Source organism: Uloborus diversus, chromosome 2, assembly GCF_026930045.1.
Source record: "Uloborus diversus isolate 005 chromosome 2, Udiv.v.3.1, whole genome shotgun sequence".
Classification (NCBI taxonomy): Eukaryota; Metazoa; Arthropoda; class Arachnida; order Araneae; family Uloboridae; genus Uloborus; species Uloborus diversus.
In genome coordinates, this window is record NC_072732.1 from 124,245,788 (window position 1) to 124,378,577 (window position 132,790).

At 33.0% G+C, this 132,790-nt stretch overlaps 1 protein-coding gene across 1 annotated transcript; it reads right to left on the bottom strand.

Moving 5' to 3' along the window:
• Nucleotides 1-44,197: 44,197 nt before the first annotated feature.
• On the bottom strand, nt 44,198-95,678 carry LOC129217306 (putative aminopeptidase W07G4.4). Its single transcript, XM_054851583.1, has 15 exons — nt 95,506-95,678; nt 92,585-92,720; nt 86,621-86,695; nt 80,873-80,955; nt 77,044-77,158; nt 74,009-74,136; nt 70,343-70,518; nt 69,661-69,743; nt 69,398-69,502; nt 62,048-62,123; nt 61,761-61,879; nt 57,566-57,649; nt 52,141-52,248; nt 48,023-48,154; nt 44,198-44,686 (listed from the first exon to the last, which is right to left on the bottom strand). Exons 1-15 carry the CDS (start codon nt 95,538-95,540, stop codon nt 44,558-44,560), a joined length of 1,584 nt encoding a protein of 527 aa, XP_054707558.1. The 5' UTR covers nt 95,541-95,678; the 3' UTR covers nt 44,198-44,557.
• Between the last annotated feature and the right edge of the window lie 37,112 nt (nt 95,679-132,790).

The window sequence follows — 132,790 nt, forward strand, 5'->3', positions numbered from 1 at the left end:
TAACTTTTCCGTTATATTCCATTCTTACTGAAACAATAACTCATTTATTTCTTCTAGCGAGTCCCAATCCATTTTTCAAATGAACTTAAATTATTTTAACATTTTATGTTAACATTCCAGAAATTCAATCTGTAGTAATAATTTATGCATACTGAAGGTGTAAAATAACATTCTTTAAAGAATTTTAATTATTTGTATAATTATGGTGTACATCATTTTCAAGTTTGTCCCCAGTGAAAATTTGATCCCTTCTTTTGAGGGTGTGGCATAGGTAAAGTCAGTCCCTTCTATTTTTCTCTTGGTAAGTTCTTAACAAAGAGTGAGTATACATTTTTTCTGGTTTTTAAAGCGTTTTTACTTTTAAAAAACTTGTGATTCGGAAATGTCAGGTTTTTGGAAAATCACCCATAGGCTTCTAGCTGTTCATTTAGTGATAATATTTTATTTACACGAGATTTTCCAGAAATTACATTTTACTTTACAATTTACAATACTTTGCATTGTTTAACTAAACAGTGGCGCAACAGCCCATGGGAGCCAAGGCCTATGATACAAGCACATAAATATAAACATTTTATTTATTACATGTTAATCTTTATAAGTTACTTAAATAAGAAAAACGCTGAAAGACGAATGAAATTTTGGACAATATCTAATGAATGCAATAATCATTCACGGTTAGTTATTTTTAGACTTTTTGGTCATCTATAACCGATTTTTTTGTCATCTATAACCGAATTTACTCCACGTCCTTTTTACCAGGACGTGAAGAACGCGACACCGGACCACGGACCAGGGGTGTACACAGAATTTTTGGGGCCCGTCACAAATGGCTTTTTCGGGTCCCCCTCCATAATGTTTACCTTTATATTTCACCCCTAATTTTAAAAATATTGGGCCCCTTCAGGCTCGGGCCCGGGCTAACAGGTGTCCCCCCCCCCCGCGCACGCCTCTGCATCCGGACACTAGGCCGCGACACTGGAATCTTGTCTAAAATCTCTCTGTCCCTGTTTGGGTGTCTGTCAAGCGTAGGTTTTGTTCACCTTTTATTCCCACAAATCCCCCCTTATCCAAAGCCATTCAATAGGTTCATTCAGGTCCCATGAGTACCCCCGCGGGAGCGCCCTCGAAACTGTGCACCCCCTCCTCCCTTTTTTTTATTTTTTATTTTGCTCTCTCGAATCTGCGCGATTTAGTTTTTTCCCCCTCTCTCGCTCTCCCTCAAACCTGTGCGCCTTCGGATTTTCCTGCCGCAAGTGTCGTAATCGAGTTTTTATCCCTATTTCTTTGTTTTTTGTTTTACCCCAGCTGACTCATTTTAACTTCAAGTTTTCGAGTACTGCATAAGTAAAACAAATCTGTGAGAAAATCGGGCATTTTCAATAATTATTATATTCGTTTTGAGTAAGAACTCGAAAGAATAAAATGTTATAAAAAATAATAATTAACAATGGACACATTGTAACTCAATACATGTCATTGTAAAAGAAAAAAAAATACATTTTGAGTTTGGAAAAACGCTTTGAATGGAACCAATAATTTTACATTAAAGCTACACAATTCAGAGAGTTATAGATTTGGTTCCATGTACAAGCTGAAGGGAATGCAATGCCTGATCAAAGGGGGAGGGGTAAGTCGGGGGCCATGCGTCATGTGACAACTTTTGAGGTGGTAGCAAAATTCAAGTGGTGTAAAAGCCTGGATCTAAAAGGGGGTCATGATACCCTTGACGGGTACAAAACGAGCCAAAAACTGTTTTTAGGCCTTGAATTTCGGAAAAAATTTTCAGGAGAGCTTCCGTTTTCCTTTAATGTCACAAAAGATTACTTAAAATTGCATTTTTAGCTCTATAATTTCAGTTATTTCTAAACAAAATTTTATTTTATTTTTTTTATTTATTTATTTATTTATTTTTTTGTTTTAAACCAATTTACACAACTTTTCACTCTCAACTTGGCCAGACAAAGAATTAAATGGAACTTTTGATGCTTCAATTTCAAGCTACTTCCGGTAGGGGAACCGTACCTATCTATTTCTATCGTCGTCTAAGTGAAATTTAAAATACGTTTTTATAAGAGAGAAGAGTTGCAGAATCTCCCAGTCCTTCCCCAAATATTACCTTAAAAATAGCTTATTACTACTTTTCTAGTCCAGAGTCTTAATGTCGAAAATTTATAGGAAAAGTCCCCTAACATTCTCCATTCGTTTTCAGAAAATTCCGCTAGACAATCCCCGAACCTTTCTTCTTCAAATACAACCTAAAATTTACTTCACGAAATAGATTTAGGAAGGGAAGTGGTAAATATAGAGAAAGAGTCATCTTCCCTCTATCTTTTCCAAGCTTACTCCTCCCCCCTCTATCCCCGCCCCTTGTTCGAGTTCTAGATTAGGGTGGGGTCATCGTCCTATGGTGTAAAAAAAAAGAAATAAAGTTTCCTATTCCCATCGGGCAGGGCAAGAAAAAGGTTCCAATGACGTTTTAAAGTTATTTATAAAATTTCATTCCATTAGGAGTTCAGTTTTTGCCTCTGGATTGAATTTGAAAAACCCGTATTTAAGGGAAAAAGTCTATTTTCATTAAAAAAAAAACTGAAAAAGAAAATTACAAATATATATAACAACTTAAGGTTGTCAAAGTATTAATCATTTATTTACAAAAACGTTTATGATAATCATTAATTTTCAAAATTAAAAATATTCATCTTAAATAGCTTGAAAGTCCTTACTATTTAGTTTTGGCATAAGTTTCCGGGACTCCAGTTGGTTCTTTTTTAAAGCTTCTCTTTTTGCTCAATGTAGTTGAAATTTACGTTAATTTTAACTGCTCTTCCACAGGGGTGCCTATCCCCATAGAGTGATGCCCCCCTCCCCGCCACATGCTTGGGAGTACCTCCCAGAGCAAGAGACCCCTCCCCCTCCCCAAGAAAAAAAAAGAATAAAAATTTGTAAAATCAACCCGCTTAAAAATTTTAATGCCGCAGTCTGCGCCATGAACCCCCCTGGTTTGGCACCCCTGCCTTTCAACAGCCTGTGTGTATGGCATGGCAGGCATAATAAGCAGTTCTTTTTTGCCTGAAACAAACAGTTGAATAGATTAAAGAATAAATACCTTTGTGCTGAAAAATTAAAATGTCAGTAATCCAACGTTATTAAGCACAAAACTTGCAAATGATTGCAGACACGTGTTTCGGTGTTACAAGGAACACCTTTTTCAATGCAAAGAAGTGTGAGCTTTTGGATGAAAAGTCATCCGAGAAAAGCAACACGGTGGAACAGGAGGTAGTATAAATATCAAAAAATAGAAATTAAACAAAACAAAAAAGATAAAATGACACATGGAGACAAAATTTAATATATAATTCCATCAGGAAAAAACCGTTAAGTAATAAATTTTAAAAGAAAACCCATAAACAATGCAAAAAGTCCAAAAATGAAACCACTCTGAATAAATTAGCAATAAATTTACCAGCGGGAAAAACTATGTATGGAAGCAATGTATCAAATGGAGAAATGCAGAAAAAACAGAGTGAAGGATAAACATATTGGAATTAGTTAATCACAAAACGAAATAAGAAAGCAAAAAATGAAAAAATAAAAGTAAGAAATGTACGACGTTTACATAAAAATAATAGAAAATCTAAACCAATTTTAACAAAGGAGTCCACACAGAGGAAAAATAGGGAATTGCAGTAAGATCGTTAACTAAATTAGAACGGTTCCTCAGGATGTGAAAAGATTCCCAAAAATCAAGATCCAACGAATTGGGGCATTTTTGGATAATTTGATAAGAGTTAAAATCAAAAGAGTGATTCGATTCCCAACAGTGTTGAGCAATACTGGATTTATTCAGCTGTTGTTTTCTCACATAGCTTTGATGTTCTTTTAACCGAAATTTCAAAGAACGGCGGGTCTGTCCGATGTATCCGAGTCCGCAATTGCAAACAATTTTATAGATCCCACAGCAATTAAGAGGGTGAATGGAATCTTTAAGAGAAGAGAAAGAAAGTTTATTAATAGGAGAAAATACCACTTGGAATTGGAATCGCTTCAGAATCTTAGCAACCTGAAAACTGATACCAGGGAAGAAAGGCAGAACAACTAAATTCTTAGTGTTAAAAGTTCTATTAAGAACAACATTTTGAGATTTTTTGCAAAGTTTTTTATAAATGGAATCAACTAAGGTGGGCGGATAGTCTCTATCAACAGCCACGGCTCTTATATAGTTAAGTTCCGCATTAAGAAGCTCAGGTGAAGAACAAATATTCATTGCACGATAAACATATGTGTTGAAAGCTGAATATTTTTGATTAGGAGGGTGAGACGATAATCTATGTGGGGGTAAGGAAACAGCAAAAGGTTTACGATAAACCGTAGTTTCAAAACCGGACTCAGTTCGAGAAACGAGAACATCCAGAAATGGAAGGCAATTATTCTGTTCTTTTTCACAAGAGAATTGAATATGAGGATCAATGGAATTTAAAATGGATAAAGCATCATCAATGCTTAGTTGACCGTGGTTCATAAGAACAAAACAGTCATCAACATAGCGAACATAGAATTGAAACTGTAGTTTCTGAAACAACTTGACCTCAAAGTAATGCAGGTAAATATCACTAAGGATGGGGCTAAGTGGGTTTCCCATTGCCAAACCATCCAACATAGTATAAAATTTACCATTAAAAACAAAGGAACTTTGCCTTAGACAAGTATGAGTAAGGAAAACTAAATCCTCAATTTCCTTAGAGGTAAAATGAAATTCAGACAGTCTACTCTGAAGGCATAACAATGAACCCTCGACCGGAACGTTCGTAAATAATGAGTTCACATCAAAAGAAACCATGAAAGAATTATTTGGAACGCAATTCTGAATTTTTTTGACAAACTCGATAGAGTTTTTTACAGTGAATACATTATTACTCATAAGAGGAGAAAACACAGAGACTAAATATTTTGCAAGTTTATAAGAAGCCGTACCAATATTGGAAACAATCGGTCGGAAAGGAATGCCAGCTTTATGTACCTTGGGTAAAGCATAAAATCTAGCGCAATTAGCAATAGAAGGAATAACAGAGCGTTTAACATTTATTGGAATAGACTGAACAGACTTGACAGCCGAAGAAATAGTCTTTAACTCATTTTCACTAGGATCTTTAGAAATCTCTAAGTATGGACCAGAAGAAATCAAATCATTAGTTTTGTCAACATAAGATGATTTGTCAAGAACAACAATTTGACCACCTTTGTCAGCTTTAGTAACAACAATATCTGAATTAGAAGTTAAATTCTTTACAGTACGCCGAACAGTATTAGTAAAGACGGGATTGGAAATTCTAGAATTAAAGTCCACATTAGAAGCAATAAGATGCCTAACGCAATCTTTTTGATTGGATGATAAGGCACTAAATTTAAAAGCTTTCTCAATAGGAGCAATAAGCTTAGAAAAAGAAGGTTTGCTGGCCAGAGCAAAGTTATCATTGCATTTTAGAGCATTAATTTGAGAACTATTTAAAGGAACACTTGAAATATTAACGACAACATTTTTATTTACCACTGGTAAATTTTCCGAAGGAACAACTTTCGAATTTCTACAAAGTTTTGCTAATTTCTTTTTCAAAACAACTTGATGATTCTCCGTAGAACGAAGGGTTCTAGACCAAGAAGTTCTATCAACGTAATCAAAATCAGAAATAGAATTTGAAATAGAGAGACGCCTCTCGTTTATTGAACGTGAGCTCTATGATTTGCATCTCTCTATTTCAAATTCTATTTCTGATTTTGATTATGTTGATAGAACTTCTTGGTCTAGAACCCTTCGTTCTACGGAGAATCATCAAGTTGTTTTGAAAAAGAAATTAGCAAAACTTTGTAGAAATTCGAAAGTTGTTCCTTCGGAAAATTTACCAGTGGTAAATAAAAATGTTGTCGTTAATATTTCAAGTGTTCCTTTAAATAGTTCTCAAATTAATGCTCTAAAATGCAATGATAACTTTGCTCTGGCCAGCAAACCTTCTTTTTCTAAGCTTATTGCTCCTATTGAGAAAGCTTTTAAATTTAGTGCCTTATCATCCAATCAAAAAGATTGCGTTAGGCATCTTATTGCTTCTAATGTGGACTTTAATTCTAGAATTTCCAATCCCGTCTTTACTAATACTGTTCGGCGTACTGTAAAGAATTTAACTTCTAATTCAGATATTGTTGTTACTAAAGCTGACAAAGGTGGTCAAATTGTTGTTCTTGACAAATCATCTTATGTTGACAAAACTAATGATTTGATTTCTTCTGGTCCATACTTAGAGATTTCTAAAGATCCTAGTGAAAATGAGTTAAAGACTATTTCTTCGGCTGTCAAGTCTGTTCAGTCTATTCCAATAAATGTTAAACACTCTGTTATTCCTTCTATTGCTAATTGCGCTAGATTTTATGCTTTACCCAAGGTACATAAAGCTGGCATTCCTTTCAGACCGATTGTTTCCAATATTGGTACGGCTTCTTATAAACTTGCAAAATATTTAGTCTCTGTGTTTTCTCCTCTTATGAGTAATAATGTATTCACTGTAAAAAACTCTATCGAGTTTGTCAAAAAAATTCAGAATTGCGTTCCAAATAATTCTTTCATGGTTTCTTTTGATGTGAACTCATTATTTACGAACGTTCCGGTCGAGGGTTCATTGTTATGCCTTCAGAGTAGACTGTCTGAATTTCATTTTACCTCTAAGGAAATTGAGGATTTAGTTTTCCTTACTCATACTTGTCTAAGGCAAAGTTCCTTTGTTTTTAATGGTAAATTTTATACAATGTCGGATGGTTTGGCAATGGGAAACCCACTTAGCCCCATCCTTAGTGATATTTACCTGCATTACTTTGAGGTCAAGTTGTTTCAGAAACTACAGTTTCAATTCTATGTTCGCTATGTTGATGACTGTTTTGTTCTTATGAACCACGGTCAACTAAGCATTGATGATGCTTTATCCATTTTAAATTCCATTGATCCTCATATTCAATTCTCTTGTGAAAAAGAACAGAATAATTGCCTTCCATTTCTGGATGTTCTCGTTTCTCGAACTGAGTCCGGTTTTGAAACTACGGTTTATCGTAAACCTTTTGCTGTTTCCTTACCCCCACATAGATTATCGTCTCACCCTCCTAATCAAAAATATTCAGCTTTCAACACATATGTTTATCGTGCAATGAATATTTGTTCTTCACCTGAGCTTCTTAATGCGGAACTTAACTATATAAGAGCCGTGGCTGTTGATAGAGACTATCCGCCCACCTTAGTTGATTCCATTTATAAAAAACTTTGCAAAAAATCTCAAAATGTTGTTCTTAATAGAACTTTTAACACTAAGAATTTAGTTGTTCTGCCTTTCTTCCCTGGTATCAGTTTTCAGGTTGCTAAGATTCTGAAGCGATTCCAATTCCAAGTGGTATTTTCTCCTATTAATAAACTTTCTTTCTCTTCTCTTAAAGATTCCATTCACCCTCTTAATTGCTGTGGGATCTATAAAATTGTTTGCAATTGCGGACTCGGATACATCGGACAGACCCGCCGTTCTTTGAAATTTCGGTTAAAAGAACATCAAAGCTATGTGAGAAAACAACAGCTGAATAAATCCAGTATTGCTCAACACTGTTGGGAATCGAATCACTCTTTTGATTTTAACTCTTATCAAATTATCCAAAAATGCCCCAATTCGTTGGATCTTGATTTTTGGGAATCTTTTCACATCCTGAGGAACCGTTCTAATTTAGTTAACGATCTTACTGCAATTCCCTATTTTTCCTCTGTGTGGACTCCTTTGTTAAAATTGGTTTAGATTTTCTATTATTTTTATGTAAACGTCGTACATTTCTTACTTTTATTTTTTCATTTTTTGCTTTCTTATTTCGTTTTGTGATTAACTAATTCCAATATGTTTATCCTTCACTCTGTTTTTTCTGCATTTCTCCATTTGATACATTGCTTCCATACATAGTTTTTCCCGCTGGTAAATTTATTGCTAATTTATTCAGAGTGGTTTCATTTTTGGACTTTTTGCATTGTTTATGGGTTTTCTTTTAAAATTTATTACTTAACGGTTTTTTCCTGATGGAATTATATATTAAATTTTGTCTCCATGTGTCATTTTATCTTTTTTGTTTTGTTTAATTTCTATTTTTTGATATTTATACTACCTCCTGTTCCACCGTGTTGCTTTTCTCGGATGACTTTTCATCAGACGTGGCACCAAGGGAGGGGCAGGGGGGGCAATTGCCCCCTCGTCGGAAGCGTCTTGCCCCCCGTCGGGGAAAATTTAATATTTCGTCGGGGAATCTGTTTGCTTTGGCGTTTATCGTAAATGATATAATTTTCTCATATATGAACTCGAAAAAAAAAAATTAGTAGAAAAAAGTTGAAGTATCTTATATATTTGTATATATATATATATATATAAAAGGAAGCAAAAAATCAATCCCCTTTGAGGCAAGGTTAGCCCGAGTCCGTATAACGTCGTCCAGATGGTGACAAAATATAGCTATTGCTTCGGGGGAAATGGTGTGTTCTGATCCTTGAAATTTCTGTTTGTCGATGCAGGGTGTGGATGAGCTGGTTTTGACCTCAGGGTGTCCACTTAGACTAAAAGAGTACCATCCCCGCCATCCCCGTCCCTGCAGAATGTAGTGGTGATTACACCGGTCAGACCTAAGGCGCCGTCATCGGGTTACGAGACAAATACGTACCGAATGACAATAGCCAGGACGAGACGAGAGGGGGGGGGGGGGTTGTCATCGGAGAAAAAACATGCTTCGGAAATTTTTGCTTTCCTATTACATTCGCTAAACAGCTCTTCATCGGCATGTCAAGTACGCAGACGCAGACCGCACTCATTGATGCGATTTAAAGTACTTTATATTCACTCAGAAGGAAGTTACAAGTAAGATATTACTATAGTTATGTTTACAACTTTTCTGATTATTTTTGATTATTCTGCAACAAAACATATCGATGAGTAAACGATCCTTTTACCTCATACAAGGAAGTGTACTAAAGTAGATTTAATGTTTTAATTTTTTAGTGCAATGATGTCTTGTCGGCAAATGCTAAATGCAGGAAAAAAATTCTTTGGACTAATATAATAAAAGCAAATAAATGTTTAACATTTTAAATACATTTTTCTCAAAAACTGATATTGATCTTGTTTGTAGGCTGCATAATAGTTTTGTTGGGAATGGAGAATGATTTACTAAACATTCGGGCTTGGCACAACTAAACAATCATTGGATAAACAATCGTCGGGTTGATAATGCATCGGGTTCGGGTTCTTTTTGAGAAAAATGTTTGGGGGAGGGGGAGGGGCGAACCTTTTGGAAAAGGCAAAATTAAATACATAAATAAGTCATATGTTAAAAGCAATTGAAAACATACATTTTGCTTCCAAATTTATTTTTTTTCAGATGTTGTTTTGTAGTCGAAACACATGTTTCTAACTTAAAGTAAAAGCTGCGCTTAGCCCAGAGCGCTGTAATCATTTGATCAAACCAAGTCCAATTCAAAAGTTAACATTGCTCCTTCGAGATCGATCAAACCAACTTACAGACTGATACCAGACTCAATCTTGCTTAAGTTTTCTTTTCTTTTTTTTTTTTTTTTTTTAATATGCTTTTTTTCAAATACTAAAATAGTGTAAAAAAGCAGTGTTGCGCAGTCGGAGTCGGACAGATTTTCGAGACAAGGAGTCTGAGTCGGCATTTGTAGGTTAAAAATTCCAAGAGTCGGAGTCATTTTCCCTCAATGCCTGTAACACTGCCAGTGATTGCGGGGTCAGAGTGAGAGTTGGAGTCGAACTGATTTTAAGGTAAAGGAGTCGGAGTTGAATTGTTTGTCAGTGAATTAGAGGGGTGATTAAAAACTAATTGTATCGAAAGCCAATGTGAGCACGAAGCAATGCGTTGTCTTTTCGTTTCCCGCGCTGTTTCTCTCTGTCGACTGCTGTCATTGGTTTTTCGAATCAAAAACATTTTTTACTGTGTATTATCTTAATTTTTGAAAGAGTTTATAACTTAAAAAAAGTTTTGTTTGCCTATTTCCGTCCTGATATTTTTGTAGTTCCAACTACATCTTATAAGGCTTCAAAATGCGGAATTTTATATCTATTTTTCAAAATTTCCTCAGGGGAAGAAATCCCCGGACCCCCTACAATTGGGAATATTTTGTACTCCACTTAAAGCGGAGTCATGTGTGACTTTCTTGATAACATTTCCCCTCTTAAGGTCAATCCAACACAGGACATCAGGGAAAACACATTAAAACACGATCATCAAAAATTAAAGTATTGCTGTATGTATCAGATGAAAGAGACAGACATAGTAAAAGAGAAAAAAAATGCCTCTCTTGCACCACCGAGAGAAACGTTGTTAAAACTGCAAAAGGGGCCCCATACCTAAAATAGCTTAGGGCCCCGTTAAGTCTAAATCCGGCCCTGAGTTGGAGTCGGCCATTTTCCCTCCGACTCCGTAGATCTGCAAAAATGGCCTATGTAGATAAATTTTGGGGTAAGACTTTGAATTTACATTTCCCCCCCTTAGTCTGGGAAGTGAATTAAAACTTGAAATTTGAAATTATGACCTATTTCAACTGGCATGTTCAATAAAAAGTTTGAAACTAATGGTTATGCATTTTCTAATTATGAATGCTTCAAAAACTTTGAAAAATAAACAAGTTAGGTATATAGTTAATTTAAAAAAAAGAAAAACCTTACACAAAAGAAACTAGTGCAATTAATGTTAATCACTTTGATACTTAATAAGTTTGTTTATGGCGTAATATCGTCGGCACTATGCTGAACTACCGAATGTGAAAATTGGCTCTTTTCAGGAGAGCCGAAACAATATTTTTGTCCACCAGACGCTTTAGTTATTTTCAATGTTTTGATTTTTATAAATAACATTAAGTGTAAATCTTATTGTTTGAAGTACAGTAAACTCTCGATTATCCACGAGCGGATTAAACGCAAAAGTCTCGGAAAAAGAAAAAAAAAAAAAGTTGAAAAATTTTGTTCTTCAAAAACGCGGATCTGAAATCAATTCCTCCCAGATTTTTTTTCCCCCTTTCCCACAACAAGTGCTCCTTCTCAAAAAACGTGAAAGTCGGTATGCACGACATTATCCTTATCACCTGTTCCGATTGAGAAAGGTTAGGAAAACGCCTACAGGTCTTCTGGGAATTCTCTGACAGGGGTGGTCTTTTTTGTTGTGGTCACTATTTTCACTTCTGGGCTGCTGAATGTTTTAGGTTGACGGAAAGTTCCTACTCATGATTTAAATTTTAGTTTATTTTAGTTCTATAGAGCTTGAAATACAAATATTTTTTAATGCTGCCGCATCTCTTTTAAACGTTTCACGTTTTATTTACAATACAATCATTCGCAAGCAAAAGATAATTTCTGTCTTCTTTACCGCTGGTTTTAAACCTTTTTCGCATTATCCGCGACTTTCGTTATCCGCGGTACTTGGGCCACTAATTCCGCGGATAATGGGGAGTGTGCAGTAGTAATAGCCCTTTTTGAGTACTACGGCAAACCATTGAATTTGAAAAACGAGATTCGCGATTTTTCACCTTCGTTTGTACCGAGTTTAGCATAGTGCCGATCATATTATCAAGTTTCGTTTTTTTTTTTTTTTTGGATTACACAAAACACACACACACACACATTACTTTTGTTTAGTACATTTCAAAAACTTAGAACCAACGGAGAGGAGTTGAAGTCGGACTGATTTTGAGGTAAAGAAGTCGGAGTCAGGAGTCGAAGTTTCAACAGTCGGAGTCGATCATTTTCCCTTAAAATCTGCAACCATGCCAGTTCTTGTGGAATCAGAGTCGAAGGCTCTTTCCCGAAGTCGGAGTCGGTCATTTTTCTTCCGACTCCGTAGTCTTGCTTAGAACTGCTGGTGTGACTATTCATTTCAATAATTTAAATCTCGCTCACTACATTTCAACTTTTATTTTCTATTTCAAACATGCTTAGGCGGCTCACACATTTTCCTCCAAATAGCTGTGATTTGTACGATGATATTTAAAAATATAGGAATGAAATATGTTTGCGGCCCCTATGAAACTATCATGATTATTTATCTGATTAGCCCGGTTGCCCGCCGGCTCCATCCACCACCAGCTAGGCCTAATCGATGTAGACCTTTTATTACCATACAAATTAATTAAAAATCGTAAAAATTTGCACCTTTTCCAATTTTTTTAGCGCAAAATTTTTACCCATTTCCAGTTTCTATTTGTTATCAAATAAAATACTTGTAATGGGTTTTAGCAAAATAGGCTCTTCAAAAGATTTTCAATTTTTTCTCTTGATTCTGCTTTTGCGCTAGCAAAACTTAGTAGCTGTAATCGTTTTCCCTTTTCCATGCTTTCCCAAGTTATCCCGGAAAAATAACATAATGAAAGAAAATATAAATAAATTTAATTTTATACATGTTCTGACTCGCGAGGTTCATCTTAACAAAAAACAGCAATCGTTCTCTTAAATGGCCGACTACTGGAGCTTTTACCCTATGCGGAAACTTTTTTGAAAATTACAGATAGGGAATTACAAAATACAGTGGCCGCCGCTTATATGAATCATGTTTGTTCTAAACAGTTTTAATTCCATAAAGCGGCTGATTCAATAAAGACCCTAATTCAATGAAGCTGGATCTTGTCCTGTTTCTGACAATTTGATTCAATAAAGCGGCTGATTCAATTAATCACTGATTCAATTAACCGGCGTCAACTGTACCTAGAAACGTTCCTGGAAATTACAGAAAGAGGAATTCGAAATACTCAGGCACGTTTCTTAAAATTTCAAAGAGGATTTCAAAATACTCAGAAACTTTTTTGAAAACTACAGAAAGAAGATTTCGAAATACTCAGAAACGTTTTTGAAAATTTCATGAACCGCAGTTGCCCCATATTAGGGTAGGGGGGGGGGGTAAAGCCCTGCGTGGGGTAAAAACCCGCACCGACATTTTAACTTGATCACCTTGGAGTAAGAAATTTACCTCTAAGTGGTGGGTTTGTCCTATGGAAACCTATTGATCAATGAAATTTTGTCCTGACTAGGCACTTCAGAGACGAGAAAGGGGGATAAGTCTGTTTTTTACTACTTTGATCTAACTTTTCTAATATATTATGTGAACATTGTAAAATGTAGAATTTGAAAAGAAGAATCAATGAATTACATGTTAATACTGGAACATTAAAGCTTCACCTTCGCGTGAAAACAGTTATTCTAATGGCTGCTTAAAAGCAACATGGGGCGTTTTTCAGAAAGTGACAAAACGGGGAAAATCCCCGCAGTTGCTTTGGGGTAAAACCCCGCATCTCCAAAAGGTCAAGGATTCTCTCCACTCGGTTTAAAATTGTCTCTTTTTTGAAATATTATTAATATATTTGTTTAGCATGTGTTTTGTACAGCTTATTCATCTTAAAAAAATAATTGTTATGGACATTTATTCATGAAGTTTTAATTTGGATAAGATTTGTTAGGTAAAATCTTACATTCATTTCAATTCAAATGTGCTGTCATTAATGTAATAATTTCTTCTCCTTTTTTTTTTTTTTTTTGCACATTTACGTGCGTTTAATTTTTTGTTCTAGTACACTCTTAATTCAAAAGAGCGAAAAAATAACTCTTAAAAGGAGTGAAATCTATTGCGAGTGTGTTCATTCTTTCTGAGTGCTAGCTTTATCGAAAAAAGACGCACTCGCGGCTAGCGACAGCCCCAAAAATTATCACAAATGCTCTTTCTTCACTGCGCATTGCGGATGTCCGAGTTTCGGACTTCCGGCATCCATGTTGTTTGTTTACAGTTGTCATAGAAGTTGTCATTTATTGCATAAGACAAACTCGTTGTCGCAAAAAATAAGTGTTTAGTTTCAAACTGCTTGATTCTGATCGTATAAACAAAAATATAAATTATTTCTTCTTACGCAAAATAGATTATCGACCTGATGTTAACACACAAAAATTTCATTATTATTGCACTTAAAAATGATCTATCATCATTTGCGCTATATATATTCACGATCCACGACAAAATAAAAATGCTTGTAGTGATGTTTTTGTTTTTTTAGATATCTGCTGAAATTTACCTTCAGACCAGGCTTATGCTAAAAATATTAAGATTAAGAATATTCTTGATTATAATACTGAGGCGTTTTTCAGAGAGTTGTTTTTGAAGATTATGGTAGAAAAGCGATTCTGAAAAATAAACTTCATAGTAGGGGAGATAGCGACAGTTTTTAATGCATTATTTATATAAGGCCAAAATTTTTTTAAATATTAGATTAGTTTACTTAAAAGAAGAAAATGCGAGTCTACCAAAAAGTTACCGTTGCAATAATTAATAAAAAATTTTGCAATATGTTGCAAAAACTTGTGAAATTGTCTTATATATATAAGGCTGAAACTCGGTAATATTATTGATTACGTATAAACATAACGAAAAATATATGTCTACCGCGTCCGAAGCGTTGCCGTGCCGTGTCTACCACCCACGCAAGGTGCGAAAAAATCAGTCAATTTTGACTTAAATATATAAGCCTAAAATTTTTTTTAGTAACTGTTTACAATGTATAAAATATAAAAACAAAAGTCTACCAGTTGTGTTATGTTGCAAATGCATGATAGACGTCACGGAATGTCGACCTCGTACCTCTATGTACCGTTTATCGGGCCGCTAGCGCTCGCTCGAAAAAGTTTGCTTGTCGTCGCGAAATTTCAATAAATAAAGCTGATTTATTTTTTAATAAATAATTTAAATCCTGTTTTTATTAAAATTTTTAGTCTACCGTGACTAAGAGGTTGCTTAGTCTTTGGTAGACGTTGCTTAAATTATAAAGTAGTTGGAAAAGTATGAATGATTTAAGCATATTAAAAAAAATAATTTTAACATTGAAACGAAATTAAAAAATATTTTATTAAAATTAAAATTATGTACAAAATTATAGTGAAGTTCATTTTTCATTAATAATGTCTTGACCTTTTAAATTATGCCTCTTTTATTTATTTATTTTTTACGATCAAGTACTTATGAAATAAAATTTTTCGCATCGATCTTACATAACAATAAATAATTAAAAATAATCAAATAAACAGTTCTTTACATATTAATCTTTACTAATAATAAAGCTGAAAGTCTCTTTGTCTGGATGTCCGGAGGATGTCTGGATCTCTGTGGCGCGCATAGTGCCTAGACCGTTCGGCCGATTTTCATGAAATTTGGCACAAAGTTAGTTCGTAGCATGGGAGAGTGCACCTCGAAGCGATGTTTCGAAAATTCGACGTGGTGAGGCAGAAAGCTATGCTTCGAATATAACATCTTTTATTGCTTGCGGTAATTGTTTTCAGTAAACCATTTAAAAACTTTTCAGTTGTCTTCAATTTTCAACCCACAATCAAGAGGTGATAAGCTTGTCAGATTTTTTAAATGAAAATTTGTCCAAATTTGCGAAATGCAAGCTGTTCTGAGGAAATGTTCACGAAGTTCTGACTACCATAGCGTTAAGGATGACGGATCAAAACTCTTCACGTTTTCAAGAATTACTTTATCTTTATTCAAAATTTTTATACTCTTCTAAAAACGTCATGGTTCTTGCATCATTAATTCTTTCCATTTTATTTTGTCTGTACATTCGGCGCACAACTCTTCCGAAATTTCGAGTTGTATTCGAATTTGTGACATGCATTTTACATTGTTCGATGGCTTACTCAAATTTGTTAACGCTCCTGTGTATTCTTCCGACTTTGTAAATATAACGTAAGGTCGAACTTTTCCTTTTCGGAAAAAAGCCGGATTTTGATAGCAACCAGTCATTGCGTGTAAAGCAACCAAGGCGGAACAAACGGTTTCTCCTAAATTCTTGTGAAGTTCGGAGACATTGATACCTCTTAATGATTTTCCAATGCCAACTTCCATCCAGACCTTTATTTAAGAATTCAAAAACTTCATGTTAGCCAATATTATAACTAATACATCAGTATCTGAACATCGTAGGTGGACGTCATAAGGAGGACGTCATATCAAAAATTACAAAGATGGTAAATCATTTTTGGGTCGGATTTTTCGCGGTCTGGGGCACGATTGAGTATGATCGACTATTTTTACAACTTTTCTGTTGATGGTTTCAAATCTATAACACTGTTTGTAGTTAATATACACAAATTTATCTTCAAAATAAATCGCTTTGTTATCGTTTCCAGTTTGTTAGTAAATATTCTAGCAAATCTTCTTTAAAAGTAATATTTTTTAATTGATTCAAAAAGTCAGAGGGACGTGTTGCAGAGTCTCCTATCTGAATTTTTTGACCTCTGTGAGTTCCGCTTAATATATCGTCGTCACAGAACAACAGTAAGATATCTTAATGTTATTTCTGGGATTAGATATCTTACTGTTGCTCTGAGGCGACGATATGTTCGTTATCTTTTATGGAAGGAAACGGGGTACGTGTCGAAAACAATTACTACGAATACTGCTGAACATACTTAATAATTTTCTCAATATCATTAGATGATGGAATTTCTTTCATTAGATATAATAAAAAGAATCCATCATAGATGAGAAATTTTGGTTTTTCAGAATTGATGTTTTTTAAGCACTTTTATTACACTTGGCCTGATTGTCATGGAGTAATCTGAGGCGTACTTTTGCTTATATTTCAGCAACTAGATCACTAAGAGACTTCTTGATTTTACTAAATGATTTGCTTAATCTTAAGGTACAACTTAAGGCTGAAAATTTAAAATTCTGAAGTAACATCATTATTTCGGTTAGGATGGAAAATAGCAAATTTGATGTAATTTCCCCATTAAATGTTTAAATATAAAATCCATTGTTACAAATTTTGTTGCCTTGCAAATGTAATGTTAATAGTAATCATAATGAAAATTTTGAATGAAGTCCTCTCTGGTGCAAGAATGAAATTTATTCACTGACGTTGCTTTCTAAGGGTTTTTATCCTCATCTATGCATCTATGCCAATAATCGATAATGGGGCTAAGTAAAAAGACGTATTAGGATCTTTATCCCAAGTTACTTACATGTTGTGAACCATTCTTTTGCGTATACTCAGCAACTAGACCACTTACTGACTTCTGAATTTTATTAAATGATTTGTTTAACCTTAAGGTACAACGTAACGCTAAAAAATCGAATTCTAAAGTAAAATTTTGTTTGAAAACGAAAAACTTTAAAATAACAGATTTAAAAAAAAAATAACAAGCACTTTTCATAATGCACTCAAAAGGACAAAATAACTTTTCTGGGTCAGAAAGGACAATTTAAGTGTTCCTCTAGTTTTTAATTCTTAGAAGAAAAAGATTTCACAAACGAAGAAAAGTGCGCTCAAGTCATTTTAAACCAAACTTTCCCATTAAGGAAAAAAAAAATGCGTGTTTCAACACTCAAATTTATGATTGAAAGCTAGATATTGGTAAAACATTCTCTACATGACTAGAACCGCACTTTTCTTCGTTTGTGGTGTCATTTTCTTAGAAATTTTTGAAAACTATAGGAATTCTTAAATTGTCCTTTCTGACCCAGAAAAGTTATTTTGTACTTTTGAGTGCATTATGAACAGTGCTTATTATTTTTTAAAAAATCTGTTATTTTCCAGTAAATGCAGTAAGACAGATTTTTCAGTTCTGCAGATGGCTATTATCTGTTGACCCAATTTAACATATGCTAAAGAAATATAAACATCAGCAGCAATGCTATCGCCGCGAAGCACTGGATCAAGTTTGCTCCAAAATGGTGGATGTGTCGGCTTCTCCACTAAGGGAGCCTTACTCAGGCCCAGGCCCCAGACCCAAGGTTATTAAAGGCGTGTTCTTCCCTTCTCCTTTCTTCGCAGTAGATGAACAGCTTTACTTCCCCATTTACAAAATATTTTTGAAGAATTTAAAATATATATATATATGAATAATGTAACAAAAGTATGAATATCAATTTAAATATGATAGAAAATTGTAATCATGAAAAAAAATAATAATTGAAACGATTTAAACTATTTATTAAAAAATAAATCAGCTTTATTTATTGAAATTTCGCGACGACAAGCAAACTTTTTCGAGCGAGCGCTAGCGGCCCGATAAACGGTACATAGAGGTACGAGGTCGACATTCCGTGACGTCTATCATGCCTTTGCAACATAACACAACTGGTAGACTTTTGTTTTTATATTTTATACATTGTAAACAGTTACTAAAAAAAATTTTAGGCTTATATATTTAAGTCAAAATTGACTGATTTTTTCGCACCTTGCGTGGGTGGTAGACACGGCACGGCAACGCTTCGGACGCGGTAGACATATATTTTTCGTTATGTTTATACGTAATCAATAATATTACCGAGTTTCAGCCTTATATATATAAGACAATTTCACAAGTTTTTGCAACATATTGCAAAATTTATTAATTATTGCAACGATAACTTTTTGGTAGACTCGCGTTTTCTTCTTTTAAGTAAACTAATCTAATATTTAAAAAAATTCTGGCCTTATATATATTGTCGTAAAATTTCGGTCGCTATCTCCCCTACTATCACTATTGTTGACAATTTGACTTCACTTATTAGCAGGATTGCCAAACGTCCCAGATTTTAAGGTTCTGTCCCGTATAATGAAAAGCTCCAAGAGAACATTGACAGAGCCTGATCATCCTGACATTGAACATGGGGCACATTTCTATTTCAGGGCCCCCCCTAAGATTTTTGAAGACACTGGGAACGAAATTCATTTTGTGCCCCCCCCCATTCCAGCTTTTTTTATATATTGAATCAATAAAATATTTCAATACTTGCGTTTTTACACAACCATACTGAATTTGGTGGTACCTCATATCACAATGTAATAAATACATTTAAAAAGTAGAAGAGATATAGTAGTATACGATTAATATAAAAATGTGGTTAAACTTTGCCCAATGCAGTAAACCGTAAATACCAAAATTATCTATGATATAAATGTACTACAGTAAACGTTGACTAAATTTGGAGTAGTTTTCTGATTTGCAAAGAGATCATATTTTTAAGGGGAATTTTTATCAACAAATAGATTTTTTCCTTGTTTTGGCATTTGCAAAACTATCAATGATATCATTGTACTCTAGATTCTGATTTAAATCATCATTTATTTTTAATTAACATGATAAATTAAGGGGATTTTGGGCCCCTCTGAAATCTAAGAGGAGGGGCCTTTGCCCCACATGCCCCTGCGGTAATCAGGCTCTGAACATTGAAACAGGAGAGCCCTGTCCCTTAAAAGGGGTCCCTTAAGGGGTTAAGTCCCTTATTTTAGTTAAGAGCATGTTTTCAAATTTCCCCATTTGCATGTGTGACGTTTTGAATTCGTAAGTATTTCCTGTAAACCAGCGGTTCCCAAACATTTTTCATCACGGAATCCTTAGTGCTTTACATTCACTTGAAAGCACCCCCTTCTTGTTAATGACTAAAAGACAGAATGTTAAGGGTCTGGATCAGCTAATGCATAGCTATCATAATTAGGTTCTTCTATAGAGAAGAACATTGGGTGAGGAAACTTTAGCGAAGGTTCCACAGAACACACTTTGAGAATTGCTGCTCCGCTATTAGTAGAAAAAAGTATTATTCTTTATAAGGGTAATAAAGTAGGTTATTAACGGAGAAATATGGAATGAATTTTTATTTCTATTTTTAAAAAAGCTGTTTTAATTAACATAAAATAACGTTTCAATGCACAAAATTAGTGATCAACGGGGAAGGGAGACATAAAAGAAACCATATATACAATTAAGATAAATAAATACCTTTGCAGATTTGTGCTTCTTCTAACGTTGTTTTGTCTTACTTCATATATACAGTACATTAGTAATAATAAAATCATGTACTATAATAATACTGTGCAGTAAATCCATTAATCCCATTTGTAACTTTATAAAATGAAGATGTTGATGCCAGAGCCGTGTCCAAGGGGAGCGTTTTAGGGGTTAAACCCCTCCCATTGGAGAAAAAAATAAATGAAGAATTGTGCATATTTAACTTAAAATTAGCTTTAATGTTCAAATTTGTGTACAGAACTTTTTTTAAAAAGCTTTCTCTTTGAAGTTGCCTGGTAACTTACGACACTGTCTTCTCTTAATCAACTAAAATCATATTTTGGAAAAACAGAGATGGAGGAACAGTTGAATGGGCTGTCAATACTTTGTTTAATATTGCTTCTCATAAGGGGTTTTGATCTGGGCCGTTTCACAAAAAGCGATAACTGTTGCCGCTCTGTAGATGCAAAGTAATTGCGTTTGTTAATGTAATTTACAACTGCATCAAAACTCTTCCTATTTAGTTTGCTAAGCATTATCTTACAATATTAAAACCTGAAAACATATGTTACAAAAGAGTTTGTGAAATTTTCTCAGTACTTGTTGCAATATATTGTAAACAGATAATAGGTTTGAATCTAAGCAAGCAGTAAAATGGATGAATACTGAGGTTTTCTTGCCCAACCAGAAATTTCCTTCTGGGAGTTCATAACGATCCTTACATGTACAATACAACCTCATTTATCCGGACTAGATAGGACCAAAGGCAATCCTAATAAACGAAAATCCTGATAATAATCAATAATATTCTTAAATATGCAGACTTATCTTTTATTGCACCAAAAAACAATGCTTTCTAACAAAACTATATCATACCATTTTTTCTCAATTACTTCATCAGTTATAATTCAGCTGCAATAGTATTGGGCTGACATCCAAAGTATATCATATTGTTTGCTAAATTAGTACTATACTTTATTGTACGTCCTTTGCAGGAGTAGTATGCTTAATTGAAATGAAACAGAATATTTGGCGCATTTAAACTTCTGTTCTTGAAATCATAATTTTAAATGATTATTTACGTAAATATATTTTTTCTACAAATTTGATCCGAATAAACAGGCGCTGGCTGGCTAAACGAGGTTCTGCTGTGTGTAAAATACATTAATAGAATAGGTAGTATATTACTTAAAACCTAATCTTCTGTGAATTTGAACATTCCCCCTCCCCTCCAAACTGCTCAGCCCCTCATTGTGACCTTAAACAGTGAAGAATTATTTGCACACTGAAGTGTGTTTTCCTGACAATGCAACTAAGAATGAAAATAGTTGAAGCCAAAAGCAGGCCCGTCATTTGAAACATTAGGGGGGTCAATTGCTACCCCTCTCCCTAGATTTTACAAACACAGGGATGTGCCGTCCTAAACTCGCTTTTAGAGCAATCTTGGGAGCAGGAAAATGGTGAGTTTGGAGAAGTAAAACGCTGAATTTGGAGCAGCCTGGAGCAGTAAAATTGCAAATTTGGAGCAGCTTGCAGCAGCGAAAAGTTAAATTTTGCATCAATTTGTAGCAACTATGTATATTTCACGCACAGAAACATGTGTGACATGATAAAATGATAAAAAAGGAGATTAAAGATGCAAAAAACCGTAACTCCAACACTCCAACTACTAATTGAAGCTCTCTTAATTACATTTATTTATTTATTTTTATTTTATATTTATTTATTTATTTATTTTCTTTTTTGTCTAATATTTTTCACAAAAAACAAGCCATGTCCTGCTCTACTTTTTTCTTACACTGATTTAAATTTAGTTCACATATTTACTTTTCTTAATACATCACTGCTTTTGTTCACATTTAAGTTTTGGTGTTCGATATCTATTTTTAAATTTTGTTTGCTTTTATGTAGTTCATACATATATATAAAAGACACAAGATATATATACATAAAACTCAAAAACATATTCAAAAAGGCTAAAAAAAAAGTCAATGTAGATTCCGTACTTGAAGGCGAGATTACTTCAAACAAATTTTGTTGGAAATAGCTCTTGACGATAAACTCCGACAACTTAGGGGCAACTGACTCTGACTCAAAATCTTGTGCCGACAATTAATCGGACTCTGACTCCCCGACTTAGAAGCTTTGGCAAAAATTTATACACGGAGGACAAATGACCGACTCCGATTCTTGGATATTCAACTCAGACTCTTTTATCCCAAAATGAGATTGGCTCCAACTCAGACCAATGGCGGATCCAGCCGATTGTTTTGGGAGGGGCCATCCGAAATTTTTGAACAAACTCCGAACGCCCCAGAAATTTTATTAAAATGAAGTTTTAAAAACTCAATTTTTGTGGTATCGGGACATTAGGTGAGGGGACGCATTTAGGAATCTGCCTTGGAAATTTTTCAAAATTTATATTGCCGAGTAATTTTTGAAAATTAGGAAACTAAAAACGCATTTTGTCTATTTTTGATGATGTACCGAGAAAGATCAGGTTTCAGGTGCTGACCCCAAAATACTTTTTGAAAAAATAGCTTAGAAACCAAAATATTCCGCCATTATACATTGAGAAGTTAGAAGAGGAGGGATGCTCTTCTAGCTCTTCAGCTGTCCATCCTAAAAATGCACCTTTAGGTAATGTTTGCTTACTTTTAAGGAAGAGTGAAGGTGCTTAGAATCCCTCCTTCCTGGAAATATTTTGCATTTGAGGCTCTAAAAATTCGATTTTTAACTATTTTTATACATATTTAAGAAAGAGATGGAAAATTCGTGAGCTCCTCCAAAAACCTCCTTTTAAAGCTATCATCACGATATGAACTAGAGAGGGAGGGGGTCCTATCAAAGATCGCTTGTAATTGAAATCCCAAAAAATTTCATTTAAGTTGCTTTTAAGCAAGTTAACTGATAAAGGCTGGATTAGCTAGTTTCCGTTGACATTTTTGCCAAATAAAAGACTTAAAATGCATTTTTTTGCTACATATCAAGGCATTTGTGAAAGAGCATGGGAAAAGTGTTCTCCCTCTAGTTTCGAAATTAAAGTCATAAAAACGAAAATTTAGGCTCTCTTTGGTCTTGTGAACAATAGGTATACTCTGAGAACAGCAACATTTAGAGATCGTCCAAGTGTCTGTAGTTGGAATCAAGAAATGATGTAAAAGATGGAGAAAAATTTTGGAAATAAAAGTTTTGTTTTGAGGGTAGTGACATAATTTTTCCATCAATTAAGGCCTATGCTTCTTTTTCAGTATAACACATGTGTTAAATTTTGTTATCTTCTCATAATATTTTTTTTCTTAAAAAAATTCCTACGATCACAAGGCTTTGGGAGGGCCATGGCCCCCATGGCCCCCCTCTAGATCCGCCCCTGTCTCAGTGACTGGAAAAATTTGATCCACCAATACTGAATTCAATCTCTGAAGAATATATTCAACTTAAAATGTCAGTAATCCAACGTTATTAAGCACAAAACTTGCAAATGATTGCAGACACGTGTTTCGGTGTTACAAGGAACACCTTTTTCAATGCAAAGAAGTGTGAGCTTTTGGATGAAAAGCAGTGGTGGCGCTAGGAAATCAACGACAGGGTGGCAAACTTGCCCGACAGGGGGGCATAGCCAAATTTTACTTTGCAAGATTCCCCCCCCCCCCGAGAGCCTGATCATCCTGACATTGGACATGGGGCACATTTCTATTTCAGGAAATTCATTTTGTGCCTCCCCCCATTTCAGTTTTTTTTATATGTTGAAGCAATAAAATATTTCGATACTTGCGTTTTTACACAACCGTACTAAATTTGGTGGTACCTCATATCACAATGTAATATATACATTTAAAAAGTAGAAGAGATATAGTAGTATACGATAAATATATAAATGTGGTTAAACTTTGCAGTAAACTGTAAATACCAAAATGACCTATCATATAACTTTTAATAGTAAATACAGACTGAATTTGGAGTGGTTTTCTGATTTGCAAAGAGATCACACTTTTAAGGCGAATTTTTAACAACAAATAGATTTTTTCCTTGTTTTGGCATTTGCAAAACTATCAATGATATCATTGTACTCTAGATTCTGAGTGAAATCATTATTTATTTTTAATTAACATGATAAATTAAGGGGATTTTTAGCCCCCCCTGAAATCTAAGAGGAAGGGCCTATGCCCCACATGCCCCTGCGGTAATCAGGCTCTGCCCCCCCCCCTCCAATTCAAGTGATAAAGAAACTAATCATTCTTTGCTTCTAAGAACACGAATTCCCTATAAAAATTAAAGGCAAAAAATAAAAAATTTAAAATGAAATATGTAGGGAAAAAAATCAAATTTAAAATGAAAAACATGAAACTAGGCTTTTGTGAGCAGGGTCATCGCGAGATCAATAAACTAGAACTGTCTGAGAATCAGGAATTGACGAAAAGTCTGACTATGATGTAAAATCATTATAAATGTGTGCTCAACAGAATTTTATGCAGAGAAAGAAACTTAACAACAGGAATTTAGTTGTGCTTGTAGAAATTAGGGGGGGTCCGGGGGTTCTCCCCCGGAAATTTTTCGAAATTGTAGCTCTGAAAACGCAATTTTAGATGATCTTCGGTAATTTCATGGAGAGAAGGATTTGGGTGCTCACCCCCAAAGAATTTTAAGAAATTGAAGTCGAATAAACGAACTTTTAGTCGATCTGTAATGGTATTTTATAGGGAGTGAGAGTCGAGGTGCACCCCCGAAAAAGTTTTAAAATTAAAGTATCGAAAACACAATTTTAGGTCATGTTTGGCAACGTTAGGGTGATGGGGTTAGTGACCAATTAAGATACTGAGGGTTCCCCCACCGCTTCTGTAATCAAACCTTATAAACACACAAATTTACAGAGGGAATCTCCAGGGCTCAAGGTTATAGCGGTGCTCATCAACTAGCTCAAAATATTTATTGAGGAGCACAGAAACCCACATCTTAAGCAAACAAAAGAAGAGCAACTAATATTAAGTTAAAAAATTCAAAAGAAACTTGAGCCCGATACCTAGCTTTATATTAACCTATAAATTTCAGCAATCAACACAACAACAAAAACATTGTAAGAAAATGTCCTTCCACTTTTTAAGGCTATACCTTCCTGATAATGATTCACTATATTGTTTCAGAAATAAAAACGTTATTAATTTAAAAACCAACCTATTGTTAACACGATAAAATGCTCCAGTAGTCGATCATAGAAAACCCCAGTGCTCAGCCATGTTTGAGCCCAGTAGTCGGCTGTTTCATTTTCATTACTCTTATGGGGTATTAGTGAAAAATTTAAACAAAATTGAATGCGAAACTTACAGCACAACCTTTGTACTTACAAACAAATTAATTATTCCAGTAATTGCAAAATAATTCTGCATTCTTGATGCAGAATTATTCTTACAATCTTAGTAACATCTTATGTTTATATTATTTTTCAATTTGCAACAAGTTTGGATATGCAACACTTTCAATACATTTTTTATTATTTATCTTCTACATCAATTAAGTAGTGTCATATACTGCAAAAATAGATATTAAAGTATGGAAAAGACCCGGGGTTTTTTGGGAAAGGAACTTTGAAAACATGAGAACGTGCATTCCCCCGCCCCCCCCCCCCCCCTCTGGCGCAAAAAGATTCTGTATTAACTGCGTATGCTAAGATAAGAACTGAAAAAAAAAAAAGTGTTGATAGAATGCATGATCAATAAAGAGTGATCAATAAATGAGATCGATATGATTGACACTTGACTGGTCCATGTTCATTAGAACGAAACTTCAACATATGGAACATAAAATTAAAATTGTAGTTTTGGAAAAAAATTCACCTCAAAACAAAACAAGTAAAAATACTAAAATAAGAAAAACAACGTTAAAAAAAAAAAGCACAAATTTGCCAAAGGCCATGCTTGCCTTCCTATTGGTTCTTGATCGGTTTATAATTTTCTCATTGATGTTTTTTTATCTTTTAAGCTGCATGCTTATTTGCTCTTGGCTTTTGTCGGATGTCTTTTCATCCATAAGCTCATTACTTTTTGCATTGAAAAAGGCGTTCCCTGTAACGCCGAAATACGTGTCTGCTGTAATTGGCAAATTTGTGCTTTTTTAAGGTTGTTTTTCTTACTTTACTGTTCAGCACAAAAGTATTTAATTATCTTATCTTAAGTAAAAATACGTTCGAAAAGCACTTAAACGATTGGAAATCGTTGACATATCAAAACAAAATGTATCATAAAAAAAGGTACTTTTGCTGTGAACGAACTGGAGTAAGACGAATTATGTTGGCAGGTGTGTATTTTCATAGTTTTCCTCGGCGGGATGGGGGGGGGGGGCAAAGGGAATTAATTCAATGCATTATATAGGAAATAAGAATCAAAATACAAGCAAAAACGCATATTTTATTTATGTTTTGAAAATAAAAAGGGTCAATTCCACCCCCCCCCCCCCCCCCCCCACCGATAGTCCAAATGACGGGTCTGTATTTTTTTGGATAAATTAACATTGAGAAACGGGGGAGATCTTGAAGATAATCTTACAGCTTTCAACAGGAATATTAGTAAACAATGAATAAACTAAAATGGAGAGGGTAGCAATGTAATGCAGCTTTGAACCATGTTATTTTAAAACAATTTCAGCATACTTTTAAACAAGAAGTAAATTTTGATTTCCTTGTGAAGATAACCCAATGAATTAAATATTTCGTTAGAAGCAGTTATAAAAAGTGGTACCAACATTTGGAATAATTAGTCTAATTTTGAGAATTCTAAACTAAAATCAACATTAGAAGCAGAAAAATAATGAACGACTCTTTCTGTCGAAAAAAAAAAGCTAAGGCACAAATTTTAAACATTTTCTTTTGAAGAAATAACGTTAGAAAGGTAATTTTTACTCAAAACAGCTAAACTGCCGCTGTATCAATACTTTATTTTAATTACTATTTGATGAACAATTAGAAAATCCATATGAAGTACGCAGTCGACTACTGGGTAGATCAATTAAACAGTATAGGACCAATGCTCAATCTGTCATGCCCGACTATTGGGAAATCCATAAGAATTCAGTACCCAGTGGTCGGCCACCCCTCTAAAAATAATTGAGCGTAAGAAGAAGTTTATTTTTTAATTGAAACGTTATGCTATAAAATCCATTAAAACATAAACAAAAGCAAATTTATACTGCAATGAAAAAAAGAAGGGCACTTAACGTTTAAAGATGATGTGTCTTAACAAAAAATAAGCAGAATCGCAAATTAGGATGATGGGCACTAGGGTGGGCCGAAATAAGCCGAAAAAATTTTTTTTTTTCGAAATCATTTTTTGGATAGCGCGCAAAAGTTGCGTAGTGAGCTAGTTAGCACTCAAAAAATTTCTTGAATATTAAAAAATATCTAGCCGGCGCTATTTAATACTGAAAAACCGAAAAAAAAAGAGAAAAATGAATTTTTGTCGAAATTTTTTTTAAAACTAAATTTCAAATATTTTGCTGGAATGCACCAAAAATGTTATATAATGAGCCAGTTTGAGCCCATAAAATGTTTCATTGATTTTAATGAGCATTTAACCGCTCCTTTCCGACATCAAAAATTGGAGAAAAGTGAAAAAATATTGAATTTCTTAAAAAACCAATGTGAAAATTATTTTTTATTAATTTAAATCATACTCTAATTAATTAAATAGCACAAAAATCATAGTAATTATTATCACGCAATAGTATCATACATTTTCTAGAATTATATATAGAGATAATAAAATTTTGAAAAAGAAATCTTCAAATTTGATTTATAATACCTCATGCATAATGAATATTGGAATAATATTGTCCCTTGTTATCAAATGATGGAAGTTCTTTCCTAGCTTGAAGTTTGGCCCGAATGCATCCATCTCGTGCCGTTTGAACCCGAACTTTTATTGCAGCTTCGGTTATTAGTTTCACACAACGTTCCACAGCTTGCGTGTGACAGAGAAATTTCCCGAAAGTGAACTTTGTAGGCTGTTCTTTGCACATTTCTTTCAACTGTTGGTCTTTTAGGTGCATTGTAAGAGGTGGCTCTGTTACAACAGTTTTCCCAATCAACTAAATCAACATAATCAACGGCTTCAAAATTGAGTTTAGGACGCTCGAGTCTTCTTATTTCTAGAGTTCAGACTGCGCCTAACAGCTAATTCCCGAATGTATTTTATTGAGTCAAACAATATTATCAACAGTAGCTGTTCAGGATGAGCAAAATAGGCATTATTTGAGAGAACTTTGAAAATGATCTCCTTAACGTTGTCTGGAAACTGCCTTTCAAGAGAAATCATTTTCCAAAAATGTTGGGCAAAATACTGGCAGTTCGGTTTCATTTTTATTTCAAACCACATTGGAACATAAACTAACATTACATACTTTACAAGCATTGTAAGATTTTCTGATGGAGTTGGAGTGCCTATATACAAGCGTAACAAACGGTTTTCAGTTGTCAGTCATCGTGCATGACTAAGTTTGCCTGGGCTGATGTCAGCCACGCTAGAAGGAGAACTACCATCTTTTACGGCAAGACAAATTCTATACAAATATTGTTGTTCAGTACTTAAATTTTTTATATCTTCCATGTCCAAAACCAGAAGATTGCAGTCATTTTTATCAAATTTGACCACCGGATTTTTTTCAATCTCTAAGAAGTTGTCCGATAGCTCCAGAATATGAATGTGGCCCCTTTGTGCAACCGTCCAATTCCAGAATAAGATGCCTCAGTGGCAACTCATTAGTATGCAGCAGACATATGTTCCATTGAAAGGTCTTTTGAGATATGTTTCAAGTAAACAAATTACTCCACTTTTTCATCCCGCATTTACATTTGTTCCGTCGCATCCATTAACCGATAAGTTAAGCAAGCTCATATTATACTTTTTTGCAAAGCCTATAATACCTTGCGAAATTTCTTTTGCACTTTCACCAACTGTTAGTGATAAATGACCGATGTACTTGCTCCCTGGTTCTTCTATCACTGCTACATGTGCTTCAGATGCTAATTTTTGATGGCCAGATGTCTTTTGAAGGGTGTCATTTTTGCGGCCGTCAAAATACAAACTGTTTATAGCTGCCCCTTTAACTGCTCTTAAATCCCTCTCTCTTAGCTCGCTCCTTTTTTTATCGACTTCATTTCTTACTTTGTTTTTATCGACTGCATATTTTTTGTCTTTTTTGTTCAGGAGAAACTAAGTCGAAATCAGCGAGAACGGCTGTAGCAATTTTAGCCACAGCTCCATTCAAAGCGCCAGTTAGATCTGCTGCTAAAGCTGTATGAGGTATAGAAAGTCTCATTTGACTTGTCGTTGTTGATGGCGCATCAGTTCGCTTATGTTTTCTTGAAAGCGGATAATTAATTCAATTTAAAATCGTGATCTGTATTTTCTGTGCTTTCTCCTGATTCAAGCTTTATTTCAAGTTCATTCAATATAATATGACTCTCCTTAACCCTCAATCCACTTGTGCTGGGTACTGATATGTCTTTCGCATCCAAAGCAACATTTGTTTCAATTTTCTGGCATCTTTTTTCTCTTTTTCGTAAAATAGTTATAAAATAATCTTAGGAATAATAGAAGCAGTTGAGCGCCGTTTATTATCCAGGAGAAACAATTGGAATCGAAGATTAAAAAATTATCGTCTTATGTAACTATTTTTTATTTGAGTGTGTGCATTTTTTAAAATTGGCGTACAAATGTCGCATAAAATTGTGTGAATTTTCACTGATTTTTCTAAGTAACGTATTGCGTAACATTTCAGTATTTGCTTATTTCGAAACTACTTTTTTTTTTTTTTTTCATTTTCCCCATGTTTCAGTCTTAAATGAGCGTAGCTAAATATTCTACGAAATGTATAAAAGTCTTTGAGGATTTCAACTAATTCACTGACAGATACTTCTGTTTGCTGAAACTAGCTTCAAACTTTTATTTTTGATCCTCCCCCTGTTTTTTTTGAAAAAAAAAGGGCGTTTTTGCCCTTTTTTCAGTTTTTCAAGGTCAAATAGCGCCGGTTAAATATTAAACAAATTTAGCGAAATTTTTTATGGGTAATAACGGGCCCATATAGCAACTTTTCCGCACTATCAAAAACAGATTTCCAAAAAAGGGACAAGTAAAGGAATGTGGGGAATGCATCATGTCCAATTTTGAGCTGTACATATTCTATTTATAAGCAGTTTTATGTCTTCGTGGCTGACTACTGGAGCACTTACCCTATATTGTGCAGCTGTGGTTCACGGAAAATTCAGAAACGTTTCTGAGTTTTACGGAATCCTCTCTGTAATTTTCAAGAACGTTTTCAAACTCTTCGGAACCCTTTTACGTTTTTTTTTTGTTTAAATATATATCCGAACTATTGTGTTGTGTACTTTCAGAATTTTAATTGGTTCTTTAACATCTAACAGCAACAAAGCTGTTAAATATACGATTATGAAATCGCTCGTGCTTTTTTTTTTTTTTTTTGTACTTTTTATGTAACATCTTGTATGACTTTAATTTGTTGTCAGACAAATTTCATCGTTTATACTGAAAGAATCAATTGAAATTAATACAGTTAAAATATACCTGCTAAGCTTTCTTCAATAAGCATTCATATAATTTGCAACGGTTCGCTATTGAAATGCTAATGACAGCTTAATTAATAGCTTAACGCATGACAATTTTCAATTCATTGAAATTAAATTCAAAAACAAGGATTACAAAAAAAAAAAGTAAGAAATAAAAATAAAAAAATAAATAAATAAATAAATAGAACTTTCACATCAGCACCATTATGCCTACAGACATATTTTTTAAATCATTTCACCACAGATTGTCTTATTCATCGAATTTAAAGTTGTGAAATTTGAGTTTACAAAAAATTTACAAATCTTAATTTTCATTTAAAGGTGAAACTTCACTTTGCTTCAAATTAAGTTTCTTGTAATACAAAATGAATAATTGAAGCATGGGACATACCTAATATTTTTGTTTAATTTACGCTATCAAGGAATAAGGCAAGTACACTGTAACCCAAATAAGTTGCACTAATGAAGTTCTGCTGAGGTATGTATTATTTCAATGTGAAAAGGTAAACAAAAAATAAATTTAATAATCGTAAAAGAAATTTAATATATATATATATATATATATATATATATATATATATATATATATATATATATATATATATATATATATACAGTGGCTCCTATAAGTGTTCATCCACCTACGACTTTCAATGAAATAGGACCCTATCCATTGGTTGGAATTATTATTTCGGTATAGATATGTAATTATAAGATCTATGATCAATTTTCAACAAAACTACATGAATTTTTTTTTTTATAAATATTTAAACTTATTTTTTTTTTAAATCAAAAACCAAAAAGTGCCGAAAATTTCATCTCACAAAAGTCTTCGTACACTTTAAAAGATGCCTATATATTATTGAATAATCTAACTTTTTATGAAGTAATTATTTTGTAGAATATCATGCGGTATCAACAACACCTTTTAAACGTCTGGGAATAAATTTCATTCTTTTTTCTTCCTTTTTTGCGTAATTTCTGAGTAAGTGTTCAACCACACTTCGAGAGTGTTACTGTTTCTAGCTCTATTTTCGTTTCACAACTGTATTTTGTATTCTAGCCTCCAAATATCTCTAAATATGTTACATTAAGTTTACATCTGGAGATTGAAGGGGTATTTTCTAAACTTTAGGACAATTTTTGAGGCACTAGACGCAAACGTTGAAAGTCGTGTGCTTCTTATCGTTATCTTGATAAAAAACAAAGTTGTTTCCGATAACCAAATTTTTGGCTAAGAGTTTAAAATTAGTTTTTGAAAAAAATAAATTAACAGCATGATTTATTATTTCATCAAAAAATTCCAAACTACCAAGTCTTGATGCTGATATGCACCCTCGCACATAAACCCTTTCACCGTCCTGATTAACTGCTTCAACAAAGTTCTTAAGATCAAGTTCCTCATTTTTTCTTCTATTGATAATTATACAACAATTTAACCAAAAATGTTAAATTTAATTTCATCTGTAAGTAAGATGTCATTCCAAAACGCTTTGGAACTTATTTATCATTTTTTTGCGACAAAAAGCGTAAGCTTTCCGTTCTTCGTACGAACAAGAAATTTTTGCGGGAAGAGTTCCCATTTAATCCAGTTAATCAGAGAACTTGGCGAACAATTTTAGGTGAAAATTAAATGTAAGTTTTTTCATTAAATTCTGCAGAAACTGTTACAGCACTCAAATGTGTATTTTTGATAAATTTTTTAACTGTAAATCTCCGATAATGCTTTGTCAACTTTGCCGGTTTTCCTTTTCTTGCCTTTTTTTCGGTCCGATTCTTTTCTTTAAAGCATTTTATCAAGCACTTTACTATAGAATGGAGTAAATTAACTAATTTAGAGATTTTTCAAACCAATTGAACTTCACTGTGAGGAAAAAATTCAAATTTCGAATGGTGTTAGTGGTTTTTTACGAATACCAGCCACTTTAAAGTAATAAGCACAATATTAAGGAATAAATAAACAAAAAATTAAAGCCAAATGACTCTTAAGGGTCAACGGAATGCAAAAATAATAAAAAAAAAAACGACATATGATAATTTTAATCATGAATTGTTTCGAAAATATTTGAGTGTACGATAACTTTTGTGGCGTACTATTTCTCTGTCTCTTTGTTCTTTGACCCATTTCAAAAAGAAGATCCGTCAATATTTTGAAAAAAACTACAGGGTTTTATTTGGAATGACATAGGAATGAGGTGAAAAAATATTGGACTTCATATTCGAATTCAGTTTTGCATTATTTTGGGTTCACTAAAATTTTTTAAAGTGTACGAACACTTTTGAGAGCCACTGTATATATTGTTTTAAAGTAATCCAGTTTCGTTTGCTGTTACTAGAAGAGAACTCGAGACATAGTAATCGAGGACTCGAGTTCTCGAAAAGTCTTGAATAATCAAGTGGTTCGGTTATGAGAACTTGATTATGCCCATCACTACCACTTGGTGTAAAAAAGTTACTCTGTGTCCCTGTGTGTGTGTGTGTGTGTGTGTGTTTTTTTTTTTTTTTTTTTAATTTTTTTAAATCAGTTCCCTTTTATCTGCTACAATGCTAGTGCTTGCATGGTTCTCCCCTTCTACGTCTTCATTTTCAAAGAATGAAATATAAATGTTAGTGAACTGTTTTAGCTAATATCAAAGTGTCTGCAGAAGTAATTTTAAATAGTACTTTTAACTGCACCTTCTCTGAGGCTCAGTTTAACTAGACACATATTGTAAAACAAGCTTCACAAAAGCCGGACATTAGAAGTAAACCTGCTACTAGTGTTCTGGTGAGACCTTGAGGCCAATAAAAAATAGGTTGTCTTTCTCTCTTTAACTGATGGTGGTTGATGCGTTGAAAATTGAAGATACAGGCATTCTCCATTTAATATCAGGGACTTCTAATGCTTGGAAACTTGCAATGCACATGGTGATTATACAATGCTTACAAAGCTTCCGTGAGATCTCAACAGTTCTTTCAGCTTCCCACGAAGAATGTGGTGATTGCCTCTGTTTCGTTACAGCTATAGCGCGGAAAAGTTGCGATTGGTGAGGACTTAAAACATTTTTTTTTTTTTTTTTTGAAATCTGATAATATCTTCCGATCGCGCAACGAGCCTGAAAATTCGAAAAAATGGAAAATTTTACGTTTTTTCACGGATTTTTTAAAAAATTTGTGTGTGTGTGTTTTTAATGTTCTAAGACTGGTAAGTTGCAATTGGTAAAGCCTACAGATATTTAAAAGAAATATTAAAATCGATTAATACCTTCTAATCCAGAAACAAGATTAAAAAATCGAAAAAAAGGAAAATTTCATCTTTTCTAAAAAAAAAAAAAATTAAAAAAATTGTTCTGATGTTTTTTTTAGTATTCTCTCTCGCTCTAGGGAAAACCTTTTAAAAAGCACTATATTGCTCATAAACATTAATTTATTTATCGATTTTGAAGGTACTATCTTTTAGCCATGCAGAAGTCCCATTCTTTACAGCAATGAGCCATTTTCAGATTATAGAAGATTAAGATTATATATTTATCAAAACTTCTACCATCCAGTACACGTCTTATTTTTTGCGTGTTACTTGTTGAACCTAATTTATCATCAAATTTTTTGAAACCTTGGTATAAACTAATCTGGATTTCAATGTTTCTTTTTTATGTAGCCATCTTTTTATTTTCATTCGCAAACTTGAAGCGATCACTCCGTCACTATAGCTTCACGCATCTTTCGACGGCTTGCGTAATGATAGGGGAATAACTTTAAATCCAAGTCTAGTATAATGCCTGTTTTGCTAAAATATTTACTGTCTCTTCATTACTAACTTTTCGAAGAAAAAAGGCGGAGATAATTTTGTCGTACTCCAAGCAATAATCTCCATGTAATCATCAGTGGCTTCGAAGGACGGAATAACAAAGTTTCTGATGTTTTTGCCTTTAGAAAAAGGCACTCTGACTTTTGAAACGTTTTAAAAACTCGAGTTGTTATATGTGCCTCCTTTGATCAAAAGCCATGGCTATCAATAAGTTTTCGGGATGAGCAAAGAAAGAGTTTCAATGACAGGGTTAAACAACTTGCTTCAGGCTCTCAGGCAAAAATACACAGCTTTAAATTGTTTTGTGAACATGAATGGGACCATTTGTGAAGTTTTTGCAGTTCTTTATTTCAAACCAGATTGGCGTGTAACATTTTAAAGATTTTAATTAACAATGCGTTATATGCATCTGATGGGATCGTTACATTTACGTTGTCTATTTGCACAAGCCCGGCTTTTAAGATTTGACCAATCCAATCATTTGGACATTTGCAAATCTTGATTGCTTGAGATATATCATAAAGATACCTTTGATCCTTACTCAAGCATTTTCTGTTTACTTCTACAGTTGTACCGTACCTTGTACAGTCAGTTACTTGAAACAGGGTTGCCAACTCCTAAAAATGTTTCCCCCTAAACTCAACTCATAAAACCCCTTAAAAAAATCCCTAATGACGTCAGAAAGTCACATGATCTTTGACTGTGACGTCACACACGGGATTAAAAGGTCACGTGATCATTGCTATTTTTCGCTGCTGAGTGAGTAAAGGCATTTGTATCATTTTTATGTCATTTCTGATCAAACCATGGACTATAAAGGCTCAAAAAAAAAAAAAAAAAAAGATTATGTAAGTAAAAAAATAAATGAAACAATCGAAAAATTACGTTTTTAAAGGTAAAAGAAAAACATTTTTACCTGATAAAACCCCTAAAAAAATCCCATTCTAAAATTTCGCCCCTAAATTTAGGAGGAAAACTCCCAAGTTGGCAAACCCTGATTGAAAATCTATAACCGGCAGTTTTTCATAACCTCTGAGACGTTTTCTTATTGGTCCAGAAAGTTAACTGAGCCGGTTGTTTCACCATTCAAATTCTGAAAAAATGACGAAAAGACAATTTGATGAACCGGAATAAACAAATAGCCCATTGAAATGGTCGTCCGACATAAATTTCGAATTGACGAATAGCGCCACTTTTCCACCTAGTATAAATTTTAGTATCATTATAATCTATGATGTCTAAGTAGTCTAGTGAAATTCGTTGTTCATTTAGATGTGAAACAATGCTATTCACTATGTCTTTGGCTGATCCGGAGTTTGGAGAAGACTTGTGGCTTCGCTTAAAGTTTGTTGCGAATGAAATTCAGGAGATAGCTACATAAGAGCAACATTGAAATCCAGATCAATTATGTAACAGTTTTCCAAAAAATCTGATTAATTAGATTCAACAAACCACACTTGAAACAATAAGACTTGTGTACTGGATGGTAGAAATTTTGCTAAATATTTTATTATCTTAAAATGGCTAATTACTGTAAAAAATGAGACTTCTGCATGAGCTTCAAAATCAAGAAATAAATTAATGTTTAGGTGGAATATAGTGCTTTTTAACAGGGTTATATATAGAGGTTTTTCCCTATATTACGGGGAAAAAAAAAAAAAAAAAAAAAAACCAAAAATGAATAACTTCGCAAGGCTTTACCAATCGCAACTTTTCCGTTTTAGAACATTAAAAAAATATCGATACAAAATTTTTAAAAAATCTGTAAAACATAAAATTTTTCATTTTCTCGAACCTTCAGGCTCGTTGCGCAATCGGAAGATATTATCCAATTTCAAAAAAAATTTTTTTTTGTTCTTCCAAGTCTTCACCAATCGCAACTTTTCCGCGCTATAGCAACTTGCAAAAAAAATTTCGTTTTTTTCGCTCCACCCTATCTTGCATTTAAGGCTTACAAGCCAATTTGAAAAGCTCCAAAACAGTTTTAGTCAGGGGTGCCCCCCCCCCCCCCCCCAGAAGCAAGGATAAACACTCTGAATATTGCGAACCCCCTAAAAATGAGAGAAATACCCCCCCCCCAATTTCAACGGAGCAGCCTGCGCCATGACCTCTCCCCCCTAGGTGGGCACCCCTGTTTTAAACATGAGCCAACCAGAATCCTAGAACCATTGCATATATTCTTGTTTTTGCTTTCAAAACGGTGCATTATTAAAAAAAACATGCTTTCAGTTCTTAAACATTTTTATAATGTTATTTTCAGAAGCTTCCCCTCCCCACTTAATGCATTATAGCCATTGCCCCTCCTAAAAGGATCGTCTGGATGACTTCAACAGTTTCTCTATGACAAGTGCTTGAATATTTGTTTTTAGCTCTGACAAAGCATTCTTCAGGTTAATAATGTTGTAAGATTCCGGGCTGTTGTGCCGTGATCTGAGTGTTATTACTACAAACGTTTTGGCCGCCATCCAATAATAGTGTTAACGTGATCGAAGCTTCCAGGGAAGCGACTTCCTAGCAATTGGAAGTCGTCTAGCTAGGAAGTCGCTTCCCTGGAAGCTTCGACCACGTAAACACTGAAGATGGCCGCCGCAGATGCGGCCGAAACGTTTGGAGTAACAACGCTCACACCACGGCACAACAACCCGGAATTTTACAACATTGACACCGGCCGTGCAAGCCTTCATTCTTATAATCTTCAGGTTGTTTTCAGTGTTAGTCTTTCTTGTTATTTTACCTTATATTTGCCAATCTTTGAAATTTAGATTCAGACATATGTGGATGCGCTAACAAAGATTCCGATCAAGCGGTAAAACTTTTTAGTAGTAGCGATTATTCGCAAGATTCTACATTTATTGTAAAATGCATTTGCTTGTTTTAGCAACTGCTGTTGGAAATGTAAGCAGTTCGTTTTCGTATTGGTTGCATTTTAATTTATCTCAAGCAATTTTATTTCTTGATTTTTTTATGTTTTTGACTGATTTTTCAAATAAATGCGAATTTAAGTGGTATTTTGTGACTCTTACAAATTATTATGTTTCACCTAATTTAAAAACAAGATAGTTGCGATTTTTTGCCGGGGGGGGGGGGGATTTGCGCTATTGCAAATAAAAATTGCTTCCAACAAATGTGCTGGGCCGTGGTGGCGTTATCGGTAGGGCTACGAACTCGCAACCGAAAGGTCCCGGGGTTCAATCCCAGCCGGATCGAAGTTACACTGTGTTCGTTAAATGGCGATTGGAGCACATTAAATATGTCGTGATCACAAAGCCTTCCAACTGAATCAATTTTTCTGGGGTTGCTGGACCAGAGATTACTTGGCTTCTGGTCTGGATCAAAAAATTAGAGCCGTCTTTAGGGCCCTGTCCCGGGAGACCCTGGAATGTGAAGTATAAATTTGCTGTAAACTTTTCTCATTGACGGTATAGAAACTCAAGTAAAATTTTCTGAAGGCAGTGCGAAATTTTCGGAAAATATGAGGAAGCTCGACTTCCCGCCCCCCCCCCCTTGCGCAAAACCTCTTCAAATAGCATTAAAAAAGTCATTGAAAAAAAAATTCCAAAGTTTAAATTATCTTTCAGTTTTAGTATGTTGTCAGTTCAAAATTTTCGTAAACGGCCACCCATTATTTTCGAAAATTTTGGATTACAAATACCCCTAAATTGACATTGTATTGAGTTATATTTCAACTTAAGTTATATTTATAGGCATGTCTAAATTATCTAATTTATTAGCTATGCTGTAACTTCAAAATTGAACAAATGCTGTGATTTCACAAAATTAGTGATATATCCAGATTTGCCGTTTGAAAAATCTGGTTACGAAAGTTAGGTAAAAAGTTTTGAAGCAGAAATAATGCATCAGTTATGGACACTGCAGAATTGAATTTTTCATCCAATAACCTCAGTCACATTTAATGCCCACAATGACGTCATAAGAATCAAGTCCATCCGGTTGCTTATCGCAAGTAAAAGCAGGAAACATATAATTTATCTTTCAGAGTCAAGCTTCACCTTTAACCCTGAAGAGAAGCAACGCAAAGAAATAAAACTTCTTTTGAAGTCTTTTCACGGCTGATGACAGAAATTTAGACTTTCGTTTTATAAGTATGCATCCATATTTTATCAGTAATACTTATTAAAAAGACATAAAAAAAAAGTTAAGATTCCTTATAAGTTTGGTTTGAAAAAAAAAAAAAAACCACACATTTTTTTTTAAATTGGCACACACATACATAAAACGCTCCTGATTAACATGTAGGCCTGGATCTGCGTACCTGCAGTGCGGGGGGAGCCCATTAAATGGAGTAAGAAATTGAAAAAAAAAAAAAGATAAAAACTAGCTCTAATACGTTGCAAATATACACTACTGGCCTCTAGGGGTGGGCACAACAGATTTTGTTGCAAGGGGACCCAAAATCTATAGTTCCGGGACTGTTAACATGCAAAAAAAGTCTCCAGTTGTAAGGGGGGGGGGGGGGAGATTTGCGCTGCCATCTTGGATTTTAGGTTCAGTTTTCGTTTAGCTTCTGAAAAAGTATTTAACTTCAGAGAAAAAATTATCAATTGAAAAATTATCTTTAAAAAGCATTTTTTTTCATTTTTATTATAGCTGAAACAGGTGCAGACACATTTAGTTAGAGAAATTATGAGCTTCAAAGCTTGTGAGTTTTCAAAAAACTGACCATTTTCGCCCATTTTTAGCATACTTTCCCGTAAAAGAAAAAAGTATGTAAGTAGGCTTAACGCATCTTAAAAATATTGCTAAAAACAAAACAAAAAAAAAAAAGGTCAAAAATAAATTAAATAATTAAAAAGGTAGTAAAATTAGTGTTTCGAAATGGGTAAAATGTGTACCTGTCGGTCTATCTGTCTCCCCCGTTCCCACAAACTTTTGAATGAATAGTCCAATTTGAACAAACATTTCTTCAAAGATCTTAGCGAGGACAACTCACTCCCATATTTCACTTATAGATTCAAACAATGTATTCATTGAATTTTGAACAATTAAAAAAAAAAAAACTTAAAATCAGCACTTTTGAGAAAATTTAAGGCAAATTTGCTTGAAACCAACTTTGTTGGGAAAAAACTCGAAATGAAGATCATCCATAAGAAATACCTTTTTGATTGGAACAATTTCCTATTCGATTTTGAACAGTTCAAACCCCTTAACATTGGCACCTACGGGGAAACTAAAAGACAATATAGGTTTCAAACTTAAAAAGTAGATTTGCTTCAAACAAACTTTGTTGGAAACAAATCTTGATGAGGAACTTTTATAGAGCAGATATTTTTGATTTAGTTTCTTTAAAGGCATTTTTTGAACAATTTAAATTTTTAACACTACCAGGCATTATTTTTTGGCACCACAAAATTGAAAATATTGTGTAGATACTGAATAATTTTCAAATTTAGGTTTCAAGAAATGAAAAAGAGTCTTCAAAAAAAAAAAATAAATAAATAAATAAAAAATAAATAAATAAAATAAAATAAATAAATGAATAAATAAAAAAATCAAAATACAATATTCCATAGACCTAACATTGCTAGTGGTTATTCGTTTATATCACTTCCTTTAAAACAATTCTTAATGATATCATGCTGACTTAGGGGAGCACATAATATATTTAAAACTAGACGCCTGCGGCGACCAGCTGGTTCGTCTTCTTACGCCATTCACCTTTCTATGCAATCAACCACCTACGGCGGCTGTTTGGCTAACTTGTCATTTACCATTTTAATTCCAGTTTGCCGCCTTTGGCGGCTGTTTAAATAAATTTGGCAGCAGTATTAAACAGTCCATCTCTATCTTTTTTTGTGCCATTCACATTTTTACGCCAAGATTGACGCCTTCGGCGGCTATCTACCTGATCTCTCTCTAAAATTTCTTATCCATCTCTATTTATTTTAACCTCCCAGCTCATTTCTTAATAAAAACAAAGATCACTCAAAAAACCGCTTTTTTATTTAAGTAGAGCAAAAAAAAAAGTTATCTTCAAAATTCCCCGTAGTGTGCCAAAAGTAACAAAGTAAAGTAAGTGACAAAGGAAAAAAAATCTCGCTGCTTTTAGTGACTTAAACGCGCACAACTATGAAATGTAACGTAATATAGATACAACAAAACGTCCAGCTTGGGGGGGGGGGGGAGAATGAAAAAAGAAATAAATGCAATCAATAAATAAAACAAAAAAAAAAAAAACAAAAAAAAAAAAAAAGGAAAGAAAAAAGCAAGCGCTGCCGGAAAAACACATGGTCATCACGTCAGGAAATTAGAAGTAAGCTATATAGTAAAAAAAAGATTAACATTGTTTGCGATTAAGATTCCGTCGAAAATATCGAATCGAAATCCAAGTAGTGACGTCAGAGCCATAGAAGATTGAAGAACGTTTTTTTCGACTGATGCGTGGAAAGACATAATGTGTTCAGCACTAAAAAAATTGTAAAAAAAAAAAAACTATTGCGTATTTTTAAGAACTTTTTTCTTTTGAAGAGGGCGAAATGTTTTTTCTATTACCAACTTAAATTTTAGAAATGAGGCTTTGATACTTCTCGCAGGATGATATTAGAAAAATATAAAACCCAGAAAAAAATGCAAACTAAAGGTTTTTCAAAAATTTATAAAAAATACAAAAATTGCTCTATTTTCAAAATTTTTTCATTCATCATATTTAAAATTAAATTTCCGACCCTATAGTACAAAAAATATTTGTCTGGCGCAATTGGTTCGGGGTCTATGAGGTTAAAAGTACTAAAAAGTGCTAAAAATCACATAAAACACTAAATAACTTTTTTTCTAATTAAAATATCAAAAATCGAAGCCCGAGGTGCACAACTTCAGCAAAAACTACACCTGTATACCAAATTTCATCTTTCTAGGCCTTACCGTTTTCCCGGGATGCGCGCCACACACAGTCTTATTTTATTATATGTATAGATAACTTTAATTCGGTATACATTTTGCGTAATTTGTTATTGAAATTCTTAAAATTCTCCTCTTGAGGTACTTTGTGAGTCTTTTTTTGAGGTCTTTATGAATGCATGAAAGATAGGCCAGAAAATCGTTCTTCGGAAATCGTTACATAGAAGTCTCCTAAATTCAAGGGAAGAATGTTCTAAGCCTTAAAGAGAGAAAGAGAAGTATTTATTTTCCTTAAATACCTACTTAAAACTTTTTTGCTAAGTGCATGTAGGTCGAAATCAAGATACTAGTAAGGTCACTTTGTAAAATGCAAGCTAATAATGGTTTCGATCTCTCTATTGAAAAGCAATTATGTCCACAGAAAATACGGAGTATGTGTGTGAGAGCCGTGTCCAACGGGAGGGTTCTAGGGGTTAAACCCCTCCCATTAGGAAAAACAAAACAATGGATCATTAAATGATTTTTCAAAATGTATTTTAAGTTTTAATTAATTTTAGAGTTAATACTCTGATACAGTGTTCAACCTCTTTAATATTTACCCATCTTTAACAATAAACATTTTCCTGAATTGTAGGATTCCCAGGCACCTTCATTGCTAAATATTTGAAAAAATAACGATGAAGGAATGGCTGAAAAGCCCGCCAATGCTGAGCATGCAGGGGAAACTTATTTAAAGAGAGTATTAGACAATGATGTAGCCAAAAGAGAAAAAATTAGATGGGCAGGGGAAATGGTTACTTTGCTTACTATTAGGATTTTTTTATGGTCAAAAAGGGAAAGCTTATTGGGTTTCGGAAAAGGATATATCCTCAAATATTTCCCTTTGGATACGCCTTTGGTGTTTGCTGGATGAATTTGTCGTTTCATATATCAGAAGAATGCTTCTATGCGACACAGCAGTTGTTTGGTATCAACTTTATATTTTCATTAAATTCCTGTTGATATTATTTAAGGAAAAAGAAAAGAAAATAACTAGCATTTGGTGGCATAAAAGACTATGCCACCAAACTATGTGTGCAGTTTTTTCCACTTTTGCAAGTTGCTAAACTGTAAAAAAAAAAAAAAAAACACAAAAGGGGGGGGGGGGGGGGTTCTGGTTATCGAACTAAAATGGTTCATTCAACATGCTTAGTTACTTTCCTTTGAGAATCTAAGTTTTAAGCAAAAAAAGTTTGAACCCCTCCCTTTTTGAAATCCTGGACACCGTCCTGGTGTGTGATAGGCATCCTCTCTTGATTTCCCTAAAAAAGTTAGTGCAGCACTGGAAGTGATAAGGAACTAATATCAATTTTGAGTTTTGTTATGATCCGACTAGGGGCGTTCACAGAACTTTTGGGGCCCGTCACAAATGACTTTTACGGGAGCTCCTCCATATTGTTAAAGTCTCTATCTACATTTCACCCCTCATTTTAAAAACCTTGGGCACCCTTCAGGCTCGGCCAACTGATGTCCCTTCTCTCTCCCCCCTACCTTGTGCACGCCCCTGGGTCCAAATACTAAACAAATGACCCCCTTCCCTTGTCTACTCATTCGAGAAAGGGTCTTTTCCTTAAAATAAGTAGAGAAGGAAAAAAGGACACATGCCATATATTCGAGTATAGATACATTTTGGCGATAAGAAAAAATATTCTAGTATATTTTTGTTATGCGATTATTTAGACAAGAAATGCTCAAGTTGCACCAATAACTGCATTGAGTTGGCGAAAAAGTGAAAAAGAACAGATTTGCATTTCGTATTGTTACCCTACTTTCGCCAATTTTCAACTCAAATTAATTACAAGAGATGTTCTTATCTCTGACTAATGGCTGCTAAAATAAGTAAAACCAAGACCCACCCACTTACTTACTTGAAGTATGATCTCCTTGACCATACAAAATTGAAATGCTGTACCTCTTTGACTGATTTCTTAAATTAAAAGGTGGCGCTTCAAGCTTTAGAACCAACAATGCATTGCAAATTCTGTTTGATAATTTTCCTCCGTGTATCTCTCCTTTATGAAGATGGACACTTCTGAACTAAGGCGAAGTCACGGGTCAACCTCTGAGAGGTGAACTACATACCATTTTAGCCATTTTGTTATACCAGTTGGGGTATAACAAGTAAGGGTCATCACAAAACATTACTTGAATGCTTAAGAATTGGAAAATGTTTTGTAATTGCTTCCTGAGTACAGCAAGTTATTTTGTTGAAACTTATCCTATCAAAAACATGAAATAAACACAAATGCCGAGTCTTGCTTCAACTGCAAAAAGTAGTGAGATATCAAGCAAAGTCAAGTTTTAGTTAGTATTTGGGAAGTACCTATTCAATAAGATAAATTTCTTCCTAACAAGTTACCTTGCAACGTTCATAGTATCCACATTAATATTGAATACCTTTATTCCTCTAATTAACTTGTGACTGCAATGACTTGGCAATCCCACGGCGACATGATAACATCTACTTTCTCTTGGCAATCTGAGTGAGCGCTTTATTTGTGCTTGTATGAATATTGCACAAATGTGGTCTGTCAGCCCTATGTTCAATTAGGAGTATTCTGAATAGTACATTTTTCAGAACTAATGCATGATGCCTATCAGAAAAAAATGTTGATTTAAACATTTCTAAGTAAAAGCTTACCAGTGGGGATATTCCATTTGGCATTGGATGCAACTTTTTTAAACGACCTGAATGCTTGCGTCGGCGAAATAGAAAAATAGCCATAATTCTTCTGTCATAATGTAGACATGCGATTGCCAAGTTATTACATCAATAAAAGAAATAAAGGTATCCAATATTATAATATAATATACAATGTATCATATATAGATTAAATATTTTAATATGCTTGAAAGAAAAAGTTACTTAGTTGGAGCTAAAACTTATGCAATAAATTTTGCAGCAACTTTTTTTTTGTAAGTTGGTACAGTGGCCGTCGCTTATATGAATCACATTTGTTCTAAGCGATGTTGACTCCATAAAGTGGCTGATTCAATAAAGCGGCTAATTCAATAAAGCTGGATTTTATTCTGTTTTTGACAATTTTATTCATTAAAGCAGCTGATTCAATTAACCACTGATTCAATTAGCTGACGTCTATTGCAGTATTCATCATATAATACTAGCTTGTTCCAATTATTTAGTACTGCTAAATCAATGTAACTTTGTCAGAGAAGGTTTGCAACAAGTTCGACAGTAGCCAAATATTTATGCAAGTATTGGGTATCAAATATTTCATAATTGATAACTTTATTACTTTTTTAAAAAACAATACTTTTAATGTTTTAAAGTAAGACAAATAAAATCTGAAAATATCAACTTGTTTAAAAATTATAAATATATCCATATACAAAAAGTTGATGACAGCAAAAACGTTTCTTCAAAAATAATTCTGTTTTATACCGGTTTGCCATGTAGCTATACAAACATAAGTTTGTTGTTCAAACATCAGCTTATAAATATATATAAATATATTAAGGACACTATTTTAGTAAGAAACGTCTAGTGAGTGCAGGAATAGGTGCACCAGAAGGAATTCCAGGAAAAGGTCCAGAAGAAGGAGCAATATCAATATGGCAATACTTCAGAGGTTCGCCAGAGTCATTCCCATGCTGAAATAATGAAAAAGTGAACTATGAATAAAGGATATGAAAAGAAGGAATGTTCAGAAAAATATAGTCATCAGCAGATTTTTTTTTTATTCTTTTTTAAAATCAAACAAAAATTCAGTTTCACTTAGAAATTCAAAAACTTTTATCAACATAAGAGAAAACTTTAAAAATGAGAATTCTAATTCCTATTGATAATTCATAAAAAAAGCGTGTCTTACTTTATAGGTGCTGTAAATGAAAAAGAAGAAAATTGGAGGGAAAAGATTTTGTTTTAAAATTAAAATAAGAAAACATCAGTATGTTCACCTATAAGTAGGGGGAAAAACGGAAAGCAAAGGAAAAATCAGAAGATTTTCTTTTCATTGGTAAAGCTAGAGATGATAAAAATGGGAATATTTGACATGCATTGACTGAACTGAGAGATATATCTAGTGATTTGCCATTACCATCAGAGCAAAACAATCTGCATACAAATGGAAAACATACAAAACCTATTTTGCAAACACTAAAGATGAAATTACAATTTAAATGAAATACATTATCTTTCCTGAGATTTCCTGTCCCAGGTGCTGGAATTAGGAAAGAGTCTTATACTTAGTGCGTAAAAGAGATTTTAGCCACATTTTAGCATTTGCCATATTTCATTAAATATGGTGACATGAATATTAATTCTATCTTCAGGAGAAAAAATCTCTTATTGATGATCAGTTTTGAATTCAATAAAGTGTTTTTAAGACATGGTATAGGTACTGATGAAAGCATTTCTAAACGACAATATATGTTTTATTGCTGCACCACAGGAGATAGATGAACTGGAAGCAGAAACAGAACACTTCACTTTGTAATAGGTAGGTCAGCAAGAATCCGCAAGCAGTAAACATTAGTTATAAACTTGACTGCTTCAACGCCCTTGCTGATCCTACCTATTATGAAATGAAGTGGTCTGTGTCCAATTCCAGTTCATTCTACTTCTGTCCGTGGCTCAACTACAGAATGTACAAGATGAATATATTACTCAAGTTCAATTGTTTACGTTTTGAAAATGCAGTTGATGCTCAGTTTAAGGAACCTTTAATTTGAAAACACTCATGCTTTTACGAACTATTCGTTAGTCCAGAAAAATCTTCTACTGCAATGTAATTTCATTATTTTTTACACACTAGAAATTGCAAAAAAAAAAAAAAAAAAAATTACGTTGGGTCACTGACGTTAGGTCAAAAATATCTTTCCTAATTCCAGCACCTGGAACAGGAAAGCTAAGGGAAGAAGATTATCTCTTTCATTCAAACTGTAATTTCATCTTCCTCCATCTTTGTTTTCATAGAGAAACTAATTAATTTAAAATGGATCAGTCAACATTGACCTTAAAATCTAAATTTCTAGATGTCTATGTTTAGATGTTTTTATTTTAGGCTCAACAAACAAATATCTAATTATATTGAATTAACTTGTCATGTAAATATGTGCACTATACATAGTGCATACTTATGGATGCATTTTGGCTTTATTAACTACAGTTTTTACCAGGGTTGCAGAGTCAGAGTCTAACTGTTTAGGGCATGAAGGAGTAGGAATAGGAGTTGTAGGAGGAAATATATACACCATACATAGTACATACTTGTGGATGCTTTTCGACTTGATAAACTCTAGTTTTTACCAGGGCTGTGAAGTCAAGCTATGGAGTTGAACTGTGTAAGGGGAGAAGGAGTCGGAGTTGGGAGAAGTAGACTTGCGAATTTCAAAAGTCTGAGTGGGTCATTTTACATCCTAATCCGCAATCTGCCACAGCGGTAGAGTCAGAGTTGTACTGTTAAGGGGAGTAGGAGTTGGGAGAAGAATACTTTCAAATCAATTCACTTAGAGACTAATAGAATGTTGACTAGTTTGCAGTATGGTTTCAGGAAAGGTAAATCCTGTACTACTAATTTACTGCATTTCTAGGACAAGGTTACCTCAGCTTTAGATAACAAAAAATGTGTGGATGTTGTTTATATTGATTTTCAAAAAGCTTTTGACAAGGTACCGCATGTTGCTCTTCTCAGCAAGTTAGCTGACATAGGAATAGGAGGAAAAACTTTACTTTGGGTTAGAAATTGGCTCACTGGTAGGAAGCAAAGAGTAGTTGTGAGAGGAAATCATTCTAATTGGAGTGATGTTTTAAGTGGGGTTCCTCAGGGATCAGTTTTAGGGCCTCTTTTGTTTATTATATTTATGAATGACATCAATGAAAATATTTCTGGAAGCATGAATTGTTTTGCTGATGATGTAAAAATTATGGGGATTGTCGAAAATGAAGAACAAGTAAATCAGCTTCAAGAGGATTTAAATCATATTACGAAGTGGGCAGATAAATGGGGTATGGCAGTTAATGTAGGGAAATGTCAAGTGCTACACTTAGGTCATGGAAATAAGCGTATGAGATATCATTTACAGGGTTCAGTCATAAATCAGGCAGAAAATGTTATGGATCTGGGTATCTTAATAAATCAGGACTTCAAGTTTAGTCAACAGTGCAGTATTGCTAGTAACAAAGCCAACAGAATGCTTGGGTTTATCAATAGATCTATTTCAAACAAATCTAAGAAAGTTCTTCTGCCTTTATATAGGAGTTTAGTAAGACCTCATTTGGAGTACGCTGTTCAGTTTTGGTCGCCTTATCTGAAGAAAGATATTTTTGTATTGGAAAGGGTTCAAAGAAGGGTAACTAAATTAGTAAGGGGACTCTCAGATTTAGATTATGATACCAGACTTAATAGGCTTAACATGTATAGCTTGGAGCAAAGGAGAGTCAGAGGGGACATGATTCAGTTATTTAAATTTATCAAAATGAAAGATGTAAATGGATTAAATTTTTGTGGGGAAAGCAGGACAAGGGGTCATTGTTTTAAGCTATTTAAATCTCAGGCTAACTTGGAAATCAGGAAAAACTACTACTTTAGCAGGGTCGTGGGCACTTGGAATAGCTTACCGGAAGAGACGGTAATGAGCAAGGGGGTGGATAGCTTTAAGAGGGCCATTGATCTTCATTGGGGTCTAATTAATTGACTAGGACCAGCCTAGCTGGGCCCAGAGCCTGTTGCTGGTCGTCACATTTGTATTTGTATTTGGAAATTTCAAATTTGCAATCTGCCATGGCTGTGGAATCGCAGTTGAACTGTTTAGGAGGAAAAGGAGTCCAGACTCTTAAATTCCCAGTCGATCATTTTCCTTCTGAATTGGCAGCCAAGGTTTTTGCAGACTCTTTCCCCATGGCCCCCAAAGCATTTGCAAAACTGAGCATCAACTGTATTTATATTTCTCAGCAATATTATTTCTATTTAAAAGAAAATCAATTACTTTATCCAGTCCCGAAGCCATAATCAAGAATGCAGCAGGGCCTTGATGTCCTCTTGCAGTACGTGAAGAGGGAGCATTGTTAGCTTGGAGCACATCCTCATATTCAGATTTGCCTTTATGAAATTCATAGTCCTAGAAAAAATAAATATAAACATATAAGAACAAGATAAAACATTTGTAATTATTTTTATGTTATTTTTTGAAAAATTATTTAATGGTTGAAAATAAAATTCATTTTTCTATTTTTCTTTTAAAATAATTTACTACCTTATTTGTAACAACCTTCTTTGATCCAGCAATTGTTTATAGAGGAAAACTTTAAATGCAACAAAAATAAAGATATTCATGCAATTATAATTGGCATTCATACAAGGTCATGAGAAAATAAGATTTATATGTGTATACACTGTCAGAACAGCTTAATAGAATATTGTTGGTTCTAAGAAATATTATTCGATAAAGCGGGGTATTTGATTAAACAGGACCTTTTTAAATTGACAACATTTGTCTTTAAAGGTAATACAAATAATAAATCGATAGCTATATATAATGGAAATAGTCTATGTTATTGCTAAAAAGTTTTTGAAATAAGCTACATTTCAATAATTAGTACAAGTACATTACAATATTACAAGTACACATGGAAATCATAAAAAGTAACCTACAAATTGAGTTATGAAATCTTTCTTTTGGCATATTTTTGCAGTATGTTATTTTTAGAAAAATTCCATAATATTAGATTGCTTATGCAAAGTGTTTTGAGAAACATCTTTTCCCTCCACGTCTGCTGCATCTTACATTTATTACTTATCCATTTATCATGGTCTAAAATGTGTATATTTATTTGAGTTATTTAATTATTGATTGCACTTTTTTTTCTGTAATGACAAAAGCAAAAGAAATTTAAAAGAACAGTGGAAACATTTTGATGGAATATGAATATTTTTTTTTGCCTTCAACAATAAGAATTGTTCTAACTTAATTTATTTCTAATTTAGTCAAAAATTTTCTCAACAAAAGTATTTGCTAAAGCTGATTAGTATTATTCGATTATTCCGGGAAATTATTTGATTAAGCGGGGATCTTTAACATTTTGTTGCTGGGGAAATATTCGGTTCCAGGAGTTTTTATTCGTATAAGCGGGGTATTCGTACATCGGTTATCCCATTAAGCGGGGATGACAGTATATATGCATACATGCTACGAAGGACGTGAAATTGAAAAAGCATTTATATTGTCCTTTAGACAGTCAAAGTTAACAGTTTTTTTTATTACTCAAAAAGTTTCTCTGGTGCCAGGAGGTCAGACATTAAAGATACAATTTTCCATTTTTCCAGCATTTTTTTCCCTCGAAGTTAATACTCAACTCCAAAAAGAAAGGTCATTTTTCGTTTTAGTAATGCCAACAAAAAAAGTCAATACCGCTAGCTACATCAGTAAGCATGAAACATTTCCAAGGAAACTCCCAACCTCCCGATTTGTTTGGTCAAGGTTTCAACTTTCCGATTTTCCAAACATCAAAGAAGATTTTTATGGTTAGACAGCTATAGTTATTGAAATGAATAGAGTGTCTTCAGAATGAAGAAAAGCATGAAATGAAAATATATTTTTCTTCCTTTCTCTTTCTCCAACTTCTTTTAGAGAACTACCTGTGCGATGAAAAGATGAGATTTTTGAATCTTTAATTAGATAGAAGGAAAATTTTTGATTTTACAGAATGTAAGAACCATCTCCAACGGGCATACTAACACTTTATGTCATTTTAATTCAGTTATAACTTTACATGTGGGGAAGTAGCCTCTGAAATGGACAGAAATGCAATTATGAGTTTTACATTCAAAATAAATCAGTTTACCTAACTAATTACCTAACTACATAAAATTATCCAGGAGAGTTTCAAAATGTCTTCTGGTTTATTATAAAAAAAAAAACTTTCAGTTTCTTTTGGTTTTCAAACATAAAACTTTTTTTTTCACTTTCAGAATTTGGCAGGTATGTTACTACAATTTTCAACATTTCATAAACCATTTTCAAACAAAAAAAGAAAATAAACCTGTTGCATTTTTTTTATGCTACTATGCTTGAGTATAGTTATCTTGACTTTAAAACATTTATTAGATTAAGGTAATTATACATGGAAGGACACCCCATGGCATTATGATTGTAGCTTTCTGATTTCTGATGATGGTGATGAAACGTCTGCTTTTAGTTGTAGTTTTGATTAACCTTTCATAACTTGCAGTTTAGAATTCAGTGCATTTGCCTAATGCATTGGCTCTCAACCTGTAGATGTCAGTGGACAACTTAGTTTGAAAGTGAGCCCAGAAGCAGAAACAGCAGGACAATGGGACGCCCATTGCAGATTTTTGAGGAGGTCTGCAGACTGCTACTGAACTAGAAAGAATTTTCTTCACATTTCTGCACAATTCTGTCGAATTTCAAGAAGAAAATTGAAGAAATCAGAATGAAACCGAAGGGGAAAATAGAAAAAAAAAAAAAAAAAAAAACAAACCCCGCCTAAATCTATGCAGGAGTTCTTGTGACAGAGAGGTTGAAAGCATATGCGGCAGGTACCTACGCCTCAGTTTTACATTTTTTAAAAAGCTTTTTATCATAATTTTTAAATTTGGAATTTTATTTTCAAGCTTATGGCTTTGTGATGATTTATTACAAGCATTACAACCATTCTAATGCTGGTGTACATATTCTCTTGCAGAATATTTTTGGCTTTTTCAATCTGCAATACCGAAAAATATTCTGCTACAGGGAAAGTGAGTTACCGATACTCCCCAAGGTGGGTAAATGGCAGTATCTGCAGAAATGAGTTTTCCAAATAGTTGAAGAACTGAGTTTTGGATTCATCATACTAACAATAGGGAAATGTTGGAAGTAAGACTTTTTTCAGATAAAGCCAAATGAGCAAGCTTGAACTATAACATGCAATAGATGAGAAAAAAGCAAAAAAAAAAAAAAAAAAAAATTGCAGTTACTGCCTTTGCCTGCTTACGGTAGCATACATCTTGTCAGTTTTAGCCAAATTTAAAAAAAAAAGATTAAATGTAACAATTTTTCAAAAATAAACTATTATAAATTAAGAAGCTTATAATTAACAGCATAGTTACATGATCACTGAGTGCAAACTGTCTGTATAAGACCTGAAATCTTAGCAATGAAGTGTTCACCTGTCTTAAATAAAGTCAAAAGGTCATTTTTTACATTACAGTATGCTCTAATAAATTAATATTTTCTTAAGGGGTCACAGTACCTTTCAAACATTTTTTTTTAAATTTAAGCAAATTTTATATTTCTTTGAAATCATAATATGCATATATGCATACTTGTTTCTTAATCAATAATTTATTTTCAAATTTAAAAAATATTGCCTACTTTTTTTAAAAATTCAAAAAATTGAGAAAAGTTTCAATTTTTTAAAATCCTTAAGGCTTTTTTATTTTTGCACTAATTAAAAAAAAATTTTTTTGCTAAATGATCACTATAATCTTCTCTAAAAATCAGTGCATTCATTTGCTTATGAGTTTATTAGAAAATTTTCTGTGATTAATTATGTAAAAAATCAAAGTTTTTTTTTTTTTAAATTTGGTTTTTAAAGGTTTAACATGCTCTAAAAATTTGAGTAATTTATAAAATGCTTATCCAATGCACAGTTTTGTCAAATATATTATCCCAATTGCAAAAAGTATTACTTAAAAGCTGTATCTTGAATAGAAAAAGATCCTTAGTGATTCTAATGACATGAAAACACAAAAAACCATCATCGAGAAAAAGCAATTTCAAGTTTTTCTTTTGTATAAGAACACATAGCGAGCTTGGCCTAAAACCACTCATAACTTTTTAAATATTTGAACTAAAGCAATGAAACTTTTCCCCTGTGTTCAGAATAGTTTTTAGTTTTGAAATAAGCAATAAATTTTTTTTTGATCGTTTCATCATTTTTGAGGTACTGTAACCCCTTAAAGATAATTCAATACACATCTAATATTCATCAGGGAGAATCTATTTACTTAATCTTGCTCAGCAAATGCAAATTTTTGATTGAGTTCATTTTTAAATGTAAACAATACAAATCAACAAGTAAATTATTTAAGTGAATTAAAAACCTCTCTTCGAATACTTGAAACTTCAAACATATCTCCAAAGTCTTCACCAGCTTCCTGAATGCTAGAGCCAACATTTCCATTTTTTGCAGGACCATTTTCCATAATAATCTTTAATTAAAAGAAGACAACATTTAAAGTATGTTCATAAAGATATTGAAAGACAAAATTTGCTACATTTTTAAAGTACACTTGAATCTCATTCAAGGCCACCATAAGAGGGCGGAGGGGGGGGGGGGGGCAACAGCTCCGGGCTCCAAGACGTGAGAGGTTGCCTTGAACTAAACTTTTGCTGTGTTTTTTTCTATAATCATTCTTTTTCAAAAACAGTTTTTAAATGCTAACACATTAGATTTAATTCCTATCTAGAAATATATCAGATTACATGTTCAATTATATTTGAAATTAATATAAAAATGTGGAGTACTTTTCTATTATATGTCCACCCTTCTGTGTGTGGAAGGGAGAAAGGGAGCGTCAGAAAAACTCGCCCCATGCAGTATCATCTCTTGGGACAGCCCTGATCTCATTATCACAACAACCTAGGGACTGTGTGCAAAGCTTCCACATAGCCGGAGCGACGTCTTAACCAAAATATTTTTTTTTTTTTTAAAAGGTGCCTAAAGAATAACTTACGATAAAATCATACAGGGTGCGGTAGATAAGTAATGAGACTCAGTCTAGAAAAACAAATGTATTGATCCGATTTGTACAAAACGTTAATATTCTTCAAAGTAGTCGCCTTGGGCATCTACACATCATTGTCAGCGCATTTTCCAAGCTTCGTAGGCCCCACTGTAGTGTTAAACTGTGAGCTTTTAAAAATGCTCAGCTTATTAACCTTTAGTGGAAGCTCAACCAGGACGTATGATACTTCTTGAAAAAACATTTATCTTGTGCAACACCAAGAAGAGCCAAATTTAAAATTGAGCTATGATAGTCATGGCAAGAGTAGTAAGCTGAAGCTATCGGCAAAAACGGACAGACTCAGCTGAGCTGCCGAAAGAAAACAACCAAGTCTGACTTGGGTTGCAAATTGAAAGGAAAGAGAATGAGACAAAGTGCCGGGAGCTTAAATGCTACTGGCAATTTGCATATTCTGCTGACGCGATCTCGTTGCAAGAAGGAAAGAACAAATGAGAAAAACTAATGTAAATTAAGGTTGCCAACACTTTTGGAAAATAATTTACCTCCTTTCGTAACATGTAGTCCGCTGGAGTTATTCCAGTTAGTGCCTTTGTGACAGCAAGTAGGATGTCCGGAATATCATCTAAATGATGACCCTTCAGGCTTCTTTTTATCTTCAGGAATAGGAAGAAGGCATGAGGACTCATGTCAGGCAAACATCCACTCATTGTTGCTTTTGTTTGGTGGTGAGAACTCGGGAACCAATTTCGAGCAAACTTTCCTCATCATTAAATCTTGCGTAACAATTTGGTGGACTCAAAATTTATTCAGAGACCTCGTTTTGTCCAAGCAAAAGTAAAATTTGATTGCATACCGCTGTTCTATCAAGCGATCCATCTTCGGCCTTTTCACAAGTGTCACGAGCATACAAACAATGCTTACCCAAAGCTTCGAGGCAACTGCAGATCGGTTCTATTGTTAGCTCAGATCCCCCCACCATCATGTCAGCCAGTGTTGACCCCACTGCGAGCGACTGGGGCGCCGCGTGTGGTGGCCAGCCTCATTACTTATCTACCGAACCCTGTATTTAATAAATTAATTAATAATTTAAAGTTATTAATTATATACAATTAACAGTTTTGAATTATTGACAGACAGGGCTCAATACTTTCGTTTTTGATAAATTTAAGTAATAATACTCCTGATTAAATTGGTTTTTAGGGGGAGTGGGGGGCAAAGGCTCTCTCTTTCTCTAATGGGAGATGCTTGCAATGATGAACTACAAATGAAGTAACTATGGCCTTTCTCTTCTTCTTCTACTTCCCTAGTTCAGTTTTAAAATCCATCTGCTCTACATCCCTTTGAACTCTCACTGGTGTCAAAATCTGTCGATTTTAGAGCTTATGCATATGCCCCATTGACGCTGCATACCATTCTTGAGGAGGCATGCATCGTATGTAATAACAAGTCTCTTACCATTGGTCAGAAATTCAAACAAAACTTCTCCAGTTTTTTCATTATTTTACAGAAAATATTTCATTTAAAAGAAAAGCTCAATCCTGTTAAGCTGCCAAACGTGTCATGGTAACCAGAGTTTAACTGTAAAACTTTGTCATTGAATTCGGAGCCACTTAGCAGTCAGATTATCTTAATATATAAAAATCTTCTGTGCGAACGTTTGTCACCATAACGCTTTTAAGGCGATACGGGGGTTTCAATTTTTTTAAAGTAATTTTCAATGAATTTCTTTGAAATTTTCAGCATATTTACATGATGCTAACACTAACTCAAATATAAAATTTCATTGAATTATTTTGAAATTTAATTTTTTTTAAATTCAAATTTAGATTTTATAATGCTTTTGTCATATTACTCCTTGCAAACGAAAATTCATCAGATTTATAAAATACTAGCAAAATATGATACACTAACCATTTCAAGCTACTTTTGACTCCCTCATTTCTCAAAAAGTATTAAATCTATGTGCTTGAAATTTCGTATGTCTAATAGAGCTGCCTAGCAGACCTATAATCCTAAATTTCATGAATGTAAGTCTTATAGTTATGGAATTGTTACTATCTGAAAAAGGTCATTTTTTACACTGACTCACTCACTCATCAAAATGTTTACGAACTTCCAAGTGTCTCACATACTTGAAATTTAGCATAAAGATAGATTTTTATGCATATGTAGAGGGGAAAACCTAAAAAGTCAAAAAACTACATTAAAATAGCAAAAAACTACGCTATTTTTTATGAGCATCACGGCGTAATCACTTCACCGCGAGATTGCAAAATATTTCGCCAAATAAATCAAAACAAATGGGCTCGTCAAACGTTGCCAAAACAAGGTTGTTGAAGTTTTAAATTAACAATTTAATTTCTAACCAAAATGGGGCTTGAAACAATACTTTAAGTTCCGTTAAAATGAAAAATGATCCATCAAATAATTAAAATTGCAAATCTAGAGCTAATCCTTTAAAATCAAAAATAACCGGTTTTAAAATTTTATGAAACTTTGGATCTCAATTAAATGCAAAATTTTACAGGAGGAGCAAGAATGTCAGCAATAATTTCAACAATTGAGAAATATTATTCTGCATATTTTACGATCTACGTTATGATAATCCGTCCGAACAATAAAGAAACTCCAGAGACATTTTGAGATGAGTTTTAGCAATTTTCCTAATTGTTGACAAATTTGAGGAAGCCAAAGACCAAGAGCTAATGTACGTTGGTCTTGCTGATAAATGGGAAAACAGATGATTATTGCCCAAAAGTTGCGATCGCGCCAAGTCCCCAGTTATCAAAATATCTTCATAACTTCTAATAAAAGGAAACCGCAAACCAGTGCACCGTAACATCAGGGAAAAAAAGGAAATCATATATTTGTAATATACGCTTTGCATTTATAACTGTCTAAATTAGAATATAACCTTTGATTTAGCTTTTCAAAAAGTAATGATATCCCAACAAAACATAAATGTGAAAAACAAGCCAAGTTCGGTTGAAATGACATGCGAGAAAGACGGTGTCACCGACAAAAAAAGTTCAGATCTAAACAGTTACCAAGTTCCAAAGCAGTTTCTCATTGGAAGTTGGATTTTCCCATGTTCTTCAATCCATTTAGAAAACAATTTTTTACTTTCTTTGATATTGGATTTAAAACTTGGCAAGTTTGAAAAAAAAAAAAAATAGTGATGACTAAAACTTGCCGCAAGTTTAAAATCCATTATCAAAGAAAGTAAAAAATTGTTTTCTAAATGGATTGAAGAACATTGGAAAATCCAACTTCCAATGAAGAACTGCTATGGAACTTGGTAACTGTTTAGATCTGAACTTTTTTTGTCAGTGACACCGTCTTTCCCGCACGTCATTTCAACCAAACTTGGCTTGTTTTTCACATTTATGTTTTGTTGGTATTTGTTTCTCGGCTCAAATCCATCTGAGTTTTGGCACTAATGTCACGAATACTTTAAGGATTATAAAACTAATCAGTACATTATTAAAGGAAAAGATGATGGAATTTAAAGACAAAACAAATTTTATTTTCGTCCAGATAAATTACAACAGGGTAGTTCTGTACACAAAAGATCAGTGCAGTGGAAGATCTTTATCTTTGGTGGAAAGAACAAATTAGGCAATATAAGAAGTTTTAAAATATTCTTTCAAAAGATCGGACGGCTAATCGGTCGGAGTTGGCTTCGCTCACTGATCGGCTGGATTACAGTAACGTGGTGGCTTGGCGATTTTGGCTATAAACAATAGAGTTGCGTGCTCATTTGTTTACATTTTAAAGCTGCTGTAAATGTAATTTATTGTATTTTTTTGATTATTTGGAGAAATATTTCAAATCGCAAAGAATTGTTTTTCGTTTTTAAAGAATTTTTAATCATTTCAGTTGAAGAATGTTTGTTTTACATTGGGATGGGGGGGGGGGGGATGAGAGATTTTTGCTTATTCAGAGAACTGTTTTTTGCCTTTATCATTTTTTTAAACGATATCCTTTCGATTGTTTAATTCTTTTCATGAGGGGGATGTTGCAGCGGCATTTCCCACTTGTTCTACATAGGTAATTAGTTTTTTACACTTAATGTCTGAGGTCGTTTTTTATCCTTTGAGTATGGCTTAAGGAAGAAACCATCAAGTACGGGAGAAAAAATAGTTAATAAAACAACTGCTCAATGGGCATTAGATAAATCAAGTTGTAATAAACATACACATTCTGAGACCAAGCAGCTTAAAACATTTTCTTTTTACTTATGTTTTGCAACAAAACGGTTCAAACAGTTGATGGTTTATTGAAATTTTTTAACTTTTTAATTTACAAAATTTGAACAGAACAACGTCTGTCGGGTCCTTTAGTATTCTATAAGTTTAGGACTTTGAAAATGCGACGTGGCTTCAGGGGTGTTGTGAAACCTGGATGTTGCGATAACAAGGTTTGACCATGATAACATTTCAAAAAAACAACAATCTGATAGAAATATCAAACAAAAGAACTAATATATTTCTTTTAAATAATTTACACTGAACATGAACTGGTTACAGCACCTTGCAGCGCAAAGCAATGTGGCTTAAGTAGTATTCCAGTAGGTAGAGTGAAGCACTATTTATATGTTTCTCTTTTATACATTTTTGTCATTTATACATTTTATAAATTGGTCCCTATAGAGTACAAAACATATTGACGTATACCTATTATATGTTTTTTCATTTATGTGTGCAATATCATACAATCACTTCAAAAACCTATAAGTGGTGCTTCACTGTATTTATAAAATACTAAATAGCATGCTTACAGAGTAACCATCTCCAGCAGCTAAACAAGCATGCCCGGTAAGGGTAGCAATTGTAAAAAGATGAGGGTTCTTTTCTCTCAAAACCTGAAACAGAAAGGAAAAGAATCAGCACTAGAACAAACAGAAACAAGCATTAACATAAAAATCTCGACTAAAATAATTAAACAAAAAGTTTGGATGTCTGTTCACCTGTGATGAGCATAGAGCCTAGAGCGTTCAATATAAATGAAGTTAAATATATATTTATTTTCTCCTAAACCAGCGTTAATTTCTTTTTTTCTGAATGAAATCTCAACTAATACCTTAAATGCATGATCAACTCCCACACCCTTTTGCCTTAGTCAATTATCCATCGTTCTAGATATCTGATAGTTTAATCCTGATGTTTAGCAGAGTGTGGTTTCAAATCATGCAGTGAACAACGCAAGCTTAAAAGCAACTACAGTAGAGTCTCGAAAATCCGAGGTTCCGTTTAGTTCGAGGTGTCAAAAAGTTTGATTTTTTTCCCTCTCTAGTAGGAATGATTTTTTTCCTCCGTTTTTTTCATGAAGCAAAATTACAGTTTGGAACCACACATATATTTTTGTATATTCCCTTTCGTCTTAAAAGAGAAAGGCAGCAAAAAATTTAGTAACTATGAGATTCCCTGTACAATAGATATCAGAGAAATGATCTGATGCGCAAATTACATCAGGTCCTTTGTTGTGCGCCTTTTAAGTAACAAACATTTTTAATAACTAAAGATGATTTCTGTTATCTACAAATTAAAGGCTTTTACTAATTATAAAACTTTAACAGCTTACAGTAAAGTAATGAAGAACGATTGCCACGGCTGTGTCGCCAGCCAGCACTCTTCAAAAGACTTGAAATTTTAACTTGACTAGAGCCAAAATAATTTAACGAAAGTAATCGAAATGAACTCGGGGGTTGACAAATTGGATTTTTTAGACAATCACATGTTTAGTAGAAATCTCAGACCACGTTTGAAAATTGATTCATTGGTGATTAAAATGGAAATTTTTTCGTCCCTACAATATTTCCTATATTTTGCACAAAGAACTGAAATATATGTACGCTTTTTTGTCTTTCAAATATAGTGTGAAATGTAAGTGCTAAGAATTTTCCGGATAGTCCGAGTTTTCAGTAATCCGAGGTGGCGTCAGCCCCAATTACCTCGGATTTTCGAGACTCTACTGTATAACATTTCTTTCTGACACACATAGTATGTTAAAAACAAATTAAAAACGGAAAATAGAAATTGAACACTGGTATATATGCCTGATTGACAACAACATTAAGACTAGATCTATACAAAATGGCTAAGTCCACAAGACAGCAACCTCAACCAACAAGAAAAGAAAGAACATCAACACTAAGGACGAACAGTGCTAAGTACTATTGCCAGCATATTCCTGTAGACAACCCCTTCCCCCCCCCCCCAATTGATGCCAGAACAAAGGCCAGAAAAGTCTAACTGTTGAATAAGTAGCAACGTGCTACCTCAAACATTAGCATACTGATGCGAAGTGGGACCACATAGGTCATTAGACTCCCCCCATGCAAGTGCAGAATACAGCAACCAATCATGATTAAGCAAGTGTAAAAGTTGCATAAACATCTGATACAGGACATAAACAAAATGTAATGAGTGGTAAGTCATGTGGACCGATAATAGCGCTAATTCTATCACACCCTCTCTTTCCCCCTCCTGTTTGCTTTCATCTAGTGTTTCCCCCAGGTACTTTTAGGAGGGCACCATGCCCTGCATTGTTTTAGCATCCCTTTTTTGCTTTATTTACCCTTTTAAAGTTTATCAACACTTTATCGCAAAAGCAAGTCTTTGTGGGGCAGATTTCCGATTCTGAATACAGGGTTCATACTCTGTTTGGATGAAAAAATTCCATGTCTTTTCCAAGACTTTTTCATGACTTGAATAAAAATTTTCATGACCTTGTTCACAAAGAGACTAGCACTATTTAATCTCAAACTTGCTAATTTTTGGAAATGAGCTTTAGCAAAACGTATACATGAATGCCACAGCCTCATTGAAGCACTTACTCGTAATGGAAAAAATATGAATGTACACTTAAAAAACTGAACTATTCTTATTTGTCTTCATCATTTAAATTTAAGAAAAGTAAAAATGCGATGAAACGAAAAGTATGCTTAAATGTCTACATTTTTTTTATAAACAGGCAGAATATTAAGGAATGAGACAAAGGTTGAATAAGTAATCACTGAGTTTCAATAAATTTGCTTCAAAAGTTGCTTTTCAGTGTCAACAGTGCATTTAATCATCCACATAACTTGACAGTATTTTGGTTCTTTAAAGTAAAGCCACATAGTTTAGTTCTTTATGTTTCTAAATCAGATATTTTTTGAAAAAACCATTCAGTAATGAATCAATCTTCTGATTCAAAAGTACTTGTTTTGTTTACTTATTTGAAACATTTTCAAATGCATATAAAATTAATAGATTCAGAAATTCCAGAACATGTTTGATTCCTGACATTGAATGTAGCAGAGGGTCGCATGGATTGGTTTTGCAGGCTGTATGTTAAGCACTACTGTTTTAGAGTATTAGAATTCCTCTCTTTCTGTATTCTATTGCCTGAGTAAATGTCTTTACTTTTTAAAAACTTCAACAAATTAAGATAAACTCTGATAAATTTAAACACAAAGTTTTTACGAGTGATGGAATCGAACTGTGATGCAATGGAATTGCTTTTTTTGAGTGGGCGTGGCAAAACCAAGAACGTGCAAGTTCGCTACTAGAGAATATAAAACATAAGAAGTGTTGAAAATAACAGTAAATTCAAAATATATATATAAGAGATGTCCAAGCCAGTAGAACCACATCACAAAACAGGCAAGCGGCTGCGACAGAAGTGGATGCAATGATTTTTCAAAATAACTGATTTGATTTTGGGATCGTTCAATTTTCCACTTTTAATAGCTTTTGTGTGCTATACTGTTAAATCTCTCAAGATTTCTAATGCTGTTTTAGTTACTGTTACTTTATCTCTGTCCAGGACATTTTTCCATGACTTAATTCCTTGACTTTCAATGGAAATTTCAATTTTCCATGACTTTTCCAGGTCTGAAATTCAATTATTTTTTTCCATGGCTTTCCAGGATTTCCATGACCTGTACGAACCCTGTGAATAATTTTTGAATCCACAAAATCATAACCGACTGCAAATTTTATTTTTAGTTGAGAAACATTGAAACTCCATGAACTTTCACACTTTCGCACATAGGAATTTTTTTAAATTTTATACCAAAAGAAAGTAGTAATGAAAAATATTTGATTGCAATTTGCAGACAATTCCTGAAAGCACCAAAGGAAACATTTTCAAGCCTTGTTAATAATGCAAAAATAGCATACTTCAACAGATGCTGATGTTAACAGAATAGAAAGGGAGAAATGCTGAAAAAGCAAAAGCTAATGCTTAAAAATAGTGGGACAGACAAAATTAAAAATTAGACATTTAAAGAGATAAATACCAAAAAATGAGACAAATTGATGGACCAAATTAGACTTTTTTCCTGGTTTTTGTAACAAATTTTTTTGTTGAACACTCTTTTCCAACTGCAGTAAAGCTTATGTGACAGAATAAGCAAATTCATACACACTCACAAAAAAGGGGGGGGGGGGGGAATCTTGGAACCACAGAAGAATCTCAAGCTTGCTTGTTCAAATTACAAGTGCGATTTTTGTTGTCTTAAAATAAAATTAATGATTATAAGTAACCAAATATATCGTTGCTTCAAAGCAACATTAAAACATGTAATATGTAATCCCAGAAATAACACTAAGATATCCTATTGTTGCTCTGAGGTGACAATATCTTCACCATACTGTTCTTTTTTTTGTTATAATTTAATTGTTTTGCCTTTCATCAAAGGTAGGTCACACTTAAAAATCTTGCAGGAAGGGAGGGGGGGGGGGGCACTTAAGTCTAAGTATGTCACAGCTAATGCATTTTAAGAGGATAAAATTTGAATCGGGTATAGCAGTTACAATAACAATCTAATAACAAAAGCTCAAAAGGGAAACTAAAAAAAACTTAAAAAAAAAATTTTTTTTTTGAAGACAGTATGTTGTATCAAATTTGAAAACTCACACATTATTATCAGGGCATAAAAAATAAATAAATAAAATAAATAAAATAAAAGTAAAAAACTAAAATACCTTTTCTTTCATGTGACATAGAACATCAGCCATAACCATTCGGCCTTCAGCATCTGTGTTACCAATTCTCACTCGAAGTCCCGCTCTGGAAGTGATGATTTCATCAGACACATAACAGTCTGCAATAAAAAATTTGTGAATATTGTTAGATCATATATTAAAAGTTAGTAAAAATATGTAACATAAGTTTTGTTTCTGGATTTCAATGCTTATGCAAACCAGACAAAAATGAAAATATACAAAATGCAAGAAAGAGAAAATATAGTTAATTCGTTGTATCAACACACCTGCTCCCACACTATTTCGAACCATAGCCATTCCACCAAGAACTTTAATTCTCTTTGGTTTCAAAATTGATAAAGTCTGAAAAGTAAATAAATTCAGATAATTTGCTAGAAACTGAAAGCATTAGTATAAAAAGTAAATGTTTGAAGTATAGCATTTAGAAGTGATGGTAGGGAATCTGGTAAATTTCATGATGAAATTAAAACAACAACAAATATTTTTTTCATAACTTTCATTGGTTGATAATTTAACTTTTCAAAACTTTTAGCAGTTAAGTGCAATACACATTATTTCCACTTTTCACTGAAGGTTTACAATTAGTTTCTTTAAAGCATTTCTCATTAAAAGTTTTCTTTTTACCTGCATGTTAAGTTTTTTTTTTTCCAACAGCAGATTGTGAACAGTTACAACACATGAAACAAAAACTAAAAGAAGAACAGAGAACAAAAAAATGCTGCAACAAAGTTCATAATCCATATTGACTCTAGCCTACCCAATAGCACTCAGCGAGGGTGGTCTTACAAGGCGCAGTACATTGCAGTAGGTGGGCGTGGTCCATGTCCTCTCCAGAGCCACACAGATTACAGGAAGGGAAAGGAACAACTCCGATTATGAAAAGGTGTTTTCGCAGGCAATCATGGCCGGTGGCCATGCGGAATTCCGCAACTGCTCTGCGTCTTGGGCCATAATGCAACATCAGAACAGCATCTTGCCAGTTTTTATGAAGTACACAGGTATTAAGTTTGTATCGTGCATGGGTCCTAACTGCATCCTTTTAACAAGTTTTTAATACTGCAGAAAGGTATTGATCGGGGAATACTCTGTGGGACCAGAGCACCCTTTTTGGCCAGGTAATCTGCAATCTCATTACCAGGTACCCTACAGTGGGCAAGAACCCACTGGAGGATGATAGATTTCTTGAGAGTAGCTAGATTCTGATACTGACCACAATCCAGGATGTAAAGTTTCAAGAGGTGGTTATCAGATACAATAGCCATTAGAGCAGCTCTAGAATCAGAGAGTATTACTACTCTTGTGAAACTGTCTAGATGGCAATGAAGCTGAGCTAAGGCTGTAGAGATTGCAGCAACCTCTCCCTCAAATGCAAAACCTCGTCCCACAAGGACATAAAGTAAAAACAGCTCAGAGTAAACTCCGGCACTAAGCGTTTTTGCTATCAGGCAGAAGGCACCCATCGGTGTAAATCCGTAAGCACTCAGGTTTGAGGAGGAAGTGCCCAACACTTCAAAGGCCAGGGCTCTAAGTGTGAAAGGGTCCATATGCAACAGAAGCACGGTGTCGAAGGGCATGGTTTTCACTGCCCCCGGACCCCGAAACGATCCGCAAAGATTGGTTCTGGACGAGTTGGCCTGGCCACAGCAAGCAGTTCACAGCAGTAAGTCATTACAGGACGTATAAACATGTGATAAGTCTGAAGCAAGGTCTTAGGATTACAGCCCCCTTGCCCCAGCAAGGCACTTAAGGGCACTTATTCTTTTTGTGGCATGACTGATAACGTCCTCAACACGGGGTTTCCATGTCAGTTTATGATCAAACGTAGCTCCCAGATATTTGAAGTTGTCACAAGTGGGGATCAAGGTATTCTTATACAACAGTAGTTGCATGTTAAGGTAGATATTCAACAACTATTGTATAAGAATACCTTGATCCCCACTTGTGACAACTTTCATGTTAAGGTAGATATGGGTAAATTTTAAAATGTAAACAACATTTTGATGAGCAGCTTACATACTAAGAGTATATTAACAAAATAACATTTCATAAATAATTAAGAGTTATAACAAAACAGAACTGCCATGTGCAGGTAAATAACTGCAAATGTTTCATTTTTCGTTTTTTTTTTCATTTTTGTCATCTATTGTACGCTATCTTTATTGTACAAGTTCGCTTACTTGCTTTCCGCTGAAAAAAAAGCCATGAAAAATGCATCTAATTTCAACATTTTCCTTGTTAGCACAGAATTCAAAACAAGTTTCTTCAAATATCTCGAAAACTCATTTTTGCAGATACTGCCGTTTACCTGCACACGGCAGAGAAGTTATTGATATGCATAACTATCCATATGGAAACCCAGTAGCAGAAACTTTCTAGCAAGTCTGCGACACTATTTTCGGTAGTTGAAAATAATCTGCAGCATTATTATTAGTTTTATTTTAAGTTTTCATAAAATACACAAGTCCTTTGTGAAGGTCAAGACTTGGACAATTTTCCAACTGGCCAGTGACCACTAGACCCGAAAAACGTAGTGGCCACCACTGTCGCTGAGTTTTAAAGCATTAAGGGGGGGGGGGGAGGCAACAGCCTGCACCACTTTCATAACAAGAATAAGAACTCTACACACTTTAAAAAACAATTATTCGAGACATATTAATTTTAATATGGAAAATTTGCGTTGAAATAGGTTTTTAAATTTTTTCAATTAGTAAATGAGAAGTTGGCAGGAAACTGCTCTTTAGATGAAATATTTAGCTTATAGCAAAGCCTTCAAATCAATGAGGATCAAATACAACTGTGCATATAATAATTCACATTTTTCAAAAAACTATTCTATAAAAAGAAAGAAAAATGATTTATTGAACATTTTTTGTTATCTTCAATAGTTTGTGTTGAGGTAAATATCCAATTCTGTTTTTGGAAACTTGAGTAAGTAATAGTATCTTTTATTTCCATCTTGCGAATGACCAAACATGGCGTCTACGCGAAAAATTCATGGTTATAAATAGATATTTGAATTTGTTACATAAAAGTAGTAATAAATTCAAAATCCTTAAAAAACTACAATTTAGGTGAAATAGTCAGTTTTTAGCACATTAGCCTCTAAAGAAATGAAGATAAGATAATATTCAGAAGATAAAATTTTGCATTTTTAAAGACAATAATTAAGAATTATCCGAAAAAATGGCACATTTTGCATAATTTTCAAAGTTTGCATTGCAATAAACATTCAATTCCGTTTTTGAAAACGTAGGCACTTCATGAGTCTTGCGTACCAACATCTTGTGAATGACCAAGCATGGCGACTCCGTTAAAAATTAAGACATAAATTTCTGAATTTGTTGCAAAAAAATATTTTAAAAATAAAAATCTTCATGAGACTAAACTTTAGTTGAAAAGTTTTAGCGCTTTTGAGTCCAAAGAAATGAGGATAAAGTGAAATTTTCACATAAAATTTTTCATTTCTCAAGAAAATTATTTTAAAAAATAAAAAAGATATGCTGCACACTTTAAGTTATATTCGTTTCTTGGCAGAAAAATAAAACATCCAATTCATCTTTGTTTTTGAAAACTTTTGCACTTTTCTACTTCGATTTTGTGAATGACCAAATATGGTGACTATGTTTCTAGCTGAAATGCTGAAGCATCCATCGCTCAAAAAGTGATCTCCAAACGATCTTTCCCAAGTTGTATTTCTTTTTTTTTCTTTTTCCCTTTTATTTATTTATTTTTTCTTTCTTTCTTTTTGTTCTTTGGTAAATTATCTGCAGGCCGCCGAAAAATCTGCGAGGTACGTCTCGCGTCTCGCAGTTTCTGCTACCGGGTATGGAAATCACTTTAAAAGTCATAAGTGCAAGTTCATATTTAAATGAAATTAAGTAGCCACCATTCTCTCCTCCTCTCATGTAAATGTGTACATATATCAGGGCTTCAAACAGGTTTTTAGTTTTTCCCTAGGGTAATAAGACCTAGATTCTAAAAAAAAGGACCTTAATCTTAACTTTTAAAGGCTGAAATTAGGGATGCACTGAAAAATTATTTATCAAATTAAAATTACTATAGTGGTGAAATAAGAAACTTCCGATTGAATTTATTCAACTTAACCAATAGTTTACATCTCTAGCTGGTTCTCCCATTCTAGATGACTTTCCCATTTGATTCAAAATCCACATATTATCATGGTAGGGACATGAACAACACATTTAGGTATGTAAGTAGGGCAAGAACGCATACAAGGGAGCTGCGATGGGGGCGATTGCCCCCCCCCCAGAGGGTCCCTGCACCAACAATTTTCTAAAGTTGAAGTTCTGAAATGCAAGTGTAAGTCATCTTTGATGACGTTTAAGAAAAGGAATGGTTTTTGAATTTCCTTCTCAGAAACTTTTCAGAATTGAAGTTTCAAAAAGGCAATTTCAGATGATCTTTGGTGATGTTAGGATCCCTTCCCCCGGGAATTTTTAAAAATTTAAGTCTTAAAGACGCAATTGTAGATATCTCAGATGGTGTTATCAGGGAAAGCAATATGTTCAGAGACTTTCCTCTGGTAATTTTTCGAAACTGAAGTTCTAAAAAAGCTCAATTTTAGAAGACTTTCGATCATGTTAGAGGGAAAGGGTTTCGAAACATTTCTTCGTATCACTATGAAACTGAAGTTTTAAAACCCAATTTTACCAATTCGAATGGGGGAAAAAAAAGGGAAGGGGTTTGGGGACCTGCTCGGATAAATCTCTATAGTTTTGTTGTATTGGATAAAAATGATGTGGCACCCCACGCCCCCCACCCTCCTAAAATATAAACTAATCAGATACATAGTAAGAGGTAAGTTAAAAATCAACCGCCCCCTCCTTGAACAATTTCTGGATCCGTCCATGACGTAGGGGAACATGGAGCGAAGTGAAATGGTTAAGATTACTTACTTTTTTCAAAATGAAAGAATTGGAAATTTGTTCTGAAAATTAGAGTACATAAAGAACAAAGAATATATTTTATAATATAACTTAAATCTAAACATTATTTTTTATTTTTCGCAGTAAATTTATACTTCCAAAACAAAGTGGAAAATTTTCACTTCTTTTTTTATGGAGCAAGGTGAAAAATAAAATATTTTGTTAATGAAATATTTTCTATTCAATTACTAGAGATATTTTTGATCAAATAAATGAGCAAATAAAAGAATGAAGGAATGAATGAAAAGGAAATGAAACAATAAATGAGAATTTAAAAAAATAAATAAATAAGTTAATAAATCAGAAAGACAAAATCAGTTAAAAAATAGAAAATGAACCAATGAGTAAAGAAGGGAATTAGTAAATGAAGGAATTGTAAATGAAAAAATTAATAAATAAATATGCAAGTGATTTGATAAAAGACTGAATAAATAAATGAAATAAACCTATTTCCTTTTGCCCCATCCATTCTACCAAGTAAGCACTTGGAATAGACTACATGTGTCAGTACATAGTTAAAATATTATTAGAAAGGTGGAGCTAAAGCAAAGTAAAAATTTCACCATTTCTCTCATAACCTCACATTCCGCTACAACTTTTTTTTTTTTTTTTTTTAAAGAAAAAAGAAAACAAAGGGATGAAAGAGGTTACAGATAAAATTCAAAATGAAACTGATATTGTAAAGGAAAAAGGTAAAAACAGGACCAGCTTTTGAAAAAATGGAGTTTTAGGAACTTGAAATGTGAAAATAAACTTATAGGGGAAAAAGGACCAGATAGGAGCCCCTAATATATATTTGAGGGGGAAACTATTTAATTTAGATACGTTTCTTGAACAATTTCATAACATATGCAATATTACAGGAATCCTAACAGGTTATTTTTAAACTACACTAATCAAATTTAATAAGTAATTTTCAAGAGCCATGGGAGTTAAGCAAACAAAATCAATTTGATCCTGTTAAATAAAAAACTAAAAAGAAACTGGAACATGACAAAATGTGACAGACATTTATTTCAAAGTGTAATGTGTAAATGTAACATAAGGTACTGATGTAATAGTAATAAGGTTTTTTTTTTACTTCAAACATTTTGTTTATTATTTGCTAGTTCATTTTAACAGATCAATCATTTTTTTATATTTCTGGGGATATGTTTTCATATTAAGACAGAAAAATACTAGCAAATGTTCAACAGTGACAAATTGCATCAACTCATAAACTGAAATGCCTAACTTTTTGAGAAATCAAATGCTAAGCCTTCTGGTACATCTTAATAATGTTAATTAAACTAAATCAGGGTTGGCCGGATTGGACCCAATTGGGTTGGACCCAATGGGTTTTTTTGAAAAAACCCATTTAAAAAAAACCATTATTTAGCCCACTTTTGGGTTTTTTGAGAAGTTTTTTAAAAAAGTAATTAATTTAAATACTTTTACAATTTAAACTTTTATTTTATTTGTTCTTCACCACAGACAATGGACATAAAAAATGAATTTTGAACTTTAATAGTATTTCTTAACTCTTAACGGCATAAAAAAAAATACTTCAAAGATTTTAAATAAATATATTTAACTTTTTTCTTTAACTGTTAATAAATAAATCAAATTATCTTGACCAAGTCCTGTCACGTCTGATTTTCTCAATATTTGTAGATTGTACAGAGGAAATTAATCTAGTTAAAAGGCTTTCATGTGAATTATTTTCTGCTAACCAACACGTCACAAATCTCGAATAAACACAAGGTATATTTTTTAGAAATAAACAGATTTTACAAACGGTCGACAGAAAACGGAACAGGTACAGTATTTTCATTATCTTACAAAAAAGTTTAATATTTCTTAATCTGTACACAGAAATAGAAAAACAGGCAACATAAAATTCAAAGAAATGTCTTGATTAAGCTGGAATTCAGTAAATAGGGATTTAAACGACTTGAGGTTCTACAGTAGTTTTGCATAAAAAAAATGAAATACAATAAAGTAAAATGCAAAAAAAAATAGTAGTAATTAAAAACGAACAATAGATTTTATCACTCAAGAAGTAATTTTGCCTTAACTGTTGGTAATCATGGAAACTAAAAAATCTGAAACTTCACCATTCTTGGGTTTCGTCGTCTTTCATACTCTTCTTCAGAAAACGCTGAATTTTAACTAGTTTTCCAGCTTTTTTTACCCCAAGACAATTCTTGTGCATTGTTCATATACTTACGCTACAATGTGCTACAAGTACCCTACATTTTCCCTAAAAAAAGACAAAAAAAAACCACATTTCTTTTAAAAAACCCAGTTTTAGTTGGGTTTTTTTGGGTTTTATTTAAAAAAACCCAAAAAACCCTGGGTCCATGGGCTTTTTTAAAAAAACCCGGGTTTTTGCCAACCCTGAACTAAATGAGTCATATTGTTACAAATTAACAGACTAAGACAATGAGAACCAATAAATGCATGCTTTAGAGTAGATTAATTGAACTGCAATTATCTAACCAGTTTGCATTTTTAGTTATTATAAGACTTTTCAATTGGATCTTGAATATTGCTGACATATATGAAAGACTTATACTATAAGCAGAATTTTTTTTTTAATAAAAAAAAGAGTTGATAAAAGATAATCCAGATACTTAAACCCCCCCCCCCTCAAATTATAAAATAGTAAACACAGTAAAAATTACTAACTTGAAAGAAACCAGCAACAGCGGCTGCACCACATTTATCCCTATGCATACCGGCCATAACGCCACCAGCTTTGATATCGGCACCACCTGTGTCATAAGTAATTCCCTAAAAAACATTAACATTTAATCATGTACTACTTGAAAGTTCTTGATTACTAAACTGTAAAAAAGATCTAGCAAATGCACTTTCAGAAAGAACTTTAGATCAACATAAACAATTCTTAAAACTATGGGGTACTACTTTAGAAAAAGAAAAACTAGTACCTTTCCAACTAGAACTAAGGTAGTATCATATTCTTCAGGCTCATAGGTTAAGTATATTAATCTAGCACGATGTCTTTCAATTCCTAAATTAAAAAACAAACATAATATGAAAATATATACTTTTACAGTAAATTTTTACTTGAACAAAAAACATTACAAACTAGCTACTTAGTTCAAAACCAAAAATGCTTTTTACCCTATAAAATTATTGCAAATACATTGGAGGTCAAAAATCCGCACAACTTGGGAGAAATGGTTGTGCAGATTTTAGGGTTTTGCGGATTTCAGACCATAAAAAAACCGACTTTTTAAGGGGTATCTTAAAACTGAAAAAAAAAAAAAAAAAAAAAATAAATAACACTACAGTAAAAACGTCTAAATATTTATAAATTACTTCATTAGATTAATGAATAATTTACAATCATTAAAAAATATATACAACTAATTCTTTTAGCTGTTCCTTAAAAAAAATTAAAATCAAAAAGACTCTTGGAGTAACCATCATCATAAGGACACAAAAACTAACTCGAAACTTAAAATAGTCCACTAGCATCCCTCTTTGCTTCTCACTGCCTCACATGTCCCTATATGATTCTTGCTTAGCACTATCCCTCATAATTGCCTCCAAAATTTTGTTACACATTTTCAGCTCACCCTGTGTAATAAGAAAGTATTAAAATACCTTTGGCTGCTCTGTTGACAGCAAATAGAAGAGGATATTCTTTTGCTAACTTGGTCTCACTCTCAATAACCTCAACATTAATGCAAGTATTTTCAAACAGTTCTTGAACATAGTTGGCCACATTTGGTGCAGCCATTCTCTCAGGATCAGAGCCTCCAATATCTCGGCAGAGTACTCTAGAAGACATACATATCTTTCCGTTTAGAGAACAGATTTGAACAGTGCAATAAATAAAATCGTACACACAAAATCAAAACATTATATTTTACAACAAATTAAAAATATCATAATAAAAATTTCCAACTAACATTCTTTAAAATCCAAACTATGCCTGCACTCATATTATGTAATAAACATCGTTAGGTTTTGCCAATAATTGTGTCAACTAATTAGCATACATCATTAGAACCATTGGTCCAAATTTACAATTTGAATTCACAAAATAATTTACATGCAGTCTATAAGTAGCCCTTGAATTTTTGTTTTACATTCCATTTTTGATTTCAGTTTATCATTTATCACCAGTGCATTAAATAATTACAGCAACTTTAAATTCTGCTTGACTATGTATTTAAAGTCAACGGTTGACCTAATTAAACGGTTCAACTTAACATACAACGATTAAACTAAACACAATAATGATTTATTTTCCTAGCAGGAGTAGATATTGTGACTTGGACACTATAAACAACCAAAAATAAATTTAAAGAAATTATTTATCATTGAAACTCTAATAAAAACTAAACAGACCAAAAATCTTGTAATAATCAGGTCAAACTTTCTTATGATAAAGAGTTAACATTCAAATACTATTCCATGGCATAATTAATTTGAGCTTTCAATTGTAAGAATTAGTATATTGAAAGATTTTCAGGGACTTCAAGCTTTGGTAGCTTTAGTGCGATGCTGAGATGAGTGTCAGATTCTTGAAAGTCTGCAGACTATTTCTAATTTGAGATTAAAAAAAAGGTAATATTTTTACAGGGTTCATACTCATCCTCGAAAATTAAAAGTAAGGAGTTTTTAAGGAGTTCATTTTGTTTTTTAAGGACTAGTTTCTTGTTTAAAGATGCATGTTTTAAAACGTATTTCAGAAAAATTAAGCACAACTCTTTTATTATTCATTTTGCTTTCATACAGTACATTGAATGCACAAACATACTAAATTTATAGTAAAATATGCATTTACTGCTTCTTAGACTTGAGCCGACTCAGAATAAAGTTTAAAGGCAAGAGGGGGGGGGGGGGAGTTTAACCATTGAAATACATTCTATTTTGAAATTGAATAAAATATAAGTGAAATCGATTGAAAATTAGTATTTTCTCAAAAACGAAACATGTACTAACAATTTCTTAACCAAAAAAAAAAACTTTAAAAACTAAAATAAATGTTAAAATAAGAACTATAATAATCCGACTGAAAGTAGTAGACAGAGGCCAAAAAAACTGCCAACTATCGAAAAAATTGAAATATTAACAGGATTCAAAAGGACAAACTTCAAACCCAACAAACAATTTTCGGTGAAGCTCGTGTTTGATTTTGGCATATCTTAACAACATAAGGTTACTCATAGGAGATTGAAATACAGAAAATTCAATTAAATATTAAGGATCCTTTTGTAAAATCATACAAATTGTATTAATCTTAAAAGTGGATCAAAATTTTGTAGACCATTTCGAAACTTTTGTGACTCGAAGCTGATAAAAATAGAAAACTGCCAAATTTTAAGAATTTTTCTTCTAAAAACTGAAAATTATAATTCTAGGAAATAGTGGAACCACTATTTAGCTATTAAGTTGCTCTTTCATCTATCGCATAATTTATAAATGTTGAGTAATTAATATCTACAAATTTTTAAAATGAAAAGAAAAAAAAAATCCAATTTAAATTAAAAAATGTCCGATTTTTTTAAAATAAAAAAAACACAAACCCTGCCAACTACACATATTACCTATGAATTAAAACACTTAAAATAGTTTAAAAACAAATATTAATTTTAGTCATCGATTCCGTACTTAACTTTCTGACATTTAACAATCTTAAGGACATGCATTTCGTTAAAAATTTTTTAATTTAATGATTTTAATAAACATGACTTACTTTCTTTGCCTCTTTACAAGGTATAATAAGTGTCATAAATGCAATAAATCTTATTCCCATGGCGGATGCAAAAATATTGCAATTTTCGAAATGAATGCGTTAAAAGTAAAAAGAATGACACACAAAAAAATTTAAGTAAATTATTTTAGAATTGCATTTTAAAGCTCTACAATAAACATATTTTTAATAACAATCGATGTAACTGAAGCAAAAGTCAAATTAACCAGCGATTTAGATTTTAACTTTTTGACTCCCATAAAGGATATAGGGTTTTGTTTGAAAATTTTAACTTTGTGATTCTTATAGGAATAAAAAGAAATTTCATTTATATGCCCTCTAAAAAAGCATAATAGACATCAAAAATCAGATAAATTCGATTATTATATCGGATGCAAAGCATCAAAAGTCTAAAAACGGCAAATAAAAGACTTGATTAAAGCAAAACATTCTTAGAATGGGACTTTAACAAGTCTACAAGATGTATATTGCTAATAACTATCGACATAATCATCAGAAATTTAGAGTAAGGAAAAAATTTCAGAAGTGAGGAAGAAAATAGTCAAACTAAAAAATCGGATATCTGGTATTAACAGACGAAAAAGTATCAGAATTTTGCTAAAATTCGGTATAACGTATTCACTCATATCGGATTAGGGATAGAAGAAAATCTTTAAGGCCATGTAGAATAAAAAATAAGGAGTTTGTAAGGATATAACAGCAAAATTCAGAAGTTTTAACGGCCCTTATTTTCTTTTCTTAAAAAGCAGGAGTTTATAAGGAGCGTACAAACCCAGTTTTAAAGAAAAATATATTTAATTTCATCTAATGAAGGTTTGTACCATATTTTCTGGGGCATAATCCACAGATAGTATGTACTTGAATTAGCATCTTATTTTTAATCAATTCTCTGTTCCGATTTAGGTTTTGCAATTAATCTAACTTTGGTTTATCTTGCAGTCAAATATTTTTGCATTTCAATCTGTGTTGCAGATTGCTGAAAAAAATTCTGCTACTGAACTTCAAGTATTGGTTTCTTTCTTAAATTAGGCCTATATTGAGTCTCAAATCTGGTGTTCGAAAATCCGGCAGTACCCGTAATTTGGAAATAAAGATTTACTGTTATTACTTTTTTTAAGTAAAAAAACTAAATTTTTTCCAGTTTAAAAAAGTTTTAAAACAGGCATAAATTTGTTTTTTCTTTAAGTGATAATAAAGATTCCTTCCAATGGGTAAAAATTAGGAAGTTCATAGAAAACTCAGGAATGTTTTAACACATTTTGGGGAGGAAAATTTTTTTAAAAGAAGGAAAATGACATAGACAATTTTTATACTAATGTATAAGAAGGTCACTGTTGTGACTGTGATCCTTTTAAACTTGGGATTTTTTTTTTCCAAAATCCTAAACACTGAAAAGTCCTTTTTTTAGGGAAGTTCATTGTTTTGATGAAAATTGGATCATGTTTACTTCATTAAAGGAGTTCGGGAGAAGGCATCAAAATTCGGTAGTCTCCCGAAAGAATTAGAGTTGAAATCTATCAAATACTGATAAAATAATTATCCCTCACCTTCCCCTTTCAATGGCTGATACTAATTTTAAAGCTTCAGAGGAATGAGATCCATCAGCAGCTGAACAAAATCCAAGGACATCTACTTTTTGTGCTCTTGAAGGAACATCCTCTCTGATTTCTAAAGGCTAAAATAAAATTCGAACGAAACTGTAAGAAAATGTTAAAAGCTGAGAAGTGCACATAATCCATAACAAAAAATTGCAATTAAAAGAGATTTCTGCACTTAAACAATCTTTGCTAAAATGTTACATTTAGTGTAATTTTATAGAATTGTTTCAGTACGTTTTTTTTTAAATTTTGAATAAAACTAAACCAAGAGTTTTTTGAGTCATTCTCGTTAAATCAAAGAAATACCTTCTTGCATAAAAAGTAAAGCAAGAAATAACAAGGTCAAATAGCAAAAATTGCAAATTACTGCAAAGTAAAATAAGAAATAACAATGTCAAATAGCACAGATTGCAGATTACTGCAAGCATAGTAAGAAGCAGCAAGGTCGAATACCACAACAAATTTTACGTTCTGGTTAACTTTGCGCCCCTTCAAATATTTTAGTACATTTTACTTTAAAAAATTTAAAAAAAAAAAAAAAAAACTAAATGGCTCAGGCTGCCTTTACCTGGAAAGGTGATGAAATGTTTTCAACTCTCTATTTTACAAAAGAAACAAACAAAACAAAGACAACAAAATAAGAGACAATTTCTCAGACAACTGATTGCATTACACCAAGAGCTGGCAACACAAAAAAAGCGATCATAAGATACGTTAAAAAATTGTACACGAAGAGAAAGCACTCACATTGGTATGTATTTATCGCCTGGTCTGCCAGGGCAGTTAAGGAACCAGGCGAGGCGGCAGGTGGTAAAAGAGTGCAAATTTTCTGCACAAAAACTGCAGGTTTCAGCATAAAAACTGCACTTTGCATTAAAGTTCTAGCACAATGTAAAATAACCAGCAAAATTCATTTATTATTTAGATGCCTCAATTGCCAAATCGATTAACTCCACTTTTTAAAAAAATCTTCATTTCTGCTTTAATAGTGCTTTGTCAATGCTTCGCATGTGAATTTATATTAAAGTTTTGGTTCAGTATATTTCTGATCATGTGATGGCAGAAATTGTAACATGAGGCCCTATTTATACCTATGGATAACACCATCTTCTTCATAACTTTTCTCTACTTTTTGTTTTATGGAGTTAGTCTATTTTCCAAGAGAGGCATCCATTTGCCAATCTCATACGTAAAGCAAAAGTGATGTATGCAATTATATCTATCAACATGGAGTTGAGATGATACACTAAGTACTGAATTTGGTTGGTGAAAGCCTTCAAGCATGTAACTAAAAAGCTTAAAACTTGTTTCGTATTCAACTTGGAAACTTCAAACAGATGCCATCTTCAGCAGAAAAATCAGAGGTTTCAATGGACATATAGAGGGAATATGTGCAAGTAGCTCTTTATCCATATATTAAGTAATTTATGTGAAAATTGTGTCTTATATTTGGAATAAAAAAAGAACTACCAATCGAATTATTTTTGAAGAGGGTAAAATGTCTTCCTCTGGATGTCCTGCATCCAATAAACAAGTACTGACCTGTTAGAGACAGCCCGGAGAAGATAGAGTTACAGACACACAGACATGCACAGAAATTAATAGTTTAGATGGCTTTGAAGGAAGGAAGAAAGATTAAATAGGATTTTAGACAAAAAGTAGTTTTTAGCAGTGGCGGCGATTTGGGGGGGGGGGCAACCCCCCTTTTTTATGGACAATTTATTTATTTTATTTTCCAATTGAGAAACCAAAGCTAGAAATTATAAAAAAAGCAGAAATGTTAAAATGCTCAGAACATAATTATTTTTTTTTACTTTGCACAGTCGGACCCCAATTTAACAAACCTCTATTTAACAAATTTTGCAATATAGCAAATTTTTCTTTTTCCCCAACTAAAATGAAGGCAAAACACCCTATTTATGGAATAATAAGCCCCGAATTAACAAATTATTTCGATAGATTTTTTTTTTGTTGTTAATTTGAGTTAGGAAATATTGGATTGCTTTCCAAATGATATTAATCAAAATAGACTTTTCCTAGAATCAGCAATTTTTGATGAGCGAGGAAGCAACCAATGAATACTAATTTTGACGTAGAAAGCAATACTTAAACTCTCATTAAAACTTACTTTTTCTAATGTTTTTACATAAGAAACTAAAAACTAGTGTGTTAAGTCGCGGAGTGCTGAATAAAAAGGGTGCACTTTCTAATTTTGGATATGTTTGTGCAGTTGCTTGATAGGGCTTTTAGATAAGGTAATGCATTTTTTAAAGATATTTTTTTCGCACGCCGATATTGCAAATAACCCCGATTTAAAGCATAAAATTTTTGGTCCTGATGAATTGGTTAAAGATGAATTCGTTAAATCGGGTCCGACTGTATATCTGTTTGAGAAAAAACATTATTTATCAGAAGCAGTAACTTTTAGCTTATGTGTTCATTGATTAGATACTAGTAAATCAATTGATTGCTTAAACGAGTCATACTTGTTTAATGAAAATATTACCAAGTGTTTGTGACATCTCAAAATACTTAGGATAAATAATGTGTAAGAAAAACATGAGTTAAGTTGTTAGATTTACATCAATTTCCTCTTTTCTGCTCTCAAAACCAGCCATAACAAAATTTTGTACATGTTTAAATTTACATTCTTTTTTTTTTTCATTTCTTTGCTGACGTTAAAAGCCCTATGGCTTTTAGTTGTCATTTTTTTGACCACATCTCTCCCCTTATAAGCCTCAATTGCCGTCTCTGATTTTCAGTGTACAAGATTCAAATAAAATAGTAATCAATGTAAGAATTCCTGACCAGCAGTTCAACTCAGCAAATGCAACAATTTCTCGTCTAGCTAGTTGCTATACTCATGAAGAAATAAATGAACTCTTAATGTCAGGCTTTCTCTTACAACAGCCAGAATATGCGCAATGGGCTACAATCACTTTCATCAGCAACTATTATAAGAATGTATTTCAGAGATTACTTACAACATAAATGGCTTCTGCAGCTCCCAATAATGAAACAAGCTCAATAAATTTGAATTTCTGCAATGAAGGATCTGCAATGACTAAAATAGGACTTTTTGCACCTGCTTTTAGTATTCTGAAAGAAAATTAAAACTGCTTAAACAGCTTACTTGAAAAAGTATTTATAAAATGTGCACTAATTAAGTTTTTAAATTAGTTTCTACCTATTTGATGAAAAAATATGAAAAAAAAAAAATCTAAACATTAAATAAATGCATTTTTTTTAAAGTCATACAAAAGATATATATTGCAAATTTCTTCTAATCAAAAAACACATCAGCACATTAGGCAGTTTTCTCATTGATAGTTATCTTTTACACTTATAGCTATTTAGTACATATGCAACATGTCTTTCAAAGCTTACAAGTATTTTAGTAACTAATAAAAACTAGACAAGTAACGAAATTCAGAAAATATATGGGGCTTTGAATCTACATGCAGCTAAGGGAAATTATTTTACGTTTTTTAGTTAATTTTAACAGCATATTAAAATTTTTGAACTTCATTAATTATTTTCTGCTTTATAATATTGTGTGCCTGAAACGTTTCAATCAATTTTAAATAATAACAGTATGTTTAACTTGACAAAACAAAGTTATGTAAATTTATCCAGTTGATAAACTTCACTTAAGTAATCAACTGCAGAATAAATAACATTGTAACCCTAAAAAGAATTTAGTTTTACAATATGAAATGGAGTTGCATTTACATACTTCACAAAATTGATAAATATTTTGTTTTAAATTAGCATAAAATTCAAATACTAGTTGGAAAATGAGCTGATGTGTGCATCACATGACTTCCTTTTACGCTAATTTAATGATAATAGTGACTTAGACTACGCAAGGAAACATTTCAGATATTTTCACCCCAAGTTTGTTGCAAAACCAAAGCAAAAATAAAAACGTTTCATTCAGATTAATTTCCCAATATTAACTCTCTAAATATTGCCAATAATGGAAAAATTGACCAGAATTTTAAAAAAACTCAACATTAAACCAGATTAATTAAAAACATTAAATCAGATTTAAAAAGAAAGAAAAAAAAAGCCAAATTTGTCGCCAAGTTGGCGAGAAAACTAGGCGACTAAAAGTTTGGCGATATATCGCCAAATGTTTGCCAAATTATAACACCACTTGAGTTTGCATTGAAATTAATAATGATTTCCCCCAAAAAGGTGTAAAAAAACCCCTTTGGAACATCTGAATGCAACTAAAAAGGGAGGTGCACAACTAGATCCCACTAGGAGTCTACGTACCAAATTTCAACTTTCTAGGACATACCGTTCGAGCTACGCAACATACATACGCACTTACAGGCGTCACGAGAAAACTCGTTCTAATTAACTCGGGAATCGTCAAAATGGATATTTCGCGTGTCTATAGGTTCTAGGCACCTAGGTGTGGTCGAGTCAAAAAATAATCGCAACATTTATTTCGGGGTGAGCAAAATGGAAATTAAGGCCAGTTTTCGAGTTAAATTTTTTTCGTGAATACAATACTTCCCTTTTTGTAAAAGGAAGTAAAAGAAACCAAATATTCGGTATTCGACAATGTGGTATTCAGTACATCTCTACTTGTAACCATTAAAGGTGTACACAAATACGCCAAGTTTTGTATTGGTTATATATAAACTTTAAACTAAAATCTAAAATCAGAATGTTCTGCCAAGTTAGAACTACTATATGCTATAAACCGACAGTTCAGTTATGACATCCAAAGAGTGCATTTTTGTCCTTGTTATGAACTCATTAGTCTAGAATAATCAATAACCGAGCTGGAGGTAGATATCATTTTATTGAAGGTGTCCTAAATATATTCCAGCTACCAGTTTATTGGCACTCTCAGCTTCGATGAGATGACATCTGCCTCCAGTTCGGTTATTGAATGTTACAGACTAATGTAATAGTAAGAACAAAACTGCAGTCTCTGGAAACAATAAACCAGGCTGTTGGTGTATAGATTGTAGCTCTGCCTTAGCCCTTGCTTATGGGTGATAACTTACTGCTTAATACAACTGCTATCATTATTACAAAGGAAAATATTTGGTAATTTCCTTTGTTAACATTATTAACATTGCTTTTATCATTTTAATGTCCACATGCATTTTTCTTCCTAATAATTTTTCTTAAAACTCCATTTTCAGAATGAATCTTATACAAAATATTGTTGTAGTTGCTTTTACTTGTGAGCTTTTGAATGAGATGAGAAAAATTCTTTGATCTAGTGTGAAAAAAACCGACAGATTTAATTTTTTATATAAGCTTTTCAAAGTCGACTCCCTGAGTGAGAGATTACTACAATTACATGTTAGTTCTATAAATCATTGGTATCAATGTGCCCTGCTACCTCCTTTGAATTAGAAAAGTAGGCACCAATGAAGTTTCATCAATAGTTTTAGCATAATAGTTTATCTCCTTTTAACAGCTTATACTGCTATAACAACAAATACTGCTAACAAATACTGCTACAGTAAAACCTGTGAAGTTGATCACCCCTTGTAAGTTGACCACCTGTCTAAGTTGACCGCTTTTTTCAGACACGGAGTTAGCCCTTATCATATAAATCAACCCTTGTAAGTTCACCACCTGTTTAAGTTGACCTCTAAAGAAGTGCACCACAAGTGGTCAACTTACACAGATTTCACTGCATCTAAATTTTTTGTGCTATATTGTAGAGACGTACTGAGTAGCACTTTGGCCGAGTAGCCGAGTACCAAGTACTTGGCCTTTCATTACCGGGCCGAGTACCGAGTTACCCAGTACTCGGCCTTTCACTACTCGGCCGAGTTACCAAGTACCAATTATGTTTTAAGAAGAATCACTGCCAAACATGTGATGAATTTTGAACTTATTAGAATAGTAGTATTGGCCTCCTTGTCCATAAACTAAATTCCTGCTGAAATTTAATTACGCATTATTTAAAAAATTTTGTTTTATGTCAAAAATTTTACAAAAAAAGTTATTTTTAAAATTAAAAATAAATAAATAAAAGGTATGATTAATCAAGTTGGAATTAAAAAAAATTATACCAATCTTATTATAGTTCTAGACCACCAAACACAAATAATTTTTAAAAGCAAATAAAACAAATGTGCAGGAACACTGCAGACACCTGTTTCTGCGTTACAAGGAACGTCTTTTTCAGTGCATAAAATGTGAGCTAAAGAATGTAAAGACATTCGACAAAAAAATCAGACTTTTGTTGGACGCCTTTAAATCCACGAGCTCACATTTTGTGCATTGAAAAAGGAACTCCTTGTAATGCAAAAACACGCGTCTGCACTGTGCTGTTTTATTTCCTTTTATTTTTTAAGCAAAGGTATTTTTATATTTGTTATAACTAATTTTTGTTTGTAGCAAAAATCCATTTTTAATATAAAAACTACATATTTTCTATACTTACCTGTTTTGCACAAATTTAAATAAATAAGTTTTATTAACTTTGGGGACATAAACTTCATTATTCTCAAAATTTAAATTTGACTTGTAAATGATTGCAGAAAATTATATATGCTTGCACTTTTTTATAAATTTTAATATCTGTCTTGGACAAGATTCTATTTTTTTCAACTACTTGGTATTGGCCGAGTATCTGATCAAAATTTTGGCGAGTACCAAGTACTCGGTAAATTGGCCGAGTACCGAGTAGTTACCGAGTACTCGGTACGTCTCTACTACATTGTAATTAATGAATCAGCTTGAACTGGGAAGTTTTCAAGTTGTTTTGGCGGTCATTACTGCATTTGCTTTCTAGAGCTAAAATGTTAAAGACATAGTAAATTTGTTTACCTTTTAAGACCTTTGCAAGCTGCATCTGCATATCTTCTAACATCATCATAATCTCTGTTTAAAGGTCCAGTAGGACTGTAGACCTACCAAGTAAAACAGGAAAACATTTTGAGCAAACCCCTTTTTCGTTCATAAATTATCTTTATTTTAAAATCATATTCACAACATCTTGGTTTGAACTGTACTATTTTTCCAACTAAATCTTCATATAAAATGCAGTTTATCTCCGAATGCTCATTAAATTTGATTTTATGAATTAAAATGAAAACATAAAATAAATAATACTTAATACTTAACAAATAAATAATATTACATACTTAAATAAAGTATGTAGCAAATGTGATCAACAAGCACACAATATAATTTGAACCTCTATTATTCTCAATAATTAGTGTACTCTTTTTAATTTGACCAGGGATAATTTGACTTACTGGATAATTCATACAAATGTTTATTTCATTCATTTTCCTCTACTGCTTATGTTGAAATTGCATTTTAGAAACAAATTTTTCAGCTGGTTTTCCCTTAAGTTGAATCCTGATCAAAGAAATACAAAATAACTTTGGGGTCTAATTTTTAGGGAATAATGTAAAAGAAAATAAAAATATTTCTGAAGTACGAAAAAAAAAATACCAAAACAACTTTTGGCTCACACATTTTTCCTTTAGCACTTTTGGTAAAACTATTGCAAAAATGAAGACAGAAGACACAAAGGATTAATTTTTGTGAAAAGTCAAGTTATCTTTTGACAAACTCATTATTTCTTTTAAGTCGATTGAAAAATGAAAGTGGGAACAAAGATATGAACTATTAAGAATAAAAAAGTTTTTGCACATGACACAGTAAAAGTATCATCTATGATGGAAAAAATGGATAATAATGAGAGCTTTCAGTCAAGAATTTATGAATATAAATTTCAGCTTAACAATGCGTAAATTTGCTAATTTCAGTGTGTGTAGGTGGGTACTTGGCCGTACATGAGATCCAGGGGCCACTCATTTTGTGTATCGTATGATACACAAAGTCATAGACACATAAAGTGCACATTCATAGACAGACAAAAAAGAAAATCATTGCAATAATTCTCCGTTTTATTCTAGGGCACAAAAATATTATTCTCCCAATCTCTAAAACATTTGCTTTCTTTGTATCATTGAAGCAGATACAGTTTCTGAGAATATAACTGTTTAGAATTAAACAAAAGGCCCTTCTCCCATCAAATTTTTTGGAATTCTGCCCCTGCGTGCAGTGAAGTAACCAGTAAAAAGTTTTAGGGAGGCATATTAGGGAGGCCATTTACTGGTCAGAGTGCAGAGAGACTCCAGTATAGTAAGGCAAGGCGAAATTTTAAGTATTTGGTACGGATTCAGAAAAGGGAATTGGAGCAAAGGCTGGCAGATGACATTGATGGGAATCCTAAGAGGTTTTTTGCTTACGCTAATTCTGGGAAAGCTCGAAACAGTCAAATTGGGCCTTTGGTTGATGAGTATGGAAATTTAATCCAAAACGATAGGGATATTGCAAATGTTCTAAATAACTTTTTTTCCAGTGTGTTTAACGATAACTGTATCTCAACAGTTGACACTAACAAGACACAAGCTATTATACAGCTTGAGGATTTTGTATTTTCCAGGGAGGAGGTTTTATTTCATTTGAAAAAGATTAAAGCAACTAAAGCTCCGGGACCAGATAATATTTATCCAAAAATTTTAGTAGAATGTGCAGAGGAATTAGTGGATGTTATTTTGATTATTTTCAATGCTTCTTATAACTCGGGGACGGTGCCAGAGGACTGGAAGCTGGCTAACATAACGCCACTCTTCAAGAAGGGGTCTAAAGGTATTGCTGGGAATTATAGACCTGTAAGTTTGACTTCGGTGATTTGTAAGATTTTCGAAACTTTGATCAAAATTAAGATCATGATGTTCTTAGAGACTAATAGTCTGTTGACTAGTTTGCAGTATGGTTTCAGGAAAGGTAAATCCTGTACTACTAATCTATTGCATTTCTACGACAAGGTTACCTCAGCTTTAGATAACAAAAAATGTGTGGATGTTGTTTATATTGATTTTCAAAAAGCTTTTGACAAGGTACCGCATGTTGCTCTTCTCAGCAAGTTAGCTGACATTGGAATAGGAGGAAAAACTTTACTTTGGGTAAGAAATTGGCTTACTGGTAGGAAGCAAAGAGTAGTTGTGAGAGGAAATCACTCTAATTGGAGTGATGTTTTAAGTGGGGTTCCTCAGGGATCAGTTTTAGGGCCTCTTTTGTTTATTATATTTATGAATGACATCAATGAAAATATTTCTGGAAGCATGAATTGTTTTGCTGACGATGTAAAAGTTATGGGGATTGTCGAAAATGAAGAACAAGTAAAACAGCTGCAAGAGGATTTAGATCATATTACTAAGTGGGCAGATAAATGGGGTATGGCAGTTAATGTAGGGAAATGTCAAGTGCTACACTTAGGTCATGGAAATAAGCGTATGAGATATCGTTTACAGGGTTCAGTCATAAATCAGGCAGAAAATGTTATGGATCTGGGTGTCTTTATAAATCAGGACTTCAAGTTTAGTCAACAGTGCAGTATTGCTAGTAACAAAGCCAACAAAATGCTTGGGTTCATCAATAGATCTATTTCAAACAAATCTAAGAAAGTTCTTCTGCCTTTATATAGGAGTTTAGTAAGACCTCATTTGGAGTATGCTGTGCAATTCTGGTCGCCTTATCTGAAGAAAGATATTTTTGTATTGGAAAGGGTTCAAAGAAGGGTAACTAAATTAGTAAGGGGACTCTCAGATTTAGATTATGATACCAGACTTAATAGGCTTAACATGTATAGCCTAGAGCAAAGGAGAGTCAGAGGGGACATGATTCAGTTATTTAAATTTATCAAAATGAAAGATGTAAATGGATTAAATTTTTGCGGGGAAAGCAGGACAAGGGGTCATTGTTTTAAGTTATTTAAATCTCAGGCTAACTTGGAAATCAGGAAAAACTACTACTTTAGCAGGGTCGTGGGCACTTGGAATAGCTTACCGGAAGAGGCGGTAATGAGCAAGGGAGTGGATAGCTTTAAGAGGGCCATTGATCTTCATTGGGGACTAATTAATTGACCAGGACCAGCCTAGCTGGGCCCAGAGCCTGTTGCTGGTCGTCACATTTGTATTTGTATTTGTATTTGTATATTGAAAGGACGAAAAACAAAATAATTTTTTTTTTAATTTGATAGGAAAGGGGCGGGGGGGGGGGGGGGGGGGGGGGGGGGGGGGGGGTTCGGGTCAAAATTTTGAAGCTTTTAGTCTTAAAAAATAATAGTTTAAAAAACTGAAAAAACATGCTTTCGTAGCAAAATGAACTAAAAAGTGAAAACATTGACCAATCACTTAATTTTCACGTAATACAAAAAAGCGTGGGGTGCTGTCTATTTACATTTTTGCTTGGACAATAAATGAAAGAAAGTCAAGACAATTGATAAGTAGGTCCCCCCCCCCACGCTTTTTTGTATTGCACTAAAATTAAGTGATTGGTCAATTACTATCATCCAAAGATTATTTTTCTCTTTTTAGTTCATTTTGCTACAAAAGCGTGTTTTTTTAGTTTTTTAAACTATTATTTTATTTTTCTCTTTTTTAGTCAGGATGGAGGAGTTGGATGTTGGAGAATTATCAGGCGACGAAATTATTTATGAAACGAGTGTGAGGTAATATCTTAAAGTTAAGACAAGGGCATCCCGATGGGAAGCTACTATGAGTCATCGATGTATGTTTGCGGAAATCATATTTATATTACTTTGAAAATTTGAGATGCTGCATTTGAATAAAAGTTTTGTTCAACAATGGTCAGATCAGCAATGAATTTCCAATTGAAGGCTCACCTAAATTTTGGCATGAAATCAGTTAAAAACAATTATATTTCATGTTCTAATTACCTTGCAACATTGGAACAAATTTTGTCTGATGCAGAAAAATTAAAGTTTTTTGCAGATATTTAATAATTTTTGAGAGCATTTTTTAATGTATTTTTTTAAATTTTTCCTTTTTTACATTGTTGGATTAATGCCAAAATCTTGATTAAAATTGGAGGAAACTAACAATTAAAAGAGTTAATTAATTAATTTGTATAGAATATTGCATTCTCATCGGGTCTGAGGTCGCGTGCCAAATTTCCAAAGAATCCGATCGCAGGAAGTGGGCGAAATTTGAGCTGCAAGATTCCGTTACAAGATACATACATACATGCATACATACATACATACATACATACAGGTGAAGCTAATAAAAGCGTGTTAAAAATGCAATTTTAGACTTCCTTTGCAGATGCTATGGGGAAAAAAGACAAAGAGGTCCCAGCGGAAATTTCTGGAAATTGAAGCCTTAAAAATGCGATTATCTGCCATGTTTATTGATGTTAGGGTAAGGGCTCAGAGACTTTCAATTGGATTTTTTTTTAAATATATTGAAATCAATTCCTTCTCACCCTACAAGATTTTGAAATTGAAGTTTCAAAAATTCAACTTTAAACAGATTTCGAAGATTTTACAGAAAGGGGGAGTTGGAGCATTTCCCTGGAAAATGGGCCCTGCACAGATGTTATAACTAACTTGATTTTTCTGTGTGTATAGGAGAGAGAGGGGGTGCTAGGAAGCTTTTGCCCAGGGCGTCGTCAGCTCTTCGGACGGCACTGGCTGGTTGGAGCTACAGTCTCCTAGTCCTTTTTTATGCATGCTCATGATTGAAATAACATCCAAATAGTGCAGGGTCAATCTTACAGGGCCAAATAGTTAAATCTTACATGGATATCTATCTTAAGCAAAGAAGAAACAGTTGTTGATCTGGATGTCTTAATCATTCAGAACTTTAGGTTTAGTCAGCAGTGCATTGTAGCAAGAAGCAAAGCCCACAGAATCTTTGGTTTCATCATTAGGTCTATTTCAAATTCTAAGGAAGATTTTGTACCTTCATGCAGCAGAGCGGTAGGACTTCATTTGGAGTATGCTGTTCAGTTTTGGTTTCCTTATCTTAAGAAAGGTATCAATTTATTACAAAAGATAACTATGAGGTTAGTAAATGAACTCTCTAATTTAGACTATTATTCCAGGCTTGGAATGTTTAATATGCATAGCCTTCAGCAAAAAAGTAAGAGGATCTAATCATCTCAGTTTATTAAAATGGAGGACGTTAATGGATCAAATTTCTGCACAGACTGCAAAACCAGATGTTGTTGGTTTAAGCTTTTCAAATCCCAAGTTAATCTTGAAATCAGGAAAAATTACTACTTCAACAGGGTACTAGGCATTTGTAATTGTTTACCAAAAGCACCTGTTATTTGCAATAGGTTGAATAATTTTAAGAAGACTTTGAATCTTCATTGGTGATTGATAAACTGACTAAGACCAATCTAGCTAGGCCCAGAGCCTGTTGATGGTCCTCAATATTTATTTCCATTCCTTCTTTTTTGGCGGACTCGAGAGAAAATATGACATTATGTGCAACAATCAAATTTCATTAGCTCCTATTAAAGTTTTATTTTAAACACATCACTGGCAGATTCTTTCTGTAAGGAAATGGTGTACGTAGAGCTTTCTGTATTTTTGAATTTCATCACCTTCTATTTGAAGGAAAAGAACTTTCTTTCGTCGAAATCTTATAGCTTTGATGATTGAAATGAAAAAAATTTAAAAAGATGAACTTTAAAGGACATTAAAATGAAATTGCTTAAAAGTTCATAATTTCTACTATAACTTACCAGCTTGCTTATGTTTTTATGTTTTGCAACTCGAGGAACAAGGAATGTTTCAACATTATCAAAAGCTGCATCATTCTAAGAAAAGGGATGAAAAAATGCGAATTAATATCAGACAGCAAGAATTACTTTCTCTTCTAGTGATTTTTTTGATTGTTTCTAACATTCAGGCTCTTTCCCTAACAGAATAGAGGTCATTTCAAATGAATAAAAACCAAAAGAGTTTTTCACTTTTAAATGGGGATTTTCAGATGATGAGAATTTCAACTGCTTTGAATCCTATTACATAAATAAATGTTTGTTCTCTGGTTTACATAACAAATCATTTTATAAACCATCTATATTTTCCCTTTAAAAATCAAAACCTCTTCTGATTTTTATCATTTGAAATCACTTTTATCTTATTAGAGAAAAATACCAAAAGATATCAGCAAACAATTACCAGAGTTAGGTGAATAGCAGAAATATAATACATGTGGAAGAACACAAAATGGTTCATTGAAAATTAATTAAAATAAGAAACAATGGTCTCATAGTGGTTCTTAAAAATTAAAAGGAAAAAAAAGAAAGAAGAAGGGGAAACAATGTAGTACTTGATGATTTGTTATTAAAGTGGCCACTAGAAACTTTTTCCAATTCCTGGCCTGGTGCTTCATATTAATGCTATGGAAATTGCTGAAAAGTGTGGCTATAGAGGTAACATTCAAAGCATGAACTTCAAGCTTTAGTCCTTAAAATTGGAAGATTATGATTTATTTAGTTAGTGTTATTTGTCAAAAAAATATAGTACCACTCATTAATTTCAATACACTTACAAAAACACTGGAAAAGTGAGCAAATGATGTTATTGATGTGTATGTTTTCGGCAATGAGAGTTTTGTTTAGATAAAATACAGTTGCAAAATTAATTTCAATCACATTTTTTGGGGATTAATAAATTATTTACTAGAGACGTACCGAGTACTCGGTAACTACTCGGTACTCGACCAGATTTTGATCAGGTACTCGGCCAATACCGAGTAGTTGTAAAAAATTGAATATTTTTCAAGACAGATTTTGCAATTAATAAAAAAGTGCAAACATATAATATACAGCAGTCATTTACAATTCAAATTTACAAGTCCAATTTTAATTTTGAGAATAATGAAATTTGTTATGATTCAATGGGGTAAATCTTTATTTTAATGTCCACAAAGTTAATTAAACTTATGAAAAATGGGACGAAATTTTTTTATAATAAATGGGTTTTTGCTTCAAACAAAAATTATTTATAAGAAATATAAAAATACCTTCGCTTAAAAAATAAAAACAAATAAAACAATGTTAAAAGAATAAATGTGCAGGAACACAGCAGGCACATGTTTTGGCTTACAAGGAATGCCTTTTAAAATGCACAAAATGGTTTTGGATTTAAAGACAACCGACAATTGTTGGATGTCTTTACATTCATTAGCTCTCATTTTATGCACTGAAAAAGACGTTCCTTGTAATGCAGAAACACGTGTCTGCGATGTTCCTGCACATTTGTGCTTTTAACTTGTTTTATTTGCATTTAAAAATTTTTTATGTTTGGTGAAATAGCACTATATAATAGATTGACATAATTTGTTTTAATACCAACTTGATTAGTCATACCTTATATTTATTTGTTTACTTTTAATTTTAAAAACAGCTTTTTTTGTAAACACTTTCGACATAAATAAAACTTTTTAAGTAATGATTAATTAAATTTACGCTAGCACTTTGTTTTAAAAACTATTAATGGACATGGAGGTCTACACTATTCCAATGTGCAAAATTCATCACGTGTGTGCCGATGGTACTACTTAAAACATAATTGATACTCGGTACCTCAGTACTCGGCCAAGTAGTGAAAGGCTGAGTACTCGCAGGGGTCTGGCCAGAGGATATTTGGGTCCGTTAACGGACCCTTCACAAAATCCCAATCAACCAAAACGGACCTTTCACAAAATCTCGATCAACCAAAACGGACCTTTCACAAAATCCCGATCAACCAAAATGGACCCTTCACAAAATTCTGATAAACAAGATCGGGTCTTTCGCAAATTGTTTATTGAAAGAGCAAATGTGAAAGCAAAATAACGCATCTTTCTGTGTATAAACCGATAATTTTTGGAACCTTTTCTGAAGTCAAATTAGAGGGATCAGCTTATACAAAATAGTCTAATTTTGCAAAAAAAAAAAAAAAAAAACGGCACCCTTGTGATGCTCCTGCAAAAGATAAATAATTGCTACTGCCAAATAAATATAATGCTTGTTGTTTGTTTTATTACAGCTAATTAGCAGCGGTGTTGTAAACTTTTCTGAAAAGGCGTTGGTAAGCACTTTTCTCCCCGCTCATGATTTAATAAACAATAATAATATATATCTGTGAAATGAACTTAAAACTGCAAAAGGATAGTAAGGGTGGGGGGAAAATATGATCGCTTCAGATAGGGTTACCAACTTCAAAATTATCACCACTTAGAGTCTGGCGTTGAACCTTTATAATGACTTGATTAGAAACAATTCTCATCATTTTATCAGCTTGTCAATATTTGCGTTTTTAGGGTGCGTGCGGTGCGATGTTTAACTGTTATTTTGGGAGAAAATTATATGGGTTTTGATTTTTTGATGCTAACAAAGATGATTAACTTTAAATAAACTCTTTTAATAACCGTTTTTTTTTTTGTTCTTTAGATGTCTACACTTTAAAAAATGCAATCTTTTAACATCCGATATGAGAATCATATTTTGTTCTTTTTTCAAGCTAACTTCGCTTTATTAGGATGCAAATAAGTCTTTTTATTTTTTTTAGAACTCTCATTTCAAGTTTTTAAAGTAAAATTCAATTTTCTTTTATGAGGATAGATATAGATGGTTTAATTTTTTTTTGCTTCAACTGTGTCCACAGATATTAAGGAAATGTTTATAATAGGACTCTAAAATGCAATTTTAAAATAATTTTATCAAAAATATTTCTCTTACAAGCCGTTTTTTATACTTTTGATGCCTTCACTTGGAGAATTGCGATCTCTTTGCATCCGCTATGGGAATCCGATTTTTCGAATTTTTGATGTTTATTACGCTTTGTTAAGAGGTAAACAATTAAAATATGCTTTTATTTTTGTTAAAATCACGGAATTTATAAGTTTTAAACGAAATTCTGTGCTTTTTAAGAGTCTTGTCTCTTGGGTCAAAAAGTTAAAAATGCTGAACCCTTGTCTGAATTTTATTTTATTTATTTATTTTTTTGTTACAAATATTTTAAATACTGTACAGAAATGTTTCTAGTATAATTTAACATAATGTAGAATGGTAGATAAATGTTGATACTTGATAGAGCGATGCCCCCCCCCCTCACTAAATGTCCAGAACAATATAAAAAACACTCCAGAATGATATTCTCGACATAGAGGAAAACACTTAACTTTAAGTTTAATTGATGCAGTTTGTGCCATTTCTAAATTCTAAAATTTCGTTTTAACAAAAAAAAAAATTCTCTTTTTTTTTGCGAAATAATTTGATTTTTCACAAAATTAATTCATTTTTCACAAAATTATTTGATTTTTCACAAAAAAACGGACCCTGTAAAAAATCCTGGACAGACCCCTGACTCGGTACTCGGCCAAAGTGCTACTTGGTACGTCTCTATTATTTACTTTTTATTACTTTGAAAAATAGAAAAAAAGGTGAAACATGCAATATTTAAGAGAATGTAGAATAAAAACACCCAAATTCTTTATTCAATATGAACTTAGAATTGTATGCACTCATGAAAATGCTTTAACATTCATTGAAGTTTCATAAGCTGCGGGAAGGGAGCTTTGGCAGGGGTGACCACCTAGGGAGGAAAGGGGTCATGGCACAGACTGCCCATTAAAATTTATAGTGGGTGTTTTGAGGGGTAGTTTTTCCTTTTTGGGGTGCTCTTGTTTTGAAGTTGGGGTCTTTGCCATATTTAGGGGAGTTTACCCTTGCTCTTGGAAGGGGGGGGGGGCATTCTGGCTTTGCAATGGTCCCGCATAGTGGATACTTCTGGCTGCTCTCCGGACTAACTTCATGACAAATGCTTTCCAGGTTTCTTGGCAGCAATTTCGTACCCATTTCATGCGGACAGATTTACTGTACATACTAACGCATAAGTGGAGAATTTTATTACAAAAAATGAGGTTTAAAGTTAGGAGGTCGACATATAACCAGGGCAGAATTTCCAAAAAATTTTCCTGAATGTGAACATTTTCTCGATTTTAGTCCATCTCTTTTAAGCAAATGCTAAAGAAGTAAATATTTAAACATTCTGCTATGATTTTACATGGTCTGACTGTGAAATAAAGAACAAATGATTACAGTAAATGGCCGACTACACGAAAAGTGTGGGGATTGCTGTATTCACAAATATGGCTACAGCATAAAATTTTATAGACATAAAATCAAAATGAAAGCAACAATTTAAAAAAAATCGTAACAGCAAAATCAAATTCTTTGCAAAAACAGTGGTCGCAATAGTGAACTCTTTTGGTGCAAAAGAATAAAAATCGAACTTTTTTAACACAAACATTTTCATTACATTTCATTTTCCTGCTCTTTATAATGTTTAAATTCAAAATTAATACCAAAACGCTCCCGCTATTTTTTTTGGAAAAGTAGGGACTCGTCTTATACACGGTTTTCTATTTTTCCCGATTTTTCTCCTAAAAGTAGGGGGGTCCACTAATACGCGAGTATATAAGGTAAATTATTATTCCCAGTCCAATTCAAAACTTTAGTGTTAGATATTTTCATGTAGGACTGCATCTGATAGGAGGAAATTACTTTTCTGCTTGAAAATTAGATGAATTAACTACGAACTTTTAATGCACAAAATTTGCAAATGACTGCAGACACATGCTTCAGGGTCACAAGGAACCCCTTTTTTCAATGCAAAGAAGTGTGAACTTTCGGATGACTTGTAGTGGTGGAAATTGGGGCTTATAAGTGGGGGGGGGGGGGGGGAGGGGGGCAACAGAAAGTCATCACACTTTTAGCGGCAGCAAAAAAGAAAAAAAGTTCAGCATTTTTTCAGGGTTGGTTCTGAGAATATTGAAGCAGATAAGTGGAAATTGATGCAACTCTAACAATTTCACGTATGTTTTTCTTAAGATTTTGATTAATTTCGTGCACAATAATTTTCTCTGAAGAAACACTTAGACATGAATTAGACTTTTACATTATTTACAGGGTTGTTATTTTGTCCACTTTTTTGTAAAAAGTCTGGGACGGCGGAAGAAATTTGACAAAATTGGACGAAATGAAAATAAACTTATTTTATATATGTTTGATACATAAATTTATTGTTATGATGTAATAAAATCAGGATATAATTCCAATATATATATTATCTATGTCAGTTAATCAATTAGTTAAAATAGAATGATTGTACACTTCAGAATGCAACTAGTTTTAGATTATATTTTACTATAAAATTACAAAATTTAACCAAGAGAATAAGCTATTGTAAATGATTGCATTATTATACATTATTATAGTAGAAATTAAATTCAATGGAACTATCACATTAAATGTTTGGAGATGGCTTTGAATTATCCATGACAAAGTGTTCTATTTACTGAATAAGTGGACAAAATAGACGAACTTCACAAAATGATATTTTTTCCGGGGCGGTTTTTTCCCGGGGTAGACAAAATAGAACAACCATGATTATTTCGTAAATAGATATACGAAGTAAAACAAATTTTTTTTTTTCTGAAAATCTGGACATTTCTGCTTTTTTAATAATTCCTAGTTTGGTTCCTAAATTGGAAAATAAAAATAAATTAATTAACCATAAAAGTGCTCCAACCCCTTGAATTTCCGCCACAGGTTCCTTGTCACCCCAAAACAAGTGACTGCATTAATTTGTAATTTTTGTGCATTAAAATGTTGAAGTAATTTCAAAAATTATGTACAAGATTTGACAAATATTACCTCTTTATGAATAATCAATTCATTTAGAAATTCTGGTAAAAAACCAGTAGACAATATCTTGGTAACATCTGATGCCACAATTACTAAAGAATCAAACTTTTCTGTAATGTTTTCAATAAGAACTGGATTTTCAGACCTAAAAGAGGAAGAATAAACATAATGAATGTACAGTATAGCTTCGATTTAACAATTTTTTAAATTTAATGATACATTTCACTAGTCTGGATTTGACTGCATTGGATGTCTATGCTCCTCGATTTAACGATAAATTTTTCCAGCCCCTTGACAATCGTCAAATCGGGGTTATATTGTAATAAAATCCATATATAGGTGAAATATCAGAAAGTTAATATATATGTCTCGGCAAATAATTTACTTTTAAGTAAATTAAACTTTTTGAAATCTGATCAATCCCTATGACATTAGAAGGTAACTTTGCTCCCATCCAGGAGTCCCTATCAGGGACCGCTGCGAATCTTAGAGAGAAAGGAAAAAATCTTGTGGGCCTTGGTCCTCGCAAAAACGGGCGATTTGATAAGCGATGGAACTGTACTTTTGGTTGAGCCTTATTTTAATTAAGTTTCACTGTTCTATGAATAATTTCTTCAGATAAAAGATAAGTAATTGCTGTTCTTATAAACTTTATGTTCCTAAAATTAAATTAAAACTGTAACATGTCATTTTAAATAAAAAATCTGTATTTTTTAGTCCACTTTAACGTTTCAAATTGAGATTTTTTAATTATGTTAATATTTGCCAGAGTCATGTTTGTCTACTAAAAAAAATAATAATAATGTTCCTGAGAAGCCCCATGGGAAGGTATGGTTGGTCTTTACTCTCCCCCCCCCCCCCCACCAATGAATTCGATGAGACTTTATTAGGCGTAAAAATGATTTTACTCATTACTATAACTAGATTTGTTTTCTTACTTGATAAGTTAATACCCCAAAATATTACTCTGCAGCACTAGATTTTACAATCGTGCACTTGCGTTTCGTTCTTCCGTTTACACTTGGATAATTGTTCATCTTTGTGTAATTGTTCAAAAGTAAATTTAAAAAGTCAGAAATGAATTTTAAAACAAGTTCCATTATAGGATGGTAGCAACTTTCACATCCTTCATTCATTATGTCTAATTCTGGAAGCTTTTGTGTAACTGCACTTTTTAAAACCCCTTTAATATTTGGCAAAAACAATACCCCCCCCCTTTTTTTTTGAACTTCAATAGTTTTTGTATTTCTTGGGGGTGATAGCCCCCAAAGAGGAGATTCGACACTTCAAAGGGGCGATAAGTTGGTGAGGGGCGATTAGTATTTAAAAGATAGAATAAAGGGGGGGGGACAATTGACTTCCTGCCCCCCTTGCGTAACGGGTTTGGGGGAGGAACGGCTTTTACGGTTTTCAACCGCCACCCCCTTGAATAGACTGTAAATCCGCACCTGTCCCCCCCCTCAGGTGGGCAACACTGCTCCAAATAGTTGACTTCACAATGTGCAATGTTAATAAAACTATTGGGAAGTTTTATTTGAGTGATGCACTCATAACAGGCGCAGATCCAGTGGGCCATACTGTGGTCCATGATCCCCTTCCCCATGTGTTGTGCAGTGCAAGATTCTGTAATTTACAACATTGAGTTATTTTTCAACTGGTTCTTTCTGCACATCTGAATTATCACTCATTCATCAATAGCTGTGTTCTTACCTTCAAAGTTTAAAACCAACAACAATAATTTCATGAAATAGGTATCTTGCGAGAGGAGGGGGGTGAGGTCAAAATCATTTTTATGCAAGGTCTGAGATTCTTCAGTCAGATTGAATAACGGGGGAATTAAAAGACATTGCCCCCCTTCCGATCAGGGATATGACCCAATTATCGATTTGAAAAATCTGATCACATTATCATTATACTATTCTATAATTTTAACTCATAGTATAAAAGAACATGTGTTTGCTTGTCAATTGTTGAATATTTATATTTGCATACTATTCAGTTGTCAAACATCAAAGTATTCGATCGAACTAAACATCTGAAGCATCCCTTATTATAATAGTAATATTGTTTGAAAATTAGGGTGTCATCATGCTTAATTTGCACAGGTCCAACTAGATTTTGCAAATCCAAGCACTAGTACAAATTTTAAATTATCTTTTTTAACATTAAAGTGGTGCAACTTATGGCACTGAAACAGATATTACTATTTTTAAAAGACTTTAAGTCATGCAATTTTCCGCCTCTAAAATTAAATTGAATTTCTTGTTAAATTATGAGCTATATGTTTTGCATGTCCAAACACTGGTACACACTCTTAATTATTATTATGTTTTTTAGCATTGAAGAAGTGAATTTTATGAAGCTGAAACAGATATTCATACTTTTAAAAAACATGTTTCAATTTCGAAATTTGCCGCCCCTAAAATCTGCCGCCCTAGGTCGCCTACCCCAAGAGCCGGGTCGGCAAAATCTACACATAAGCAATATCTTTTAAAGAAGATTAGTTGCTTAATGTTGCTTAGAAAGTAAACTTTTTGTTTCTTCAGCTATCAGTAATGAATAGCTGTTGTTAAAATATTATAAGCAGAAACTTTTTCCCAACAATATTTTCATAAAAAATACACTAAAATTTCTATAAAACCTTAGTTTAAGAAAAGTAAAATCCAATTTGGGCACTTTATACAGCTATAAAATGTATCTTAATTCTTGATGAGGGGGGGGGGGGACTCATCCTTATTACGTTGTGTATACAATCAAAAAGAAAAGAATCGTTCTTGTAATTTTTTCGTCAGTGTTTTTGCAACCAAGAAAGAACAAAAGGTATGATTTTTTACGATTTTCAAGTTTTTTTTTCGCTTGATGATATTATAAGATTCATTTGAAGTTTCATTTAAACAAAAAATTTAATGAAATATAAAGACATTATTTACCAGAAATGATATGGAAGCATAACTTCTGAAGGCATTTCGTTGCAATTTTCTCGCAGTGAGAGTTAAATTTTTGAAATAAAACCAGCAATCAACACTGCCAAAACAATAACAGGAACTCTCACTCACGTGGCTGAATACTATTTTTGTATTTTCTTGAAAACAGAGCGAAGCAAAGAGCAACGCTTCTTGTGCTATTTATTACAAATGTGTCGCCAAATATATTCTCGCCAAAGCGTAAACATCGCCATCGCCTAAAAATATTCAGTTTTCTCAATGGTCGCTCGTCGCCGCGCCGTCCACCTTCTCTCCTCTTCCCCTTCCCGAAAAAATGCTCTGATAGATATTTTATTTATCTGATGCTTCCCCCCCCCCTGGCCCCGCCCTTGTTTTTCAGATAAACCAAGAATTTTGGAAAATAGTTTTTCCTTTGAAAATCATTTTCTTCATTTATTATTGTTTCTGTTTTTATTGTTGTCATCACTGTTATTATTATTACTATTTTTTCTTCAAATAACGGAACAATTAAATCATTTTTAAAATTATCCTTGAGTACTGTAGCACGTCTGATATTCTTCATCTTTCTAGAAGTCTGGTTTTTTTCTGAGCAATCACGAATTGCTTAATATTTTCACTTTACCAAAGTTGATGTTGCTCTGATTTTTCAGATTACCATATGACGACAAAAATAAGCTAACTCGTTTTTTTTTTTTTTTTTTTTTTTTTAAACTTTTATTTGGACAAATTTTTGTCGCCATGGTTACAAACTGTATTGTCTGATACTTAGATGTATTTTATTTTAGTGGTTTCATATGGTTTTCCAGTGCTTTCAATTGACCATTTTGGGAAGCGAATCCTATGTACTATTTGAGCATTTCGGGGCAAGCAGAATTGGAAGATTAAACGTCATATACTGCTCTAAGAGCATGTTAACATAGCCATTTAATTTTTTTTTTAACTTAATTCCTTTCAAAAATCTCGTAATTAAATGTATAAACTGTCAATTAAATGTATAAGTAAAGCCATGGAGTCAATCATTCTTGCTTTTTGCTTTGATTTTTTGCCCTGCCAAGCAAGTTTTAAACATGTCGCTCGCTGGCGTCATTAGTTGTACATCTTAAATTTTGGAAAACCGCAGACGGTTGTTTCCGAAATTTTAAAAGTATTTTTTTTTCTGAAGAGCATGTTTAAAAACATAAAACTTGACCATTTAAAAAATAATTTGAGAGATTTTAGTATTTTTTAACAATTATTTTAATCGCTTCTGCACATGACATCACAAAGTGATGAAATGCCATTCACTGATGCCATTAGCGCAGAGCGCAATATTTAATTCTCTTCTTTACTCACATTTACTGGCAACGATATGGTTGATAGCAAGCGTAGAGCGCAAAATTTGATTCGTTTCTGAATTATCATAACCTGGAAACGCGGTAGAGAGTAGACGTAAGCATTCATCGCGCCGAAGTACATCACTTGTGACGTCATAAAGACCCCGCACTGTTTGAAAATCGGACATTAAAAAAAATTAATTAAAAATTAAATGTTGGAAAATGAAAGTATTTTCTGGGTTCATGTTTTTTTCTTTTTTTTTGATCATTCTATCAACTTCAGTGACAGTGTGAGTGTTTCCTTCAGTCAAAAGTATTACTTTTGACTGAAGGAAACAACCCCATTATTGATTTAAAAAGACCACTTTAAAAATTTCAATCGCGCTCACTGCGCCATGATCATGCCTAGTCGGACAGTGGACATAACTGGCAATAACAAAGAAACAAAACTACTTCTTATTTTATTAAAATAAGAAATGTAGATGTCGTTAGAGGATGGGCTCTCAAAGCCCTGTCCGAAAATATTCATAGGAGCATGTGCTCTTTTCTTTCTTTCTTTTTTTTTCTTTCTTCTTTTTTTTTCTTTTTTTTTCTTTCTTTTTTTTTTTTTTTTTTGCTGTCAATAAAAAAAGCACATTAAACTGAAACCCATATCGATGTATCTGACTGAAAATCATAATTGAAATATAGTAAAAATTGAAAAAGAATTCATTTAAATTTTGACCTCTTGAAATCAAATTATATTTTCCGCAATTTCGGTAGGACCCTCGTTGTATTTCTTGTTTCTACAAATGGAATGGAAGGGAAATAGTAAAGTAAGTCACACCCGTCGTATTATGACTAGTGATTTTCTATTATTTAGGAAATACGAGGCATATTTATTTTTAAAAAAAAGTCATTAGGAGACGGTGATAAAGATATGATTTTATAGAAAATTTGCACTCGTATACTCATTATAAAGTTTAAGTTTACAGTGTATACCTATCTGGTATTTTTATTTCTCAAAGGATAGGGATAAGTAATCTGGAAATTTTGTACTTAAATGGAGTCACCCGTCCCCCCTTTAAAAAAAATGAATGTGCTTAAGTTAAGCCTTGAATGAAAGCAAATGATTTGTAACCAAGGCGACGAAAATTTTTCCTTTTAAAAATATTAAAACAACAAACTAACTTATTCTCGTCGTCATGGTAATATGAAAAATTAGAGACTTTGGTCAAGTGAGGGTTTTTTAAGCGATTGCTCAAAAATATGAAGTCCGGGGGGGGAAGAGGATTCGTGAAATTGTGCCAAGGGTAACAAGAAACGGTAACCAAGGTGGTAACAAGAAGTGTGACATCACTCATTTTGTAAAAAAAGTATATGTTACTGAAAAATAGTGTGATATGTGACAAGAGGAGGGGGGGGGGAGCAGTAGCGTAACTTGGGGTTGGCAGGAGTGACTCTCGCCAGGGGCGCAGCAGCCAGAAAAGGCGGCATTTCAACTGATTAAAAAAAAATTTTTTTTAAAGATTTTTTTTGATTATAGAATTTGAAAAATGCTTTAAAAAAAAGAAAAAAAAAAAAAAACCTCGCAAGAAAAAGAACTAGAGACACATACATAACATCTACTGAGTAGGAATATTGGGCATCATTAAAACAATTAGTAAAAAAAGAAAATAAGAAAAAAAATTACAATGCTGCCTCCTATTCGAATAAACTAATCAAAATGTTCCCAAAAAAAAAAAATCCGGTGATCCCCCCCGGGGGGGGGGGGGAGCGCAGTTTCTTTAGTTTGCCAGGGGTGCTAGTCCCTATAGTTCCGCTACTGGGGAGGGGGAGACATTTTGAAAAACAAAAAGCATGACGTCACTTATGGACAGCCCCAAAACCGTGCTCCAAAATTTTCCGGCCAAGTAGGGAAAAGATAAGCTGAGAAGTGATAAGCATGTTTACTCGCTTGCATGCGGAGAGAAAAGTAAAGATTTTTAATAGCATGTTTTGCAGTGTGTTTTTTTAGCAGCACTTACAGAAGCTAAGTCAACTTCCTCGTTACCGTATGTTTGCAACACACTTACAATCAACAGAACAAGTGCGTATTTTTCAGAAGTTAAATTTCACTGAAGTGTCAAAAAGAGGTGTGTTTTGAATTAGACTTGGGGAACATATTGTTGAAATTGATTTACTAATTGGCTGTTACACAACTTTCATGTACGATAATGAGAACTAGTTAAGAACACTTAGAGGAAATTTTTGCACCAATTTCTTTGGGATTAATGGCCGAGGGCAACAAAGTGGACGCATATGAAGTTATCGAACTACAAGATGCAAACAGGTAATGATTTGATTTATTGTTGAAAGATATTTTCTCGGAATTTATCGTATTTCTCTTCATTTTGTTCTACTTGAATTTATAATCAGCATGTCTATTGTCCAATTACTGTTTATTATATACTAGAAAGTCAACCGTCAAGGTATGATGGGTGAAAATTGCTTCTACTCTTCTACGTTTTAACGAAGCAATTGCCTGTTTGGTGATATTTTGATAGTTGAAATTTTAGTGATATTTTGATAGTTGAAATTTTAACCTCAACTCCAGTGGTTTGACTCTGAACTCCAGTAGATAGCTTTCATTGTTGACCACTTTTCGTTTCTTCATTCCCCTGAAATGATACAGTCTTACCAGTAAAACAGTTAAGCTACCGGATCCAGTTCAGCCTTGTCACAATAACGCATTTTCCTGCACGTCAAACATTACCAAAAATATTATCAAATTAGCATGCCGTGGCGCTTGTTTCATTATTGGTGACGTCAGTGTTACTCGATCATTAGCTATTATGTATATGAGGATTTATAGAATGATGTAGTGTGGTGAACTCACCTCGGGTTTTGTGGCGACTCGCCAGAAGAAAAGATTTGATGGCTTAAAAACAATTTATACATTACATTTGAATTATTTTTCCAGTGAAATACTAAACATTGCAAGGACGGCGTCTCTCCGCGTCCCCTCTTGAATCTACAACACTGTGAATAGTGTAAAATAAAGTAAAAGTTGCTTTATTGTTTTTTTTTTTTTTTTTTTTAGAAACATCAAGATTACATGAAATTTTCTGACAGTTCGATTATCCTACCCAATTCTGCAGTTTCGTCCTTGTTATAAACTCATCAATCTGAAATAGAGAATAACCGAGCTGGAAGCAGATGTCATCCCATTGAAGCTGAGAGTGCCAACAAACTGGAAGATAAAGTAAATTTACCTCACCAGTGAGAATGCGCAGGCACGGTATGATGTGGTTCAACTCGTAAATTGAAGGCAAAGCTTGGGTATTAAGCAGTAAGTTTAACTTGCTGTTTAAATATCAAGATTGCTTGTTGTTGTTTTTACTTTCTTCTATATCTAATATATAGAAGAAAGTATTGGATTCGTGCAAATTTTCGAATTTCGAATTTTGACGGATTCGAACGTTTTGAGGTGTGCTGAGTCCATTTCGACCATTTTTGGAAAATGTCTGTCTGTCTGTGTGTGTGTGTGTGTGTGTAAGTGTGTGTGTGTATGTATGTATGTGTGTGTGTGTATGTATGTGTGTCACGTCTGTGTGTGACCAGTTTTTTGTGGCCGCTCTACAACAAAAACTACCGCATGAAATCGAACGAAATTTAGTACACATATGTGCCCCTATGTGAACTTGTGCCCATTAGTTTTTGGCGCGAATTCCTCCAAGGGGGGTGGAGCAATGGGACGTTTTTCGAGTTACGCGTGCTTGCTATTCCTCAGGAAGTAACTGGCGGAATCAAACAAAATTTGGTCCATATGTTGGTACAGTCGACGCTCGATATAACGACCATCTCCGTCCTAGAGAAAAAGGTCTTTATAACGAGTGGTCGTTATAAGGGGTATAAATTTAAAAAATGTACACCGTCTCATGCACGCCCAAGTAAATGCCCAAATTTTTTTTATCATAGGAATTTTTGGAAAAGTCGTGTGCAAAATATTATGACAGAATATTAAACAAGTTTTAAAGTAGAAAATATAGGGAGGAAAATGTTACACACTTTCAAATCTGCTACTACTACTACTACCACAACAATTTCTGAAGATAAAACCCGAAACAGAGGTCTGCCTTTTTAGCAGACGTGATTTTTGAAAAACATTATTTTCTGTTTCAGATATAGGTGATAAATTGTGTTTCTCTTGCTTTCCAAAGAAACATTTAAAAGTCCCTCGAGAACCCCAAATCTTTAAGACCACTAGATTTAAACACCAAACTACCAATACATCTGTCAACTCCCTTTTCTTAGGAATCTGGAAATTTCTCGATTTTTCTTCCCATTATTTTTTCTGTGCTAGCTGTGGTGAACGGTAGTCACCCCCTCTTAAAGTTGGATTTGACATTGAAAACTTCAGGCAGATGTTCGTAATTAATAATCAATGTCATTTTATGCTACAAATTTGTTTTATTGGAAAGAACACAAGAAATAGCGTCCGCTGATTAGGTCGCTGTATTGGATTAGACAATACAGAACGGTCGTTATAACGAAAGCAAATTAACATAGAGTTTATAGGAACAAAGTTGGGACTTTTACCACTGGTCGTTATAATGGGACGGTCTTTATAATGTGTGGTCGTTATAATGAGCGTCGACTGTATTAACAGGAACAGGTGCTGATTCAATTTTGGTGTCAATAACTCAAACGGGGGTTGAGCTATAGAACGTTTTTTGTCGTCAATTGTGACTGCTGTATCTCAAGAAATAATGAACGGAATGAAAGAAAAATTTATCGGCAAGTAACCCTTAGTGGGTATAAGAACTGATTTTATTTTTGTGTCAACAGCTAAAAAGGGGGTAGCGCAATCACCCGTTCTTTTTTTCCATTTTGAGTGCCCTATCTCAAGAAGTAATGCTACGTTCTGGTTGAAATTTGGAATATATGTGAATCCATATGTAAACAGGCTTTGGTTCGATTTTGACGCGGATCGCTCCAAGAGGTGTTGATTTTTGAGCAATCACGATTGCCTATTGCTTTCATTTGACTGTCCTTGACGTTACGGTTCCTTTTTCAGCTTGGACCAGGGCTGCAGCACCACCGTCCACCGGCGGCGGCGCGGCTGGTCCTGAGCACTGTCCACCGGAATCCGGGCGGTGGCGTCCATGTCCTACACACGCATGCTCATATACACTCCCCTACGTGCGCACGCCTTTACACACATACACACGCCTACGTGCACACACGTAAGCCTACACACACAATTATACACCCGTAACCACCCAGGAGGAGGGACATGCTTGGGGGGGGGGAGCCGTTTCTAGAAACAATAACTCTAATCAGTAGGGTCTTGTCGCAACTTGTGATTGCGAAAAACATAATTTGAATTCAAAGTTTCGGAATTCAAATTAGAATTAATTGGGGGAAGTAGGTCACAGATTTTACTTTTTTTACTTTTTTTTTGTCTTTCGATAAGCAGATGGTTGGCTGGTTGGCCCAGGATGTCATTAATTACCTATGTTCGGAAACACTTATTTTTTTTTTTTTTTTTTTTTTGCGAATAAAAATATTTTTATTAATGCAACAATAAGAAAGATAAATCGTAATAGATTGTCGTCTGCGTATTTCTCGTGATTTTAATTGTATGGAAATGATAGGAAATATTATCTCAATGATTTAAAAATTTTAACTGTTGCCATCTTATGTTTGTTAATAAATAAAATATTTGTAATTATTTCAAGCAAGGCTTTTAAAATAACTTTCAATTTTCGCTCTTTGCTTTGCTTTTACAGTAATTCAGACATTGGGATGGTCGTCAAGTGTAATTTTGTTTTTGTTAGGAATATTGCTTCCTCGTCAAGCATGGGGAGGGATCAGAAAAAGGAAAAATATAGAAGAAAGTTTCGTGATGGCCACAACATACAAGTTTTTTTTTCGCCCAACAAGTCGCTTTCTTCCCTTCTCTCCAAATCATCCTACAAAAATAGTATATACAGTGGCTCCCAAAAGTGTTCGTACACCTACGACTTTCCATGAAATAGGCCCTTATCCATTGGTTAGAATTAATATTTCGGAATAGGTATTTTATTATAAGATCTATGATCTATTTTTAACAAAATTATATAAAAATTTTTAATAAAACATTAAAACTTAATTTTTTAAAAATCAAAAACCAAAAAGTGCCGGAAATTTTATCTCACAAAAGTCTTCGTACACTTTGACAAAATGTCAAAAAATTAGTAAATAATCTAACTTTTTACTAAGTTATTATTTAGTAGGATATCATGCAGTAACAACAACAGCTTTTAAACGTCTGGGAATAGGTTTCATTGTTTTTTCTTTCGTTTTTTGTGCAATTTCTGAGTACGTGTTCAGCCGCACTATGAGTCTTACTGTTTCTAGTTCGCTTTTTGTTTCAATGGTGTATTTTGGTAATCTAGCCACCAGATATCTCCAAATATGTTCCATTAAGTTTAAATCTAGCGATTGAGAAGATATTTCTAAGCTAAAGGACAAATTTTGAGGCACCAAACGCGAACGTGTGCTTCTTATCGTTACCTTGATAAAAAACAAAGTTGTTTCTGATTACCAAATTTTGGAGTAATAGTTTTAAATTGCTTCTTAAAATATTTAAATGAACAGCATAATTCATTATTTCATCAAAAAATTCCAAATTTCTAAGTCCTGATGCTGAGATGCACCCTCACACAAGAACACCTTCACCGTCCTGATTAACCGATCCAACTAAGTTCTTAAGATTAAATTCCTCATTTCTTTCTTTCATTTACAATTATACAACAATTTAACCCAAAATGTTGAATTTATTTTCGTCTATAAGTAAGACGTTGTTCCAAAACGTTTTGAGCTTATTTATCATTGATTTTACGACGAAAAGTGTAAGCTTACTATTTTTCGTACGAACAAGAAAATTTCTGCGGGTAGAGGTCCCATTTAATCTAGCAAATCAGAGGACTTGGCAAACAATTTTAGGTAAAAATTAAACGTAAAATGTTTCATTCAATTCTGCAGAAACTTTTTCAGTTCTGAAATGTGTATTTTTCATATTTTTTTTAACTGTAAACCTCCGATCACTCTTTGTTAACTAGTACCAGTTGACCTTTTCTTACCTTCTTTTCGATCCTATTCTTGTCTTTAAATTATTTTATCAAGCCCTTCACTATAGAATGGTATAAATTAACCATTTTAGAGACATTTCAAACCAATTTACGGCTACTGTGAGGGAAAAAATAAAATTTCGAATCGTGTTTGCTGTTTTTTACGCATACCTGCCATTTAAAAATATTAAGCAGAATATTGGGGAATAAATACACAGAAAATTAAAGGCAAATGACTTTACAGTATCATTACAATGCAAAAATAATAAAAAAACCACATATGATAATTTTAATTATGAATTTATTTGAAACTATTTCAGTGTACGATGACTTTTGTGGCGTATTTTTTCTCTGTCTCTTCGTTTTTTGACAAATTTCCAAAATAAAATCTGGCAATATTCTAAAAAAAACTACTGGGTTTTATTCAGAATGACATAGGAATGATGTGAAAAAAAATTGGACTTCATATTCGAGTTCAGTTTTGCGTTATTTTGGTTTTACTACAAAATTTCAAGGTGTACGAACACTTTTGTGAGCCACTGTATGTCACACTATCTCCTCGAAAATGGCTTGCAGTTACTAAACGACACGTGACAAAAGAATCGGAATTTTCCAATCAACTCATTTAGCCTGACTTCATTTATGTAGAAATTCTAACTGACGAAAAGCTTTAATTAAAAGCAATTATACATTCTTTCGCAAATTTGTCATGAAAACATGCTCGCTCACACGTTAGAAATTTTAATACCAATCGAAAGAACAGATATTTTTTTAATGTCGGCTACAATATTTTTGGGGTTTCTATCTTAATTAAAACTGGAATTGTAAATTTTTTTTAGGTCAGGATCTCCGCACCCGGGTCTCTATTACTAGCACAAGTTCTAATTTTCACACTCACTCAAACCAGGAAATTATAAAATATGCAGTCGAAACAACTCATTTTTTTTTAAGCTTTACAAAAATGTGCAAAAATTTTCGTGGAAACATTTTGTTTTCTGAGTAATTATGCTTCTGCGTATCAGAAAAACACCCCCCCCCCTCTCCAGCTATCAAGTGCGATAAACGAACCTTGCTTTCTAGATATTTTAGAGCGTTCGTTCTTCGTTCTACTACTTACATTTTGATCCAAAATCTTTTATTGCATAACAAAATCGTAGGACCGCATTTTGCAGATATGCCCATAAATCAAAAAATGAAGCACATGCACTTTTAGCTTAGAACCTAAAGCTGTCTCGTAAGAACAAAAAGAATAAGAAAAACGTATTTTTATTTTTGTCCATTTTAACGCTAACGTGTTCACTGTGCTGTTTTTCTTTATCTTGTCACACGTGCGCCGACCGCGCATAATGTAGGGAGAACAGGTTGTTTTTCTTACGTTAACACTCTACTGGCTAAGAAACACCTTTTACAGAGTTCATTTGCTTTCATTGAGAGTAAAATAGTTGAACTCGCTTACAACTTACAACGAGCCCTGATTTAACGGGAACTCGGATTTTACGAGGAAACCAGATGCGTTTGGTTGGTACAATGTTAATCCTCTGAGAGCAAAACTTGTTTTTAAGATGAATCCTCGTTCGAAGCGACCACTTAGTGATTCATGGAATTTAGGCAAATGCTTTTATGATTCCAAAGGAAATCGAAAGTGGATGATGAGTCACAATTCTTGAGAGCAAGTGATGGCGGCGCTTTTTTTTTTTTTCTAATTTGTGGAGCAGTGAAGCATTTGAAATTTTGTCTGCGCCAGTGTTATCAGTTCTAAAAATTTTGAAATTTTGTATGCGCCAGTGTTATCAGTTCTAAAAATATGGTATCTCAAATTCAAGTTAACCTTTTAATGCATCATGTTTCCATTTGAAAACATACCCAAGTCTTCTAAAATAATCTGAGAACAAATTGAAGCTCTGTAGTTACCATCAACCAAGAAAATATTTACTCAAGATCTTACTAAATCATGAAATACACCGCCAGCTCAGTCAATTCCAGCCGAGGACTGCAGTTTCGTGGTTATTAGCACTCATCAGCCCGGCATAGGAAGTGAATGAGCTGGAGGTGGAAAACCTCTTATGGAAGCCAAGAGTGCCAAACAAACTGGTAACTAATGTGGAATTAGCATCGAACAGCTAATTACCAGTAACTTACTGAATATTACTAATTTAAATTTTGTAAATGCATCAATATGAGGGAAAACAAAAACAGATTTCTTTTTTTCGTAATGCGCAAATGGACGAGGACGTTCGTCATTAATTCCATATGACGAATAAATTTTACTACTTATTAACTAGCAAGACATTTTTACAATTTTTATCAATGTTTTGGGATAGTTGATGGTAATTTATTTGTTGTTTTTTCTGTTAAATCACCATGTTACCAAGCAGTTGTTTAACCATAAACCATCCTTAAATTAAACTGTGATTTTTAAAGTATTTTTCTCATGATTTGAACAGAAGTATGCCGAAAAACTTACATTGAAATGGTTTTTAAAATAATGCATTTAAAGGTTAAAAGAGAATCCTCATATATATAATAGTCAATTCACTGATCGAGTAACGCTCCTGACGTTACCAACGAGAAAACGCGCAGCATAGCATGATAATTTGATAACATTTTTTGCTAATGTTCGACATGCAGAGAAATGCTTTATTTTGAGAAGGCTGCACTGGATCCGGTAGCGAAACTCTTTTACTGGTAAGACTCATTTTAGGAGAATGAAGAAACGAAAAAGTGCTCCACAATTAATGCTATCTACTGATGGAGTTTAGCGTAAATCCACTAGAGTTCGGGTTAAAATTTCAACCATCAAAATATTACTAAGCAGGCAATTGCTTCCTTCAAGTGTAGAAGCAATTTTTACCCGTCATACCTTGACGGCCAATTTTCTAGTAAAATATGATTAGCGATGACGACAACGACAAATGTGAAGAATACCAAGAGGAAACCCCATCAATGTAGTCAACGGCTTTTGATGGGCAGAAAACTTCGAACTTTTTTCAAATCCAAGGGTGCAAATGACTATGTTTTCTGAGCCAATGAATGTGTCTCGAAAAACAATAAATAATAATAATAATAAAAAGATAATGAGACAGTTCAAATCAAATTGTAGAACTGATTTGCTATTTGCTATTTTACAGAGTGCTCAGAAATTGAACGTATTCTCTTTCCCCGTTTTTCCCCCCGACATTATGCTAATTATGATTGAATGTTTGTTATACACAATTACTCTGAAGTCCTAAGAGTCATTAACATTGGCAGAACTCCATTCATGTGGTAACATAGCTGAATTCTGTGCCACATTCTCGTAGGTTTTTGTGTAGTTCAGTGGCGCAGCCAGGGGGAAGCTTTGGAGTTAAAACCACCCTCCTTGAACTCTTGGTTTTAACACATATTGCCAATTCTAATAAAGTAGTTTATATGCATGTAAATTACAGTTTCAAAAAATTTCATATGAACCCATCATGAAAAATTTGTTGTAACGGAGGAATTCGGAGATGTTTTGCAGAAAAACATCTGTGACAACATGGCGCAGAATTCAGCTGTGTTACGTTATAGATGGTGTTATGCTGATGTTTATGACTTTTAAGACTTCAGAGTAACTGTCTATTGCAAACTTTCAACCATATATAACATAATATTGAAAATAAAGAGGAGGGGTATGTACACTTTCAGACCACTCTTCACAGATGTGAAAAAAGACAAATAAATAAAATAAAAAAGCAAGTATGCATTTATTTTATGACTAGTAAATACCGTGGATCATTCGCGGTCTTTAAAAGAGAGTTCGACTAAAAATGAATATATATATATATATATAATACCCTATGAAGGCAGTATAGCTATAGATCTAGTACAGGAAAAAGAATACAGTGGCCGCGCCGCTTATATGAATCACGTTTTTTCTAAACAGTTTTGATTCCATAAAGCGGCTGATTCAATAAAGCGGCTTATTTAATAAAGCTGGATTTTGATATGTTTATGACGGTTTGATTTATTAAAGCGACTGATTCAATTAACCGGCGTCCACTGCATCAAATGAAAAATCGTCATAAAATATTGATATTTGGACCACACACAAAGTAACTATTTTTTATATTTTGCTTTAAAGTAAACAATTAACAATGGCCTATTTTTTTGACATTAGTTTTCATGCAGATAAAGAAAAAACTGTAGCATAATTAAGTAGCATTATTCCGATTTTTTAAATTTTCCGGTTTATTACTCTGTGTTCTAAAACCCTATTTAAGTACATAAATGGAAAATTAAACATTTAAAAAAAAAAAAAAAAGAAACATGCAGTCATTAGGATGTTTTTGGACACATTAATTCTAGAACTTCGGACGCGAGGAAAAAAAGTGAACTAATTTTGTCTTTTGAAACCATTTAAAATGTGTTTATCATTTTAAAACGAAAGTAGCAAAAATGTGCAGACGCAAAAGGTTTGAAGTAGAAAACCTTTTAGAAAAAACGATCATTTCTAATGAAGCATATGTAACATTCATCAATAAGTTTAAAAAATATAAAAAAATTCATCAATGGATTCGCTGTGGGGGGAAATTATAAGTGAGTGAAGAATAAAATGCCAAAAATAATAAAAAAGTAATTAAATGTATGCATTGCTGTTACTTTCAAATAAAGGAACTTCTCAAAATTAAATATCGAAAATTCTGCTGAATGCTTTAGCTTGTTATGTTTCATTTCCATTAAACTAAGCAATTAAATATGATATTGATTTACCTTGTATGTCTAAATGATTCAAGTAAAATTGAGCAACAGTTAAAAAGTAGCTCCTAAATAAAATACATTTTTATCTTTAATTTAATGGGTCACGACATCCGAATCGATATTCTGTCCAATGTATTCTCACTAAAAAAAGTAAAATATTTGTTTCAAGTAAAGTTTGAAAATTTAACTTAAGTATATATATAGCACACCGTTCATCTTTTTCTTCTCTACTAATAATAAAGCTGAAAGTCTCTCTGTCTGGATATCTGTGATGCACATAGCGCCTAGACCGTTCGGCCGATTTTCATGAAATTTGGCACAAATTTGTTTATAGCATAGGGGTGTGCACCTCAAAGCGATTTTTTGAAAATTCGTTTTTTTTTTCTATTCCATTTTTAAGAAAATTTTTCCGAGCAAAATTTTCATAAGATGGACGAGTAAATTACCAAGTTATCATAACGTGGAACCGTAACATGGGCAAACCAATTAATTAAAAGAATAACTTAAATAAAAGAAAAAAAAACACCATGCAAAATTACCCTTCCAAACAATTCGCAACTCCAACGAACTATAGGGGGCACTGCAGTCACTGAATAATGGCGGAATTAAAAACTAAAACAAACGCATGTGGTAACGAAGAAAATGCTAAAAGTGTTGTGATTTTTGTTGTTATGTATGATTTTTTCGTTTTATTCATTTGAAAAGATTTTTCAAAGTCTTTTGGTTATTCTGACCCATATAGAAAGAGATTAGAAACCAAAAAGTATTACGAAAGTAAACAATTAATGCAGAACACACAGTAGTGGAATTAGGTTAAGGAAAAGTGTCCAGTCAATGTTGTTAAGTTCGTTTTTTTTTCTTCATCGAATTGAAAAACTGATATTTATTCAAATTCACTCAGAACAAAATAAATAAAATGTGTACTCATAGTTTATATATGGTGGTAGTTTTCTTTTCAGTTGATTGACCATTATTTCTTTTTACTTATCGAACTCTGTAATCTTACTATCATTTTATTCCACTCATGATAAAAATTAAAAATGGTTTAACTAAAAACGCGAAATCTCGCCAAGGCTACTTTGCTCGCACAATTCCAAAACTATAACCCTAAACAAATTTGGCGAAACCTTTCAGCTGAGAATAAAAGGAATAAAGTAAATTCTTTCTCGGTTAAACATTTTTCATTTTGTTCTACGATAATAAATTCAAGAAAATATTTTGCATACTGTCCATTTCAACTAAATGCTGCTGTAAAATATGATTAGTTAAATTAATTTAAGATTAAAAAAAACTCATATTCTTACAAATTCATACAAAACAATAAAAATTTTTACCTGGTATAACGTTATTCAATTTTGTTAATCCAGAGTTTTCTTGTTTACGCTTCCATCATTTAATACTTTTTTGAAAGAAATAAGGAAAACTAACATTATGGTCTTTGATACTACTAAGGGACGAATTAATTTCTGTTGTTGAAGGCGTTCTTATTAGACATGTTGAATGCGTTACTCAGAACAAACTGACCGCGTTTACGTCAACAGATACAAGTGGAGCGCAACGTGGCAATGTTTTAGTTGCATTCGCAGTTTTATAAATCACCGCAAGGTAGCGTATTCGAGCGCTGGAGTTCCGAATGACGATAGATATTAAAATATTTTTAAGAAATTAAAATGCGAAAGATGGATTTTAAAAGCGTAACCATGGAAACATGAAATAAAATAAGTTTAAGAATTGAAAATGAGAAAGATGGAAATAAACTATGGATTCAAAAAGTGTAACCATGGAAACGCAAAAATAAAATGGTTGAAAACCTGAATCAAAATGACGTATTTCGAAATTGATTTAAAAACGCTTGTAACTTTTTTTCCTTTGAAGATAGAAGCTAGTTTTTTCGACCACAGGTCGAGAGAGATCTGGAGTAAAAAATGTCGCATTTTTCAATGGTGTCAGCAAGAAAACTGTGGGACAGTTCCTTCACTTTTTATTGATAGATTTAATGAAGAAAGTAGTGCCTAAATTTCAGCTAAGCCTAAAAAAGTTCGAGCTAAAAACGCAAATTACTCCCGCCGTAATTAAGTTAGAGCATTGAAATAAATTGTTTAGAACGCAGAAAATTCTACCCTTTTTAACAATATATAATATTAATATGTGCAAGTAATTTTTCACCCCTTTAATAGCCAATAATAGGCAATTTACGTGAAGTTTGGGCCTAAATTTGAATGAAAAAAGAACTATTTATCGGATTTTTTTCGAATTATAGCCTATGTTACTCAGTAAGAAAGCACCTTTCATATAGTGAAAGAATTTTTCAAATAGGTGCAGTGGTTCCGGAGATTACCTCGAACATATAAACACACAAAAATTCGCCCTCTCTCTTTATAATATTAGTAAAGATAAAGATTAAATGTGATAAGGAAATGAACCAGAAGAAAATATTTCGTTAAACAATCATCAAAATGTTTTAAAGTAAAATTAAAGCGAAACGAAAAATTAATTTGGCGATTTAGGGTTTATTGATTGAGAACAAAATCGCCAAAGACAAACAGTTAAAATGAAAGAGACAAGTAACTAACAATCTTCAAAAACAGTTTCTGCTGCTTTGTTTTCAGCTGTCTTCGAATTTGCTCTACAATTGAAATTTCATTTCTAGAACTCATTTCATTCAACACTTTTACAATGAATCAAAACTCGTAAGTAAAAATTTTTTAAAAGTAGTAATGCAATTTTGAAAAATAATGTTCAGATATTTTTGTTGATTCTCGTTTCCGAGATTACAGTTGTTTGCTTCAAAAAATAAATAGCCAACGTTAAAAAATTGTCTTAAGTTCCAAATTTACTTAAAACGTGAAAATGGGTGTTAAAAAACTGTAAGTAGTTTTCAAGTAACATAGTTAACCAATTTAAAATTTATTAGCTATTCTTCTGCTTCTTCGGTTATTATTATTATTTTTTTTCAATATTTTAAAGAATAAGAAGTAATCCACAATTTATTACGCTTAACATGTGCGTGATTAAAAACATATAATTCTATTTTTCACAAAAATATGTCATTATCAGTTGCTGAACGTTTTAATTTAGTAAATCAAAGCCTGTTGAAAATGAGATTGTTAAATTCTAGTCATCTCGAAACATAAAACCTCTAAAAAATGTTCCCTTTATAAGCAGTTCTGTCCAGAACTAAACGAGCCTACTTTGTCGTATACCGACATAAACTTTTTAGTATTTAATCAATATTCTCTTTATTAGCTAAGACAGCAAATTATGTCAATCATATCTTTTTAAAATTTTTAGCTGGTTTTTAGAAACAAAATATTCCTCGTTCATCTGATGAAATAAGATACGTTAAAAATTAGTGTAAATGAAAAAAATAAACGGACAAATAAAGTAGTAGCATCTTTAAAACAATGCAGCAAAAATGTTACTAATTCTTACATAAATAATTGCGGATAATCGAGTAACCCGCATGCTTCAACAATGAAACAGGCGCCACGGCATGATAGCTTGATAATATGTTTTGGTAATGTTTAACATGCAGGGAAAGGCTTTATTGTGACAAGGCTGAACTCGATCCTGTAACTTAATTGTTTTACTGGTAAGACTTTAATTTTAGGCAAACGAAGAAACCAAAACAATTAACGCTTCCTACTGGAGTTTAGGGTTAATCCACTGATGTTAGGATTAAAATTTCAACTATCAAAATATCACCAAACAGGCAATTGCTTCGTTTAAATACCCGTCATACCATGACGAGCGATTTTCTAGTATGTATATCTATACTAATATTATAAAGAGAGAGGACGAATTTTTGTGTGTTTATATGTTCGAGGTAATCTCCGGAACCACTGCACCTATTTGAAAAATTCTTTCACTGTATGAAAAGTGCCTTCTCACTGAGTAACATAGGCTATAATTCGAAAAAAATCCGATAAATAGTTCTTTTTTTTTATTCCAATTTAGGCCCAAATTTCCCGTAAATTGCCTATTATTGGCTATTAAAGGGGTGAAAAATTATTTGCATATATTAATATTATATATCGTTGAAAAGGATAGAATTTTCCGCGTTCCAAGCAGTTTGTTTCGATGCTCTAACTTCGTTATGACGGGAGTAATTTGCGTTTTTAGCTTGAACTTTTTTAGGCTTAGCTGAAATTTAGGCACTAATTTCTTCATTAAATCTATCTATAAAAAGTGAAGGAATTGTGCCACAGTTTTCTTTTTCACACCATTGAAAAAAACGACATTTTTTACTCTAGAAATATCTCGACCTATGGTCGAAAAAATTAACTTTTATCTTCAAGGGAAAAAAAGTTACAAGCGTTTTTAACACGCTTTTATTAGCTTCACCTGTATGTATGTATGTATGTATCTTGTAACGGAATCTTGCAGCTCAAATTTATCAACCTTCCTGCGATCGGATTCTTTTGAAATTTGGCACGCGACCTCAGACCCGATGACAATGCAATATTCTATTATCAAATTAATTAATTAATTATTTTAATTGTTAGTTTCCTTTAATTTTAATCAATATTTTGGCATAAATCCAACAATGTGAAAAAGGAAAAATTAAAAAAAATATATTAAAAAATACTCACAAAAATTATTTAAAAATACAGTGAAACCTGTGTAAGTTGACCACTCGCGGTGCAGTACTTTGGCGGTCAACTTAGACAGGTGGTCAACTTATAAAGGGCGGTAATAATTTTTTTTTAATTTTTTTGTCATTTCTTGCAACATGTATTCATTTTTTGAGGAATTCACCCTTACTTTTTCTGTTCAACTCACTTTCATTGTTTAACATTATTGAAAGTGAAACAATAATTAAAAATACTATTCAAATAATTTTGTTAGTTTTTCCTTGTTTTTAACTATATTAGACACTTTAGTTTTAGAAATTCCATATATGCCAGCTAATATTCTCTGTTTTTTCCAGTTAATTTTAATCTATCATACTTTTTATTAATCTCAAGTTCAGCTAACTTTCTTTTTGGAGCCTTTTTATGCAAAACTTATAGCACAAAGAGCAACAAGCTCGACTCTCCCAGTTCATAAAGGCAAAATCAAAATGTCCTATCTCTTAATCTCTTGCACCAGAAACATGTAACTTTACTCATTAGCAAGCCCAGATCTGCGTACCCGCAGTGCAAGAGGCCTGCGTCCTTAAAGGGGCTAACGGCCCTATAAATTGAAGAAAAAATAGAAAAAAAAACTAGCACTAAGACTTATTCACTTTACTAATAGACACTGCTGGCCACTAGGGAGGGGCCCTACATATTTTGTTGCAGGGGAATCAGAATGTATAGATCCGGACTTGCTCGTTTTTGCACAATTCCTGTGCTGTCACAACATATTGCAACTGAAAGGAAAGACTTTGAACTTTTATACTGACACCTATTTTCATTGAACAGAGTACAAAAAGCTATCTCAAATAGAACAACAAATGAAAAACAAGTTTGGAGAAAAAAGAGCAGCATTAAGCTTTATGCTGCTGTTTAGTTTGTAAAATGCTGTTCTGTCATCAGAGCATTAAAACCATTCTTGGAAAGCTATGAAATAATAATAACAATGATAATAATAATAATAATAAATAAATAAATAATAAAATGAAACAATTTGCTGAAGAAAGTTAAAAAAAAAAAAAAAAAAACCAAGTGGTCAACTTACAAAGGGTTTTTTACAATACTCCAAACCAAATTTGGCGAACATTAGTGGTCAAGATAGACAGGTGGTCAAGATAGAGAGGTGGTCAAGTTACAGAGGTTTTCCTTCATTATATGAGATAGGACTAATTCCGTTCCTGACAAAAACGGTCAACATAGACAGGTGGTCAACTTACAAGGGTAAAACTTTACAGGTTTTACTGTATCTACAAAAACCTTTAACTTTTCTGCATCAGACAAAATTTGTTCCAATGTTCCAAGATAATTAGAACATGAAATATAATTGTTTTTAACTAATTTCATGCCAAAATTTAGGTGAGCCATCAATTGGAAATTCATTGCTGATCAGACCATTGTTTAACAAAACTTTTATTCAAATGCATCTCAAATTTTCAAAGTAATATAAATATGATTTCCGCAAACATACATCGATGACTCACAGTAGCTTCCCATCGGGGTGCTCTTGTCTTAACTTTAACATATTACCTCGCACTTGTTTTATAAATATTTTCGTCGCCTGATAATTCTCCAAGAAAAGACTAAAAAACAGAAAATTAAAATAATAGTTTAAAAAACTAAAAAAACACGCTTTCGTAGCAAAATGAACTAAAAAGTGAAAAATAATCTTTGGATGATAGTAGTTGACCAATCACTTAATTTTAATGTAATACAAAAAAGCGTGGGGGCTTCTTATCAGTTGTCTTGAATTTCTTCCATTTGTTGTCCAAGCAAAAATGTAAATAGACAGCACGCCACGCTTTTTTGTATTACATTAAAATTAAGTGATTGGTCAACTACTATCATCCAAAGATTATTTTTCACTTTTTAGTTCATTTTGCTACGAAAGCGTGTTTTTTTAGTTTTTTAAACTAATATTTTATTAAATCAATTTCGGAATACAGTCGACTCCCGCTACAACGCGATCCGACTTACGCAAAATGGCTATAACGCGATTTTTTACCACGTAAAGAATTTTATTCCCAACACGAATTCTTCACCCGCAGCATGAAAATTTTCCGAAGGTAATCGCGGTTTTTTCGTAAATGGACCTTCATCCCTTTGACATCGCTGAGGGCGGATGTTCCCACACCGTATTAGTATGAACATCGCTTATTCAAATAACTACTTCTCATTTTTTATTTATTTTTTTTTCATTCTATATGGTAAAATTGATGAAACATAATGACACCTAAGAGCTCTGTTTCATTTAAAACTGTGAATATAAAAGGAAAAAGAGAAAGTTTCAACAACTATTGTGCTTTTTTTTTCTTACTACATAATGTATACGTACCGTAGTGGTTTATTTTACGTCTTCTTTTCCCATTGATCATTGACTTTGTGCATCGTAGCAGTTTTTTTATGTTAAATTCAACGTTTTTTTTAAATACAATAAATAAAAATTCAATTTTTTGTTTAAGAAACAGTAATATATAGTTAAGAAATGGTTTTTATCAGTTTGAGGTGGTGTTTACGAGTATCTTTAATCGTATGGGTATGTTCATAAAAGTTTTTACACATATCCTTTTCCACAACGCGAAATTTCAACTTACGCGAAGGATCTTGGAACGCATCCCTCGTGTAAGTCGGGACTCGACTGTATGTCATTTTGATTCAGGTTGTCAACTATTTTATTTTCACGTTTCCACGGTTACGCTTTTTGAATCCATTGTTTATTTCCTCAGTTTGCATTTAATATCTTAAACTTATTTTATTTCATGTTTCCATGGTTACGCTTTCAAAATCCATCTTTCGCATTTTAATTTCTTAAAAGTATTTTAATACCTATCGTCAATGCTTGAAAGGGTAATTTTGCATGGTGTTTTTTTTTTTCTTTTATTTAAGCCTGATTGTTGAATATATGTCACTCGACACAATTTTTATTCTCAAGGTACACCGGGCAAAGCCGTTAAACGCAGCTCTTAATATATAAAAATTTGAAAGCAACTGTTAATGTGATTTTAAATCTTTTTGTTTGTTTGCCGAAACATTTATTATAGCCAAAGAAAAAACATCCGCTTTACTCGCAAAAGGGCTGGGTTCCGGTAGCGTGGTCGCTTGGCGCGTTAGGAGCTGAGCAGTTCAGTCTAGGATTATTGTTTTAAGGCAACCGTTAATGAAATTCATTGTTTTGGCGATTTGTTTTGAAATAAAAGAAACTTTTGATATGTTTTTATCCGAGTTAAATGTACGACATTTTCTTTTTTTCTGCGATGATTTTTGAATGGTCCACGGCATGTTTCTTTTATTTTTTTCGTTAGACGGATGGATTATGATAGCGTGGTTGCTGGGCAAGTTTGGCGATGAACAATAGAACTATGGATTTATTATTTTTATATTTGAAAGTTATTATTTAATGTCTTTTTTTGTTTATTTGGCGAAATATTTTACATTGCAGTAAAAACCGTTTCACTCGCTAAATAGAGTGTTAAAGCAGATGTAAATCTAATTTAATCATTTGACGAAAAGTTTTGAATTCCAAAGAAACTTAAACAGTTTTTTTTTTGATAAGCAAATTATACAAAGCAATGCAATATATGCAATAAATGTGCAATTTATACAAAGAAAAATGATCATTTCACATCAGAGGGGAAGGGAGCGTCAATTGTTTTTTATTCGACGGACCTGCATTAAATTTTTAGTACGGGGCATCGCTGTGCGAGTACTGCTAGTGCATTAATATATCACTATATATATTAATATATTACTAATATATTACTAATATATATCACTAATTCATCATATCTGCATATCTTTTGTAGTGCCGACATTGATGCTGAAGAGAACCAACTCCAACTCATGGCTAAGAGTGCGCAAAAAGAACGAGTTGCTCAGAAGGATGGCAGAGTGGTATGGAGAGGAGCTAACGCGATGATGGTCATATTTTTCGTGATGGCGGCTGGAGTGCAGGTAAGAATTCCGAAAGGTAGTCAGATGTAGCTTTTTATGCATGAAGTGTAGATTTTTTTTGCCCTTCTGATAATAAGCACTAAATATTTCTGCTGAACACATATTTGTTACAAGAAAATACCGAACGGCTCGTTACAGCGTCCAGAGACTGCAGTTTTATCCTTGTTTTGGCTTCATTCTGGAACAGCCATAGCACAGATGAAGGCTTAATACCTCATTGCTGAGCATATCTACTCATTGGTGGCTAAAAATGTTTCAGCTCACCAACGAAAAGAGCTGACGAAAAAGTTTTAGCTATCAGTATGAAGATATACTCAACTCCTTAATGAGGCATTCGGCTCAGGTATGGCTATTCAAGATTGGTGAGCATAAACAAGGACAAAACTCCAGTCTCTGTATGATAATAAACTGTTCGGTATTAGATTGCAACTCTGACTTGTGGCTTTATTAGAGATGAAAACAGTCGGAAAAAAACCGGAAAATTTCAGAAAAAACGGAAAAAAACCGTTTTTTTCCCGAAGGAATAAATTTTCACTTCGGAAAAATTGAAAAAAAGAATTTTTTCCACTTTTTAGGGTTTTAATTGACATTTTCAGCAAAAAGTGATTAAAAATTTCTCACGCTTAAATTCTGATGCAATTTCCTCCCCCCTCCCGTTTTATGTTATATACTGTCTAACGTTAATGCAAGTTGTTGTATGACAATATAATTTGCATATAGATCAAAAAATGTTTAATAATACTTTTTACGAAAAAGCTTAAACCAATAACCTTAGTGAAGAATTTATTTTTCTTCTTCATAAAACAAACAAGCATAACTTTAATCACAAAACTATGTTTCTGCTGACTGCGAATCAATGGTACAGGGTGCAGCAAAAAAAAAAAAAAAAAAAAACCCGGGCAAGCAATTTTCCAAGAAACTTTATTAAAAATAAATAAACTAACAAAACAAAAAACTAATAATATGAGAAGACCTTTAGCACTCATTAAATTTATTTGGTTTCAAATTAGCAGCCTTTTGCAGCAATACAGAGATGCAACTGCTTATTGAAATTTTCATTCAAGGGCAGCAAGTCCTTTTATCAATCCTATTCCCTATAAAGCAATTGATTTAGAGAGTTCAATTTTATGTGTAGTTTAGGGTAGACCTTTGATTCTAAAATAGGCCATACAGTGTAATAAATGGGATTGCGGTCGAGCGAGTAGAGCGTCCACTAAAAAGATGATATCTTGTCAAAAACAATGCGCTTTGCACCACTCGTCTTTTTGGCCATATGAATCGGTGTGGGGTTAAAGGAAAATGTCCAGTCTACAATGCTGAAGTGCTATTAGGTCCACAGAAGTACAATAACTTCTAAAATGTCCTTCTGGTTCACTTTTTGATTCATTTCACGGCCATCATCCACAAAAAACTAGAGATGTTTTGTCGCTTGTCCTGATTCCATCTCAGACCAAGCCTGACTTCGGATTTTGGCGATATCTAACACTTTCTAAGGTGCCTGGAGTGTCTAGCAAGGGCGCCCATATGCAAAATTTTAAGGGGGAGAGCTCTGATATTTTCCCCATGGTTTAGCAGGATATTTTCCCTATGGAAACCGATTTTAGTACAGATTAGAGCTTATAAAATTTCACATTTTTGATAACTAATTCATTAATGGCTGGAGAAAAAATATTTTTACATTTTTACTAAGAAAAAAGTACTGAAAGGAAGGAAGTTCTCATTTCCAAAGGGGGGAGGCTTGAGCCCCCACTTTCCCCCCTATATGGGAGCCTATGGTGTCTACAGACCAAATCCTATGGTTCTGGGGGGGGGGCATATGAGCTGGTTGAACGGTAAATCAGTGAAAGGTATCCTCTTCCAGCGTTTACTTGCGGGCCCGTCTCAAACGTTTCTGACATCTTTAGAGTCATACGAATGCCTGAATTTTCGGAACTTGCAAAACTTCTGTTTGAGCTGTTTTTTTCCCTTAGTCGCACTTGTCGGTTCCCAAAAAATCGGTTCCCCCTCCCTTACAAATTCCCACAAACGACTGCTCTCGTGGAAACCCGAAGATTTCATTGAACTCACTTTTGTAGAACCTAACGATTAACTGAAATTTTCACTGTTCGTTTTTGTACACTTTCCGGACATCGACTATCATTTCCAAGCCACTTGAAACGGCATGCCGTTTCAAATACTGTTTGTCGAGGCACAACAAGCAAACGAACTGTCGTTCTACTTGGTTAAACAAATTAAAATAACAGGTATTTCGCTTAAAATTGTAAGAAAACCGAAAAACAATACATAAACTAGGTAATTTATTGTAAATTATTTCCTAATAAAGTGAGAAACAAAAATAAATTAGGTACTCATTAAAATGAAATTACCTTTCTTCCATTCGATGATACAATTTTTGTCCGATATTTTTTTTTACCGCACCCTGTATACTGCCATGCTTAACAAAAAAACGGGACTTTGCAGTTGGGCTCAAGCTGAGATATTGTGTTTTAAAGTGTGACTCTTCCATATATTTTATTCAGTCTTGATCAAATGACCCTAAAACATTTTATTTATTAAGTAAAATACGAAACAGAGAACAACTTGGTTATAATAACTCAAATTTGTTCAAAAGGGCTGGTATGACTACTTTTACTACTATGCTTAGCACGGCCGTATGAATAAACTTAAACTCCAGCTTAATTTTCGTTCAGCTTAAGAAAAACCAATTTAGTTTTGATTTGAACTTAGACTGGATTGGAAAAAATCAAAACTCAACAGCTTTCATTTTCAGACAGTAACATTGTATTATTTTTCTTCCAAAAAAAAATATATCAATCATGTTTGAAAGTCGAAAATTTCAGAAGTTTCAAAGGCAATCTAAAATAGAAAATGTAATTGTTATGATTAGACACACATTACCCAATATTATAGGTTGAGTGAGGACTTGACTTATTTCTTGGTTTGACCATGAAAGTCCTCTACTCAGTTATAAAACAAAAAGGTTTTTTATTCTAATTAATCTTACCTTTATGTGTATTTCTGTCAAGCAGAAAACGAAGATGTGTGGATAGCATATATTTTTTAATACTTAACCCTTTATATGTTATAAGAAACACAGAGCTATTAAGAAACCCAGATTTTATTCATAAAGAAATCAAATTTTCCATTTTTTCCAATTTTTCCCGAAAAAAACCGTTTTTTTTCCACCACTTCAAAATTTCCGGAAATTTTACATCTCTAGGATTTTTTAACATGTATTATTTGCATAAGCATAAAATTTCATACTGTGGGGGATCAGCAAATTAAATAGTCATTATACGTTGAACACTGAGCTATACTGCTGTGGGCAGATTAAGGGCAGTAAATGCAAATTTTTCATTTTTCCTTTTTTTTTTCATTTTTGCCATCTATTGTACGTTATCTTTATTGTACAAGCTTGCTTATTTGGTTTAAGCTGAAAAAAAGACGCGAAAAAAAATGTCTAATTCCAACATTTCTCTATTGTTAGCATTGAATCACATTTCTTCAAATATCTCAAAAACTCATTTCTGTAGTAACTGCCGTTTACCTGTCCACGGCAGTATAGAACTAACATGGGGTTTGGCTATAAGATTTACATTGGGTTCTGTAGTTGGCGGAAGGATACATTTTCCCCAAGGCAAGCAATGTTAGAAAGTAATTTTATACTGGAATGTTAGTATAAATATGTTTTTTTGACCAAAAATTAATATCACCCCGGGAAACTACATTGTGGTAAAGGTGATTGCTAATTCCTTAATTTTTAGAAAAACCGGGACAAAATTGCTTCTTGAGCAAAATTAATAAAATTATCAGCGAAATTTGAATTCTTGAATTCATAGCAAATCTATCAACTTTTCAGAACTCTATTCATCTGTATTTTGGGGCTGTCCACAAATGATGTAACACTTTGAGGGAGGCGGGGAGGGAGTTTGAAATTGAACAGTTTGGGACAAGGGGTGGAAGGGTTAGCAAGAAGTGTCAATCACCCATTTTCAATAAGAATATGCAAATAAAAAATGCGTGACATGTGGCAATAGGGGAGGGGTGAAGTGTGACACATTGTGTCAAAGAGGGAGGAAGATCTAAAATGTTGAGAAAAAGGTGTGACATTTATGGACCACCCCTTTACTAAAAATGAATGTCGAATCTAATTAGAAATGTTTTTGTCACTCCGCACATATCAGCAACTAATATTTAAGAAATGCAAAATCCTACATTGCTATCAAACTTGTTAAATAAGTCTCGATAGTCTTGGCATTTTATCTGTGAAGCAAGACTGTGAGAAGATTAGAACACAAGATTAAAAATAGTACATAACAATGCTGAGATTGAAATTCCTGATCTTATCTTTACGATAGAGTTTACAATGGAGTGTGAGATAAAAGAAATATCGTCTGGAAAAGGAGAGAAGAGGCTTGATTTTTTCCCAATTTATATTTGCTGAGTCAAATTCATAAAAGAAATTAAATTTTGATAAGTATTCCCTTTTGAAGTGAAACATCTTCTCCGAGGGCTTTGAAATTCTGATCCGCAAGCTTTTTGTGTGACGGAGGTGACGTAGTTGTCTTTTATTGTTGCCAAAAACCATAAAAAATAAAAGTAATTATAAAGTTAGTTTTGTTACTAAATGTAACAGATTAATTTCAAGTTTGAAATTAATCAAGCATATAATTCAAATCAAGTCATCAGTTTAAAGTGTAATCCAGTCTTGAAGTTAGTTTGTTAACTTTTATTAACAAAATTAACTTTATAGTTACTAATATTTCCCATCGTTTTTGGCAATAATTAAAAAGCGGATTTCGAGTATTGTTTAGTTTTCTCGTTGTTTATAATCTATTTTCTTCATTAAAATAGACAATTTTATTGTGGATATACCAAAGCCCGGCAGCCGCTGAAAGAACAAAAGCATGGCATGTGAGAAAACGTGCGGATGAATTGAGAGTTCAGAATGAAAATATAAAAAAAAGAAAGATTAAAGTTTAAAGTTTAACTTGCATCGTGTGCCTTAATGACGCATTTTTTTTCCTGTATCTAACAATTATCTTTCAAATTACTATCTACTCGAGTTTAATGTAATGAAATAGGATAATAATTAGGAAAGTTTAAGTATTTTATTTTTTGGGACAATCCATAAATGAGGCAGTGAGAAGCAAAAGGATGTAAGTGGCAAAATTAAAAATTTGGGGATAACCAGTACAAATGGTAGGTGAACTTCTCCTCTGTCTTGGGGCAAGAGATGGCACTAGTAGCCCTGGTAGTTGCTGCTATACAGCATGATTTAGAAAAAAAATCAATGAAAACCTACCTAGGACGTTATCTTTATAGTCGTTTAACTCAAAACTTGAAAATATCCACTTACATCCCTTTGCTTCTCACTGCCTCAAATGATGTCACACTTTTTAAAAAATTTTGACCCCCCCCCCCCCTTTTTCACAAAGTGTCAAATATCACGCTAATTTTCATAAACATGTTCTCACCAAAAAAAAAATGCGTAAAGTCACACTTAGTGTGACCCTCTCCCGGCCCCTTATCACAATCACCCCCTCAAAGCGTGAAATCATTTGTGGACAGCCCTTTTCGTAATTCCTCTGAGCTTGAAAAGAGCAGCAGAACATCTTCTGATGCTCGTTTTTCAAAATAATACAGCAATACATGCTTTTCTCACTCATTAGCTGCCACTTGCAGCTGCACACGAATACAAGATTTATTGTTGTTTTTCAGTCGAAAAAGACCTGCTTCATTTCGTATAAGTTGTGACATTCGCAAAACATAGCCTTCTTTTCAACTAGTTTCAACTAGCAATCAAACTGTCAGTCCAAAATATTAATTCAACTTCCCAGCTGCTTCGTATTCTTTTCTATGTCATTGTGCTATCCATTCTCAAAAAAAGAAAAAAAAAAAAGCGCGAGTTACTTCAAAGTTTTTTTTATGTTACATGTACAGTAAAACATCGTCTTTAACATATACGTCATTTTCATAAAGTCCCGAATCATTCCTATTCATTTTAAATGCCAATATGTATCGTTTTTACGATCGGTTGCACCGTTATTACGGTTACCGATTACGGTTATATCGTTATTCCATGTTTTCTCCTCTTTAAAATTCGAAAATATTCTGCTTGTCTATCCTTCTTGCTTTCTACTGAGGCAGGGATTCTCCCAGGTATGGAAGGTCAAATAAGCCCCCCTTTCCCATTTTTGATAGGGTGGGGATGCCTATTCCATTTTTCAAAGCACTAATTTAAAACGATTATTCCTAATGTTATGATGATACAATCAACACGTCAGACAACTATACTGCTGTGGTCAGTAAACGGCAGTATCTGCAGAAATGAGTTTTCGAGTTATTTGAAGAAACGCGTTTTGGATTCCGTACTAATGGTAAGAAAACGTTGGAATAAAACGTTGGAATGAAACTTTTTTTTTCGATCTTTATTTTACAGCGGAAACCAAACAAGCAAGCTTGTACAACAAAGCTGAAGTACAATAGATGACAACAATGCAAAAAAATGAAAAATCAAAAGTTTGCAATTTCCTATAGCAAAAGAATTTACTGCCCTTTGCTTTCCTACGGCAGTAAATTCTTTTATAATACATCCATTCACCGATGAAAATTAAACTATTATAACAGTATTTTCATAATACGATTTCACCTATAACAACTTCTGCTAATGAAATTCTGGTGTTGAATAATAATTGCAAATTTTTGAGATAAGGGGCTGTCCAGAAATGATGTCACGCTTTGACCGAGGACGGGCTCGGGAAATTTTAACATTTTGTGACACGGGAAAGGGAGGGAGTAATAAGACTGAAGCATCACACTCCTTGTCACATCTCACAAGTTTTTCATAAGCATATTCTCCCTTTTTAGCTTACTTTCCCAGTAAAAGTCAGAAAAAGAAGAAAAAAGCATGAAAAAAGGCTTAATGCATCTTAAAAATATCCCGAAAAACAAAAAAAAGTCAAAAATAAATAAAATAGTTAGATGAATATTGAAAAATAAAAAATTGGAAAATATGGTATTGAGATGGGGAAAAATGTCTGTTTGTCTGTCGGTCTGTCTGTCTGTCATCCCCTCCCCCCATAATAACTTTTGAATGAATAGTCCGATTCGAACAATTTTTTTTTTTTTGTTAGAAAGATCTCGGCAAGGACATCTCATTCCCATAATTCATTTTTTGATTTGAACAATTTTTTGTTCAATTTTGAACAGTTCAAAAAAATTTAACATTATCGCCTACGGGGAAATTCAAAGCAAAAATAAATCTTGAACTTAGAGGCGAAGTGGCTCCAAACAAACTTTGTAGGGAAAAGCTTTTGATGAAAAACATGTATCGTAAATATCTTTTTGATTTGAACAAGTTTTCGTTCAATTTCGAACAGTTCAAATCTCTTAACATTAGCGCCTGCGGGGAAAGTGTAAGTCAGTATAGATTCTGAACTTAAAGGCGGATTTACTTCAAACAAACTTTGTTGGAAATAGCTCTTGACGACCTACTCCCGACTCCGATAATTTTGGTGCTCCTGACTCCGACTTCGACTCCTGCTTTGGCAAAAATTTATGCACGGAGGAAAAATGGCTGACTCCGACTCTTGGAAATTCGACTCTGACTCCGACTCCTGTATCAAATAAGAAGTCCTACTCCGTCTCTGCAAATATTGGCAGACTTGTGGACTTTTTGGGGAAATGACCGATTCCAACTCCGGGTCTTTGAATTTAAAACTTTCTACTCTCGAATCTTAACTCTTTTGTCCCAAAATCAGATGAACTCCGACTCTGACTCCACAGCCATGGTTTTTACTGTGAAATAATTGTTTTAAATATATTTTGATTTTATTTTCAATTTAAAGTTTTAATTTATGTATTCATTTTTGGCAGAGAAATCCTTTATGTTTCTACATAAAATATGTGCAGACGATTTTTTTTTCGACAATGAAAATTATTTCTTTAAGTTGACATTTTATTGTTTTTATTTATTTTTGGAAGTACATTAATTCATTCTTAAAATTATTTTTTGCAACAGGAGAAAACGAACTATTTTTTTTAATGTGATTATTTCAATGAGCTTTTAATTTGAATTCTTTTTTTTTCCTTTTTGAAAGCGGTTGAAAGTTTTTTTTTTTTTTTTTGTTGGAAAAAAATGTATTTAGCTGCTTTGTTTAAAAGGTGCTGCTATTTTATTTGTACTTTTATTTATTTTTTACGTATCTGATTCTTTAGATGAGCGAGGCATACTTTATTTCTCGAAATGACCTTAAAATATTAAAAAATATGTTTGAAATAATTTACGACTTTAGCTAATTTTGAGAATACTGATCAGATACTAGAAATTCGATATCGGTATACGGGAAAGTATGCTCGTTTAGTTCTAGACAGAACTTCTTGTTTTTTTGTGAGAATTTTACTTATGAAAAACTTGTGAGATGTGAAAAGGGGAAGGGAAAGCGTTAGGTGAAGTGCGACTCTTTGTGACAATAGGGGTACGGGATCAAAATTGTTTAATATAAGTGTGACATCATTTATAGACAGCTCCTAATCCAATACCTATTGCCATACTTATAATCTAGAAACGTTTTGTTTAGAAAATGAAATGCATTGATTGTTGTATACTGCGAAATTGAAATCTTTTTATTTTTCAATTCTAATTGAAATATTTTGCCTTCCTTATTCCAGTTCAATGACCCTGATCCATACTTATGGGTGGTAAGTAGAATTTTGAATTTCATCAAAAAGTTAAGAAATTCTAGAAATGTTACACAATTTTCACTTGAAAAGGAATCGAAGATTTCCTAATTTAAAAACAACTTGAAGCGTCAATTAAAAAGCAAACAAAATTTGAATTAAAAAAGACCTTTCAATTCAAATTTTGTATACTTTTTAATTGACGCGTTTCGTCTTTCTTTTCTTTTCTTTTCTTTTTTTTTTTTTTGCATTTTTTGCAAATAAGTATACAAATAAATAAATAAACAAGCAAAAACGAAAATAAAATAATAAATAAAAATTAAACTAATTTGTTGAACACTAAAAAATCATGCTGAGTTCCAGAATATTTTTATTGTATTAGATTGTTGGTTAAGCTATGTCATAGTCTGTAAATAGCTATTGTTTTCTTCAACAGCCCGTGTATGGAGTTGCTGCTCTTTTGACTGCTTGTATAGCCGTACGACCTTTTCTGACAAGTATTTTAATTTTCACTTGTAATAAGCAATACTGTATTTAAATTTTATCAAAGCTACTGAATAATATTCCTTTACTCTCAAAAACTGCTCTGTTTTGATAATTATTGATTCCTGCAAAAAATGACAACTGTGATAAAAAGTGTTCAAACATTTTTACCCCACCCCCCTCCCACCACACACGCAAAAGTTTTGTTAAGAATTATTTTTATTTTCCTATTTGTTTCTCCCAGAAAGAAAAATATTACACAGTGTTAACATGAAAAAATAAATAAGTGAATAATATATGAATTTTAAAAAATGTATATTTTGAAAAAAGTGTTATTGATACTGATTATGTTGTAACAGGAATCACGAAGCGATCAGAGCAAGGATAAAATAAAATACTTTAATGAAGTAAATGGTATTTACAACAGCACTTTCTAAACGATTTATGCTAACAAAAATTTGTCCTAATCTACTTACAGATTTTATACAATGGCGCAAATAATACTGATCAAAACAGCTTGAGAAAAATAAATCACGAACTGTCGTAGTCAAACGTTAAGTAATCTATTGTCAATTTCTCTTGTTAATAGACTTTATTGCTAGTTCTAGCCGCTAGGTTCCAGAGGTTTATTTTTTCATTTATTTATTTTTACAGATATTGAGAGTATTGTCAAAATTGTTGCCGATTTTGTTTTATTTTTTATTTTGGTCTTCAAACCTCCGTTTGGAGTTTCTTAAAAAAAAAAAAAAATGAAATGTGTAGAAACTTTCTCTGCCAGCATAGTTTCAATGCAGAAAAAACAACCTGTCCTTTTAACATTGCTTCCATACAGAGTCTCTTGGGAGATTCTAGTATTTAATTTCCACAAAGCGGAGATAATTGCCTGGGTACAGAATTAAAAATCGGCGTTATTTTGGTCTTAGTGTTTTTTTTTTTTTTTTGAAAAAATAGGGGGGGGGGGGAGCGCAGACAAAGGAAATTATTAATTTCAGAATGTAATTATGAATTGAAATCTTCTTTCTTCCTTTTTTTTTTCTCTTTCGGTTTTTTCTGAACATGCTAAGACTGCTAATATTCGAATGTTTCGAAAACCATGCATCCAAATCCTGTAAAAGTTATATCACTTGGGAAGAGAATAATTCACATACACTCATATAGAATTGAATCACAATACGAGAAAAAAAAAACTGCTTATAAAAACTTCCTTAAGGCACACAAACCTTACACACTTAAATTTACAGCCCAGTATAACCACTTTTTGAAAGTTAAAATTTTTACATAATTTTCTAGATATCATGAAAAAAGACAATCTTTCTGGAAAATATTTAATTTTATCAACTGTTTTTCAGCTGTCAAAGTGTGGCAGTTGGGATATTGGATGCATACAATTTATTGCATAGGAATGTTTTTCTACGTTTTTGTAGAGTTGGTAATTGCAGCTACAAATCCTCAGTCTGATGGATCCTTAAATCCACTCACATACGAAGAGGGAAGGTATGTATTTTAGCATGAGTATTTTTGAAGTCTTTTTTTTTTCTTTATGGATGCGTCAGGGGCACCTCGATGGAAAGTCACGAGAGACTGCGACCTCCCAAAATTTTCCTTTTCGGCAAATTTTGTCTGACAATTCGGAAAATTTTGAAACATAGTTGTAGTGCTGCAATTTTTAAAAGCCTGAATGTCCCTTTTAATTAGATGTACTTATGTGTACATACCCATATTTTACCATTCGAAAAATTTTTGGGTTCGAGTCGATAAATTTAGAATTTCTGCCCTCGTAAAAATATAAGCTTAAAGTACCCTTGATAGGCGCGTTTGTTTCTTTTTGCAGCGATAACGTAGCCCAGAGTTGTGGAAAGGGCTTTTAATCTTTTATTATAATTTTACTTAATAAATAGTCTACTTCTCCTTATCTTTTGTGTATTATTTATACATTGATTGTATACAGGGCTGAAGTTCATTAAAATATGTTTGTGGATATACACCTACACGTATTTAAAAGGAAGTTGTCATGGCTGACGGATTTGTTTACTACCTAAAAAAGTCAGCTTAAATTATTTAGCCAACTTTATGTTACAAAGCAAATATTTTTTAAAGGGATTGTTTGTTAAAACAATTTGTATTATTTTTCAAATACTAAACTGAATATTTTGGAGGACGGTGATCCTTTTCAACTATTGCAGTTATATTGTTTTGTTTTGTCTTTCTCTATATAAGTTTCAATATTTATCTTTCGACAGAAACTTCGTGCACGATTTCTTCATCTTCTGATTTTAGCCTACTTTCCCGTATAAGTCAAAGTCAAAAAAGCATGAGAAAAAGTTTTATGCATCCAAAAACATCGCTAAAAACGAAAAAAAAAGTCAAAATAAAATTAAGCAAATAAATATTGAAATATTAAAGATTGATAGGTGGGGGGTTTTAGATGGAGAAAATGCGTGTCTGTCAGTCTGTCATGAGGGTTTTTTTTTTTCTTTTTTTTGACAAAATGTATTTGTTTTGATGAGCTTTTTATTTTTAATTCTTTTTTTGATGATAAAATATTTTTTTTATTAAAAAATTGTTACATGATTAAAAGTTGCTATTATTTTATTATTTTTTCTTTACATATCTATTTAATCAGATGAGACAGGCATGTTTTGTTGCTAGAAATCAGATTAAAGTGTAAAAATTTATGTTTGACCCAATTTGCAGTCTTAGCTAATTCAAAGATAATTGTTCGGTGTTGGTGCTTGGGAAAGGCTCGTTTAGTTCTGAAGGGAACCTCTTGTTTTTCTTTATTTTACGTTTTCATCAACTATTGTACTTATTCCTTTTTATTTTTAAAAAACTGTTGCATAGTGTTCAATAAATAAATATATGTTATTGACATAAATAGATGTTATGCTTGAGGAACATCAGCTGAATACTTTTGTGTAGGTCTGCTTTTACAAAACTTTTAATACAGAATTGAAGTGAATTTGTGCCGAAGAGAATTTATTTCTTTGTTTTTTTTAATGTTTTAGAGAATTAGCAGGAGTTATGATCACCACGATATGGATGTTCATTTGCAAACAATCGCCTGCTATAAGGTAAGTATCTGAATTTTGTGTCGCTCACACATTTTTCTTGTGTGGCAAACAATCTAGTATAGGAGAGAGTGTTGTACCCCGGGACATTTTTCATATTTTAATATTTAGCGTCAATTTTTTGAATCAAATTTCAAATCTAAAAGTCACATTAAAATACCTAAACATCCTTCTTTGCAATATATTTTTTAAAAAAGTTCAGACAGTTTGAAACTACAATATTGCCAGCCATTTAAAGTAAAAGTACCAAGCTTTCCCAAGGTACAACATCCTATTGTACCTTGGGACGCATCCTGCTGTACTATGGGAAATTCTTTATGATTCAGGAAACAGCCATATACTTAAACCAATTTTGCACCAGAAAAAAAAAAATCCATGGTTGGGAATTAAATTATGAATAATTAATTATGAATTATGAATAATGAATAAAGAATTATTATCTAACATTAAATGCGTTTAAAAGACTACATAAGATTGGAACATTGTTCCATGCTCCTAAACATACCTTAATTATTAAGAACCATGCATGCTGTAACTTGGAACGTGTCCTAAGGTACAAAATGCTTGGCTATCTCAAGGTACAATCACCACGTTGTTTAAAAAGAAGAAAAAAGGTGGTCAATCAGGATGCACTATCATTATTTTCTCATAAGCAAAGTATTTAAAATACTACTCTTTTATAACAAAAAAAAAAAAAAAAATTCAGTTGATTAAATTTACAAATACAAAGACAGAAAATGTATTAAAAATGAAGAAAATATTTACTTGTTAGTCATAAAATTTTCTTTCTCCCACAAAATCGTCAATTTTACTCATTTGATGCTTATTTTTACTATGGCACCATTTAGTGGTGAAGGTTACTATTAGAGATTATAAAAACATAGCTGTTAAAAATAGATTCTTAGAAATTAACAATGTCCCAAGGTACAACACTCTCCCCTACCTAAAAAAAGGTTTAGGAAATTATCTTGTTTGAACCAGATTGTGTCACATTTTGTGTATGTAATTACAATATAAACATTGGGCACGCATCCCGTTTTTATTTTATAACACTCACAGAAGTAAGTAATTATGTATGATGTTCAACAAACTTAAATTTTGTTTCTTTGGCACCCAATAAAACCACTGAACGGCAGCCAAAATGCTTCTTTTTTACATTAACAAAAATAACGAGTTCCATTTTGATTATCACTTAAAGTTTAGAGAGAAATGTTCTTATTCTTTATTTTATTCCTGTTTAAGTTTTTCGCAGCTTTTTTGATCTTATTTGCAATCTATTAATTATGTTTCAGGTGATGTCGCATAAGATGCATGCCAGCAATGAAATTATGCGGTTTTTCGAAGATTTTAAACTTGCTTCCTAAACGACTGCACCACGATTTATGTTTTTGTTTATTTTGCGTTAGGTGAACGGTAATTTTCTTTTGTTTTGCTTCTTCTTTCGCTTTCCTTTTTAGATATCTTAACGAGCAACTTAAAAAATTGCGATGGATTTCTTTGTTGAAATATGACTATGACGGAATACCTGCAATGTCTTCCACAATGTTTTTCGATGACCAAATTAATTACAATGCACTTCAAGCTAAATATGTCCCAATTAAATATCAAACATGCATTCCTTGCCCATACTTCACCTTCAAGTATCCCTTGCTACGTTTCCACTCTTGACTTTAATTTTACCCTTTTCTCTCGGTACATTTCGTACTTTTCAATTTTCAGATATCGCTTGTTTAGAAGAAGAGTGCCACAACACGAAATTTTTTATTTTCTTTTTTTTCTCTCTCTTAATGCCTTCAAAAGACTCTATTTTCTTTGGAAAATAATAACAGATTCTTTGTTCTAATATTAACCGCTGGAGAGCAGCAAACTTACGTTTCTTAATGCAAACTGCCTGAAGAGTTCAACTTCAAACGCTTCTCTTGTAAAATTTCATTTTTTCTTATTGTAGCGTTTTTCTTCCAAATGAGCAATATGCATTATTCAATGTATTTTTCTCACAGTTCTATTTTTTTCGCATGTACCATGTATTGTTATATACTAATGTGGGATTATTCAAAGCTTAATTTCTAATGAAATAAGTTCAGGAGCACTATAGTCTTTGAAACTCGTTTTAATGCGTAAAGAGTCTGAGTTTCGTTTTATAAGGGGGAAAAAAACAACATAAAATTGAAAAGAAGTAGATGGGCTGAGCTTTTGTGAGCTCCCATGAAACTCTCACTCTGGAACTAATGTCATAAACCTGAAATGTAGAAACAAAGAAATGACAAAAATTACTTTCTGATGAATGAAAATTTCATTAAAAAAAATTCATTAGCTTATCTTGGTTTTTTTAGATGTAAAAAAGAACATCCTTCAGAACTAAGTGATCTTACTTTATCCTATACCAACATCGATTTCTTAACATTAGTTTGTTGCTACAACAGTAACAATAGTTAATAATAATAATATTGATGGTGATGGTAGTGATGATAATGATGATGATGACAATGGAAATAATGATTATAACAATAAAATACGAAGATAATTAAAGATTTAAATCTGTATATAATTTGATTTTTGAAAAATGAAGTATTTTTGCACTAAAAGCAAAATGCTTTGCAATTTCTGAACTCTTAAAAGAATTTATAAATTTAATAAATCAATAAATAATTATGAATTTGACAGAACAGTGTTAAAGCGGCGGAAAACTTAAATACTAATTACTAGTTTTTATTTTTAATGACAGCAAATAAGATATAAATGTAATCATTGTATCCCAATTCCTCCCCCCCCTTTTATTTTAATTTTTTGATCGAAAAATATACATATATTTCCATCGTTATTAGAGTTTTGGATTTAAAAAAAAGCGTTAAATTTGTCCGTAACGGTCAATATTAAATATTTTCCCCGTTGTCCACAAAATATGTCTCAGTTTCAAAAAAATCAGTTACTTTGGAAACGGTATAAATCTCATCAATGGAACTTATTGAAAACAGAAAGCAGCGTGTAACCGCGACCCATACTTTTTCTGCACTGCGAGCAAAAATTGGGACCACTAAATAAAGTGTTTAATTTTAATGATACTCATTTTCCTTCTGCACTACTTGTTATCTCTTAAAAAAAATAAATAACTAAACAGCGAAACTCCTAATGCTACAATTTAAGGAGGGGGATAAAAACGATATTTATCCCTTTTCTGAAGTAAACAATTCAATTAAACATCAATATCTGTCTCTCTTCTCGGTTTTTATTACAGGTTCAAACAATTGATTTGTATTAATTTCTAAAGAAACATAGTCTTAAGTCCAATCAGAAATGTTTGGTACACCAACAATGGAGTCGTTTCCGAAATTTTAAAAGTATTTTTATTTGAAAGAGAATGCTTAAAA

What these genes read in the sequence shown, in the direction of transcription:
- LOC129217306 (XM_054851583.1), bottom strand. Translation starts at nt 95,540, where the DNA reads ATGCCTTCAGAAGTTATGCTTCCATATCATTTCTG. An exon ending in ATAAAAACATAAGCAAGCTG is followed by an intron (nt 80,956 to 86,620) that starts GTAAGTTATAGT and finishes TTTACTTGGTAG; the next exon opens with GTCTACAGTCCTACTGGACC. An exon ending in GCTTGCAAAGGTCTTAAAAG is followed by an intron (nt 77,159 to 80,872) that starts GTAAACAAATTT and finishes ATTTTCTTTCAG; the next exon opens with AATACTAAAAGCAGGTGCAA.